The sequence below is a fragment of the Morus notabilis genome, unplaced genomic scaffold (assembly GCF_000414095.1).
Source record: "Morus notabilis unplaced genomic scaffold, ASM41409v2 Scaffold100, whole genome shotgun sequence".
Classification (NCBI taxonomy): Eukaryota; Viridiplantae; Streptophyta; class Magnoliopsida; order Rosales; family Moraceae; genus Morus; species Morus notabilis.
The window spans coordinates 1,105,093-1,215,117 of NW_010361820.1; the positions used below are offsets into that span (position 1 = coordinate 1,105,093).

Consider the following 110,025-nt stretch of genomic DNA (forward strand, 5'->3'; position numbering starts at 1 on the left):
ATCAAATAATAGATTATTAAATAAACATTAGTAATTAATTAACTAATTATTTAATTATGTAACTAAAAGTTAATAATTTAAGCAGTAAACAGAATATTAATAAATTATGTATATACTAATTATTTTTCTTAATACATTAATTAATTACTTATAATCTAATAAATATGAGTACATTAGTAACATAGTAATTACTTATAATTAATTACTAATTTTTAATTATTTAGCATATTAATTTATTATATATATAGCTTAATTACTAATGTAATCATTAATGATAATTTATCCATTATTATTATATTATTAATATATTAATTTTTATTTGCTAAATAATTATTAATTACTTAATTACTTAATATATTAATTTAAGATTATTAATTACATGTACTCAAAACAAACATAAATGTAACCAAACGCGATTTTACTTTTTTATCATACTCAAACCAATATTTTGAAATACTACTAAACGTAATTTCAGAATCAGTTTCAGAATGAGTTTCAAAACAATCTCATTTTCATTTTTGTACCGAATACAAAACTATTTTAAAAATATTACCAAACGAGCCCAGTAAGAATGATTTTTGTGACGTATTTAGAAAACGGTTGAAAGTTGTTTTTCCTTTTCTGTTTTCATTTTTTAGTACTTATCAATAATGTTTTAATATATCAATTAATAATTATAACCAAACACGATTTCATTTTTTTATTATACTCAAAACAATCTTTTAAAAAACTAGACAAACGTAATTTCAGAATTGGTCCCTCAATAATTCTCAAAACAATCTCATTTTTACTTTTGTACTGAAATTAAAATCATTTTAAATACGTTCAAACAAACCCTAAATATTCCAAATTGATTTATCAATTTAATTATTGAATTTCGGTTCCCTTCCACTATAAACCTGAAGTTGTTCTCTCAAATTATGTACCAAGTTATAAAAGTTCAATGTTGCTTTTGTCAATGACATACCATTTTATATATGACATCCCAATAAGATATCCATAAATAACTCAAGGTTAAGTTTCAGTTTTTACCTTCCTAATTATTTTAATTTTAAAAGTTTCCGTTATTTTACTTTAGAGAACTCTATTTATGAAGTACTTGTAAATTAAAAATCTTTCAGTAATTATCTTAACTAGAGCTAAAAGTCCGGGCTACTTGGTTCAGTGGTCTGAAAGGGATATTTAGGCCAGACTATACCGACCCACTATTTTAATCGAGTCGTTCTGGTCCCGACCCTAAAGGAAGGAATATCGACCTAGTCCGGCTTGGACTTTTACAAGAAATTTAAAAAATAAAATAAAATAAAAGCACTTTGGTTATTCTAGGTCCAAGATAGCAATTTTGGACTAAAGAATTTAATGCGCTTATCTCTTTTAACGTTTATTTTCTGTTGATCTCGTTTGTTCATTATTTTGTCATCTCCTACTGTATAATCCTAGAAATTAAATGAAAAGCTCAAGAACCATAATGGATAGAGTGAATCTAAGTTGCATTGAATCGAATCACTCTAAATTCTTTTGTTTTCTTTAGTTTTATTCATATTTTGTGTGTTCGTGGTTGTTTAATCTGTTTCAACTAGATCTCAATCTAGAGATCAGTTCTTCTGAAATCAACAGAATTGTACTTCTATCAACACCTACTATTAATTTTTCAATAGATGCTCAAAATTTGAAAACCTAAAGCCGCGTATCATTCATAATCTTGAATCATAAAAGAGGTGTTATTTTTGGAAACTTTTACGACTTTGGGAAGGGGGTATGCTGTGGGCAATGAATGAGTGAGAAGATAAGTGGATTGGCATGCAGAAGAGTACAGAGTGGCAGCCCACCATGAAATTAAATAATTAGAGTTGGTAAGGTGCCTCTGAAAAGCTGCAAAGTCCCACGTTTTGTGGACCAATGATTTCAAACCAATTAGCTCACCAAAATTTTTATCTCATACCAATTTTATCTATAAAATGTTGGCGTTTAGTTCATTATCCGGACTCGTTGGTTGCTCAGGTTTTTAAGGCGACGTATTTTGTCAAATTCTAGCTTCTTAGAGGCAGATGTGGGCTCTAATTTGGAGTGATAATTCGTGTATTTATTAATCATGTTAGAAAAATATTAATTCAAATACGATTCATTTATTAAATATATTAAAAATATTAATTTAAACACGATTTATTTATTAATCATGTTAATTGTATTAATTAATATAATTCATTTAAATTAATATATTAAATAAATATTTAATATAATAATAATTTATTTTACACGATTATGACACGTTTAACATATTTATTCGTTAATTTATTTTTTCTTTTAAAAAAATAAATAAATTTTACCTGTAAATATTTAAATTTATATTATTTATATTTAATATATCATATAAATTTTTATATTATATAATATTTTATTAAATTACAGATGATATATAAAGAACGTTTAATATGCAGTAATTTTGAAGATCGGAATGGAAATCTCCAAAAATATCATGTTTAGTATAATAATTATAAATTTTATATTTGCAGAAAGCGAATACTGTATGATTCACTTTTTCTTTTTTGGGGTAATTTGAACGTCACCCAACAGCCATTATTCATATTCCCTGGTATCTCAATCCCACGGAACACGTGAAAAAATCAACAGCCCAAGCACCCACCCTGTCCATCAACTCCATCTCCCGATCTCACACAATGTCGCCGGGCTTCGTCTGACCTCACCGGATATTGTCGGACTCGTCGGATCTCATTGGACCTCGACAGATCTTGTCGGGCCTCCCTGGAATTATCTTCCCTAACTAAGCAACTCGCTTCCCCTCCCCCTCACACCCATCACCGACCCCTCGCGTCCCACAATCGCCGACAGAGCTCGCCATGGCTCCACGCGACCAACGACAAAAAGCCAACCTAGGCCCCCTCAAATCTAGTTTCTGCCCTCTAGATCGACAGCTCCTTTTCGTCGCTCGACCACCTGTGTCGTAGTCGCCTCCGTCGCAGCTCCTTCCACAACGCCGTCGCTAGCCCACCTCCCCCACCTTGCGAAGCAGATCTGGTTCGATAGAAGGAGAAGGAGACAGAGAGAGGGGGAGATAGAAAGACCAACGTGTTTTTTCTTTTCCTTTTTTACTTGGTAAAATAATGTATTAAATTTATCTATTTAATTTGTTAATGATCTTTTCCTTTTTTACTTGGTAATTTAATGTATTAAATTTATCTATTTAATTTGTTAATGATCTTTTCCTTTTTTACTTGGTAATTTAATGTATTAAATTTATCTATTTAATTTGTTAATGATCTTTTCCTTTTTTACTTGGTAATTTAATGTATTAAATTTATCTATTTAATTTGTTGTACAAAAATCGTTAAGAGTTTTTTTTTAACAATTTAATACTTTTTTGTAATATTTTTAAAAAATAAACATATGGTGTTAAAAATATATAATCACCCAACTTATAAAATTTAATTGGTTTTTTAAATGTTTAAAACTACTGGTTTTATAAGGAAATCACATTACAATATGTTATATTACATTACCTTAAAAAAAAACCACACAACATTATTGTGCACAACCAAACACAATAAAATGATATTTTTAAGAATATGAGAAAAGATTCTTACACGTAACCAAACGTGGCAATGCATGTTTTCTGAAAATCATAATACCTTCTATTAGTTTTCTGATAATATGAATTTCATTTATTACTACGTACCAAATGCTCTCATATAATTAATTATATCAATTCGTGTCACTTATTAAAAGATCAATTCTAACTCAATTAATTTATTAATCGTGTTAATTTAATTATAATCCAAATCTATTTATAATAAAAACTCAAATTTATTAATTTTATATGAATTTCAAGTCGTGTTATAACCTAAATTGCCACCCGTAGCTCTAACCCGTCATATACTTGGCATAGTTTATTGTGGGGAGGGCCGGCCGTGAGCTTTTTTAAGGCTGGAGTGCGTTGGCGTATTGGGTCGGGAAAGGATATTAATATTTTCCGGGATCCAAGGTTGCCTAGACCAAGATCTCTCTTGCCTATTACTAAGCGGCTTAATTTTGCCGTGGATTTGAAGGTTGAGGATCTTATCCTTAACAGGCAATGGAATAGAACCTTTTATTGAAGCTTTTTTTCTGGCCGATTGATCATGAGATCATTAATCTGGGTATCCCGTTGAGTCAAGGTTATTGCCATGGTCAACTTGTTTGGCACTATGACACCAAAGGAATGGACTCGGTCAGATCGGGGATATAAGATAGCTATGAATCTTCGTGAAAGCTTACTCGGCTCAAGTGGTCGTCAAATTTCCATGCTTTGTATAGCCAAGATAATGGATGCTACTTTTTCTCGTTTTGTAGCTGAATGCTTCGCCATTAGAGAGGGCTTGCTGTTAGCTGAGAAAGTTGGAGTTTCTATCAGTAGAGTAGAATGTGATGCTATGAAGGACATTGTTGCTTTTGCTTTTTAAAACTCCTGGTTGGAAGTGTGTCTTCATGCCGCATGTCCCATTTGTATTAGACCTTTTGTTTAGCCGACTTGGCTATTTAATGCAAAAAAATAAAAAATATAGTTCTACTTTTAATTTTATTATTATTATTATTATTTTATATACTAGTTATTATTTTTAGAAGTTTATAAGACAATTAATAATCGGTGATTATTAATTTGTTTTATTTGCAATTTGAATAACGATTCAAACCCTTCACTAGAGTATGTTTTCTCATAAAATTTTTTATTCTTTTGTTTAAAAAATTAAGGACAATCTCACTTTAGTCTTTGACTTTTAAAACATTTTAGAATTAGTCCTGAAATTTTACTTTGTTTCAATTTGATCATTCAGTTAGCTAAGTTTTAAATATTGGATGGAATTATTAAAATTGAGGATCAAAACTGAAAATATCTAAAGTTTAAGGACTAAACAATTCAAAAAAATTAATTTCTACAAAATACTCCCTAAATTTTAAGTTGTTTTCAATTTTGACCCTCTAATTTGTACGGATTTCATAAAATATTTAATATTTAATTAACAGAAACACTGAAATTTAAAAAGACCTCGTTCACTTTACTGATTCGAGTTTGTAATTCGAGTTGAGATGTGATTTTATATGAGAACTTTTTACTGTAACAAAAAAGTTAGATGTGACTGTTTTTGAGAGCTTTTTACTGTAATAAAACTCGAATTCTAAACTCAAATCAGCGAAATGAACGGGATAAACATCATAACCAATTGTGGATAAATATGAGAGACTACTTTTTAGATTAACTAAAAAAAAAAAATTAAAAGCCTGGGTCAGTAAATAAAATAAGATGCTATACCTACTGCTCTACCCATAGAATAACCAAATAAATAAATAAATACAGGCATACAGTCTGAAGCGGAAAGCTGACTGTTGTCTTTGTCATAAACCTTGTGGTTGTGGCCTGTGGGTTTCGGATAAGCACAGCAGCCAATCTTTACCAAACCACGTAACAAATTGTTTATCCAGTTTAACTTGATTTTCCTTTCTTCAGTAGATGGATCCCTGTCAGTTTTTAATCATCAAACTCTATAAAGCAATTAAATAAGTACACAAATTCAATGAAATTCTATAAAAAAAAAAAAGAATAAAAGTTTTATACATCATTAAGAGTATTTCTTTTTGTATCTTGTTATATTAAAAAAAATTTAATTTATATTAGTTTTTAAACTGAATGTATCTTATTTTCAAAAGATTCTTGCTATTACACATTATTATTAATATTATATCACAAATTAAATAGCACATAAATTGAACAAAATGTAATCAAGGTTTGAGGATTTGAATCTCTATAATACAATCTCATTTTGTATCATACTACACAGTTTTTTTTTATCTTATCTTTCGCTAATTTTCCTTTCTCAATAAGGCATTCTGTTTTTATTTTCTTTTCCTTTTTCTTCTTTCAAAGCTAAATAAATAATTCTTATTGAGATAAAAAAAAAAAGAGAATCCAATGTTAGGATATTAAAAAAAAATCATCATATGTATAGAACTCGTTTTGCATTCTTTATAGAAAATGGGTTCAAATGTGCGTGTTCTTTTTCAAAGTTTTGGTGGAATATTTATCAGGTCTAATGTTTAGAAATATAAATTACCAATAGAAATACGTTATTTTGGAAAGGTTTTATTTTTGGAAGGAAAAAAAAAAAAAAGAAAGATCAGAATGAATTATAGTTTTTTGCTTTCAAGCATAGCATAATAGTTAATCTTCCGTCAAAGAAATTCAGCAAGAAAAATGAGAAACGGTTTGATCGATTTTACCAAATAAACCAAATAAAGGTACAGTTTTCAACCTTTCAATCATATATAATTTAGATACAATTTTAATCGTAAGATCAAACAAAAAATGTCTGACAAAATAAAGTTTGACCATATCATTAAAAAATGATAAGTAATAACAATATCATTAAGTTGGGGTATTTTAACAATATCATTAAGTTGGAAACTTAAGCTTGTCGTCTCTATGACCCTTTTCTCTACACCTCTTCTTTTATGTGTTTTCATGACTTTATTGCTCAAACGAGTAACACCCTAGTTTCTCAACGATTGTCGTCCCTTACATGCGCAGCGCTGCAATGTACCAAAAAATTGTCGTTCCTTCCCTCTACGCCCTGTGCCCTAAACGATTGTGGTACCCCTTTCTTAGACCATTGACATGTCTAATGCAAAGCGTTTCGAACTGGCACAATTAATTTTTTTTTAAAAATAATTAACACAATTAATTATATGTATCACTTCCAACTAAATTATATTTGATGTATAAAAGTTTATATGTTGTATTAAATGCAAATTTATGAACTTTAAAATTTGTAAATAAACTTAGTTTTCTTAAAGATAAATTTATCAATAAATTTGTTAAATTTAAAGTGTAAATATAATTTTACTTAATAAACGGATTAACTCGAACTTAACTCGTTAACACGGAACATGTATTGGGTCCAATGGTTTTCTGAATTGTGCGCCCAATTCTTACCCTGCCTTTGGTGATTGGCTTCGATATTGGGATCATATTATTATTTGTTTTGGTTTATCGTTTCGGAAGATCGGAATAGGAGTAAAGAATATGAAGGAGAAGAAAAGATGTATCTTTTTTTATAAAAAAAAAATTATTATTTTGTGTTTAGTTTTTCTGATTGTTATATTTCTTTTTTTTTTTCTTTTTGTTAATTCCAAACGTTGTCCTTGATAAGTGGCGCATGTTAAGTGAAGGACACCGAGGATTCTGTCTAATTTTTTCATAAGATTGAATTTTACCAAGATTTTCAAAATGGTTTGGCTTCCAATGAAATTTATTTGGAACCAAGTGATAAAAACATAAATAATTCGAGAGACATCGGTGCCCAAATAAAAGCTTTTTTTCTTTTAACTTTTCTTTTCTTTTCTTTTTTTTCACTGAATTTCTTTTCTTACTTACACCACAGCAATTTACTCAGCCAAACAATTATTAAAAAAATAAAAGAAATTATTCAAATAAAAAAGAAAAAGTTCAAAACTTCCTTTTATAAAAAAAAAATTATATTATTTTTTTAATAGTTAAAAAAATTATTATTGACCTCTTTAATAACTGCCTTTTATTAAAATAGATCTAACTTAAATAATTTAAGCAAAAAAGAACAATATTAAACAAAGATGGTAATATCGATTTCTCATCGAATTTTAAAAAGTCAATTCTAAAAAGATTTCAATAAAAAAAAAAGGAGGAAAAAAAACTAATTGCCTCTTTCCTTTTTTTTTTTCTTATCTTCCTTAATAAACAACTCATAAATGATGACAACTTCTTCGGGTGGCATTTAAAAAAATCTTTTTCCCCATAACGAAAAAGGAAAAGGAATAGGGAAAAACTGACGAGAAAGATAAGAATACATCGTAATTCGAGAATCTTATCCCATCACACAAAAATCCACGCCCACAAAGTTAAAATGATATCACCACAATGCCACTTTAAATTCCCAAAGAATGACCCTATAAAAACCAAAAAAAAAACACATTCCCCTTCTCATTCCCACCTAGAATATTCAAGAAATACCCCCAAAAAAAAAAAAAAAAAAAAAAACAACAACAAATATCAAAACTCACCTCTATTCAATCCATCCACCTATCCAAAAAAAAAAAAAAAAAAAAATGTTGGCCATTTTCCACGAAGCTTTTGCTCACCCACCAGAGGAACTCAATAGCCCTGCCTCCTACAATGGCTCAAAGAGGCCAAAACTCCCACAAGAGACTCTCCAAGAGTTCCTCTCTCACCACCCTCACAACACTTTCTCCATGAGTTTTGGCCAGTCCGCTGTTCTTGCCTATGTTCGACCCGACAATCCTTTTTCCAAACATCAAAGGTGAAAACAATCTCATAGCGATCGACAAAACTATGTTTGTTAATTTTTTAACTTTTTGAGTTTCATTTGTCGTAGGTTGTTCTGTGGATTTGAGGACACATATTGCCTCTTCTTGGGGACGTTGAACAACTTGTGTTTACTCAATAAACAATATGGTCTTACAAAGGGCACAAACGAGGCCATGTTTGTCATAGAGGCATATCGGACCCTCCGCGACCGTGGTCCGTACCCGGCCGACCAAGTGATCAAAGGTCTTGAAGGAAGCTTTGCCTTTGTTGTGTATGATAGCAAGGCTGGTTCAGTCTTTGCTGCTTTGGTATGTTCTATATTATATATATATATATATGTATGTATACATATAACTATGATTATCTTTGTAAAAGATGTGTATGGACAACATTATTCTTGGATCCAAACATGGCCTTATATGATTTTTCTGGCTTTAGGGCTCCGATGGTGGGGTGAAACTGTATTGGGGTATTGCTGCTGATGGCTCTGTGGTAATTTCTGATGATTTGGAGGTTATTAAAGAAGGCTGTGCTAAATCCTTTGCGCCTTTTCCTACAGGTACTTTTTGTTCTAAATTTCCTTGCTCGTTGGATGTGAACACAAGATTTCAACCACTTTTTTTTTTACAGAATTTCAAATCTCTTTGAATGATGAAAATAAAGTATGAAAATAAGGTGACGTTTGGTTTGGTTTTAGAATCTTTATTTATGATTTTGATTTTTTAAGTTTAAATTTTTTTTGAAAGAAAAATACTAACAAATTAAATCAAAATCAGAACCCTTAAAACAAATAAAACAAACCGAGCATAAACAAATAGAATTGTCGCAAACAATTGTCAAGTGGACTTAATAAAAATTGAGAAAAAAAAAAATCAATAATTCAAATCGCTTTAAAAAAAATAAACGATTCAATTTATTTATTTATTTATTGAATGAAATTTTATGTTATCCTTTGAAATGCTAAGAGGATGTAATGTATAGTAGTTTTACTTGCAAAATTTTATACACAAGTTTACATGAATGAAGGGTCCTAAGAATCTTACAAAGATGTTATATGTTTGGGGTGTAGGTTTTATGTTCCATAGTGAAGGAGGACTGATGAGCTTTGAGCATCCAATGAATAAAGTGAAGGCCATGCCTAGGATTGATAGTGAAGGGGCTATGTGCGGAGCCAACTTCAACGTTGATAAGTACACTAGAGTCAACAGCATTCCCCGCGTCGGAAGCGAAACCAACTGGGCAGAGTGGGCCTCACATTAGATTAGGGCATCTCTGATAATGCTACGAGACACCGGTAGCGCAGAAAGTCAATCTCGCAGTGTGAGGCTCACGAATAGAATCCACTTTGTGACGGTGGTTTGCCAAGCATATTCTTCCAATGGTCTTAATAACTTGTGTTATATGTAATCCTTTAATTGGGACTTCTTTTACCCTTTTACAAGCTTGTGTTGTATTCTCTTTCTTTGTTTTAACGATAATCAGATGTAATTGCACTTCAAATCATACTTTTTTTTTCCTGTTCTTTTGAAAACAATGTGTGACTTAAATAAGTAGAGAAATATTAGTGTTTTTTATTTATTATTTAATACGTGAATTATATTAACATAATATTTTATATTTAAATAAAAATAAAATATTATTATTTAAACAAAAAAATAAAATAATCGACAAGAATGACAAAAAAGTGAAAGTATTTTTTAAATATGTATTATAGCATATTATGAGTAGGTCATCAGTTATCCTGCTATAATACAAGTAGGTCCCACTTATCCAAATTAGTAGGTGGTCCTTGAAAAATTATTTGAAGCTGAGAAAACCATTTCCGGTTACATCCTTAATCCAATACGCGTCAGTGAGGGTTTCAAGGATAAACTCTTGTTTTTTTTTGGAGATTTTCCGTTGTCAAGTCAAAAGTCATATGCGCATACTGCCAAAAGACAAAAGTTGGAGTTCTTTAATAGACTTATCCTGTTATCCAAATGATCGGTTCATTGTTTGTGCACAATTTGGATACTCTCCACCTCAATTGAAGACAAACGCTTGAGAAAGGTCAAGTAGAAGCAGTTGCGTAAAGATATTTGGCATTAGACAATTCTACTTAGCAAAGCCTATACGCGTGGCAGATGTCTCTTGTGTGTTACTAAAAAGAACAACCAACAACATTCAACTGACTGGACTAATATACAACAGCTGGACTGTTCATTTTCTTGTAATTTGACATGTTACGTGCTGATTGCATTCCAGCACTTCACCTAATGTGTTCATTTGTTTTTTGTTTTCAGTCCGGCTGCCGGATCAAAGACGACGCCTATATATATTTTATAAAGAAATTAAAAAAAGAAAATAGAAGAACAAGAAACCAACCAGCATTAATTGTAATTGTTTTAAGGCTGATAATTCAGATAACGATACGACGATACGATTCAAAACCCATACCAAGTTAATGAGTTTGAGTTTATTATAAATGGGTTTGAATCATAATAATCGAATTGATACGATTAACGCGATTAATAAATGAGTTGAGTTAGGGTTGACCTCCTAACACGGAGTGACACGAATTGACACGATTAATTATTTATTATCTACAATCTAATAATATGTGATATAACATGAAAGTTTATATGACATATTAAATATAAATAATGTGAATTTTAATATTTGTAGATAAAATTCATCTATTTTTCTTAAAAAAATGAATAAATTGACCAACAAACATATTAAACATGTATTGACCGTGTAAAATAAGTCATTATTATATTAATTATTTATTTAATATATTAATTTAAACGGATTGACACAATTAACATGATTAATAAATGAATCGTATTTGAGTTGATATTTTAAACACATTTAATAAACAAATCGTGTTTGAATTGATATTTTTCGACACGAATTACCACCCTTAAATTGCTTTATCATTTCTCACAATGTCACTTGAACATGCTAGAAGTCTTCATTTATTTTGCTCGTTTGACTTGGAAACTTGAGTTAAAAAATAAATTCATGTGAAAGAATTGTATGAGAAAAAGTTGAATTTAAATTTTTAAAAGAGAACACTATAATGTTAAAACTTGAGTTGTGATTTGAACTAGCGAAATACACTAGAAGTCTTTAACAGTCTTCCCTTTGTAACAGAATAAAAGTCTCCACTTGCCTTCTTTAAAACGAAATTAAATACCTTACTACATTTTCATGACATAACGATAATCAACCAACTAGAAGCCCTTAATGATTATCCAAAAAAAAAATTGTGAGAACTTAGGGAAGGTAATAATATGTTACAATAAATCCAAACTTGAATATATATCATATAATCGAGCAGGAGACAAATTTTAATAGTGAAAATACGATATGGCAGTAAAAACCAAAACCTGCCACTTCCAGCAGAATATAACATGATTTCCAGTCTGATTGTCTCTTTCTACGGAAGACGGAAGAGAATTGGGAAAGATCATTCCTTCCACATTTCGGCAAACTCATCAGGCTCCAGTGGATTTGATTGCTCATGCATCTTTCTTCTTGTCTTTGCTTTGACTTTCTTAGCAAACTTTCCAGCCTTCTTCCTTTTCTCTAATGCCCGAATCTAAGCGCGATAAAGGAGTAAATAGCATCAGTTATTGCCCACAAAATATAAAACAAACGGCAAGTAGATAGTCACGCAAGTAGATTCCGCCAAAACTCTCTTTTTTCAAAAGAATGACTAACCTGGTTTGGTGATATGTAAAATGGATTCTCATACAGCGTAGGGCCTCCAAAGCTGCCACCAAATATCTTGATCGGATTCAAACAAAACCGAGGCCCAACCTACAGACACCAGTTCCGCAAGTCAAATTTCACAGGAACTACCCAATGAGATGTGTACACAGAAAAATTTTACCACAAACCTCAATAAGGGTCATGTTATCCAAGCCCCCACGAGCTATTTTGTCTGATTCAATATGAGGAACAGATATCTGTGGTGAAAGAAGATACAAGTCCATGAGCGATAAATTTTCAAATAATAATACACCAGTCCACTGCAACCCTAAATCCATGAGCTATAAGTTTTCAAATGATAAAACACCGGCCCGCCGCAATTAGGGCCGGCAATATGGGTCACGACACGACTCGAAAACGACACGAATTTTGCGGGTTAAGGTTGAGAAAAAAGATGTTCGGGTCAGAATCGGGTCGACCTGAAATTGACACGAAAAACACGGGTCAATTTCGGGTTAGACCCGCCTAACCCGAACACGACACGAAACTCGTAAAAAACTAAAAAATACATATATTTTTCATTTCATATTTTAAATTTTATTATGAACTTGTGATATCATAACAGTTATACTCAAAATCTTATACTATTATTTGCTTAATTTCAATGGATGTTATTGTAATTTAGTGTGTTATGAATTTTAAGTTATTTCTAATATGTAAAAAACTAAATAAAAGTATACAATTTTCATGTCAATTTCGGATTCATGGGTCATTTTCGGGTCGTGTCGTGTCAACTCGTAAAGTGGTCGTGTCGTGTTCGTGTTGTGGTTTTTTAAAAAATTCGTGTTACGGGTCGTGTTCGGGTTGACTGTAAATTTAAAAAAAACGATCAAAACACGACACGAATACAACACGTGACACGAATAAAGATGCATCATGTTGTAAAAGTATATAATGCCAACTTATTCCAAAAGCTCACATTCTCATTATCTTCAAGGATCAAGAATAGAGGTTGCTTGAAATATTCTTTATTAACCACTAAAATGGAAAGTAACATTTTCTCTATCTCTCTCTTTTTTTGAGACTGTCAGCATCCAAGAACAAAGATGGCTCACAGCATTACATCTTTCAGAAGTTATCATAACACTTCTCTATATCACATTAGTACTATCCTTATCCTATCATACCTACTAACCAGTCACGTCATCAACCTTTTTTCGAACCATCATAATATTTGCACAAGAAGAAATATTAAATACTGACAAATCTGTCTCTTATTGTCATAAACCTAGAAATACTATACATCAGAACACAAAATTTAATACAATTATATACGACATAACTAACCTGATAATTCCGGAACCAAATGTGGTCATCAACAATGGAGAAAACAAACACATGATCATGGTGCGGTTTAGATTTCCTGTGCTCCTTTGGAACTCCAAATATCTGGAGAAAATGAGGAAGAAGGAAGCACAAAGTAATAACTTGTACCAATATGTCCAAAAAAATGATCATGCAACCAAGCTAGAATTTACTCCTACAGAAACTTAACTGCTTGGCTCAATCATCTACATCATTCCAGAGTCAAACATGCAAGGTCCGTGTACAAGGCTCAGCTTAAGTTTAAAGCCGAAAAAACTACCACAAGTAAAGAGAACTTTCCATGGACCTTTTGGGTATATATATATATATATATATATATAAAGAAAGCCAAAAGTTCATGTTGACAGTTTCATATGCAAGTATAATGCATGCATAGCAACAAGGCCCATGGGACAAATCATCACATTGAGGGAACAAAAAATACATAACAGAACTACGTATCAGAAGAAAACACAAGATTCATGTTACCTGTGTAATCATCTCCTTCAAAAGTTTCCAATGAGCATTGTGATCAAAATTGGATGAAAATGTTAAAAGGGGCCGTGATCCTTGTAAATGATTCCCAGTAAGTTTCAATTCCTCCATAGTGTGCACTGGAAAGAGCATAGAAAAATTTTACTCACAATTTTTCTGACATTTTACACTCATGAATTTAACGCACAGATACACTCAATATGAAATTGTTTAATCTGCAATCATAAGAGAAACTATACTAAAAACGCAGGTATTTTACTTCTATATAGCAACCAAGAAGAAGCTTGTAACATCAAGTATCAACAGTCAGGTAGCCCAAATTTAATTACCAGCATTAACTAAAAACTTCACAGAGGGCCCATTGGGACACTTAGCCATCCATAAGTAAAGATCTTTTCGTTTCCTGCACTGAAAATTGAACAATGAAAAGGCACCAAATCAGTGCATAAAAATGTAAACAGACGAAAGCTTCATTCGTTGATAAACTAATCACAAACACCTAATCTTGCTTTAAGCACCAATCGTTCTCCCTCCCATTATGCTTAAATCTTCATATTTTCATTCTCACAAAACTCAACCAATTTGCCAACAAGAAACAAAACCTATACACATTATCATGACAAATCATACTTTGAACCTAAATAAATCGTGTACTTATTCTTTAGATTTTATTTATTTGAAATAGTCAATAATTTGTTGAAGGAGGCATGAATCATCCAAGTCTTCTCTCTATTTTGGATGCTTTAATTTGACAATATTGTCTTTACAAGTTTGATTTTCCTCAAAAACCCTATCAATGAAGTTCCCTCGAATAGCCCTACTATCTATCTTTCATTTTTATTCAGACAAAATTACTCAGACATATTCATCGATAATTGTAGACATACAATACAATTCAACGCGTTATCCAAAAGAACAATAAGAAGTTTACCTCAAAAAACAAACAGGAAGAACAACTCTTAAGCTCAACAAGCTCATTTAGAGTGGCGCCCTTGGTTTCCTTAGACTCCACCTTGTTATCCTTCTTACAGTGAGGCAAAAGCGACACCACATTCAACATTAAATGCCGATATCTATAAGAAAGTTTCAACTTTTCATCACCACCAACCAAAAAAGTAAAATCGGCAAAATTAGCAAAATGACATTTTTCATTTTTGCAAAGGACGACAGTGTGTAAAAAATGGCCGTTCCTGATCGTTCCATATGCATTTTGCCAAATAAAAAATTTCGGAAATTTATTTTACTAATAAAACTTTATTATTAAGTCAAAGACATAACCGAAACGCAAAAGAATGCGTGAATTTGTATTTTTTTTTTTATCAAACCTGAAATTAATTCGACGGGAACAAGTGACCAAAACCTTCTCCTTGTTCCTAAAACCCACGGCCGATGCACTCTCTCGGGCTTCATTGTTGTTCTTGTCCTTCCAACCCACAAGCGTCCTCTGCGGTCTCTCAGGAGCTGCGTCGTCCTTCTTCACCGGTGCCGCCGCAACCTCGGTCTCGCCGTGCTTCCTCTTCTTCCCCATCGGATTTTCCCGGAAAATCTAAAACTCTAATTAAGGACCACAGAATAAAACAACTATCTCAATGTTGCCAAACTATTACCATCTTTAATCTACAACTATAGCCTCAGTTCTTTGCTGGCGTTGTTGTTTGGTTTCCGAGAAAATAAATGATGCAAGAGTGGGAAATTAAGGGGAGATTAAACAGAAAAAGTCTGACCTTTGAACAGGAGGATGATGAAGAATCGGCGATTTTGAGAGCAGAGAGGTTTGGGGTTAGAGTTTTACGGCCGCTGAGATTTTGGGTTTTAGCCAGTTGTTAGGGCTTTTCAATTTACAGTGGAAATTAGAAGGATGTTGTGCTTGCTATTTCACAAAACGACGCCGCTTCTTTGTCTTGTGTATATTGTTTAGCCTAATTACACTGTTACCCGTAGAATTATATGTCTTGTCACAAATGACCTTTGAACTTTAGCCTTTTCTCTCTAACTTCAGTAATTCTTTTAAAATTTCTCCCTTTATTAAATTGTTACTTTCGTTAATGTTGTTTTCCTCTATTTATAAATCTCAAAAGTTTCTAAGTCAAGTAAATTAAGAAGAAAGTTATAGTAAAAAAATAATAATTTTTATTGTGTAATTGCACTTTTATATTATTGCATAAGGAAAAACTAACAGAATAATTATTTACTAAATTATTTAAATAACACTAATTATTTGTATAATACATGTTATTATGTTAAAAATCTTAACATAATAAGTTCTTTTGTGAAATTTTTACCATGATATTTTCCATTAAGAATTTAACAGAAGAGGGAGAAAACTACAAGCACTGATAAAGTTTAGAGAAAAAAACTAAAATTAAAATTTGAGAGGCATTTTGTGACAATACTTATAATTTAAGAGACAACCGTATAATTTGTCGAACATTTATTTAGTAATTGGCACAAAAAGAAACCAATTTCAGCTCCAAATTCGGCCAACAGGATGTTTTTTCATAATGCCCCTCATTATAAGGCCACGTGATGATCATGTGCGATTTTCTATTATGAATTTGGCAGGTGTTAACATATTGGTGTGAATTATTTAAAGAGTTTAGAGAGTATTTTACTAAAATTTAAAAATAGGAATGAAATTGTCACCTATTAAATAATATAGGTATCATTTGTGATTTTGTGTTAACTAATCTATTTTTTTGTAGGATTTTCACTAGTAAAACTTTCTTATGGTCAATTTCAAACCGATAAATATAGTTAATATACAAAAATTTTGATAGAACTTGACAGAGACTTATCAGTAATTTATTTTTTTAGATATTATAAAAACTCATATTTTTTCAATAAGAAATTCTTTAATATGCTTGTGTATCAATAAATTAGATTTTATAACTATTAGATTTATATATTTTTTAATTTTTACGTAATTTTATAAAAATTTAGTAAAAAAATTTAATTTATCCATAAATTAACGTACCAAAAAAATCAAAACGCATATCATTTTTGAGACTCAAAATATTCGAGTTCTATTTAAACGTATTTAGGCCCCATTCACTTCGCTGATTCGAGTTTAGAATTTGAGTTTTTCTATAGTAAAAAGCTCTCACAAACAATCACATCTAAGGGCTTGTTCTTTTGAGTGCAAAACTCAAAAAAAGACAACTCGAGTTATAACTTTATTCGAATTCATGTTCTTTTAAGTTTAAACTCGAGTTTAAACTCGAGTTCAAACTCGAGTTTATGACTAAAACTCAAGTTCAAGTTTCCCCTTCAACTCGAGTTCAGAAACTCGAACTCAAATTAATGAATAATATTTTTTTTATTTTTAAAAATGTTATAACTTTTTCGTTTTAATTCTGACTGAGATGATTTTTTTTTCTATGCGTTGACAACGAAAAGACGAATAAAACCCGACCCATATACTCTATTAAAATTTTTCATCAGCATTGAGTTTTTAAAATACTATCTAAATACAAATTTAAGTTTTGACTCACTCAAACACAAACTCAAAAAGATTCTTATCTCAAACCATAACTCAAATGTACACAACCAAACACAAACTCAAGTTACAAGTTCAACTCAAGTTATAACTCAAATTCAACTCAAGGATTATACTCAAGTTAAACTCCAAAAGAACAAGCCTTAACTTTTTTGTTACAGTAAAAAACTTTCACATAAAATTAAAATTAGTTTTTCTATAGTAAAAAACTCTCATAAACAATCTTATCTAATTTTTTTTTTTTTTTTGGGCTAAAAAGCGAAGTAAAGGAGGTCTCGAGTGTACTAACGGAACAAAAAAGCCATGAAGAGAAGCGACGCATCTCATTCTACCTCTTTCGTGTGAGTGTGTTGTTTGTTGTTAGAGATAGTAGAGAGATGGCTGATAGATTCTTCCAAAACGTGATGCCCAACTTCTTAGCAGAGAAGCCAGTCGGCGAGACGTCGTCTGAAGCAGCCGTAGACCCGCTCACGAAGCTTCTCTCCCTTCCCTACAAAACTTTCTCCGACAGCCTCAGAAGCTCGGCTTTGGAGCTTAAAGACACGGTATTATTTCCATGCACATTCAAGTAAACTTTGAGCTCTTTTTTTTTTTCTTTTTCTTCCCTCCTTCAATTGGGTATGTTTATATTTTGGAGCTGTTCGGTAAGTGAGGAGGCCTTGTGAAAATTGAAAACTAAATTATGGGTTTTCAGGTTTTTGGTCTTTTATGGTGTGGGATTGAGGAAAATACGTAATTTTTGGGTTTCAGGTGGTGAGAGAGACATGGGTTTTGAGTGGAAAGCGTGTACAAGATTATACTGTGTATACTGGGGCGCTTGGAACGGCTTACTTGGCCTTCAAAGCTTATCAAGTTACCAAGAATGCAAATGATCTTAAATTGTGCTTGGAGATTGTTAAGGCTTGTGATTCTGCCTCCAGAGATTCTAGGTGATGTTTCTATATCCTCGTATACGTGCTCAGCTAACTTGCTCTTTGGAAATTATGGTTGGTGAAAAGTTATTGCTTGATGTTGCTTTTAAATTGAATTTACTCTGTTGGTTCCCTTGGTTATCCATTGAGGATTCCTTTTTTCCCTAAAGAAAAAGCGTTATAGGATAGAGGGTGGTGTACTCAAATAACCTAACTCCGGGAGGCTGCATCATCGGGTGGCATATGAATCTCTCACAAAGTGTATTGCCCATATAGCTAGGCTTATAGCCCGCGCATTGCGAATCCAAGATATTGTCGAGAAAAACGAGTAGTCTTATCTGTTGAGGAATTCACTTTATGCATGGGTTTCTTTAAATTAGTTGGACTTTTTCTGCTTTAGTTGTGCAATTATAGGGTTTGAGCTTCAGGACCTCCTCCTCTGATAATATGAAAACAATTGAAACAGAAATGTACAGAAAGATTACTTTCGAATAATAAGCAATAATGATCCTAAAATTATATGTTCAATCAGTCATATAGAGGAAATTACGAGTTGTCAAACGGATTTTAATATGGCCATGATTATGATTGAGAGTGAGTTGTGATCTCTTCTTGATTGTTTCCTTTATTGGTTGATTCTTGAATTTTTCCTTCATTTGTTGAAGAGTGATTGCTGTGTCTCTCTCTCCTTTATTTTTATTTTTATTTTTTATTTTTTTGTCCCCTTTATTTCACCCACACTAGCTAAGATTGCCGTCCTGGCCCTAGCTCTGGCCCTATATCATTAGGATTATGATATGAAAAATGAGATCCTCTTTGACTCTTTGTTAGAACTTGGATTTGCTACCTTAATTATTCTGATGATTCTTTCTGAAAAGCAATACATGTTCGGATTGATTAGTGCTTTATAATCTGAGGTCCATGGAATTGATCACTTGGATTTTTTCTGTTTTATTTTAGTTTCCTGCATTTTAAGTGAGTGGTTTAACTTGAATGCATGGAGTTGCAGCCGCGTGACTTTCCTGTGTGGACGAGCCAGTGTTTGTGCTCTAGGTGCTGTTGCAGCAAAGCATGCCGGTGATGAAAGGCTACTTGGTCATTACATAACACAATTCAAAGAGGTAATTGATTTTATAGAATTTAACCTGTCAATGATGACATTGTCCCCCAAAGCTAATTACCCTTTGTTCCCATTGATCATATTCATTTTTCTACCTTTGAGCAGATTAAACTTTCTAGTGACTTGCCAAATGAATTACTATATGGAAGAGCGGGGTTCTTATGGGCCTCTTCATTCATAAACCATCATATTGGCAACGGCACAATTTCTAATACCCTTAGAGTAAGGCAAATTCTCTCTCTATATTTTTCTGCTTGATTGTCTCTCTAGAGGATTGAACTGATTTGCTATTAAATTGGGAACGAAATTTGTCTAGAGATCAGTTGTAGATGAGATCATAAAGGCTGGTCGAAAATTGGCCAAGAAAGGCAAATGCCCCTTGATGTATGAATGGCATGGGAAGAAATACTGGGGTGCGGCCCATGGACTAGCAGGGATCATGCATGTCTTGATGGACATGGAACTGAAATCTGACGAGGCGGAGGATGTCAAGGGTACACTACGCTACATGATTAAGAACTGTTTCCCGAGTGGCAACTATCCTTCAAGTGAAGGAAGCGAGTCAGACCGTCTTGTGCACTGGTGCCATGGTGCTCCTGGAGTTGCTCTTACCCTTGTGAAGGCAGCTGAGGTAATTCTTTCCCAGCATATTGCCTGACGGTGCAAGAAATGAATAAATAGAATTTAGGCTTTATCCTCTTTTCCATGTTTTATATTTCCATACGCTTTACTATTTTTTTCTTGTCCTCATAGGCATTAACACCAAACTATTGTGGGCCTGTATCTTAAATTGCCATTTTCCTTGATAACAAGCTTAGTAGAAATTTCCTTTTACTTAATGGGCCACAACATTTCCGGGATGACACCTTTTTATTTTATTTTATGATTTCTTAAATCCTTAGGTGTTTGAAGATAAGCAATTTCTACAAGCAGCTATGGACGCAGGGGACGTTGTTTGGGAACGGGGGCTGCTAAAGCGAGTTGGTATCTGCCATGGCATCAGTGGAAATGCATACGTCTTTCTTGCACTCTACCGGTTGACGGGGAAGGTGGAATACTTGTACAAGGCTAAAGCATTTGCTTGCTTCCTACATGACAGAGCTCGAAAACTCATATCTGAGGGAAGAATGCATGGGGGTGACCATCCCTATTCACTGTTTGAAGGTATTGGAGGGATGGCTCATCTCTTTCTAGATATGACTGAACCATCTGAGGCCCGGTTTCCCGCTTATGAACTTTAAGTTGTTTTTTTGTATGTATTAGGGAGAGTAGATGTATGTGTGATATAAAGTTATTGTATATGTTAGAATTATATGTATAATAAACCCACTGTATGAGACTGAAATACTGTTAAATGTTATAAGAATCTAAAAGAAATAACTACAACTTGAAAACTTCCCGTGTCCTGAAAAATTTGTTGTTGAACATGGTATTGAAAGAGAGCGTTTTGAAAATTTTGGTCAATGAATGGTAAGTTGGCAACACTTCAATAAGGCGGTAACAAATTTGTGCTTAAAGCGGTACTCTTTTTTATACACTCAGATCCTGAAGAAGCTTGAAGAGTTTTGGTTGATACTTGAAGAGTTTTGGTTGATAATCTTTCCAGTACTTGCGCCAATAGTAGAGAAATCATAAGAAAACTCAACTTCCATAATGTCCGTTTCACTATCCTAGGTATGATCCCTTTTCGTTGAAATTAATTAAAAGTGAAATGGCAACTCATTTTATTCTGTTGGTGACCTTTTGTTTCCCTAAATAAAGGCATGGAATAAACTTGCTTACCCAAAAAAAAAAAAAAAGGGCAAACAAATTGAATATTGGTAAAAGAGTATTTTTTTTATTATTATTATTCTTACTTGTGCTTCTAATATTCTAGCCTCATTCTCACTTTGGTTCTTAAATTTTAAAACTCTTACTTTGTCTCCCAAATTTTAATGTAGCCCCATTGTTAGAATTCTTTGTTAAACGGAGGAAGTGTTGTCGCATGGTCTTTCAGTCATAATATTTTATAAACTATTAACAGATTTAGCCACAAATCTTGTTCTGATTTTTTATTCAATTCTGTTGTTGTCATTTTCTTCTTTTCGGGGCCTGAAACAATTCGATTGTTCGACCATTTGAAAGAGGCAAAAAAGATGCAACTCTTAGATTGATATGCACTTTGCAAAGGTGCGAATGATTTTTATTCATAACTTTAACAAAACGCCTACTCATCTACAACAGAAAATTTTCTCTGCACAAACATCATCATAGCTTCTAAAAATTCAAACCCCGCACTCACAAAAGGACTCTCTTAACTGCTGAAACCATCCTTCTTGACCTCTTCATCAAGTCAAATTTAGATTTAGTTAACAAGAAAGTTTCAAATTAGGCCAAGCCTACAAGCTTCTCACTGATTTCCCACACTTTGCGAGCCTTTTCTGAATCACTAGCTTCCTGAGACAATTGGTTCTCAAACGAAGCTGAATCCTTGTTCCAGCTCCAGTAAACCCCCGACTTTGTCAAGCTCGGATCGCTCACAACCTGAGTCAAAACACAAGCCATTTTCACAAGTTAATGTTATAAAAGGATTGATCTGATACCATGTTAGATTTCCAATCTTCCAGAAGCTTAAGTTATTGCCAGTTCCTTACCTGAGCAAGTCTTTTGCCGGATTCCTCTTCCGAGACAAAGCCCTTTGTGATGTACTTCTGGAACGGAGGGAAGAGAAGCCTGAACAGAGGAATGTGCTCTCTGAACAAGCCGGTTGTGGCAATGCAGCCAGGGTAAAGGGAAGCAAATGCAACGCCGGTCTCCTCATGGTATCGCCTGTGGAACTCTTGCATGGTGAGCATATTGCAGACTTTGCTGTCCTTGTAGGCCTTGGCACCATCGAAGCTTCCTCCGTCGATCATGGGCGAGGTGTTTAGCCCGGTTAAGCCTCCTGCAAGTCCCCTCAAGTCACCCAAGTTGGCCTTTGGAGGTACATTCCCCGCCAAAGTGTTTGTGTTCCCTGTATCATATTTAGCCTTTAGCATGTTAAGTATGACTCATATGGTATGCAAAATAGAATGCAAATTCTTTGTTACAAATGAGTTTCGTGCATTTCTACTATATCTCCAAATATGTCATAAAAAGGCATTCTATTAACTCCTACATATTCTTGAATGGCATTGAAAACTTTTCAAGGTATGCATTAAGCTTGTGCATATTAACAAACATTAGGCAAAGGAAAAGGATCAAAATATAACAATAATCATTCATTCAAGGCACATTGTTTGTTGATGTAAATTGTGATCTACCTGTAATGGAGCCAACAATGATGAGTCTCTTGGAAGGGTAATCAGATTTTTCGAGATCCTCAAGCAGCAACCTCGAGAGCAGAAAATGACCTAGGTGGTTAGTCCCGACACTGAGCTCAAACCCTTCAGCAGTGAAGGAAGGTTCCTTGGCAGTTGGCTGGTAGACAGCAGCATTGCACACCAGAACATCGAGCGGGCGACCAGAGCGCCTGAAGTTATCGACGAATTGGCGGACGCTGTCGAGGGAGGCCAGGTCCAAGTGCATGATGGTATAGTTTTCCTTGGCAACGCCGGCGGACTTGGCCGCTCTTTCGGCCTTGAGGAAGTCCCTGCAGGCCATGATCACGTGCCATTTTCCTGTCTCAGCCAGAGCCTTGGCTGTGGCTAGACCAAGCCCCGAGGAGGCACCGGTGATGATGACGCTGCCCTTTCTTAGAGTCTTCTTCCCCTCTGCTCCTGCTTTAGTCACTGATGGGGTCGTGGTGGCAGTTGTTTGTGCCCTGACTACTCCAGTTCTCAAGTTGAATTCTCTCTACAATGCAGGGAGAAACACAAAAAATAAAATTAAAAAAAAAATCTTATGATTATGTAGAAGTGAAGTTAAATATTTTGCCATTATGATATAGGGATACATGTATGAGGGTTTATCCATTAACATTTTTGTGGGTCCTATATAAACTATCAGTAGTGAAAATTCAGCTTTTTTTTTTCCCCTTCAGATAAATATACAATCAAAGATGACATTGACATACTAGAAGCTTACTTTTTGAAGTGAATTCCAAAATGATAACAAAATGTCACTGTTTTTTGTAGTAACTAGTAGTGTAAGAAAAAAAATGAAATTATGTCCAATTATATGACACGTCCCAAGATTAATGTCCAGAAAACAATACTACTATAAACCAAAAATGAAACAAAGAAAGAGAAAATATAATGTGTAAAACTAACCTTGCTCCTGAGTCCAACAGAGCCGAATTCAGCTTTGACATGGTCGGAGAGAGAAACTCCAAATAGACATGAATCCTTGAAAGAAGCACCAGTCTTGGCCTGCAAAGCAAAACCCATCTCTCAAAACGTCAGTATTAACTGCCCCTTTATTCACAACAGCAACAAAAGAAATACATATACACAATAATAATATTTGTTTCTGAAGACAAAATTTAATATTAAGTATTAACGGACCTCTTTGGGGACAGAGAAAGCAGAGGGAACCAAAGCTGCAGCCTGAAGAGCCATTACCACTAGCAGAGTAAACTGCTTAACCTCTTTGGACTAAGTTTTTTCTAATTATTTTCTATTTCTTTCACTTTTTTGGTAACGACGCAAAATTGGAACTCAACTTAGCTTTTGAAAGAGAAACCAAGCTTTACTTACTTATATATAGTGTTATATTTGGCAGATTTTAGCAGTAAGAGGAAAAGGAGTGTTTTTAAAATAAAAATAAAAAATTTGGGATATGAGTGGATAAGATAATTTGCAGCATGTGAGTCTGCCACTATCAATTTCGTCCAACCAATGAGATTTTGAGTTTTGGATTTCGTTTTGATATTTTTTACCTTTTTCTCTTTGGCCAGTTTGAGGTTTTGGAAGACAAGCAAAGGACATTTTGGTCAGATCATCGAAAATGTCCCATTCCCTGCAGTTTATGGGCTGTGCATGAGATGTTGAAAGAGACCAGTAGTGGGGGCACATAATCTCGAGGATTAGGATTTTTTTTTTAGCAGATTAGCTTAGCTTAGCTACATTCTGGGATTCTTCGAAGATTTCCCAACATCTTTGATCTTTGAGTGGGGCCCACTTTTGGTGGAGAGCATTTCTGGGCTAAAAATTATGGATCAGGGTGTAGATAGTAAACCAGGCCTACACCTCTGGGGTGACCAGGCCCAAATAAGTTAAGCCCATTAGATGCTCCATAGGACCATAACCAAGTTGAAGAGCAAGCAATGGAATGGGCCATATACTTTGCTAATTGTTTTTGGGAGAAAGAAGGAAATAAGTTAAGACTTGAGATGAATTAAAATTAATAGGTTAATAGTTTATATAAGTTAATAAATATGTTAAATTACTGTTTTCGTCCATAATTTGTCTGGTTATGAACCATAACTTGACAAGTTATTGTCCATAATTCACAGTTTTTGTCCATAACTTATCTGGTTATGAATCATAACTTGATAAGTTATGGCCTATTAATTTTTATAACTAAAAGTTTGCCTATATACTTTCTTAAGCTTTTCATATTGACCTATTTTCTACTATTTCTGATTGTTTTCATCCTTGAAAATGAGTATCATGAGAAGCATTAGGAAAAATCATTAGAGATTCTGTGCTTGAATTTTCTCCCTCTAACTTTGTCGAATTTTACAACGGAGCCTAATTGCCATTTTCACAGTTCATTACTTACATATCAACAAATATGAAGTTTTGGTATTTATCTATAATCGGTTCAGAAGAAAGGCGATGCACCATTTCGTTATTTATTAGGAAGTACCTGTTTTATCAAAAACTTCATATTATTATTATCATTTTTTTGAAAGTTATTATTATTGTTTGGTGAATGCTTATCAAATAGTTAGATGAGGGACACATCGATTTGACAAAGGCCACCACTTCGTCAAATCAACCGTAAAGACGTGAAAACTCTTCCGTTAGGTTCTCCAATTAATGTAATTATTGAGAGGGAATTGTAAAAAATAAATAGTAAAAGAATTTCCATTTTTAATTCAATATGGCTTTTGCCATGCTCATAACTCTACAATTCCCGATTACACAAATCCCATCGGGGTTTCTTTTTTTTTTTTTTTTTTTTTCTAAATTCATTGTGTAGTTCCCTTTTTTTTTTTTTTCCCTCTCTTTTAACAAATCTATTTTCATTCTTGACGCAGTCGGACAGGCTCTCCCATCTGAGGCTGCACATCCGACAGGCAACAAGAACATAGAAAGAAATGCAACTCCGCTAATATTACAAATCTCACCCAATGTCTCTCTCTCTCTCTGTACACAATTTTGCCAACTATCTGGGGAAAAATGAACTCTTGACCTTTTCGTTTTGCATCTCCATTTTCCCTCCAATGCTCAAGGGTCTCGGTTCTTTATCTTTTTCACCCTTAAATCTTAATTGGCAACCCAAAATTTTGGAAAGTTCTAATTTCCCCACGAAGACCGGCGGTTACAATCACCATACCCCAGGCTGACATGTTTTGGCTTACCCCGTTGCTGCTAAAATCAACGCTAACACGAGGGCTCCGGTTTTTAGTTGCTAACAGAAGTTTCTCCTCTGGCCACGTTGCTGCGATTCTGTCGAAGAAATAATTGTTAGATGCACTACAAATGGTCCCGTGAAGAGGACTATTGCTGCAACCAGAAGCTGATCGTGAACCCTCGTCGGCAATAGCCTCCTCAACAGGTGTTGGGGGATGGTTGGCTGTGGAGACTTCATCCAGACTGTTGTCAAGAGGGGTTTGCTCCTCATCTTGAAGTCCCCACGTATCGGCCATCCCAGGCCAAGGGATGGCCACTGATACATCTTGACAGTGGAAATGCTCATAAGAGCGAGTGACTGTTACCCCTTTGCTTCTGCTGGGCCGGGAATCGGCTTCATGCTTCCATATATACACATGAGAATCCTCACTAGCAGCCACCACATATCTGCCATTGGTTGTGAGGGAGGCTGAAATCTGCGTATTTGTGTTTCGAAATCCTGAGACGAAATCAGCAGCAACAGGACCTTTTAAATTATGAAACTATTGAGTGTAATTAGATCTAGTGACATCTTCATCAAGCTACAAAAATCAATGTCTCTGCTTCATTACTTCTTTCTTGATTATTGATAAGACAGGGATCAGGTTTGGAGAGTAAAAGATTGCACCATATGCATTTTCTTAAGCCTACAAATAACACCAAAAAATGTCATCACATTTTGTTCTCACCTTTGAACTTGTGGACCAGATCAGCACCATCAACAACCCTGATTCGTGAATCCGAGGACGTGATGAGTACTTCTGATGAACTCCCTGGTGCAAACTGTTCACTGAAACTGATCAGCAACTGAAAAAGAATCAAGCAAACTTGCAGCTCAAAGATAACATGAAATGAACCGTGCAAGGAAAGAAAATGGTAACCAGGGTCCTGTCTTAATTGCTTCATGAATAATTGAAACTGGTAAAAGAGTAGAGCTAATAAATTACCTGGAACCCAGTGATTTTCTTGTGATGAGATTTCTTTTTCTTGTTCTGCAGATTAATTTGGCTCTTTTGTTGTAACTTATTCTCTGAAAACATGTCAGAAAAGATCACTGTTACTTGATTGTCAGGGTTACAGAAAAATTAAACTAAGGCATATGGGTCCCACAAACGAATGAAGAGAGAGAGAGAGTGATAAGTACCAGATGTGTTGTATAAACGGCAGCTCCCTTTGTATGAACCAACTAGTGCACCCTTCAGACCAACAAAAGTTACGTGAGCGCCAAAATTCAACTCAAATATATCTCATTATAACAGGTACAAAAATAATCCCAACCTGACCATCAGGGGTGTAGCAAGCAGCAGTGACCATCTCATGCAGATCATTCCAATCAACAACTTGACGATCAGGAATGCTCCATATGCGAACCTTGGCATCAAGTGATCCGCTGATGAAGTATCTATCATCAACAGGGTTAAACTGGATGCAAGTTACTGTGTCAAGGAATGCACAAACGAGTCATTAGAAACAAATGAAGGAGAGGTGAAAAAGAAAAAGAAATTTATTTCTTACTAAATTTGACCACGCGCATTTACATGAAAGGACAAACTATCAGACTCTCTATGAACCTATAAGAAACGTGAAACCATAATTTCATTGACTGATTTATGCGTCTGCTACTATGTTTGAAAATATATATTAAAATGCAACCAAGCAAAAATTACAAAAAGGTCAACCCCCAAGAAATCAAAGAGCCCATTTATCCTTGCCATGTTCGTGCAACAATTACTCAATTTAAAGAACAAACCACAACACCTTTTTTTTTTAATGAAGAAGACAATGCAGCTATATAAGTACTTACCATAATCACTGTGTGAAAATATCTTCAAACAAGACTGGCTAGACAAATGCCACAGGCGCACTGTTTTGTCCATTGAAGATGAGAGCAAGTGCTGAGGCGAAATAAAAACAGAAATAGAAGCTTAGAATGACAGCCTAAAGCCAATGCTACAATGAAATGAATATACAAAGGAAACTTTCCTCTGGGATCCCTTTCAAAAAAGCATTTAGTATTTTAAAAGAAATAATACGCACATAAAATTCCTTTTTCTGAATCTTATAGTGCGTCTAAAATCTTCGATTCTTGAGAACATCAAATTTTTGAAGTATAAACAAATCAAATCATTGCTTCAGAGTCAGGCTTATCAATAGAAAGCTAATCACAATTAAGAGGACTTAACACAGCAACACATTTTTTATCAATGCATAATATCACCACTTCTATCATTGTGATCTCATAGGTGTATCTCTACCCACTAATAAGGTAGTTCGTTTTATTGGATTAAACGGGGAAGAAAAAGATCCGATGGCTCTCTCGTTCTGATAATTCTGGAACACTTGTTTATTTGTTCATGGGTACGATTGCAGGTAACTTTGGTTTCTGTTTCACTCTCACAATTTTAAGAAGTTCCTTACATTTGAGACAACTCCAACAAGCTCTCTGGGAGGAGATAACAACACATAAAAAATTCTACCTGTTAGCATCTTTACCGTCTTTCCGTTCATCACCAAACCTTAATATTCAATCTACCATTCTTCATCTGCACATCAAAATCGTACAATTCCTCTTTTTTAAACCCCATTAAAAAGGGTCTTTTCTGCCCAAGGCATAAAATCAGGATAAAGAAATGATTCGCCTTCTACACCCATGTCCAACTACAGTTATAAGGTCGCCAGCGATATTCTTCTATTCTTATTCGCACGTATTACATCACAACTTTCCCAAACGGCTAAGAAACACGAACACATCCTTTAATTTTCCAGTCTTCTACTGATGCTGTAAAAACACATCTAAAACACCCTTTTTCCTTCAAGCTTCGATGGGTAAAGTCTCCTCTTTGCCTATTATATTTCTTATTTTGGGCTTACCTAATATCAACAACAATTTTTCATAGTTTACTAGGTTAAAGGTTCGTTATGGTTAGCATTTCCAATACCAGAAGTTATTTAGGATACCCATGAAGATGTCTAGAGAGAAACACACCTTCAGTCCACACAGTCCAAATATAAGATGCATTCATAAAGATACCAATTACTACAATAATCATCATTAAAAAATAATCACATGAAGAAATGCATTCAAATCTCCGTTTCTCGTATGACAAAATGAATCAGAAAAAGCAATTAATCGTTTTCCATAGAACCTTTGATAATCGATAGCAGCCAAGGTCCAAGGATAGAGGTTTTCTACTTAAAACAAACTTTAGACTGACACGTTAAGATTATATTGTGCGTTTAACAGATACGGCTTCAACAATGGGACTGTACCCCAGTATATCAAGGTGCACTAATGAACTCATAGCTCCCGAGATTAATAATAAAAAAATATACAGTACAGAAAAGGATAGGGTAAATAGTGCTTTTGCAAAAAGGTATAAACCATCAAATTACTCTACACAATTGACTTAATGGCAGTGCTCAACAGGTCTATCTACCAGAGAAGCAGAATAGTAACAAACCTGGGATTTGGACCATGAGAGATCAAGAACATCATCGAGATGTCCTTGGAACGAACAAATGGGCTTTTCTGATAGTGCAAAGACGGTCTCCGGCACATAAATATGATCCAAGCTCAATGATTTCCGACTTATGGACGCCCTCCCTCTTCTCTTTTTCTCTGGGTTGTTCTCCACATTCGGAGACAAGGAAGTTGGTTCAGGTGATCCATTGGCAACAAAGAACATATTCAAGTTACTATCATCTGTTTTATCCATTAACAAGTCCCCCTTTCTCTCCGTTTCCACAACCTGCCAAACGTGAATGACACAGTCCTCACCTGCACTTGCTAAGTACCTCCCATCCAAACTAAACTTAATACTCCATATGGACCCATTATGCGCCTGAATCTCTTGGCTCTTATAAAGAGCAGTGAGCTCCTTAGACGACTTTCCATACTGCCTAATCCTCACTCTCTCAGGACCATGAAAAGAAGCATCTTGGCTATCATCAGTGGCAGAGCTTGACCTTCGACCGCCCTTCTCCGATGAAGTATCTCTCTCGTCACTGCTTCTCCTCTCCTTCTGTCCCCTCATGGTGTTTGCAACACTTTTTATGCTCTTAAACCAACTCGCTTTCTTCTTCGATTTAGAACATCCCCCACTAACCCCATTGACATTCGAATCAGAACAATCCTTATTGCCCTCTTCCACATTTTGCCTTCTCATCAATTCTTGAACAATAGGAGAATGCCCCACACACATCTGAAACTCCTCCATGGTCAACTGCCTCCCAGTCCCGACTTCTTTAAGCTTCTTCCACGTCCCATCTTCCCTAACCTCATTCACAACAAACTCTTTCCCGTTATCAAGATCCCTAATTGTACACACTTGGGGCTCATCGGTTCTTTCATCACTCCCATTATACTCGGAAACTTCCTCGTCTTCACCACCGCCATTCCCAAAATTCCTATTCGAATTCGCCAAAGAACTCGACGACAATGCGGGATTCAAATTGGGATCGGGATTGCCAGTTCGAATCTCATCCACGGCCCTCTTAAAATTCTTCCCCAGGGGCGGTTTATTCAGCGAAGAGGCATCGGCTACGGGAGATCCATTGCTCTCGCCACTCCGCGATTTGGAAAAACTAGTACAAGAGTTCTGATTGTTGATGTTGTTTTTGTCGTTGACATTATTATTTACAAATGAACCGGCCTCGTCCGAGACCGTACGAATCGAAAGAATTGGACAAGAAGAACGAACAAAAGCAGCAGCAGAAGAGGAAGTACAACAAGTAGAAGGAGAAGAACAAGAACAAGAACAAGAACAATTACACTGATCGCTGCCGTCGGATTTCGATCGGACCATCCCGGCGGCCTGTCTCTGGCGAGTCAACTGATCCGACGACGCCGATCGCCCGAACTCTCCACAGCCGTCGTCGGTGGGTTTTGCTCGGGAGAGAGAAGGGTCATGGCTGAGGCCCATCTCCCGGAGGAGGCGACGGCGACGTTCGGAGACGGAGGAGGGCTCGGAGATCCAAACGTCGTAGTGCGAGACGCGCATTGGGAACTTAGGGATAGGGAAATGGCGATCATAATTGGGATTGGAATTGGAGATGTTCTTGGCGTTTGCTTCTTCTTCTTGTTCTTGTTCTTGTTCGGAATCGGAGTTGGAAGTGGAGCAAGAGCAAGACGAGGAGACAATGCGATCAAGGGACTCGTAGAAGCACTCGTCTTCGTCTTCTTCGTCCCCTGTTTTGCTCATCTCATCGCTCGGCTTTGGGCATTCCCATCTCAAAACGACACAGGATTCATCGTCATCTTCTTCTACTTCTACTTCTTTTTCGTCGACGGCGGTGGCGGCGGCGGCGTAGGACGGATCGGAAGAAACGGAGCGCTGCTTCGATTGATCGCGATCTGCGTGCAGAGTCGTTGAATTCGAAAGGGATCGGACAAGGAAGGACCTGGAAGTACCTTTGTGGGTTTCGGTTTGCGAATCAGATCCGATAATGTCCAGAGAGAGAGACAAAGATGAGAGAGAAAGTGTGAGAGAGAGAGAGAGAGAGAGGGTTTGGAGGGGAACGAAGCCCTATGCTGTGTGCTGGTGTGAAGATTTTGGGTTGGGGTTTGAGCAATGTCGTTGTTGTTGTGTTAGAGAGAGAGAGATTTCTTTTTATTTTTCTATTGAAAATGTGAGAGAAAGTGGGAGAGAAAATTTCATTTTCAAGGGTGAAGTTGGGAAATGGTTAAATTTTGTGGATGGGGAAAACTGAATAGAGTGACATTGTTAGTTTTTTTTTTTTTTTTTTTTTTTTTTTCTCTCGTTGTTTTTTTTTTTTTTTTTTTTTTTTTTTTCCTCAAGTGATGTTGGTGTGGTTGGAAGTGAATTTGTAACTGATTTCTTTGGAATTTACCCTTTTGCAAAAAACATGCATTGATTGTGTTTTTTTCTCTCTCTCCCTCTTTCTCTCTCTCTTTTCTTTTAATTGTTTGGCAATAATTCAAAGTTCAAACCAAACCCATTTGCTACAACTTTTGGTTGACATAATTATAACCGCTTCCTCACAAAGTTAGGACATCTTTTGATAAATTAGGTTCAAAAGAAATAAAGGAATGATTATAATTTGCATCTTTTGACAAAACTTTTATCATGTATCATTTCTTTTTTTTAGGTGATTACATTCATTGACGTGTTGGAGGTTGTTAGGGAAATCTTTTTACCATAATGGTTAATGTTTTATCATGAACCAATAATCAATGAAGGAAAATTATATTCATCTTTCATATTTATGATGATGCCATCTTAATCAAGGAAATAAGGTCTTGTTCATTTCAACGATTCGAGTTTTGTTATAATAAAAAGTTCTTAGAAACAGTCACATTTAACTTTTTTACTACAATAAAAAGTTCTCACATAAAGTCACATCTCAACTCGAATTCAAAACTCGAATCAGCGAACTAAACGAGTCCTAAGGATTGGTCGGTGGTAGCAACTCATCCATACCCTGAATCCACCCCAATGTCTCTTTTGAAAAAGAAAAGATACTTGAGCCATAATGTATAAGGCAAACAAAAGACAAAAGGGAAGAAAAACCAATCGGACAATAAGAATTATATCCAATCCTCCTTCATATCAGGGAGAAATAGCATTTTATCACAAATTCTTCAACTCATTGGTTACTCTGGATGGCCTGTTAACAAGTTTCAATTATTTATTGGTTAAATATGTTTCCTTTGTTAAAATAATTCACCACTAGACGTGTGACCAATACAACACACTTCTAAAAAACCAATAGATATTTATCATAATTTCATTCAAACCAATGGAGTCCCAAAAACAGAAAAAGAGTTTGACAATTGATTTTACTGTCCAGTGACAATGCATACGATTTTTTATTTTTTATTTTTTTGTTAGCCAATGGATGTTTAGATCAACTCGAGTTACACCTCGATTAATCACATTAAATATGTGCACCACATCCTCGTAAGGTTCACCACCCAAAATCTCTAGTTTTTATTAATTATAAATAAACTTTTGTTATAGTGATTTCTTATCCAAGCCTCGAACGAAATACAAGGACTTAATTTCCAATTTCAAACTCATTCAAAGTTTTCTAGAGAAGTTACAATTGATTTCAGATATGCTCTCTTAGATTCAAATGACAAAGTTTCTGTATCTAGAAAATGAAAAAAAATCCTTATTTTCTTCGACTTTCTTTCTATTTATAAACACAAGCTGCTTCTCAAATCAATATATCTGGTTAGATCTTCATCGATTCTAATTTAGTTCAATAATCAATTCACTAAAACTTCTATTTTGATTTTTTGCTTTAAAATTTCTTATCGGGCCTTTTATTGTTTTTTTTTTCTTTCTTTTATCATTACGACGCCATATTGTACTCTTTTTTTTTTTTTTTTTTCAAATAAGCTTTGATGTTTCTTCTTAATTGAAACGCCGTCGTTTCAGATGTTGCAATTCTTTCCAATTCACCTCTTTACTCAAAAGCCTCGAGATCTTTTTATGTTGAAGTACACTAACACTTGTAAATCATACTAACAACACTACACTTGTAAATCATACATAGTTTTGAGGTTTTGCAATTTCTTTACCAAATAATTGATTTTCTTGAAAATAAAAAACGCAGCAACATTAAAAAAAAAAAAAATGAATATAGCGAGTTCATCTATTTAGATTCTCTGATAGTAATTATTCTCATCGCTCAAAGTCATCTATATAGGGATGAAAGTGTCTAAGCATGCTTTTTTCCCCTCTCTTGAATCTTGGTGAATGTCTGAAGTAAATACATGAGGCGCATTTTTATTTTTTATTTAAAAAAAAAAAAAGAAAAAAAAACTCAAGGCGCATTTTTGGTTATGTTGGAGAGGGAGAGAAACAGGCGGATAGTTGACTTTAATGATCTGATGAAAAACTTTAGAATTTATTCATTTATTTATTAAAAACCAAAATTTTTTTTTTAAAAGTGTTTGGTTTTTTCAAAATGGAGAGAGAAAAGCACGACAAAAGGGTATGTTTTTCAAACTAAAAGTTGAAACCAAATGGAAGTGTTAGTTATAAATTTTTTTCTTTTTTTCTTTTTCTTTTTTTTTTTTTAAGTTTTTGGCTATCACTGCCGACGGGAAATTATGACTTATAAATACACCATGGTCTTGTAGCTGGTTCGTAGCAAAAAAATAAAAAATAAAAAAATAAAAAAAAAGACAATAGGGTATGGAAATAGTATGGCTTCTTTCATTTGTTTGCATATAAAAGTTAGTTATGACCCATAACTACACCTTTTTAGTCTGAAAAACACATAGGACGATGGTAAAAATGGCAAAATTTTAGTTGGAAAGTAAATAAATTAACAGTTTAGTCTTGGGCTATGTTAAATGGGCCTATAGAAGATGACAAACTAGGCCCAGTAAAGTCAATGCCAGAGTAGTACAACCTAATCTGGCCAACTGCGTACTATTCTCTTTACCTTTCACATGCTATCCAGCCCATTACTGTTAAGTGAAGGTGACACCCCAATGCTGTCCAACTGCTTTTGGGACCAAACATATTACTGCTCCTATTATTAGTCTCTCTCTTGTGTTTTTTTTTTTTTTTTTTTTTTTGCCTTTTTAAATTGCTTTTCATTTTGACAATATAGGGACCAGCGTATTAATGTCTACCAGCTTAGCCAATAACTTTTTTTTATTTTTTATTTTTGAAGGGAATGAGAAAAAAACCATTCCTTTTTTTTCTGTTTAGGATGTTCACTTCCATCTATGAGTAGGTGGGTCTAATAGAAATTAGAATCATGTACCCCAAATCCCAAGAAGTAATAACGGCTGAGATTTGATTTATTAACTAGACTATATACTTTTACAATAGTAATTGACACATTCTCCCAAAAAAAATAGGATTTGTACATTATTTTTTTAATTTTTAATTTTGACAAATTATTTCAAAAACATTAAAGGCACTTTACCACTTTTTTTATCGCTTTATATATTTATTATTTAACACCTTAATTTTATTACTTATTTTTAATTTAAATAATAATATATTTATTAGTGGAAAACTATTCATCTTAACAATTTAAAAAATCATAAATCTATTCTGAATATAAAATAGTTTTTGGTTAACGAAAAGATGAATTATAATTGGAAAAAAAATATACTTAGTACTAAATAGGTGACAACGTGGCCTATTTCTTATAGGAATGCGCAAGCCCACTCCCTCCTCTTGGAGTGGGCGATTTTCACTTATGAGTGCAAGGTTTAGGATTTCCAATCAAGTTATTAACTAGTGTTAGAAATATACCATGGTGGTTTATTTTTAATTTAGATCCTTTCTACATGTATTTAGGTTTTCTATGGCCTCGTTTATTTTGCGGATTTGAGTTTTCAATTCAAGCTGAAATGTTACATTATTTTAAAGCTTTTAACTGTGACAGAAAAAATTGAATGTGATATTTTTTGAGAGTTTTTAACTATAGAAATTTAGAATTGAAAACTCAAATCGGTAAAATAAACGAGACCTATACTTTTCTCTTTAAAGCTAAGAATTCATTAAACAATCATGTACATAGTCGATCTTTGGCTTACTTTTTTGAGCATCATACTTTGAAATTCGATACATGTTTCTTTCCATAAGCTTTGCATTCGAGTTATTTATGGAACTAAGTTTTTAATAGGGTCATGCTCTCCTATAGTTTGAGGATGTGTGAGTTAAAATGGGCATTTGTATGAGAAAATTACAGAATTTATATTTAAAAGTGTATGAATCTAGACTTTTACCTCTTACTCTTAATAAATGCCCTTTTGTTAGTGTAGTTATTTGACTAAAAATGTTATGAATTAAGAGTAAAGTGTAAAAATCATGATTCATGCATTTTAAAGAGTATTTGTCAAGATTACTCCCATTTGTATTGCTTTATTTGGAATATATATTTTTTATATAAAAAATAACAAAAAAGAGGGGGACAAGAAATATAATGCATGCATGAGTAAATATAAACAGTCTAACATCATTTTTGCAATTCAATATGGCTTCTTTGTGATTATGAAAGATTCAGATACATTTGACACTATATGAGGTTGTACACCAAGATTTTTTACAAGAAAAAGATTATAAACAAAGATATTAACAAGATCTTAATACCAAATTGATGTGATAAACTCTTAACTTCTCGTTCTTTGTGGAACATAAAATTCATATAAACTATTCGGTCACGTTTATAATTTCTCCTAAATAGATTAAAACCTAAATCTATGGAATGAAAAAATGTTTCGATCGACAATAAAAAATAGATAAAAAAAAAGGGAGAAGTTTTCACTTTTCCATTTGAGTTTTGACTTTTGGCAACGAAGTAATTGAGTAAGGTGTATCTTATAAACTCCGTGAAAAAGACAAGAAGAAAAGTGGAGAAAAAAAAATATAAATTATATAAGGGTAGGTCCTAATAATTTAGAGCAGAACCCCTAAAAATAGGATGTGCAAGCTATATAGTCTAAGCCTACGTGCTAGTATGAATATATATACATATTTATATATTGATAATTTGCTAGTCTGAATATACGCATAAAATGAGATTGAAGGCAGACAGAGACATTATTCCCTCCTCAGAATATTATAACTTCCCACCGATTGTATAGTTGCCCAAAGCTGCACTAGATTTGACTTAGGTTGTGCATGAGATAAAAATATTATAGTAAAAAATTAAATTTAAATTTACTGTAGTGTAAATAAACACACCCCTAATCTATTACATTACATGTGACAGAAGACTATAACCAACGCAATTCTTAATTTAAATTTAAAAAAAAAAAAAAAAAAGTTTCATGAGTATAAATTCTAAAACTTGAATAAAAAAGTAGTTGACGCATATTTGATATGATATCAAATTGACCTCCCAGATCCTCATCTATAATTTATTCATAAATAAGTTGCTCATTCAATAACGAGGTATTTAAAGAGGTTAAACGGAAAACATAATTGTGAGAGGAAAATCTACAATTAATGAGATCAAGAACTAATAGTCGAGTAAGGAGTCGTCAATTATGTGAATCAAATCGTTATGAGAACGAGCGTATTAGTATGCAGAAAATAAAATAAAGCTATAAATAAGACAAAAAAATTTATAGAAATTTACTCATTAATGAGAATTACATCCTCCGCAGCGCTCTGATGGTTCCACTATATTTACCACAAAAACATTACAATGAGAGAGAAGAAAGGGATGAGAGAATAGGGAATGCTGGAAAATACAGAGAATGCATGAAAGATAATGGTGTAATCACTGTAGGTGTGTCTATGCCTCTCCCGAGAGCGTTTGAGTCTCATGTATTTATAATTGAGTAGATTCTCGAGTTTTTTTTTTTGCCGGTTTCTTGTGCGGTTTGGATATTACTTTCCCTTTTTAGTAATATTTGACTTTCTCTTACTAATTTGCCTTCCCGTTGGCTGGTCAAAGTCGATTTGTGCCTTTACGAGTTGATTGCATGCCTTACTCCGTGATTGCTTCAGATCTAGTTTCCTTATTTAGTTAGAAATTGATTCCGTTTAATAGGCGCTATCTTTCTAGTTAAAGTCAATAGTTAGCCACTTTCCCTATTGATTCTCTATTTTGACTGGCTAATTTCATTCTTTTTCTAGATGATTTAGTTGTCAGTTCCTATTATAGGAATATATTAAGGATATTCTCTCGTTAACTTCTTGCCTGAGGCTGTGCATCGACTCGTGGGTTCGATCCGTGAAATTGGCTTTTTGATGAGTCGATCTAGTTTGTCAAGGAGTCATGAAAACTCGTTTATTGATTTTTTAGAGTCTAAATTGTAACGTAATTGTAATATGTACGGTGAGAGATGTGGTGTGAATTTTGACATAATGTGTCTAATTATGAATATTATTGTGGAGAGTTAAATCCATGTGGCATATAGTTGTAAAAATGAGCAACCTTAAATTGATTATATAAAGGTTCTCTATAATGTAAGTATAGAATTGAAGAGTGTAACTTTGGTTAGATGGTGACACAAACTGAAGTCAATAATTATGGTGATTTACTTATGAGAATAATTAGATTATAAATAATTATTGGAGCTGAAATTATATATGTCCATTTGGTCTTCCTTGCTTGCTCTATAAATTCTCTGGGTTGAATTAATGGAATTTTCTTGGATGAATTTTCTTATGGTCTAATTCTGTGAGATCTTTTTAATTTGGCATTTATTTAGGTTTTTTAGAGCATAGAAAACCATACGAACAGAGATCGGAAGAGGAATTGAGAGCTCTTAGAAGATTCAACTGGTGTCCATACACTAGTTGATTCAAGGGTGCGATAGTTTTAGTATACAGTTTTAAAATGTTTGATCATCCAGGGTTTTTTTTTCTCTTATAGTTAAGAACCAATAATTAATTATTATTTTATATAGCAATATGAGATTCCTAAGGGTTTTAGAAAATTTTTAGAAATACTATTTTGCTGTGTTTTTCGTGTTATTATTCAAAAATAGTTTTCTCAAACCAGCATGCCTCTAAGCTCAATTTGTTGTTTCACGATTCTTTCAAGTTTAAAACCCATCAAAATCTAGTTTTTCAACCCTAAGAGAACGATGCAGAACAACAAGATTAGATTTGAATTAGTTTAATATTTAAACTCGATGTTAGAATTATGCTTATATGTTTTAATATTTCAAATTTATTTATGTTTATCTTGAAGTTCAAATTTTATATATTTAAGTTTTGATGTTTAATCAAAATTGAGATTTTTAGTTGTCTTTTGTGTTCTTGTTCTCCTCCTAATTATATCTCTTTTAGTTTTCTTTCTCTTCTCAATTCTCTCCTTTATCTTGAACTCTATCTCTTCTATTTTGATCGTTTCTTTAATCTATCTAGATCATACATTATTTTTTACCCTTAATTCTTTCTTAAATTATCATTTAAACAGTTTTTGATAGAAAATTAGTTAGGATAATCAAAAAATTGTACTTTTATTTTTTTTTATTTTTTTTTATTTTTTTTTTGTTTCCTTAAGTACCAATTATTTTAAGAGAATTTCTATAGTCAGGATTGCTCCTTTTAACTACACGCCATCCGGAACCACTACTAACTACTTTAACTGTTCAATTAAGATTTCAATAGAATGATATGTGGGTGTTGATCACGTTAAAAATTGTAGCACACAATAAATAATTGATACAATATAATTCATAGAATATTAAATCGTTTAAAACGTGATACAACGATTAAAACAATAATATCTATCGATAGTTAGAAAGGACATGTCCCAACTAAAAATTCCATTTTTTTAATTCTCTTTCGTGTGCAACAATATATATGGTTTCTTCCAACTCGTATTAATTCCATATACCAGTCAAAGAAAAAAAAAAACAAGATGGCATAGCCTAGGCTGCCTATGGCCGAGCTTCACATATAAATTATTAATCAATATATATTTTTCTAGTTTCCCACATCTAAATTATTAATCAATAATTATTTCTAATATAGTTTCCTAATCTTTGCATGTCGATTTTATTTAATATCGGTAAACTAAAGAAAACCAAGTTGCCTTTTATAAAGTTTCCAGCTAAAAGTGACATTGAACATCAAGTTTGGTGCTGATCCTGTGGTATGCATTCAATGTTGCAATTAATTTTTTTTAGTAAGTTAATTAAATCTAATTAAATATAAGAGGAAAGAGTGGAGAAATATGAGGGACGGTGGAGACGGCAGTGGACGGCGAATACCACCCTAAATGTAGGCAAAATGTGTGGAAAAATTGTTTTGAGAAAAAAAGAAAATTATTAGATTGGCTTTGCTCTGTATGGAAAAGTTTTTCTTCTTTATTTTTATTTTATGCTAAGTTTGTAGTTTTATGTTGTGAAATCAAAAAGTACGTATAATTTGTTGTTGTACAGCTCAATATTGTCGTTCTTTCGGCTTTGCTTTTGATTGAAACTGCTAATCACACGACACAAAGAATATTGCGTATGCATGAAGGCATCAGTTGGAAAAATTATCGAGAAATGTGCAGTATATACTTGCATTGCATGAAAAATTACGTACTCAAATAATGTTTTACGTGTAAAGGATCTTAAATATGTAAATGAGTATAAATTGAAAATTTCATCGAGTAATTCCAATTCTAGAGTCATGCAATATAAATATATTTGTTGAATGAAATAAGTGACCAAACTTTGATGGTAAATTCAGGGATTAATTACAAACAAACAAAAAAAAAAAAAAAAAAAAAAACCCTCCTGAATTATGCTCATGTAATACTTTACTTTATGATCTTTAACATATAACATCTATTTCCCCTTAATAATGAAACGTACGTTAATAAAAATGTCTCATTCCTTAAAAAATTTAACATTTTTTTGACACGTGTTATATAAACAACAATTGTTGTTAACCAATTTAGAGCACGATTAATATTTTACCTACGCACCCTAATTTTTTAATATAATTTTACATATAATAAAACAAAATAAATCTTCTTTACTCCCAATGATAGAATAAATCCCCCATCTCAAAAAAATAGTTCTTTAAAAAATGGTTTTCATTTTTTTGCTACTTTTAACATAAAAAGATGTTAATAACAACTCCATAAATTTTTAATTATACAGAAAAAAAAAGATTGATAAAATTTTTAACTTACATTTAATTAATGATGGATATTTTGTAATTAAAAATTCAAATTTAAATTAGTTTAAAATTCAAATTAAAATTTAAACTATGGAGTTACTAAAATACCCCTAAAATAACTAATTTAATGTCATTTTGGTTAAAATTTAGCGATGAGCTTTTTTATTAATATTTAAAAGTTAAATGAGAACAAATGTTACGTTTTAAAGATTTAAGGGACAAAGTATTACAAGGGTTATAATAGGGGAAAAACTTTAGTAATTAATTCTAAATTGAATTGGGGATGTAGTTATAATGTTATATCATTATGCTATATTTAGCCATTGAGTAATTATATTAACACACCTTTTTGAAGGGATTAAGTAGAATTAATAATTCTAAATTAAATTTTCTTATTATAAAAGACCCTTACATAAATTGATAAAAATAGCAATTATGATATACTTAATAACACAATTAAACTTTATTATAAAAAAGAAAAGGAAAAAATCATTTTGGTACCTTGCATTATAGTGAAACATACTCTTGGTACCATATGATTTTTATAATATTAAAATGGTTCCTTGACGTTTTTAAAAACATCTTCTAGGTACCTTGAAGTTAATTTTTAGGATATGTAATATCCAAACTACCCTTCTCATGAACTAAATAGAATATTTTTTTTTAAAAAATCTAAAAATATTATAAAACATTAAAATATTTAAAAGAAAATAACAAAATAAAAAAGTTTATGATTTTTTCCTAGATCTATTAGTTTTTGACTAATTAAATAAAATGGTACTAAAGTCATTTTACATCTAAAAAATCAATTTTAGAGTACCAAAAAGATGTTTTTAAAATCTTCGAGGTACCGTTTTAATATTATCAAAAAGATAAGATATTAAAAGCATATTTCGCTATCATACATAGTGCCAAAATAATTTTATCTCAAAAAGAAAACTAATAATATTGTTTTTTTCCTCTCCACACACCGCACACGTCATATTTTAAAATTATAAACTATTGCTATTTTGAAATCTATAGTGAAACTCTTAATTTTTACTTTTCAATGATCACTTTAAAAAATTATATGAAAGTACGTTAAATTTTCTTTGCTAGATGATTATTTCTTTGTCCTTTTTTTTCATTTCATATTTATTTGTTTTTTCTAATCATTACGGGTATATTCATTTGTATAACTCAAGTAATGATTTGAGTTGTGTACGTAAAAGAGTGATGACGTGAGTCATAAAATAGGTTGAAGGCTAACCATTTTGTTTTGTATATATATATATATATATATATATTGTTGCTTTTTATAATGTTGGAGTATTTTTTTTCCTGTTCCGTTCTTTTTTTTTTCCGGCTTATGCTGAATGTTATTTTACCGTTTTGCAGTATTTTTTTATTTTTACTTTTTTTTTTTATCATAACCCCAATTTATATCATAAAATATTATTTCTGTTGTCATTTTGATAATATCAAGTAACAAATTAGAATAGATTGGTGCATGTGGAAAGAAAAATGAAGTGATCAAGAATTGATATATCTTATGAAAATATTTCAGATAATTTTGGAAGAATATATATGTGTATAGAAAGTAAAGTTAATCATTCTAAAAAAAAGTAAACTTAATTATTTTAAAATTATATGAAGTGTATATTTAAAAGGGAATATATGAAGAGTAGTAAAAAAGAGTGTGATTGTTAGACATTTTAATTTGTAATATGATCACCTCGAATGCTAAGATATGATATGTATGATGTTTTTTTTTTTTTGATCGGCAAGCTTCTCTTCGGAAACATTTAAGGCTTATAAAATTGACAGTCGGGCAATGATATTTTTTTCTCAAGAATAAGATAGACTTCTTTGATATATTGACAGGAGAAAATTCGTAAACTCACTCTTTAAATGTATTATTCTAAAATTTTCACTCTTCACTCTTTATTAATGTTTTTTTAACTGTTATAAGTTTTTTAATTAAATCAAATATAAAATGTAAAAATTTAAGATTCATACATTTTAAAAGGTATTTGTATTCATTTATTAATTTTTTTTAATTGTTATAAGTTTTTTAATTAAATCAAATACAAAATGTAAAAATTTAAGATTCATACATTTTAAAAAGTATTTGTATTCGTCTCTTTTTTGTATCGACGGCCATTAAACAGCCCAAGGAGCAAAACCGATCGAGATATAGGGAGGAAAAGTGAGTCAGATCACACATATTGCAATACGCGTGAAATGCATCGGCCATTTGGAAACCAAAAAGAGGCATATCTTACCTTGGTCAATATAATATATATTCACTTATTACATGATATATATGGTTTATATGGGCGACATATATAGATTGCTACGTAGACGAGGACAAAGTCAACCAAAATGATCACTTCGTTGACTCAACTTTTAAAATTATAATATTACATGATTGGGAACAAGAATAAAATGTTTCTTTTAAGGAGCCCTTCTAAACTTCGGATTAGATTTATCACTTATACCTAAGGTTATAAGGAGATAATAAATTTAATTTTTTTTTTAAAAAAAAATATTGGAAAGTTTGTGTTTTTTACATGTACGTACATGAAAGCAAAAAAACCCAGTACGGTGCTTGCTTATAATTTTAAACTAAAATCTGAGCATAAAACAATTCTCGATATATATTTGTATGCTTATAAATGTTACTGATCTTATGCAATGTTGTAGAGTACTAGTCCTTATCTTTCTTTAATAAACACTGTTGATATATACCTCTCTGGGGTTTTGTCTCGTATTGTTAAAAATATATTTTAGAAGGTTGAAAATTATTTATAAGCATTTTAAGACTTCCTCAAATACCATTCTCCCCCGTATATTGCATAATATGGTGTTAAGTTTGAAAAATAAGCAAATAAAATTATAAGTGAAGAATAAAACTTATAAAAGGCAGAAATATATGATTTTCTCAAAAATAAAAAAGAAAATAAAAAATATTAAACTTAAACAAAGGGTCACTGCTCATAATTTAAAAAACATGTGAAAGGACAAAAAAAAAAAAAAAAAAAAAAAAAAAAAAAAAAAAGATTTTACTTCCAATTTGTACCAATCAATGCCGTCTGATGGGTCACAGTCCCTTAAATAATTTCACATGATCCTCTTGATAGTGGTTGGACTGACATATGTTAGAACGATTATTTATTGTCTTCATCTTATAAAATTTGTCCATTATTCTCTTCAAGAGTGCATTGTAGATGTTGTCAATATCGGAATCTACACACCATTTCAGAATGCAATAATGGAATTTAAAAAGGAGTTGAATTGTTTACTGTTTTGGCATGGAATCGATTCTGAATTTGCATTCAGAAACTTCATCTTCACAATTATTGCGAGGCAGAATTTAGTGAAAATGGGATGGGAGGTTTCGTAAAGTGAACTTGGGATATTTCTAAAAATAATTCCAATTTGGGCTGGGCTCGAAGAAGTACTTTTTATTAAAAATTAGGAAAATTGTAGTAAATACTAAATATTAACTTTCTGACAATAGCGGTAAATAACAAATTCTTATTTTTTCTTCTAAAGAATAAAATTTAGAAATTGGAACAAATGATATATTTATCAGAAACTAGATGGCATGACAGTTTTAGAGAGAATAAGAAGCGCGGTGACAATTTGGAGATTTTTTTTATATAAAACATGTTATTAATTTCCATTCTCAACATTTGTGTGTTCAGTTTCTATTTCCCTCTCAAAATGAGTTACTTCACTCATTCTCATCGTCGTCGTCGTCATCATCATTATTTGGGTTATATTCAATAATAGCTTCCGGAACATTTTATTGATTTATTTTGACAATCGACTCACATTTAAAGGACTAACTACTCAATATTTTTAAAACTAACAGTTTTGACCACTGTTAATAAATAGTTTATAATTTTATAATTTTCTTTTTCCTTTTTAGTTTTTTTTTGGGCATCAAATTTGTTTTACTACTTTATTCCTCTTAAAGGCTAAAGCCACCGGGCGACAGTTTATTAATAGAAGAGTTAAAACGTAAATTTCACAAACAGTGAGGTAATTAGACTGATAAAAATAAGTTAATATTTTTTATAAGATTGATAAAAATAACTCTTATTTATTAAAATAATGTCCTCCGAGAAAAAAAAAAAAAGATCTAGGTGAACGAGGCATATCATTTTGTTTCTTTAATCAAATTGAAATAAGTTAGTAAATAAATAACCGAATCTTGATAAATAATCACATACTTCCAATACAATCTTTTAAGCACCCGACCCGAATGATTAATTCTTCCTCCTCTTATCATATGTTTATTATTATTATTATTATTATTATTGCTCTTAATTCATGAATTCAGAATATCCGCGGACAAAGTTGGATATAAAATGGAAGCATCAAAATCAGTGTGTCATGGCCAGTTTCATTCACATAAAAAAAAAAAAAAGAAAAAAAAAGAAGGTCAAACATGGAGAACTGGCTAGCACAATGCCCCCACTATTTTTATTAAATCATAACAATAAGATTAGTGGTTTTATAACAAACAAAATGTGAAAGAGGAACCCTCTTGCCCATTTCCTATATTTTTGTATTGCTTTTTCTTTATAGCCATATTCTCCACCATCATCTATATCTGTAATCTCATAATAGTTAATTATTAATTATTTAATAAAAACTTAACCCTCATTAGAGTGATGTACTTTGTTTATTGCATATGAACACACCACGTGGCTTGATTCCCAACAGCCTGTTTTTGAGCTTGAAAGAGGATTCTTTCTGCTACTAATACAGCGAAAAAGAATGTGAAGAACTTCCAAATCCTATAATTATTTGGGAATATAACATGCATTGCATTTAAACCAAATCATATTGCTCCAACCAAGTGACAAAAAGAACAATTTCATTGAAGTAATTGGGATTTTTTTTAATTTAGTTGTGCAATAATCCTTCATGTGTTATTATGACCATACAAAATTATAACAAAATATTTAATTCCTTCATTAAGGAAGAGAAAGATCTTGTAATTTTGTTGGTATAGCAGCAGATATTTCATTATCGAGTAAATTACACCGTTGTATCCTATACTAATCGTGTTTTTTTTTTATAATGGGCCTCAAACTTTTAATTTTGATAAAATACATTCTGAACTTTAAAATCAGTTGCAATTGAAGTTCAATAACTGATGGCGTTTTCAAATTGAAAGTTCAGGATACGAAATTTACATGTAACATGATTTGAAAATGACGCTCTTGGTGTTAATGTATGAATCTCACATAGTAAACCATCAATTTGATAACATTCATTAGCTATCAGATCTCACTTGCCACTAATTTTAAAGTTTATGATGCATTTTATAAAAATTAAAAGTTTAGAATCCATTATGTAAAAAACGAATAGTTTAGGATGCAGTAGTGTAATTTAATCATCATTATGTAAATCTACATTTTTCATTCCTTGTTACTAAATTGCCATGAAAATGTTGAGACTAATTTTGTTGTAGTTTTCCTTTCACATGAAAGCTTGATGTTACATATCCTTCTAGATTTTATCTTCTTCTTCTTGGATGCCTTGCGGGGACAGGTCATACATAAGAGGCACGAGATGTTTCTGAGAAGCTGATGTGGTGGCATGCCATTGGCTGGCAACGAATCCTATTTGGACATCTTTCGGGAGCAGTAATATATATATATTTTTTTTTTCACAAAAATGAGGTATACCATCTCTATAATCTATGTAGCTATCGTAAAATATCTATAAGATTATTTATTTAATCTAATAGATGATTATTTGGCCTACTTCTGGCATCTGGTAACAATAATCTCTTGACTCCTGATTAGGTGCAGTTGAGCATGTGATCATTGTCCACACATGCAAAGTCGGCATCGTTCACTTCGTGGATTTGAGTTGGGATGTGACATTTTCTGAGAGTTTTTCATTGTAACAGAAAAAGTTAGATGTGATATTTTCTGAGAGTTTTTTACTGTAGAAACCTAAAACTAAAAACTCAAATCGGTAAAATGAACGAGACTATGAGAGACAACTATATATTGACATTTAATCAAGAAGAACATTTTATGGTACGTTACATATGTACTCCGATATTGTTTTTTGGGCATTGGGCCGGCATAGTACAACAATGGACTGACTGTTGGGCCAAGCAGTACTTGGTTTCTAATTTAGCATTTACACTTTATAAAAACACCACGAATTTTAGGCTTAGATTATAAACTATTACACAACTAAGATATCAAAAAATTTTAAAATCTATAAAATCACAAATATATATATATAACTATAAAACTCTCACAAAATCTAAAGATACTGAATGAAATATACAAAAGTATAAGTATAATTTTGCTTAGTACACAAAATTCAAATGATGTCATTGTAGTATATTTTGTAATAGTTTTAGTACTCATGGCATGGCAAAAATTAATCTAACCTTAAAACTCATAGAATTTGAGTTTTGCTATAGTAAAAAGCTCTCAGAAACAGTCACATTTAACTTTTTTGCTATAGTAAAAAGTTATCACATAAAGTAATATTTTAATTCGAATTAAAAACTCGAATTAACGAACTAAACGGGTCCTAAATATCTCGGCATTTTAAATTGCAGTAAATTAGAAACTTTTTTGAAGTATATAGTATGTTTTAAAATACTAGTTGGACCTCACGTGCGTCCGTGTGTTAAATTTTAATTACCATGTTAAAGTCAAATATTATATATGTATAGATAAGTATAACATATTATAGATGAAACTATTTTGTTAAAATTACTCAAAGGAATTTCAAATAGGGATGTATTTGAAATAATTATTTTACTGGAGTAAAAAAAGTATTCTAAAATGTATATTTTAGAGGATTGAAACGAAAGGTTAGGAAATAAAATAAAATAAAAAATCAAATAAGGATGTATTTGAAATAATTATTTTAGTGGGGTAAAAAAAAATCTAAAGGATATATTTTTTAAATGTATATTTTAGAGGATTGAAATGAAAGGTTAGAAAAAAAGAAAAAAGAAAAAAGAGGAACTTCACTAAAAATTGGAATAGTATTTTGTGAGTGGTGTTACAGTAACATCATTCACATTCTTATATAGTTATAGATAGATTATAGATATAGATAGATATTAAAAAACTACATATTTATTGGTAAATAATTTACATAACGGAGTAAATAAATTTTGGAAAAATTTCATGTGTACCCCTTGAAATACAAATCTTATCACAAAATACTCTTTGAAATTTAATTTTAATTAATTTCCACCCAAACTCAAGTAATTCTTGTAAATTTTTTTAGTCTATTAAATTCTTGACGAAAAATGTGACGTGACACGTGTTGTATTATAAGTAAGAGAACTCAATCCTGCGATACGTTTTTTGTCGATCTCGATTCATGATTATGGATCGAACTAGGATCCTCTGATGTCCAGGAACTTGTCCTGCAACCTCAATCCTCATCAGGTTCGACATGGGATCTGATCATTTGTCGACTTAATAAGGTCTTTTCTTTCGGCATTAAGGGACAAATGTTCTGCTTTTCGTTCGTTGTGTGAAAAATCCTACATCAAGAACCAAAATAATATTTGACCCATAATTCATATAGACTAAAAAAGCAAGATTAACCCCTAAAGTTAATTTGTTCCAACAAACCAATTATTTTCTAAATTATTCAATCTATCCAGTAAATTTAGTTAATATAAATTAGACCAAATTTCCTTGCGTTAGATAACGGCATTTTTCATATTTATATATTATTTTCATTAAAGAAAGAGCCATTTTACGCAGAAAGCTGAGAGCATGTGGCAGCTATAATCAAGCTACATGACAATATAGCATTTCCTAGCTTGTTTAAAGCTTGCATGTGCCCTGTGCTGTTCGTTATAATATATTTACTTTTATTAAGTTAATTTGATTAAAAAGAAACAGCGAATGGAGCATAAAATATCATCTAGGGGTTGGTGCTTTTGACATTAATCATGAATGTCAAGAACGGAATATCCTAGTTTGACATGAAACAAAGTATCAATCTTTCTTAAGCAAATTAAAAAGGGGAAAAAAACACTGATTATAACTGTTATTTCTAAGAATCCCAATTAGGAACTTTTAAAAACTATGATGTGATGCCCGTTCACTTCGCTGATTCGAGTTAAGATGTGATTTTATGTGAGAGCTTTTTACTGTAACAAAAAAGTTAGATGTGACTATTTTTGAGAATTTTTTACTGTAGTAAAACTCAAATTTTAAACTCAAATTAGTGAAGTGAACATGACAGAAAGGCTTACAAGTAGAATTCGAACTAGCTAGTAAGTAGTAACCATATTTCTTGATGATTAGATAGTTTCAGAGGAACTCTTCACGTGTCCAGTATTCATTAATGGTTAATGGATCTTTTTGAGCAATGTAAAAGCAACATCACTAAAACCGTCAATAGAGTAACGTAGTAATAAGAATGTCTTTTTTTTTTTTTTTTTGATTCTTTTGTTCAGTTAAAGGTTTGATATTTCATAATTCCTCTTTAAAGTTTATGCTCAATCAATTTTATTGTGCGATGTTAGACTTGTGATCTGATTAGAGTGAAAATAAACTCATTTTTTTTTTAAATAAAAATCAGATCCGTTCTATTGTTGTAGTCCTAAATTTTTACTATAAAGGAAAACATAAAAAACAAGATGATACTAATAATCTTCTTTATTTCTATATATATATATATATATAAACAAAAAAATTATGGATAATTGACTACAAGACCATTGTAACGTGTCAAAAATTTAAACAAACATATTAGCTCTATAATAAGTGAAGTAGCACAATCTCAACATCAGGTACTATCACTAGTGCACTTGGTATTCTTGTAAAATGTAAAGTAGGGAAGCTAGCCTTGGGATATATATAGCCCATACGGTGATGCCGGGAGAACTTTCACTTGGCAAAGCCATGCATGTACTTGATATATATGGAAAGTACAACTAGCTCAGTGAGCGGTTGCTCTACCATTCGGACGATAGTTGTACAGCTTATAACATATATAGCCTTTTGGTACACTTAGGGTGAACAATTCAAGGCACTTCAAACTGAAAAATGGTCCGGGGATAAATTCAATTATAGCTTATATTCTATTAGCCATGATATCTAACACCGGTGACACTCTCATGCATTTTTTGATAGAATCTATCACTCATAAAAGGCAGATCCTATTAAGTTAGATCTTACTTGCCCATTTAATAAGATTCACTTTATACGAATATGATTATAGCGGGATTTTAATTCTGTAGAAATAAAAAACTTGCACTATTCACTAGCGTAAGTGCATAACCCTTGAATGGTTGCATTAAAGTGAAACATGAGATTGGTGGGATCATCAGGGATATTGCCGAGTTGGCTGCAGATTTCCAGCTCAACTTTAATATCTCGTCTAGTTACATTCTTGAGAGTTACTAGTGGTTTTGTCAAGGGGGAATTCGTAAAACGCAAAACTCAGCCAATGGGATGAAAAAGGAGATTAATGCTGTTCATGGGTGTTGCACCATGGTCAAGATTTCTGACCATTTGTCTGTTGGTTTTAAAAACTTTTTTTTTTTTTTTTTTTAGAAACATGTATTTAGCGGATTGTGTATAATAAAAATTTTAATAAACTTTTGATATACTCTATAAAATACATTAATTTATGCACAAATAAATTAATCAAATTAATTTATGAATAAATTTACCTAGTGAACGATTATGACGATAATTTGAGTTCTTTGACCACGAACGTTCCTCGCTCCAAGTTTGTTTAGAATACCCGAATCTTCCTCGTCAATTTCTTGAATCTATAAACACGTGTGTGTGGGCACACCTGAAACAAAATGAGATTAGCACTCAAACACTCAAGTTTTTCACGAACACCAACGCATGCACGACGTGAAATTTAGGAGAAAATTTTCCTTTTTCTCACTCAATAAAACCGGCCACTATATAGTAGGGAGAGTAAAAATTTTCTTCTCTAATTTTCTGCAATCTTCTATTTATAGAGTAGATATCAGACTCCTTGAAGAAGTCTAAACTTTATCTCCAAGATAAATTTGATAATTATCTCTCACTTCTATTTTATTTTGGAAACAAAATCCCTTCTCTCTCTTATCCATAGGGGCCGGCCACCACAAGGATATTCCCCTTTATGGTTGGTACAAATTATAAATAGGGAAGGAAAAAAAATCTCCTTTATCGTACAGTCTAATTTTGACTCAAATTCAAATTCCAATTAAAGTCAAACTTAATTTAATTTGAATTCCAATCGGACAACTTATCAAATAAGTCAATTGGATAACTTAAAGAACAAGCAGCTGAATCCCAGAGGGATTCTCATAGTGCTGGGCATGTACACCATGTGGACTCCTCCACATGTGTGTTCCAAAATTTAAATAATCACCTTATTTAATTTATAATTAATTCTCAATTAATTATTCTTGAGCGTTCTATTTAAAATTGCATGATTCTAAGATTCTCATTTTACTCTTAGTGTCTTGTAGTATTACAAGGACTACGCGGGAACTCATGGACCTATAATTCTGAGCTCCAATAAAATTAATAATTAATTAAAACTCTTTAATTAATTAATTAATTCTAAAAGTTACTATACTATTTGATATTGCACTCTCGTAATTATAAATATAATTTACTTCTAAACTATAAAGTGTCCATTTGATATAGCCATTACATATAGATCAATCCTCCATAAATAATTCATAATTAGAGTTAGGTGAAATCTGTTAACCTCTCTAATTACATCTTTATCATTGAGTACCATTGATTCTCTAATGGACAGTGATTCATAAAACAAATTCATGAATTGGAGGTCCTACTAGTCCAAGTACCAAATCACTCATCAAGAAAATTCTTTATCTACTTATTTCTCAAGAGGGAATGGATTCCATCTCGTATATTATCATTCCCGACTACCTATTTCATCATGTCTCCTAAATACAAGAAATAAGATTCAACATTTCAGAATCCGTACCAAGTAAATCAAAAGATACATATCTATAAATAAGAGTATGCTAATAACTCAGGATTAAGATCATTCTATATATGATCATCGATAGACTCAATTAGAATTCTTATATTTTACGAAAATTATCACAATTTCATGTTGTGTTTGTGTCCTAGTTTCACACAATCTCATTATGCGTAATACACTCATTTAATATCTCACCATATTAATAGTGCGGATAACACCGTTCCATTCTAAATTGAAATGACATGTAGTAGTAATGTTTTAATCAAATATTCCGAACTTTAATTAAATTCATTACGAACATCGTTTTGATTATTATCCTTAAATATTATCCTCTCGCATATAATATTTATATACAATATTTAAGGTTACGTAAATAATCATAGAATTTTCAATGATATTCATAAAATATTCAATAATATATGCAAATAAAATAATGAATAAACTCTTTTATTAAATAAATAATAAATATCCTATTACATTTCATTATTCTAGAACACCATTCCCAACATTGTCGAAGTAAAGCCGTCAAGAATTCCAAAAGCCAGGATCGAGCTTACCTGTAGAGAAGTACTAGGTAAGAGAAAGATCATTTGGATGAGGAGTCCCCAAGCAGCTGTGTGATTGTGGTCAAGAAGTCCCAAAAAGGTCATAAAGATGTCTACGTAAAGAAATCGACAAGTCCGAGATCAACTTAAAGCCTACCAAATCAGGAGAGGATAACTCTTATCTTATATTCAACTTCAACTAAAAGAGCAGATATAGATTATCAACTACAACCATGTATTTAAATTCAAATAATTAAATGTGGAGATAAAGCTAAGTAAATCCTTATCTAAAAAGGGGATAAAGAAGCTTATCTCATGATGTGATTTAGAGATAGAGATATAATGTACAAGAGAACCTATAAATAAAGAATAAAATCCTCATTTAGTTTATATGCACAATTTTTCGCTCTGAGAGAGATTCCTTGTATTCCTTGAGATTTATTGCATACACCAATGGACGTAGACAATAATATTCTGCCGAACCACTATAAATTTTATGTCTTCTTTACTTCTTATGCATTTACTTTTTGCTTAATTCGTGTAAATTAACGCGTAAATGATCTATAATGAGGCAAATTCTGAGTTGATAAATTTTCACCGTCAACCATGGATACCCGGAATTTACATAGCCTGTAAAATAGGGGTTGCAATTCGGGTTGACGGGCTGTGTTCGTGTCGTGTTGACCCTCTCAGTTGACACGAATAGGTTTGACATGAACACGACCTATTTATTAATCGTGTCGAAATACAAAACCCAAACACGACCTGTATATTGGCGGGTTGACACGACACGACACGAATAACCCGTTTATTTAACAGGCCATAAACGTGTCGTGTCAACCTGTTTATAAAATAGGTGATAAATGAGTCGTGTTAACCTATTTATGAACCTGTTTATAAAATAGGTGATAAATGGGTCGTGTTAACCTATTTCTAAACCTATTTTTTAATCTGTTTATAAAATGGTTAATAAACGAGTTGTGTATTCGTGTTACCCAAATATGACACGTTTAATAAACGGGTTATGACATGTCAATTGCGGGTTGGCGGGTCAATCTGAAAATGACACGTTATTTAATCGTGTTTTACGGGTTCGACCTGATTTTGACCCGTATTTATTTATGATAAACTCAAATTCACTAATTTCATGCAGATTTCAAGTCGTATCATCGTGTCGTTACTCAGATTGCCAGCTCTACTGTAAAACGAATAATGTCCGCCAATCAAATGTTATACATGTAGCAATGTTGACACTTGACAGTTCTATGGGCCTAGCTGCTTCCTGACTTGAAGTGGTGCATTCTAGGCCTGTAAGCGGGCTTCATGAAGACAGATTTATTAGTGGAGCTTACCTATATAATCCGTCAAGAAAAAAGCAAATATTCTTTTTTCTACAAGCAAATGCTGGATTCAGAATGTCCGGCACTTTCCTGACCCAAACATATCTTCCTGACCCAAACATACATTCCATTCCGTTTCTCTCCTCTAACTCCCACTTTTTAGGGCCCGTTTGATTTTAAGACTTAAATTATGAGTCTGATTTTACTCTCTCACAAAAAATTTAAACAAAAAAAGTTCTCCTTAGTGAATTTTCTCACAAAATATAAATTTAAAATCAAAATTATAAATTTAAACGTGTGAACTAAACGGCCATTAGTTCTTCTTCGGTTACTTCTTAGTCCTACTCCCTACTCCGACCACCTCTTGAAAGGTAATTTCTATACTTCTAATTATAAGCGTCTTCATTGGATAGGTTGTAACTAAACGGCCATTAGTTCTTTTACGGAAGATCCTTATGAAAAGAAAAATACTTATTCACACATCAAAAATGATCAATGACAATTAATTTCATCAAACAACAAGAATCTTCCACCTCTTCAGATGATAATCATCATTACCGGCAGCTCTTGTTTGTCAACAAAATTAGCCTCATGTTTTTGTAGGCTCAAACGTATCTGAGTATGGACCAACTTTTGTTCATATATGCTGCTGCTTTATAGGCAAGTTATATCAAGATTGCCCAGAAATTTGGTCTTAAATAAGCACAAAAACTCAACAAGTTGCAAAAGACAGATCACTAAAAGGTAAGTTATCAAGATTGCACAACTTCCATAAATAGTAGACTGTTTAATATTTCTTGATAGAAGTAATACTTTGAGATCAATCGCGTAGATTAGGGACTGTGGCAGAATAACGGATTGCTATTCGACTGTTGCATGTGCTCAACCCAAGTCCAGACTAGTAAAAGGCACAAATTGAGGCCCGTTTAGTTCGCTGATTCGAGTTTTTAATTGAGTTGAGATGTAATTTTACGTGAGAGCTTTTTACTGTAGCAAAAAAGTTAGATGTGATTATTTGTGAGAGCTTTTTACTGTAACAAAACTCAAATTCTAAACTTGAATCAGCGAAATGAACGGGACATCAATGTCTATTTAGCAAATAATACAGTAATAGATAAGAAGCAACAAATTACATATATAAATAAAAATCTGTCCCAATATCTCTGGGGTGAATTAGAGGATGGTTTTAGAGAGTTGGGATTCTAATATGCTACTTTTGTGGAAAGATTTGACTATAAGTAGTACGGATGAATAACTAGACTCTCATAATGGTGTAATTTACATAACATCTACAAGAATGTAGGAGATAGCATATTTTTCAATTGCTTTTTGAGTAAATATCATATTCTTGGAACGATTAAAGTAAATGATATATTTACTGGATCTAAATAATTTATCTATTAGTAAATACAAATAAATAATTTACGTTGGTTCAATAAATTATTTACTAATAAATATGCTATTTACTTTAATCATTTTAAAAATATGTTTTTCACTTGAAAAATATGTTTTTACTTCAAAAATGTTTCAAAAATATGCTATTGCCTTAAAAGCTTCAAAGCTATTTGCCTTTTTATCTTTGATATCTAGAGAAAAGAAAATAAATACTCCATAAATAGTACCCTTTATGTTTGTCCTACAAACATTAACCCGTTAATTTTTAGTTATATAACTATATTAATTTTAGTTCATTTACAACTAGTAAAATATTTTTTTTTTCACATAAAATCAAATGGTAAAAAGAATTTTTTCCATATAAATTTTTTTTAAGATCTTTTACACGCAAGTTATTTTTTACCAACCATAAATGAATTATTTACAGTAAATAATTCATTTCACGTAAATTATTATTTACTTTAAATCGTTTTAAAATCTTTTATTTACTTAATTTAGTTTTAAAAATATGCTATTTACTACGGTTTCCCACTAAAGAATTCCATAAAAACTACAACAAAATGAAAAACACAATCATAAATGTGCAAGAGATCAACACTACACAAACAATAGTTTCCTATTAAGCTTCTATTATTACAAATATAGGTGTATAACAAATGAGGACAAATTTGTTTGATATAAACTTCAAATGAAGAAATTATAGAAGACCACCTATAAAACAGACTATTACCAGTCAAACCAAACCCTTCATCCAAGAAATGAAACTCAAATATGGAAGTGATGGAGTGGACAAAAAATCGATGCACGGGAGTTCAGACAGTCACATCTAAAACAAAGTGAACGATTGAATGGAGGTCACTATGATCACATAGATGAAGAAGCTATTTGTAGGTTCCCATACCAACACCGGTTTCTCCACCACCGTACGGCTGGAATCTGTCTCTGGCGCTGGAATAGCAAACGTAGTAGAACTCCGAGACTATTGCGGTGAAGAAGACGAAGGCTGCGCCAGCAGCAAAAACTCCTTTTCTCACGGTCTCACAAGAGGGAGGGTTATCAATGCTGAACATGGTCCTGTACTTGGTATGGTAGGCATTCCTCACTGAACCCGCCAACAAGCACACTTCAGCAATGAGGAAAAATACCCTGAAAGAAATTCATATACGGGTAGAAATTAGATAATAAGATAAAAACTCTTGTGGAAAAGTGTAAGGTATTAAACTCTCAAATCTTATTTCCTGTTCAACCAAAGTACTCGTGTAAATTGTTACCTTGTCTAGAATTTGAAATTTACGGGTTAGTTTTATAACTTTATCATACTCACCTAAATTGACCTTACAAAAAAAATACTAATCTAAATTGAGACATGGCATGACATGACAGAATACATGATTGAGAAAGAAAAAAGTTACTATTTTGTACCGTGCAGTTTAAGCTTATTAAAAAAGTATACCTTGCAATTTGGACGTTCTCAACAATTGTATGAATCCCAGACCTTGTGGGCCAAAACCAAAGGCCCGACCATTCCAAACCAATACCCCATGGGTTAACCCTTTCATATCAAATTTATACCTTCTTTTGATCAAATTTTGATGTTGATCCCTACAATGGCAACTTTACTGGTTGTGAGTTATAGAGTGAACCATTTGATGATACTCTTTAAAGGGTAACGCTGTTTTAAGTGGTCAAAATCAGCATTTAACCAATAGAAGGTATAGATTTGATGTGAAATTAAAATCTAAGGTTACAATTTTGAGAACATCCAAAATGTGCGGTGCATAATTTTTAATAAGCTTTAAATGCAGTTAAAAGAAATAGTAAAACACCCAAAAAGAATGAGGATTAAACTAAGCTAGTTGAAAACAGAAAACTAAAGCGAGATATTTGAGAACAAGAAATGGCAGATCTTTGGTAACGGTGAGTTGTGACATACCAGCAGACTATGAAAAGGACAACTGCCCAGGCCCTTGACCCTCCAGGGCTCAATGGTTTTCCACAGCAGAAGCATCGGCTTGCGATCATAATGAGGACCTGACTTAGCATGAGGAATAAAAATGCTCCAACCCCATATCCAGTTGCAATGTCTGAGCCATATTGGCAGTAATCGTAGTTCTTTTCATTGTCTGTAACAACCCACCCCTGTCATATACAAAAAGTAATTGGATCAAATTATTTTGCAGAGACTACTTACACTACAAACATTTAACATTTTTCTTCTTTGATTCCTGGCTCACTTATTCCTTAAACTTTTCGCCATTGTGTTGGTACAATGGGAAATTGCTTTATTGAGCAATGACATACAGGAATATTATGAATGGATATGTGTTAAAATTCTGTGGACTATGTAAAACTGAAATAAATATTGTCCTATTTTTTTAATCCCTAATAAGTTATATTTTAGTTTTATGTCGTGTATTATTTTCCATGACAAAAATGTGAGTGGTGCATAAAGTGAATTTAAAGAGAAGTTTTCGGTACAACAACCAATACTCACATTTGTCTAGATCTTACCATAATCATGCCTTATTTGATATCACTTTTAATTATTAATTTAATTTTTCTTTTTAAAATAGAAATCTCACAAGTCATAACCGAGGTCTCAGAAGATCCCACCGATTTATCCACCGATTTTATTTATTCTTTTAATTTCAAAATAGAAAAAAATAAAAAGAGTTGCAAACAAGCCTTAGCCCCCTTTCGTTCATATACTTAAACCCATTATTCTGATCTGTGAGTGTTCTTCATCTCACAAAGAATTTGAATTTAAAAATTTCTGTTCCCGCTAATGAATCATAATTGTTCTTGGCTTGAACGCGTGAACCAAACGAGCTCTTAATAACCAACACCTCTGAAGTCAGAACTAGAAACCTGAATATATAGTTGCAAAATCCTCAAGAACTAGTTTCTCAATAAAATTCAGATGAACATCGAACTCTAAAGTGTTCATATGCGGAAAAAAAGGACATATTTGAGATAGAATCATCTAATTCTATTATGTTCAATTTACATGAAGGAGTTCGCCATTTTCTTGACAAATGCAACCGAAAAACCATATTTTTCCATAGATCTGAGCTTATTTAGTCTATAGACAAAAACCCTCGTGTTATATTCAAGTTGCCTTTTGATTTTTGTTTAATAGTCCTAAACCCACATAGGATATTCGAATTTCTTCATTTTCTCAGCAAGCAAACAGAAAAACAAAGCATAGCTCAGAAAGATACTCACTTTGCTTCTTCTCTGCTCAGCTGCAACGGCGAGACCAAAAGCAATGACGTCTAAGATGAAGACTGTAATCAAAAGCAGCTTCGACGCCATTTCCGCACAGCTTCACACCTTCCTCTCAGATCTACTCTCTCTCTCCTCTCTCCCTCTCTGACCTACTTCTTCACCTCTGTCTCTTTGTCTCTCTAAATAAGAAAAGCAAAAACTGTGAATAAAAAATATTAAAGAACAAAAGAAACTGAAAATAAATCAGATTTGCTGTTTCTTCCATTACCAATAGATAAGTACCTTCCACCAGTAGACTGAAACAGCGTACTTACCAGCAATAGCTAATTTCCTGAATTACCCTTCCGGTCAAATTTCAAATGGCAATTGTACCCCCACTTTATTGCAAATTCTAAGGGGTCGTTTGTTTGAGTCTGATATAGTGTAAAACTCTCACATAAATTTTTAATTTCAAATGTCAAAATTAAAAATTATTAGTTTGAGTATACTTTACAAACAAACCCTAAGTTCCATGCTTGGCCGGATTAATGAGTAATTGGACTTTTTGTTAGAGCAAATAGTATTTTAGAATTTAGGTACTTAAAATAACAAGCAATGTGCTAAAAAAGATCAGATAAAAGATTACTGGTTCGTTTTTTCTCATTAAAAATACTCGTCTAGGTGTCCCGAAAAAATTTATTATATAAATTGACAGGTTAGCCCCTATTGTACATCAAAAATTGAGGTATGAATTAATTATGCCAGCACCGAGACCGATATTAAAATAAAATCCATGTGAAACATATCAAACTAATGAAAACAAGACAACCCCTTTAATTTAATATATGTCTTTGTAACTCTTGAGAAAAAGAAAAAAAGAAAAAATGTCTTTGTAATTGAAATCTCTTTTAAAAACCGTGTCATATTTAATCTGAGAATTTTGTGATTTAGTAGGATAAAAATTTAAACTTTTAAATAACATCACAATCATATAAGAATAAGAAAAATGTGATAATTTTATTGGAATTCAAGGAATATCTAACAATATATGATTAAATTTAACGATAAAATAATTTTGTATGATGTTATAAAATTCTCAATTAATTTATGTCTTGATTTGTTTTCAGTTTTTCAGATCTTAGGGGTTGTTCTTTTGCCTTTTTTGAGCTAGGTGATTTGAGTGTAGATTTTGAGTTGAGTTTGAGTTATAACTTGAGTTGAAGTTGTAACTTGAGTTTGTGATTGGTTGTGTACATTTGAGTTATGGTTTGAGATAAGAATCTTTTTGAGTTTGTGTTTGAGTGAGTCAAAACTTAAATTTGTATTTAGATAGTATTTTAATAAAAACTCAATGTTGATGAAAAATTTTAATAGGGTATATGGGTGGGGTTTTATTCGTCTTTTCGTTGTCAACGCATAGAAAAAAATCATCTCAATCAGAATTAAAACGAAAAAGTGCATTTTTAAGAATAGAAAAAATATTGTTCATTAATTTGAGTTTGAGTTTCTGAACTCGAGTTGAAGAGAAAACTTGAACTCGAGTTTTAGTCTCAAACTCGAGTTCAAACTTAAAATAACACAAACTTAAATAAAATTATAACTCGGGTTACTTTTTTTGAGTTTTTAACTTAAAAAAAGCTACCAAACAGCCCCTTGAGTTTTAGTCTCAAACTCGAGTTCAAACTTAAAATAACACGAACTTAAATAAAATTATAACTCAGGTTACTTTTTTTGAGTTTTTAACTTAAAAAAAGCTACCAAACAGCCCCTTAGTAATTTTCAATGTAAAGTGCGTCTGCACCATATTTTGCCTTCCGAAGATATATATATATATATATATATATCTACACATGGTTTTTGTTTTCCTTAACTTGCAATTAACAAAAGTAAGAAAACTAAAAGTAGGTGAAATATGCGTCTTTCGAGGAGAAGAATAGAAGAAGGGTAATTTGGGGATTATAATGATAAAAGGGTAATTTGGGGATTTGAGAATATGTGTATGGGATTATTGGGGTATAGTCACGGTCCACACTAGAAAGGAAAATAAGATCCAACCGTTGATGATGACTTCCACCCATAAAGAAATCGCTGATAATGATTTCAGATGCGAACCATTGTCGGTGGGCAAAAATGTGTGATCTGCAAAATGTTGTGAAACTGAAGAGAGAGAAGAGAGCAGAATCGATGCTTCTTCAGCGTAAAGCTTAACAACTTTACTATTACTATTATTATTATTATTTTTTTATTTTTTTTATTTTTACAATGTGAGACTTTATTCCTTAGGTGTGCTTATCAATCAGACTAGTTTTTAGTCGTTTAAATCTTATTAAAATTTAGGGAGTTTTTTTTTTTTTTTTCTTTTAAGAACACTTATATTTTTTATTTTTTAATCGTTAGATCTAATTAAAATCACATTAAATTAAAAAAGTATGCATAATAAACATATTTTGATATAAATTTGACGTTTAAAAAGCATGAAACATCAGTGTTCTTAAAAAGCAGGTAACGCCGAAAATGTCTTTAAAATTTATTATTAAAAAAATATGCAGAATAGATAATTTTTAATATAAATTTAACGACTAAAATATAAAAAATTATAGATAGTTTATTTTACTGAGAAACTCCAAAAAAATATTTGAGAATCTTTTTTTTATTATTTTGTGATTAAATATTTAAGAATCTTACATGATGTGAGAAAATACACTAATAATGAATTATTAGGAAGTTTTTTTAGTAGGTCAACGTACTGATAGGAACAGTTTTTTAATCGTTAGATAAATTATATCAGATTAAAAAAATATATAGAACGAAAAATTTTTGATACATATTTTACGATTAAGAAACAACAAACTACTGATAGTTTATTTTTATTAGTTCTACCAGAGAGGCTCCAAAATTAACACTTACGAACCGTTAAATTTTGGTTGTTTGGTTGGGGGATTCATCCCCTGATTCGAATCATGGTTTGTGGTTCGCTACAGTATTTTCTCTCATAAAAAATACACGTAAATTAAAAATAGTTCGGTTCTAATCTATAAACCAAACGTTAAGTATGATCTTTAGTTCGATAGGCTTACAGTACTGTAGGTATAACATTGTCACTTTTTGTTGTAATATAATAATAATAAAACAAGCAACATGTAACGTGATATGAAATTATATTTTATCAAGTTTATACTTTGATAAAATGAGTACAACTTGAACACATAAATAATATTATACAAATAATAAAAAAATATTACAATTTTTATTAAATTGTATTATTTTGATATATGTATTTTTGTATTTATTTTTAAAATTTAAAGATGAGAAAATTTAAATGCTAATTTTTAGTTGAGTTGTCACACCAATAAGCCTATGCCAGCAACCATATTTCAATGTGATTTAAATAAAATATACGTTAAAATACGTATTATCCATGAAATAAAAGTTTCAAAAATATTTGGTGTTAAGTAATTGTTATTTTGACTTGGATTAATTTTACTTGTCTCCTCTGAATTTCTAAGTCATTTTCACTTTATCTTCTAAATATTGAAAACTCTAACTTTACCCCTTAATTTTTAAATTTATCCCATTTAATTTTAAAAGATCTATTAAAATCACACAAAAAAAGAGGGGGTTAAAGTATAGGCGTTTATTTGTTTATTTTTAACAAAAATTCAAACAGAAAGACAATGTGATTGTATTACTCTTTTTTATATATATTTTTAAAACATAAATTACAACAAAATCGGTAAATGAGAACAATTTAAAACTAAAGAGGTAAAATGAGAGTTTTTATAATTTAAGGAACAAATTGAAAATGACACTTATATTGTGTTTGATATGATGGAAAAGAGGAAGTAAGAAAGTAAGTGGAGAGATTATTAAGTGTAAAATGATAAAGTGAGTTGTTTGATGGGAAAAAAAAGACGAAGGCAAGAAAAGAAAAATAGAGTGGATAAAAATTATTGTGAGGCTGACTAATTTTTATCTCTCAAACATTACGTGAAAAAATTAAATTCACTCATTAATAATTAAACTAACTTTTTTATCCGTATTTTAAAATTAAATTAGTATTAAATAATTGATGAAATATTCATTAATCTATTACATATATATTTTTTTTCTCTCATCATACTCTAAATACGTAAGAAAATCAACTTCTTTTCTTTTATTCACTTTTTTTTTTTTATGTATTTTCTTTTCGTCCTCTCTTATTAAACGAAGTTTAAAATTCAGAGGCACCACCTATAATAACCTAACTTTTAAAAAGATGGGAGAGATCTAGCAGCTGGATCTAAAAGGGCAATTTGGATGCGTGCCATAAACAAAAGGTCGGAATAAGGACAAGAAACTTTTATTTTGAGTGTTGGTTGTCTTTCAGTTTGGCTTTGGGGTTGCAATGCACTGCATGCGGTACAGACTGTAGTTGATTTGGTAGGTCCACAGCTCTAGCCCCACCAGATTAAAATCCAGTCGTTCATTCTACGGTTCAATCAATCAATCAATATAAGTTTTGGGCTTTTTTTAAAGGATAATTTGACCAACAGAGTAGTGTAGAGGGAACAGATTCTCAAAATTTTATATCAATTTACGCACAATTGACTTGTCATTTTCTTACAGTAGATTAATGTTCAACACTAATTATTTCGAGTTGAGATGTAATTTTATGTGAAAATTTTTTACTGTAGTAAAAAAATTAAATGTGATTGTTTATGAGAACTTTTTACTGTAATAAAACTCGAATTCTAAACTCGAATTAGCGAAATGAACGGAGCCTAAATAATGTGACAATTTTTAAACATCAATGCCAAAGCCAGAAAATTATTTTTAAGAAAGGGGCGGTGAATTAAATGAAAAGTTTAAATTAAACTATAACACAATAGTATTTAGTAATAATGGTTGATTTTTGATTGAATTAAAGTAGCTAAAGCTTGTAACAAGAAAATGTTGTAATTAACAAAACTACGAATAGTCAATAAATTTTTAGGAATTCGGGCAGAACCTTAAGGAGCCCATGCATGGGTCTTGCGGGTAGCTCCGCCCTTGCTTACATGACATTGACATTAATGCTTGAGCGGCTCTTCTACCTCCCAATGCCCACCCTTTATTTAGTGCGCAGATTTAGGGGCTCACAAATGTCTCTTAGTTTTGCTCTATTTTGGACGTTGTCACTAAAAAAGAAAGAAAGAGTAATTGGTATATTTAGTCCTTAAACTTTATATATAGTGACAGTTTAATCTTTTAATCCTTTAATTTTAATATATTAGTCTCTGAACTTTTATTTTTTTGACAGTTTTGATCCCTGACAAAAATTGATAAATGATTTCTAAAATTAAACATATATACACATGCTCATCGCATAATAACTAAAAATTTACATAAATAGTTACAATAAGTGCAAAATATTAGAGATTTTAACGGATTTTAATAGTAACAGAGAGATAATTTTACATGTAATGTAATTATTTCGGTAAAATTTTAAGTTGTTACATAATAGACACATGATTATCTTTGTTAAATTTCATAAATCACTCATCAATTTTGTTCTCAATGACCAAAAACTCCCAAGAAATGAAAGTTTAAGGACTAATATGTTAAATTAAAACAGGAATTAAAATGTTATTATGCCTAAAGTAGTACTAATTGTACCAATTGCCCCAAAAATATCAAGAATTGTGAATATAACCTTCAGATTAATTATCATACTTTTTTTTATCAATTATCCAATTAATAACAATTAATAAGATTGAAATCTTATCACGTCACGTCATCAAATTTCTATATTTGATGAGATGACACGATAAAAATCTAGTTTCATTAGTTGTCATAAATTTGTAGTTAACTATCCAATTTATTACAACCGTCGGATTATGATCTCACAACTAAAACAATAATATTCATTGATAGGTAAATATTAGAGTAACTATTAAAATCACACACTCATATATATATATATATATATATAATATTTGTTGTGCGTAATATTGAGAGATGTGAGAACACATCATGTTTAGATTTTATATTTTTGACACAAATAATAATTAAGTCGTATTTATGTCAAGACATATAATATTAACTGAGATGGGTCAATACAACACGACAACAAAATTTGCCATCTCTAATATTACGTATTTCTATTATTAGAATTTACTTACAATTTTCTACTTTTAATAGAATAACAGAATTGTCTTCCATCCTTCACGCCCCCCCTATTTGATTGAATTTATTCTTCAATGAATCGTGATCATTGATTCACTTCTTAAGGGTGTTGGAATGCATGCTTTTAGAACATATTCTAAACTTACTACGCCATTTTGAAAAATAAAGTGTATATAATTAATTGATTTGAATCATAATTATTCATTATTATCTTGGTAAGTAAATTTATAAGGCTCCTGTACTAGTTAATAGTTCGTTAATTATGTATATAAAGTGTTGGATGGATTTTTCGGCGCTAATAAAATGTAATAATTTTTTGAACGAACCGAGCGTATGTTTGGATAACACCCGAGCGTACGCTAAGGAAACTACTCGAGCGTACGTTAAGGAAACCACTCAAGCGTATGTTAGAGAAACCACGCGAGTGTACGCTAGGATAACTATCCGAGCATAAGCTCAGGTAGGAAAGAAGTTAGAAGATTAAGAGTTATCAAGCATCAATGTCAAGTAACGGTCGACGATTAAAGGCATTTAATGACTCAAGTTTAATTTGTTTATTAATTGTTTGTAACACTCAAAAAAGGTGAATAGTCTAATTGTATTGAAGAGAGAATAAACTCTCGAATTAATGAGAGGAATTAAACCCCCAATTCCTAATGTACTATAAATTCTTTCGGTTTGAGAGGAAAAGATACGCCCTAATTATTGAATACAATTGTCTTGTGATTGTTTTCAGTTTGTTCTTGTTACTTTTTCTGAAGTTCTTTATATTCTTCGAGTGTTCTTTCAATTTTTTTAGATAATTTTCTTATTCAATCTGAATTATTAGTCTAGAGACGTTAGATAAGTATTGAATGAAATTTTGTTCCAACATAAAGTGTTATCATATTATTTATAAAAAAAATGTTATATATATATTTTTTTTTGAAAAAGTGTTATCTATATCTATCACTACCAATCTTGTGAGTGAGATGGGTTTCTCACACGCTTCATGTGAAAGTTTCGAATGAATTTTCTTTTTCTTCCTTTTCTTTTATTGTTTTACTTTTACTCATTCCTCCCTTCTTTTTCATTCTTATCTTTTATTCCCTTACCATACAATTTTTTTTTTATTTTTTATTTTTTTTCAATATGTTGCCCTGTAAATATTTTTTCTCTAACATCTCTGTTAAAATAATTCATTTTTATATACGTTTCCCTATTTACACTTATACTAGTGTAGAGGACGTGCTCTGCACGTGTTGTGATGTGTGAGTCACCAGAGCAGTCTATTCTAGAAAATCATTTTGATTTTAAACACACAATAGTTGAAGAGATTAAAAAAAAAGTAAATAGATGTATAATTTTCAATGAAGCATCATTTCAAAATTAGAAGAAAAAAATAGATGTACTAAAATGTGTATTTCAATCACAATATGTGTTTTTGTTGAATGTTATTATTTTACAAATAAAATCGAATATACTTAAAGAAATATTTTGATATGGACAAATCAAATAGAAAATGAATTAGAGTGTACATATGGAAAAGAAAAAAAATGTTTAAATAAGAGCATATATGAGAATAATTATTTTAATACTGGTTATTTTTAAATATAAAACATATTTAAAAACAAATCAAATAAAAAACAAATTAGGATGCTTGTATGAGAAGGAGAAAAATGTTTGATCAAGGGTATGTTCAAAATATTTCAATGGAGTAAAAAAAACATACAAAATTAGTCAAACAAATGTAATCTAATACAAAATAAGAAAAGCAAAAAAAAAAAAAAAAAAAAAAAGGGGAAACACGACCCCTCACGTGTGGGAGATTTAAGACAAATCAAATTGAAAATGAATTAGGGTGTGCATATGGAAAAGTAAAAGAATGTTTAAATAACAGCATATATGAGAATAATTATTAATATATTTGAAAAAAAATCAGGGTACACGTATAAGAAGGAGAATAATGTTTGATTAAGGTATGTTCGAGAAAAAAAATTTCAATCAAGCAAAAAAACAAAAAATTAATCAAACAAATGTAAATCTAACACACAAAAATAAGAAAAGTAAAAAAATAAAAAATAAAAAAAAAATAAAGAGGAGGGGAACGAAACGACCCCCTTACATGAGGAAGAGATATATTTTCGGGTTACGGCTTTTATAATAGGTAGATATGTTGAATCTCTCATGGACAAAACTTATCGTCTACGATTCATTTTTATTTATATTTTTTTTTCTTTCTTTACTTCATCCATTACTTTTTCCATTGTTTCTTATTTTCCGTACTATACATTATTTTTTTTAAATGTCACTTCTGTAAATTTTTTTCTTTGATTGCTCCATTAAAATAATTTCTTATAATTTCTTCTCATATATATTCTTATCTAATTTATTTTTATGAAACGACCCTTTTTTTTTTTTTTTTTTTCATTCCTACTTTTCCTTCTCATCTTTTCTTTTCCTACTATACAATATTTTTTTTTTCTTTCAGTATGTTGCCCTCCTAATTTTTTTTTTTCTAATATCTATGTTGAAACAATTTTTTCTCTTACATATATCTCTATCTACACTTCGTGGCAGAGCCATTAACTTTTTCAGAGGGGGGGCTGGTGAAATCAAAATTTTAAACTAAAATAATAGTAAAATTATTATTTATTTTTAAGTCCTAATAAATTAATTTTATAAATAAGTTTAATTTCTCTTTTTAAGGCTTACAATCGAAAAATTATGAATTTATGTAACAGTATCATTGATTATTGATTTATTTAGAAATTTAGGTGTGAAGTATAAAAAATTCAAAAGTCATATGAGAAATTCAAAAGTTAAACTTTGAGGTATAATTGAGAAATTTTTAAACATTTCGTATAAATGTTATAAATAGAAAAATTCAGGGGGGAGACATAAGGAAAAAATAAAAAATAAAAATTTAGTTAGGGTAATATTAAAGGGGCCACCTTGGGTAGTAGAGGCGGCTTCTCCGACTTGGTCTAAGGTGGTTCTGCCACTGGCTACACTTATATATACTGCATGGATTCTCCTTTATGGACAACTTTTTATTTACATCCCTTTTTTCTTGCTTTTCTCAATCCTCTTATTTTTTCATTGTCACTTTTTTTTTTACGCATTATACATTTTTTCCCTTTTTTTAACTGCGTCTCTCATAAATATTTTTTCTCTTGCTCTATTGAAATAATTGCTTCTCATATGTATTCTTATCTTAACTTTATTTTTTTTTTTCATGAAACGATCCTCTCAAATACATTTTTTTTCTTTCACTCCCACTAACGAAAAGTTTCATTAGTGGTTTTTTTTGTGGCTTTTTTTTCCTCTCTCCCTTTTTATCTCCTCTTTTTTTCCATTCTCATCTCTTTTACCTAATTATACATTCTTTTTTTCTTTCTTCAAATTGACCCTCATAAATATATATTTTTTCTCTAAATGCTTGTCAAAATAATTTATTCTCGTACATATCTTTATCTAAAATTTTTAAGATCTTTTCCCCCACTGATGAAATGTTTTGTCCCGTACTTTTTTTTTCTCGTCCTTCGTGTTTTTTAATTTACCTTTTAGGGTCCTTCATTTTTGTTTTGTTTTTTTTCACATTTTTACTCTTTTTTATTTGTTGCCTCCTAATATTTTACAGAATAATATTACATGGTGCATATGAAAAAATATATTTAAGAGAGTTACGAGAAAAATGTTTAGGTAATTATATATTTATTTAAATATATATATATAAACATTGTTTTTAAAACAATTTTTTTTTATCATTTATCAGCAAAATATAAATAATGCTATTAATTTTTTTTTCTTTTACAGAATCTTGCACCCATATGCAAACTAATATATATACAAAAGATATAATTATTCTTATTCGAAATACCTTGTTGTCACATGTGAGATTTGTTTGGAGTACTTCAAGGATCAGCTATAAGAATGACGACTTATGGATGGGTTTGCGGGTCAGTGTGGGGAGGGCGGATGCCATCCCAATGCAATTTTGATCATACACGTGATCAAATGTACAATTTACGTTGCTATGTTTGTTTCACATATTTGAATCACAAGTTTAAACTTAAATTTAAATTTTTTTTGTGAGAAAAAAATATTATAATAAGAAGGATTAAATTGTGTTCCAAACTGTGAAATAAACCTAACATATTTTTGCAATGGAACTAGTACACTGTTTTGCCTGCGCAAAGAAAATAGACCTGTTTAAGAAATGGTTATTGGTAGATGTGCAAAACCATATGAAAAGATTGTCTTTGGAATTATTCCATGAGTGGTATCCCGTTTGTCACCTTGGCATTAGTGGCAGTTGTACAGTCTAATAGACTGCGTAAAGGATCTTTTGAGGGCAATTGATGGAGGAAATAATTTTCAGCTAAAAATTTTTTTTTATAGGATTAAAAAAAATGAATTATTGATAATTTTTTTAATTGTTAAATTTGTATTAAAAACTATTTATTATATATATATATATTTTAATTTAAAATGATTTTAACCTAAACACAAAGTTTAGAAACTGAGCAAGACTGGCTTACTTGTAAAACTCCGGAAAAAAAAAAAAATTTGGAGGAGGAAAAAGTAATGACACAGAACTGGGAGGAGCCATTGCGAACAACTGTTGACACGTCATATTGCACAGCAGTCGTAGGATCACCGCAGATAATACAAACGTAACAAACCTAGAGGAAGTAAGGTAAGAGACTAGAAAATGATAAACGAGTGTAAAAGAGGAGGAAAAAAAAGAAAGAAAGAAAGGAGAACGTTAGGGCAGCATTTGTAAAAGCAATAATAACCTCAAACGACATGAACCTGATTAAGCAATATCAATCTAACAACATATATATATATATATATATATATAACGTGAATGAATTGGTAAGGCATAAAGAATCTAAAAAATGATTAGTTGTAATAAGCCATAAATATATCAATCTTATTCACTACAATGTATTGAAAACAAATACAACCAATTCTTTCTTTTTCTTTTTTCAAAATAAAAATTACAAAAGATACATACAAAAAAAAAAAAAAAAAAAAAAAAAAAAAAAAAAAAAAAAAAATAAAAAGAACAAGAAAAAACAATTCTCAGAATACATGAACACATTGAATACAATTCACAAGACAACTATACCATGCAAAAGGGATTTTACCTGTTTATCCATTACCCTATGATACAATATTGTCAAAATGGACAAAATTACACACGCTCCCTCTGTTTGGCGCCAACACCCAAAGGCCTTATTCTGCAGGGAGCAAAAAAGCTAAATTTCATGGAAGAGGAGTCTCAGTTCACAACAGAGGTCTTGCTCTTCCTTCCAAACAAAAGCAGCTTTCGAAATCCTTTCGTCGCTTTCGGAGAGTTCTGGTCATCGGCGTTCCATTTCTTCCTCAAGTGGGGCGATTCCGCCATTGTCTCGGTGCTTGGTGGCGGTGTTGTTACTTCAATCTCCGAGATCTCAGGTGATGCCGGTGAGTCTTCAATCGTTGAATCATTCTCCTCCACGATGTTCACACCAGAAATAACGGAGGAACTCTCAACAATCTGTTCTGTTTTCTCTTCTTTTAGAATTGGAGATTCATTTTGCAATCCGGTCTTCGAATTTGATATTATCTGATCTTGAATAGGCTCAGCCGAACTTATATCCAATGTAGCATTCTCTTGTTTTTTCTCAATTACAGAAGAAAAAGCCTGCAATTCCTTGACATCTTCCGCATCGCGATCATCGGTATTGCTAGGTTGAGTCACTGCAGAACTCACAGGCTGTGTCTCTTTGACTTCTATCAAATCTTTTTCATTGACACTAGATTGAGAAGAAAGTACCTGGTTTAGCTTTTTGGGGCTAATTTCTGAAGGCTTGGCTTTGTTCGGGCTCAGTTTCTTATTCACGACACCATTAGTCTTCAGTGATGTGGTTGTTGAAGCTACACCGTTCGCCTTCGCAGGTGGTTGCTTCTTTGGCAAGCTATTGGATTGACTCGTTGATGCCTTTGGAGTGGTGGTCCGTGCGGCTGCAAGGCGTTCAATGGTGGAACTGCGAAGAACTGGCTTTGGTTTTGTGGTTGGTTGAGCATTTTCGCTCTTGAGGGAAGTCTTGCCAGTTTTGCTTTCTGCTGAGAGCCTTCTTGATGTTGCTGTGGTGACTCCTTTGGAAGCACTCCTTTCGGCAATTCTCTTCTGGCGCTGAAGTTGTAATTCCTCCAACTTCCTCCTGTTTTCTTCTTCCTATTTTGACACAAAAATTGGAGAAGTGAATAAATTATATTAAGCTAATATCGACATTTGCAGTGATAATTTAGTTTTACAACAAGGCACTTGTTTTGATAGATATTTTCATTTCTGGAGGTTAGACTGTTTAATATGAAGAAGAGAAAAAAAAAAAAAAACAAAAAAAAAAAGGAGGGAGTGGGAGGTGCAAAACCTAAGTGAAGGAAACAGAGAGAGTGGACTTTCTCTTATGGTCTTGGTATAGGAGGAAAGAATGAAACAAAAATCACATCTCCTAATATGTTTGAATTATAAAGAATAAAACTTTAGGTCTAATTTTGAGAATTCCAATTTTTTTTTTTTTGGTAGGGTATGAAACACTACTGGTAGTGGTAGGACATAGTTTTAACCGTAAGAATTTCATCAAGTTCCATTAAACTTTTATATATATTGATATAATATGACTGTTAAAACTATATGTCATACCGGTAATGTAATTTCTCACCCAATCTATTTCCTCCCACCAAATAATCATAAATTCCGAATTTCGCCCACTAATTCTCCACTAATAGTTAGTTAAATACCTTTTCCAATTTGCTCTTCGGACCAGTGGTTCTGCTTCCTGGAGCTGTTCTCTTAGTCCTTGACATGATATCAGGTTTGCCCTTCCCTGGAACTCCATTAGTTTTAGCAGTTTTTGCCTTGGGATTAGGAGGCTGATTAGCATCAACAGACTCTGTTGTTTCTGTGTCAATGGCCTTCTTATTAGCTTCAGTTGTTGAAATGGTTTGATAATCCATTTCTGGAGTCCATGCTTCCATGGCTTGTTCCACACCCGAAACTCTATCAAGCACCATGTAGAGGTCATCTGGCTCATGGGTACTAAAAGCTTCAGGCTTGTCTTGGGAGATTTCTTGCCTGCCATTTTTGTATTGAGCATCTCCAACAATTTCAGGAACGACGCTTATGTCAGTCCTCAATAGGGAATCAGAATGATCTGCAATGAATCGATCTTGAACCATAAAGGAATCATCGACCACAACATCTCTCTTGTTTTTGTCAGTTTGGAAGGATGATGATGACGAATAAACTCCGTCGAATAAGTTGGGATCTTTGCTCTGGTCCAAATCTGCCGACACATCTGGTTGGTTGCCAAGGAACCATTCCCCATCTTTTGGACATTTGGTTTTGGTGGATTCACCAACACAATCGGGTAGAGTTGCATGGGAATTGTTACCTGATTCTTCAATTCTCTGAGAAAATAATAGTTCCTCATCTGGACTCCGCTGCTTCTTGATAATCGGACCAGCATTGTCGCTACTCTCGAAGAAAACCCGAGTTTTGCTCTCATTCCCAGTCTCCCTTCCTGTCACAACAAAATCATCACTTGAAATTGCACGCTGCTTTGCGATCTTCTCTTGCTCAAAACTAATTGCGGATGGTTTTCCTTCCTCAGAAAAGTAATCCTGCACTGGGCACGGTTCTTCATCAAAAGTACTCGAATCTTTGTCTCTCAGCAGTAGATTTTGGAAAGCATCCCAGTTAGCATTTTTCTTTTCCAATTTGGAATTTTCAACACTGGCATCATTAGTTTCCAGATCAGTATCACCATTTGAATACTTAACACCACCTTGTTTCTCTTGTTTCTTGTGACGACGCGAGGAAGGCTTGTGTCTCTTCTCCAAAGACTCAACAGCTTCCTCAATCTGCTGTTTGATCGAATCCCCGTCGATGAGTTCATCCTCGTCGGATGAAGTCTCCTCTGAGCCACTTTCTACTTCTCCATCCTTCTTAGAGCTTATGTAGTTGATGTTTCGAATAACAACCTTTCTTGAGGACTTTTTCCCGTGCTTTTTCTTCCGCGATTGCTCTTTAGAAGAGTGCTTCTTTCCATGCCGTGTCTGATCATCTGATTCACTCTCATAACTCGACTCACTTTCCTCATTGGATTCATCTTGATCTGAAGAATGTTTCTTTTTACTCCTGTGAGACTTATTTCTCCGACTTTCTCTATCAACATGAGGACCGGAGTCTTCCATATGAGGAGGCCATTTCATATTCCCTGGAAAGTAGGGAGGAACCTGCATACCAGGGGGAAACATGTAACCCTGATACGGATGGAAAACAGGACCTTGAAAGTTGTGCATGTACTGAGGAAGATGGTTTGGCCATGAGGGCGGAGCTTGAGCTTTCCCATCCATTGGTGATGCCTGAGGTGGCGTTGGGGTGCCATTATCTGCAAATGTTTAACACAAACGATGAGTCTATACTGCACAGAAGAGGCTGTGTCTCTTAAAATACTCACAGTACAATTATGATAATAGTTAAATGAGGGACGGAGTCTACTATTCTCTCCAGGAAGATGGCAAGGCAAAACCTAGTATTCGGATTTTCTCGTAAAAGAGTAAAAGAGAAGGATTCCTAACTGGTCTTACAGAATTGTATATAAGTTTGAAAGCATACCTTGGCTCGCATCCAAACTACCGCGACTTGTAGTTGAGTCAGAAATTGATGCATCCAAGGCACCATTTGGTTTTCCATTTTGGTTTATGTTTATCATCAAAGTATGAGTAGGGTCAGTATCTTCTCCAGCAAGTATGATACCAGACGATTCCAGATAAGGCATGACTGGCTGAGGGCATGCCTGCATTGCCGCTAATTCATCCATCCAAAGCCTGTCTTCGTTCTTCTGTTTGCATAGTTCTATGAAATCTATGCATGCTTCCCTGAAAAAAGGCAGAAATACAATTTGACCTTTATCAAAGATAAATACCTCATGATCACCCCAAAAACAGGGGAAAAAAAGGGAAAAAAAAGTTTTGCAATGTAAAAAATGAGAAACTTGGGGTAATCTGCAAGTGATTGTCATTTTACATTCAATGCAAAGACCCTTTATATGAAAACCATGTAGGGTATTTTTGCACATTTGTCCCCTGAACCTTTCGGGATTTTGCAACTTATCCTACAAACTTTTAATTTTAGCAATTTACCCTCCAACTTGCTAAGCTGTTCTAATGTGCCCCATTTTGCTAATGGTTGTTTTAAATTGGTGACTAAAAGCACGTTCGCGCAGGAAGTCCAAAATCCCAAACTCTCTCAATCCCTCAAATCCCACCAAAGTTCAGAGCAAAATTGGTAATTGGGCCACATTGCAGCAATTCAGCAAGTTAGAGGAGTAAACATCAAAATTAAAAGTTCTGGAGGCAAGCTGCCAAAGTCAGAAAAATTGGGCAAAGTGCCAAAAACCCAATTATATATGGTATGCCTTTCATATGCAGCAATCAGAAAAAGCAATATTTTCCAGAGATATCTCAACCTTAATCTCTAGACATACAAAATTACATCCTTCGCTAGAGTTATTTAGCAACATATTCTTTTGCTAACCTTAAACGTGAAGCTCCAAAAGCATCAGCGAAATATATGAGATCATCTAAGTAGTCGGGTTCAAATCCAGCAACCAAAGCACGAGCATAAGCCATTGCTTGCTCTTTGCAGAGCACAGCTTTCCGAGTTTCCAGAACGCGCTGAAGACGGATCCTGTTCATAACCCGCAGCTGAACAATCAATGAACGATAAATACAGAAACCTTTGCAACCAACCAAATCACATTAGAGTCCAGTAAAACTTAGATGACAGTAGGATAGATTTACTTAGAGTTCTCCTCCGGTGCAGCATCCGCTGTCCCATTGAATTCACCTTTTGACTGAATATCACAACACAGTTAATGAAGGTCCGGATTATAAAATGAACTTTAGAAGAAACATCATGTTACAGTCAATGTGACAATAATTTGTAACACTTGACCAACCTTGGACGCAGCTGTTGCCTTGTTGAAATTCCCATCAGCAGCTGAAACATTTTATTTCACAAATTAGGTGCTGAGAAAGCAACTAGATCTGCTCACAGGATAATAGAAATTCTACATTTCTCACAGTTAAAATCTGCTTCTACCGACAGCTGATTTGTCAATAATTAAAATATTTTAAAAAATAATAGACAAAAGGGATAAGGACAAGAAGTACAAGGGATCTGGGAGGGAAACCGAGTCCAAAAAAAAAAAAAAAAAAAAAAAAAAAAAAAAAAAAAAAAAAAGAAAAGAGACAAGTAAGAGGGATTCAACAAAAGCATTACCTTCAGCCTGTGTCACCCCATTACTGTTGGTCAATTCACTCGTTTGACTTTGAATTGAATTCTCAATCTGCACAATCTCTTTCTCCAAAGTAACAAATCTCTCGAGAACTTCCGGTGTACTAACAAATCTCACAAACCTGTGATCCAGTAACCCAATTGAACAGTTACAGTTAAGATATCACCAATGACAAAAAAACCATTTCATCTCATAAATCAAATCTCAAAACACAAAATCCAAAACAGACTAACTAAAGGAAAAGCTTTCTAGTTCAGAAGAAAACCACCTTTATTTATTATTATTATGATTGTTTTTTTGTTTTTTTTTTGTTTTCTCTTTTAATGTCATAACATGGTGATGTCAAATTACCTTTGAAGAGTGGATTTGGTGAACCAATGAGAGGAATCTGAGGCGGAGGGACGAAGAGTAATGGAATATCCTCCTTTGGAAATCTGGTCTTTTGCCGATTTGAGGTGAGCCAGAAACGGCTCAAGAAGCCCCGAGGCCAATTTCTCGTTTCCACCATTAACAGCGAAGATCACCAAGTCACATCTTCAAAAACCAAAATGAGCCAAAAATTCCCATTACAAAAACTCAATTTTAGAAGAAACCCAGATCGAATAACAGCCTAAATTAGCAATATATATACACACATACATATATACATATATATACCTTGTTCTAGTGGGAGTGAGTTGGAACAAAGCGTGATCAAGGCGAGTTCTTGGGTCCATTGTCTCTGTGTAAAGCTTATGAGAGAAAGATAAGAGAGAGATTCACAGATTCAGAATTCCTTCATGATCTAAAGCTCAATTCAAGCATAGTTTTTGGAGCTTTTACTCTGAGTTTTGTTTACATGGAACAAAATGTGGGAGAGAGAGAGAGAGAGAGAGAGAGGAGAGAGAGTGCCAGCAAGAGGTGATGAAGCTAAAGTCTGATAAGCACATGGGATAAGTTGGCTCCTTTTTTTTTAGATCGTTTATGGAAGTGGGTCCCTCCTGAAAAGTAAGGAAGAAAATGCCGACAAGGTAACACAAATAGCAGTACTTGATTTGTTCTGTAACTCTTCCTCCCACCTCTCTCCCACCCGCTCCTCCTGATATTTCTTTTTTGTATTTCGCATATTTGTCTCCCAAAACTTTTCAAGATTCGAAAACTTACCCTTTACTTTTTACAATTTATTATTTTTTTTATAAGTTTGCGGTAAATTATACGGTGGAGCTCTTAAAATATTTCGTTAGATTAAATTTTTAATAATTAAATTTACACAAATTTATATTAAAAATATACAATGCGTCTCATTAATTATTTTCTCTGTAAATTTAACCGTTAAAAACATCATTTAACAATAAAAAATAAAGACTCCACCGGTAGAATTTTTTTAGGATTTCACGGTAAAAGCTGCCTTACCAAACTGTAGTAACGTGGCCTATTTTATTCATGGTTGTGTTAAATTAATGAAGCAAAAGTACCTCCGACCCGAAATTCAAAAATATCAATTCAAGCCCTAACAAAAATCTTTCAATATTTTGGTTCTCAATCCTTTACAACCGACAAAAATTCAAGATAAAATTACTAAAGTGGCCAAATTGCAATAACTTAACAATTAGAAGGACGTATTACAAAATTTAAAAGTTTAAAGTTTAGTTATCAAATTTCCAAGAAAAAAATTACCCTTAAAAAAAATTAGGGGACAAAAGTGCCCAAAATTTTTTTTTTTCCTTTCACACCCCAAAAAGATTTGATTGAATATATATATGGATTTTTCTTACCGTGGTAGGTTTTTTTGACAGATAGATAGTAGAGATGACGATCAGGAATGAGTGGAGCAGAAAAATTGGGTTGTAGTTGAGAAGTCGTTCCCTTTTTTTTCTTTCCTCCAAAGCTTTGTTGTCAAAAGTGGCAGAACTGAGTAATGTGTGAATGAGTAACAACAATCCTGTGAATTTTCATAAAGAAAAAAAAAAAAAAACCAAAAAAGAACAACAATCCTGTGAATAACTGCTACTATTGAGTATTTATTCATCAATTTTTAATAAAGTATTACAAGTTGCAATTATAGTCGTTGGGACACAAATTATGACATATATATATATATATTTTAAGATCTTTTTTTACTGGTTTAGAAAAATCAGTAATATTGTTCAACCAAAAAAGAAAAAAAAGTAATATTTTTGTATTTCTCAGTGAGTAATTTGACAACGGCGCTATATTTTTGTATTCAAAACAAGTTAATTAGTAACTCTTTCAAAAAAAAAAAAAAAGATAGTAGCTGTATTCGAACGAACAAAGTGTATTGATTACGGTGGATGACTTTTTAAAAGCCTATTACTGTCCTTGATTGATTTTGATAATCATTAATTAATCTCGTAGTTATTGATTAATTTATCATTAGTATACAAATTTATGTTTACTGTACTGTAGGTATCAGTTTTCAATCACGTAAGTTCTTTAACTTTAAGAAATACATTTTCTTCTCAATTTAACAAAAATAACTAGGGACATCTAAAGATTATTTTTGCATATAATAATAACGTAATATGTAATAGAAGAAACTTAGTCGTAATAATAATAATAATAATAATAATAACGTAATAACATTAAAAACAATAGTAATAATAAAAATAGCTTTAACTAGTTGTAATATATCTTTATGATTTTTCTTTATCAAATATCCTGCAACTCTCAACTCAAAGATTGTCACTTTACAAAATTTTAATTTTAATGTGATTACCAACGTTACGTTTCAAGAAAGAGGCGGGTCCTCTCCTGTGTGTGTCACAAGCAGTAACATACATACATATACATATATATATATGTATGTATATACATATACATATACACACATATATATGTATATATATAGTATTCACATGATCAGGTCTGTGGGTATATGTTTGGAGTGAGCGAAAAGCTTTGGCCTCAATTTGCCGTTTGCTTTGCTGTCACAACCGTTCAACTGTCGGAAGAGTGAATGAGTGACAAAAGAATAATAATAAGCCTCCAAAGCGCCAACCGCAAAAGAGGTGCCCTTTCTATTCCATTCCTCATTCCACCACATCCTGCTATATTTATTACTGTCCAACATCTATCCATCTTATATTTTTTTTAACTTTTTATTTTTAAGAATTTTTGAGGTACGATTTGTACTTTTTAACAACCACTAAGTTTTACAATTTTTTTCGTCGCGCATGATAAATTGTTAACTAGAAAACTCACAGATCATACTTATTGAAATCTTAATTTAAAGGTGAAAATAATAACTTATACTGACAGTTAAAAATGGCTATTTTTTTTTACTGTAAAAGTTTTTTTTTTTTTTTTTTTTTTTTTTTTTTTTTTTTTTTATTTTAGTTTTCCTCTTTATTTATTTGGGATCAGTCTATTCTGCAGACAATTGGATAACCTCATTCACCAATCTAGTCCACATTTGTTTTTGGGAAAACGAAAGGATGGAACAGGGAGAAAAAAAAAAAAGAAAAAGAAAAAAGCAATAGAAACAGAAGAACTGCTGGTACTGTGGCAAGTACTCTTGGGAAGTGTACCTTAAATTTAGGACGCGTTTGTGTGTGACTGTGTGTGCAGCTTTAATTGCCGATGTGTGTTTTTGTGTGGTAAAAGGGGAATTTAAGCAGGTTGGAGATGTTTTATTGCATTTTTTGGGAATGTGCGAAGCAGAACCCTGATCTAGTCCACTGATGTGTCGCATTTTCAGATTTTGTTAAATTTTTGTTACAAAAGTGGCACCCTTATACACACACACACACACACACACACACATACTAATTCCTTTGTGCATTTTTTATACATAAATGTTTAATTTTTAAAATTTTAGTTTCATTTCTTAATTTGATAATTCTCAAGAAGTTCAGTAAAATTATGAAATAAAATTAAAAAGAAGACATTACTTGAAAAATAATATTTCAAAAGATTGAGAAAAAGAACATAAGATTTAGGGCTAAAAAAGTTTAAAAGAAAAAATAGTAAGAATAATAATAAGAAATAGACTTAAACAGGTTATTTTTGAGAAAATTTATTTTTTGAGAAAATTTATTTTTTTAGAAGAAGAGAAAAATTATTTTTAGGGTTATAAAAAAAATTATAAAAATCACATTTGATAGAAAGGATAATATTCAAATAAAATAACTTTTATAGGAACAAATTAAATTAAACCGGGTTTTAATGAAATACACTCGAAAAATAAAATATCATTTTAAAAAATAAAAACAACAAACCAAAAACATGATTGTCTCTAAAAAAAAAAAAAAACATGATTGTCTTAGACATGCTTTTAACGGGGTAAAAAAAAAAAAAAAAAAAAACTCTATACAACTAAATAAATAGTGGCATCCTACAAGATTTTAAGAAAAAAGTAAGAAAGTGTTAAGAAAAAGTCACAAAACACTAAAAGACAAAATACTTTGAACTAAGTTTTTGAATAATAGCAAAAGGAAACTCTCACTTTTAATATAGTAATATATGTATATATGTATATATATATATATATATATATCACATGGCTGAAAATACCAATGCAAGTTCTACATGCAAAATTTCATGGTCAACTAAAGTAATGAGGTGACAAAACAATGATGAGAAGATAATGTGAAGAAAAGAAGTAAGGGTGCGTTTATTAACACATTTTACATTTTACACGTACATTTTAAATTTCTTTTTAGTGTATTTATTACACCCTTCTTAAAATTTGGAAAAAACATCTCCGTAAGTAAATTTCTTTTTTCACCCACACCAACCAAACTCTTATTTTTTTTTTCGTTCTTTTTAGGTTTTTTTCCCCCATATTAAGCGAAGACACAAGCAAAAAGGGAAAAGAACTCCGAAATAAGGAGCAGCTAAACAGATCCAAAAAAAAAAAAAAAAATAGCAATAATAGTTGCTCAGTATAAGAACAACAACAATGATATACAATGTATATACCATAATTGCAAATAATGAAGGCATTAATTTCGTATGCGAAATAACAAAAATTACATGAAAATAATAATTTTAAAGAAAAAAAACCATGTCCTCTTTTGTTGAGAGATGCTTTTACGTTGGAACTAGCTAATTCCTATTTCTTTGAAAAAAAGTAGGGAACAATAATTTTAGAAAGGATTTCTTTTTCTTGTTTAAGATGGTACGTATAATAAATTTGTTTGAAATACTTTTATCCTTAAACGTAATAATAAAAAAAGAGATGTCAGTAGACGAACCAAAAACAAAATTATAATTCCGCCAAGAAAAGAAGCAATTATAAATTCATTTAAGATCTCATTAAAATAGAAAAACAAAATTAAATCATATTTAAAAGTTTTAAAGGTTTTATTGTTATGTTTTTGTTTTTTACGGCTACTGGTATAACTAAAGGGGAAAAATATACTTATATGTATGTTTTTGCTTTAAAAAATTGATGAAAGACTACCAAACAAGAATAAAACTTCACGAACATGATTTTTTTTTTATTTTTTATTTTTTATTTTTTACATTTATTCAAAAACAATATCAAAGAAGAAAACCCACCAACGCCGACAAGAATACCGCCACTGCCGCTCCACCACGGCGTCAGAATTTGTTGCTACTGGTCAGGGTAGGTTCCTCGTCACCTTTTGAGTCGACGACCGTAAATGCGATCTCCAACGACGCGGAGGCGGTAGCTCCGGCCACCTCATACGGTGGCCCTCTGTGGAAATCGGATAGAAAAAATGGATGGTTTTATTTTATTTATTTATTTTTTTGTCTCATTGCTCTGGGTCCATAGGAATCGGAAGCACTTTGATTAGAGGTTGGGCGGTTGAGATATCGCGATCGGAAGTTATATTGCTAAACTTTCGCCAGCGATTACGGCGGTTTTTGTCCAAGTTTACCGACAAGTTCAGAGGAGAGAGATTGAATCATTGATTGGTTTACTTGGGCTTCAATATAATTGCAACTTGTTTGTGATTAGAGCTTACATTACAAAAGGTGAATAATTGGATTGATTGTGGCTTGAGATGCTTCTCCTCAAGCCAATATTGAGCATAGATATTAAAGCCAACAAAAAGGAACTCGTGAGCAACTTTTTTTGCAATCATAGGCACAGAGGCAAAAGCAATGAATTGAAGTTAAAATAAACCACTAAGGGACATTATCAGAAATTAATGGTTGCCATATAATCGAAAGAAACCAAAATCTATCAACCGAACCTCTTCGACATCATCACAAAGGGATAACAAACAAAACATTAACATCGCCATTGTTGTCGCCATCGAAAACGACGTTAAGAAGCACAGGCGATATGAAGCCGTTGGGTGCGTGTCGGAGAAGACAGAAGACGAACAATCTGTAATTTTGGTTTTTAGTTTTTTAGTTTTGTTTTTTTATAGTTGATCATGGTGTAAAATAGTTTAAAGTTGTCTTGTGCATCTTTTTAATCTAATCTAAAGCGTTTAAAAATGATTAGGGAGTTGATATTCTGCACCCCACCGATGTAGAGGAAAAGTACACTCTTGTCATAAATTTTCCCAAAAAAATAACCTACCAACATTTTTTTTGGCACACCGTAGCAATAAAAATTCTCACAAAATAAGAAGTCAACAAAATTCAACTTCGTAGGTATTCCAGTCAGAAAAAAAAAAAATTGCAGCAATTATTGCAGCTGCTTTTAAGTTCGTGGCGATAAAGGCATTCATCTTTTTAGATCCTTTGCACCTATCTATCATATTAATTAAGAGATTGACTAATATGAAATACTTAAAAGGCCTTTCCTTCCTACTGAGGGCCACAATGATTGTGCTTAATCTCTAGACCTTCTTTGATTTATCTATATTGTACTTGTAGCTCTCTTATTAAACTACATCGTCGTTCATTAGAAGATGATGGAATGTGGTTAGACTTTAATCATCACATGTGTCATTTCCAATCAGAGAGTGTTTGCATTCGTTGTCATAATCACACGACCAACTTCCGCGAATAATCATATCCAAGACATGTCAGGGAATTTGAGTGTAGAGGGTAAAACGAATACAGAAAATAAGAGATCGGGTTTGAGGCGTATAGAAATACTTTTCTTTAAGATTTTATTTACCTTCACTTCTCAAAGTTTGTTAATGAGTTTTAATGGCAAAGGAGAATTTGAGTGTAGAGGGTAAAACGAATACAGAAAATAAGAGATCGGGTTTGAGGCGTATAGAAATACTTTTCTTTAAGGTTTTATTTACCTTCACTTCTCAAAGTTTGTTAATGAGTTTTAATGGCAAATTACCTTCAAGATGCAACAAACCCTTGAACACAATATCTAACAATAATATTGAGTTCTAGAACATTAATTAAGTCTGTAAATTTTCTGACAAATTGATAAAGACAGAGGTGTCATTTCATGAATGAATGCATCATCTTTAAACATTACAACCATTCACATAAAGGTACATTTTCAATGTAAAGGTATATTTTCATAGATTAATACACCTATTACAATAATTATATCTATTGATAATTGGTGTTTAGATATGTATGAAAACATATCACCAATGGATGTAATGGTTCGAAATGTTTGAGATCACATAAACTCATGAAAACATTATTTTCTGCATAATTTGCGCTGCAGCGGATGATTCCCCGTTGCAGCTGCAAACGGACCCGAGACATGCAAACATTTCGGCTGCAGCCAAAATATTTCGGCTACAACTGGTTTGGCCGAATCAAAGCAGTTTGTCTACAGCAACTTTTTGAAGTCCCTTTAACACGAGTTTTCATGTTTTAATACTCAAACAACTTGTGATCTTGATCAAGACATATTACAATCTCTCTAACAAGACATGCACCTTTTCCCAAATATATGTAGAACAATTTCTTTGAATTTTGAAGATGCATACTCGTTTTATTTTTCCACTTAATCTAAAAATTGGAGTTCAAGTCTCTCTCTATCTCTCTCTCACTAGGGTTTTTTGTGGGCCTCTATCTTAGGATTCGGGTCTAGTGGCAGTCTCTCTCTCTTTCTCTTGCTAGGGTTTTTTGTGGGCCTCTCTCTAAGGATTCGCGTCCGGTGGCGGTGCTTGGCTTGTCATTGGACTCCTTACCCTAAGATGGAGATGTGGGCGTCGACGTTAAGGCAGGTTTTTTCGCGTGGTTGGGGGGTTTAGATATCGGCAAGGTTGTGGTTAGGGGTTGCCCATCATTCTTCGATTATCTCCCTTGGGAGCGTTTGTTTGCCAATGACTCTTTGACTCTTAATTGGGCTTTGTCATGGCATATTTGGTGAAGAATTTTGTTCATGGGTGGGGGCTTGGGGTTTGGTGTGGATTCAGAGGTGTTGTTGTTGGCACAAAGATGCATATGGCCTCAGGCGGGTGTTCTTCTTTAGGGATTCTAGTCTCTGTGGAATGACGTGTTTTTGGGGGGCAGTGCATGTTGGGAGTGGTTGTCAGCGACGGTTGCGCGTGGCTTCACACGCCGGCTTCGTTCAAATTTGTATTCTCTGACCCTTTTGGTTGCATGGATGGCCTTGTGACTGGTTGTGGTAGGGTTTTCACCTCTTAGGATTTTCTGTTTTGATGTATTCTATTGTTTTAAGTTTGTCATAAAGAGGCGGTCTCCTTACCTTCTCATTCTATTTTTGTGTAACACTGGCTTGAGTTTGTCCTCGCTAATGTTGTGGATGACTTTTGGTTTACAGGTTTCTTAGTCTTGATCGCTCAAAGGTTCCCATCGATTATAGAGAGGTTGTTTAAAGAGCCGTTTATGTGTTCGATTGTTAAATTACCTTTTCAGCTTTTCTTTATTGGAGCTTGCTACACATTTCTATCCCCTTGAGTGTTTCAATAGAATTTACTGGTGGTACGCATCAATAGTTAGGGTTTTCTTGCATTGCAAGGACATTTGAGTCAGCACCAGTGCTTATATTATCTCTTTGATTTGGAATATATTTTACCTTAAAAAAAAACCCAGCATATACTTTACAAATTTTTGGAATCAAGTTTTCCACAGTCCGACCAAAATAGGCCATAGGGTGGCCATTAATAAACTTATGTAGTAAGAATTTATATTTGGAAATCTTAGAAGATGCCATTCTTTTTTATTATGTCAATTGATTGATAAAATAAAAAGAATTACATGTGACTCCCCATATATATTATTGTAGGACCCTACCTAAAAATTATACATACATGTACATAAATTAATACATGTGCGCGTATGCATCAATATACATATGTGCACATGTATAAGTATGCCATATAGAAGACGAATTGAATTGCCTTTAATTTTAGTACTGGTCCGCATAATGAAATGTGTAAGCTAGCTTATGTTACATTTCTTACATTATATCAAGTGGTTGGATACCAAATTTCCATTATTATGAAGCAACAATCTACCTTACCTTAGCTGGATATATTAGGACATTTAGTCTATGATGATGACGACCAAACAACCATTTATATATGCCAGAGACATTACTGGGTCCATATTCTATTTTATTTTGGATTCTTTTATTAACCTATTGATATATATATATATATATATATATATATAATATTTGATATGAAATGCTAACTACCAGCACCAAAGGACAAACAAATCCTTTTCATTCACAGCCATTTTGAACTCAATATCTTGGAGGACCCTAAGTTGTACCGGGGGATACATTTTACGCATCATTATTATTTTCTTTAATTTTCAAATTTTAACTGAACTTCTTTCGTTCGTCGAATTTTTTTCCCCCCAAAGAAACATATGGCCAGGTGCCTTGAATTGGAAAATACTAAACCACAAAAAGATAAATACTACGTACACAAAAATATATGTGTGTACAAACTATATACTATATGCTATACATATAATGCATCTAAAAAAAAGTACAGCAGGCATATGGGTTTCATTAATATTGCTTTATTTAAAGGGCTGAGCAAATTGTCATAGTGTTATTTAAAAAAAAAAAAAAAACTATTCCTTCAATTTTTTTTTCTCGTAGGGGTAAGGGGAAAAAACAAAAGAAGAGACACTACTAGCTAATAATAGGCATTGTTCTGAACTATAATATTTTTACTAAGTTCTTCTACAGTGTCACACCTTTTTTTTTAAAATGTAATGGAGCTTTCTATATATATTAACTTGGGAGACGTGCCTAGTTAGTAACATTTTTTTCACTTTGCAATTTGCATGTCTTTTCTAAAATTTATTTAAAATTATTAAGTTTGATAAGTCATGTTTCCATAGAAATATTTTTTTAATAGTTTCTCTGTGAAAATAAATAAATAAGTATGCTGATAATTCAACTTATAATTTTTGTTAAACTTGAAGAAGACAAGCTAACAATGCTTTTTTTTTTCTTTCCTCTTTTTAGGGATGCCAACAATGTTTTAATAACAATAAACATAAATAAATATAGCCAACTGAAACTAAAAAATGATATCATAAAAATTTTTATAATAACAATGTAAACTTATTTGAAAGTTTTAAAATTTAACCTAAATAGAATTGTGGTGGTATGAAAATCAACAATTTCATATTATGCATAATAATGGTTGAAAAAAATTGAACAAAAATAGATACATCTTCTCGACTATAGTAGTATAGATCTATAGTAAAGAGTATAGATATTCACAAGTTAAAATATTTACGTAATAAAAAAGATACTAAATAAGGTGTTTAAAAAGAAAATTAATAAATTTTTTTTACCTAGAAACAATTAAAAATACAAATTTTAATAAAGAAGGGAAAAAATGAACAAGCAAATGCAAAGCAAAAGGATGCAGCAAAATGTGGAAGAAAAATTTCAAAGTGTGAAGGTAAGAAGTTGAAGAACAAAAAGTGCAAAATTCATCCACACATGCTAACTTATATTAAGTATGACATGCTAATCATATTTTTTTTTAGGGATGCCAACAATGTTCTAATAATGATAAAGCTAAATAAATATAGCCAATTTATAATTATTTTTAAAACTAAAAAATAATATTCATAAAATTTTTTCCCAGAACAAGTTTTAAAATTTAACCTAATTAACATTATAATTCTATGAAAATTAACAATTTCATATTATGCATAATGATGGTTGAAAATCAATTTGAGAAGATATATAGATGTCCTCTACTATAAGTATATATTCATTAGTGAAAATATTTATGAAAAAAAAGAGTTGTTTAAAGAGAAAATTTATAAGGAAATATTTTAATGGGAAACAATGAAAAAAAAAAAGAAGAAAAATAACAATATTTAAAATAAGATCAAAGAAAATGGGGAGGAAAAAAAAATTGAAAAACATAATTAAAAGAACAAGCTTGAAAGCAAAAAAAAAAAAAAAAAAAAAAAAAAAAAAAAAAGGGAAAGAGGAAGTAAGCACACAGTTGAAGTACTAAAACTTCAACCATCATCCGTGTTTCTGATATATAGAATAGATATATTATATATATATGTGTGTGTGTGTGTGTTTATATATATATAGAGGGTCTCTCTAGTGCAGTTTTTTTATATGTTAGATTTAATTAAAAAAACTCATCAGTAGATTTTTTATTATTATTCTAATATGTGCTCTTTTAACTTTAGGATAATTCTCATTCTGGTCCATAAACTATAAAAAAAATTCCCATTTTACTTCTTTATGTTAGAATTTCCATTAAAAGCTGATGAAAAAAGAGGGATATTTAGGCTCACTTAACCACCCTTTTTTTTAAAAAAAATTTGTTTTTACTAACCCGAAGGCACAACAAATCCTCAAATTATTAATATCACTTATAGAATTTACAACAAAAAGAAGATGAGGACTAACGGTGCTAATAGATTAAGAATTTTGGCATTGAATGTCCAAATTCTTTAAATGAGAATAAATGTCTAAGATTACAAAGTTTAGAGACCCATAACAAAACAATATTTTCCTAAACAATTAACAACAAGAACAATAATTATTATTGTTACTACTATTATTATTGCATATTCTTTACTAATACTTAATAACAATTATGGTAATAGTAGCAGTAGTAACAACGACAACAAGAACAAAAATAAAAGAATACGCAATCCGTCCCTCGTATATAGACAATGGTTTTGTTATTAAATATTAGGAACAATCAAATATTTATAGTTAAAATAATCTCCAAAAAATAATTACTGATAAAGCAATTAATTATATTAATACTAAGATTATAAAATCAATGCACTCACGTTTCAAAAATTGTTGAATTGTTAAAGTGTATGGCTCTAGATTTTTACTTATTACTCTTGATTAATGCTCTTTTGACTAATATAGTTATTTGATTGAAAGAAAATCAAGAATAAGTGGTAAAAATTCAGATCTACGCACTCTAAGAGATAAATTTGTCTCTTTTTCCCTATATTTTTATTTATAATATATTTATTTAGGTATATGTATGTATGTGTCTCATGTATAGGCCAAAAATTTTAGTCTTGATCCTATAGTGTGAAGCTGCATTTATTTGTGAGGAAAAAAAGAAAGAAAAGAAACAAACTGCAGTCTATTTTTCTTCTCCTTTTTTCATGGTTTATTCATTTTCCTTGTTTTGGTTGTATCTTGTTTTCCTCTGGGGTTGACTCTGATTTTAACTTTTTGTTATTTTCTTTAACTTTATGAGTTGAGACTTGAGTGTTAAGTGTGGGACGGACTTTTTAATAGGAAAATGATAAAAAAAAAAGATTGCACGCCAGTTATACGAAAAATATTGCTTCCACATAATTTCACAGCCACAGACTTTAATTAATTCATGTGAACATTAATTAAGATCGATCGAATTCGCACGCAATTAATTGATGGTGCGCAAGAGAAACCTTGTGAGCAGTATATACTGCATGCAGTAGTTTCATCAGCTCACTCGTTTTCATGTGACTGCTTTCCATGTCCCATATATGGTCTGTGACTCACTTCAATACCTTCTTTTCAACACCCCCATATATATATATATATGTATGTATATATCTCAACACACAATGGGCACGAAAACTCAAACTCTCATTCTCTTTCTCTGTTCTCTTTCTTATTGTGTTGCTTGAAATCTATAGAGAGGCAGCACAATGAAGATTTCCAATATTTCTTCAGCCGTTTTCATCTTCCTTGCCATTTTCATGATCTTCCTTCCAACAGTCATGTTTGCCCGGCATGTTGGGTTATCTCCTCAAACATGTAATATACTGTGTTTAATTATAGCCTGTCATGGTCTGTGTATATATATATATATCTATATCTTGAATTGCATACATAAGAAATACATATATGTGCTATATATATGTATGTAGATGCTTGGATGCGTATGAATGTATACTAATACTTGGATTTTTTTTTCTTTTAATGTGTTTTTAAGTGACAGGGTAATAGTTACTGAGTGGACCGGGTACATGCCTTCGTTTTTAGATTTTTTTTTATTTTTTTTTATTTTTTACCTCTATACAATTTCCTTTTTTGAAAAACAATCTCAGTTGTATCGCTGTTTTACAAATAAAAGCATAATTTTCTCATTCAATAATTGAAATATCTTCCTTTTTATTAATTTTTTTTTCTTGTGCTACGAACTTAAAAATGTTATTTTTGACTTTAACACCGTACTTACAGTGCACACTTAGTATTTATTTGTTTTATAAGTTTGAGTCGACAAATTTCGATTTAAACCTTTTTTTTTCTCTAATTTTACATGGATGTATAAGTATGTGTCACGCATGTTTTGCAAGTTGTACACAATTAGCCAGGGTCATTTTATTTATTTATTTTTTCTTTTGTTTTGATCATATATTGGCAAGATTGCACTTAAATACAGTTAGTTAATTTGACGCCATTACAGACCATGACGACGACATCGACGGTGATCGTGGTGAAGATGCAGCATGGCATGGCATAACAACAAAGAATGTAGTGGCGGCGCAAGAAAATAACTCCGGTAGCAGTAGAGAAAACATGAGTAGGTACAACATTGATGGTGGTGATAAGCAAATGGGACACATGAAGAGGGCTCGACCACTACAAGTGGCTGCAGGCTCAAGACTGCCGGATTGCTCTCACGCATGCGGCTCGTGCACACCTTGTAGACTCGTGATGGTCAGCTTTGCTTGTGCTGCGCTTGCTGAAGCAGAAACCTGTCCTATTTCCTATAGATGTATTTGCAATAGTAAATCTTACCCCGTTCCTTAAGCTAGAGATTTGAATGTTTTTCCCCAACAATAGAAAAAGGTATGTATGTGCTATATATATGTATTTTAGGAATCTTTGTATAACATATGAAATGCCTCAATTATATAGTTAATTTACGCCTTTCTTTTTCCCATGATGTCGTGTGGGGTAGGGGATGTTGGGGCAGCTGGGGGGCTTGCAGGTGGGACAGAAGAATAAAAACGTGGTCCTAAAATTCGAGCAGTTTTTTTTTTTTTTTTTTTTTTTCCTACTTCTTTGAGGGTAAAATGTTAATTTGAAGTAAACAAAAGAAATGGATAATGAGCGAATTCAAAATGTAACAATGAAATAATATAATTATAAATGATGGGTAGAGTTCTCAATCCGGATAGCAAGACGATGACACAACTCGAAACCCGCACGAAGTTAGTGGGTTTGGGTTAACTATAAATGAATTTGGGTCATAATCGGGTTGACACAATTAATAAATGAGTTGGGTTAGGCTTGACCTCCTAACATGAAGTGACACGACACGATTAACTATATGTGTCATCTGCAATCTAATGATATGTGATATAACATGAAACTTTATATGACATATTAAATACAAATAATGTGAATTTTAATATTTGTAGGGTAAATTCATTTATTTTTTTGAAAGAAAAGATAAATTGACCAATAAACATGTTAAACCTGTCTTGACCGTGTTAAATAAGTCATTATTATATTATGTATTTATTCAATATATTAATTTAAACGGGTTATACGAGTTGACACGATTAATAAATGGGTCGTGTTTAGGTTGAGATTTTTAACACATTTAATAAACAAATCGTGTTTAGGTTGATGTTTTCTGACACGATTAATAAACGAGTTGATAGAACACGATTCACTAACACGAATTGCCACCCTTAATGATGGGAGAGGATAAATAGCATCAGAGGTAGGAAGACCATCGCAACTATATTGGCAGTTAAACCCTACTTCATTTTGTATTATCAAAATTAGAAACAAGAATAAAAAGTTAGTGATAGCATATCTGCCGAATGGCCAAAAGCACAAAGCAAAAGTTAAGATTGGCACCTAAATTGTTGTTATGTCGTTTGATCAAATGCATTCCTGACTTCCAATAGTAGTTTGATGCGCAAAGTTAGAGGGGACCATATAGGATTAAATTTTAATACTGTGTTTGGAGATCAATTTGAAAGACTGGATTGCATAATTTTATCCAGTTCATGCTCAAAATCCCCCTTAGAAGAGGATGCGGCTATAACCTGCTGAAGCATGGGATTAAACACAACAAATTTTTAACTAAAGCACATTGTGAAGAACATTAGGGACATATTTGTAAATTCTTATAAACTTTGGGGAAGATGTAAGAATATTTTAGCAATAAACTAGTTGCATACACAACATATCGAACACTAACATTAGAGAAATCGAAATTATTACGTACTTCTTGAAGCCATGGAAAATTCGAATCACAAATGTGGCGGCTAGTTTTTCTTCGTTTTTTCTTACTTTAGAAGAAACAAGTACTATTAACGGTGCAAGCCAATAAGGTATCTAGAGAGAATATTAGGACAGGATGAGTTGCATCCATAATATGCAACTTCGTAAGATTAGAAATTAAGGAACTCAATCTAGTTGGAAGCTAGTTGCAATGTCTTGGATCACCCAATCTAGTTGTTCCTCTTATTTATTTATTTTATTATAAAAAAAGGGTAAGAGAAAGCAATTTTACTCTTACAACCCTCCAGACAATAATTCCACTTTTTCTACCTTCATGTCGAGGACGGCCGTGAAATATGTGCCTGTGGAAAACTTTAATATTGCACAATGCATATGCAAACTTTTGTCCTCTTCTATCAATTTAAGTGCAAAATCAAAACAATTACCGATCTGTTTCCTTAATTACAATAGAATACTTTTACTTCCCGCCTGCTGACCTGATACTATTATAAATTATAAATGTGAAAGTGCGGTTTCTTCAGTTTTCAGTTTATTTCTACGTGTGATCTGTACATTAAACTTAATTTCCTAATTACCTCGGGAAAAATTCAAACGCATTAAATTTGTATAAATATATGTTGATAAGGAATACTTTTTTTTTTTTTGGTTGACATGTTGAGCAGGAATATTACACTAACTACTTCATACTATGCAATATATAAGAGAATATTCTTAGACTCCAATCAAGTCTTGAATATACATTGGTTACAGGAGTACATCTGAAATTGAATTGACCGACTTAATATGTTGAATGCCTTTTGGAAACAAAACAACAAAAAAATTAGACTTAGTTTGTTGTTATTTCTTCTTTTAATATAATTGCTAAAAAAGAGACTTGGTGGTTACGTTGAATGTTTGATTTTTTTTTTTTTTTTGGATTAATCTCACCACAGTGCTTCTGAACTTAAGAGTCATTTCTAATTTGCTTCTTAAACTTAAGAAACCCTTAATTTGTCCCATTAAAGCCTTTTTGTAAGAATTTTTGTTAAAATCAGATAAAAAAAGTGGGGTTAATCAAGAGTGGCCACGTAGTTTTTATTTATTTATTTTTAATAGAAATTCAAATAGAAATACGACGTGATTGCATAATTCTCTCTTTTTTTTCATTATCTATTTTCAACATAATTACATAAAAAAGAGTTAAGTAGGAACAATTAATAGTTCAAGAAAAAAGTGAGAATTTTTGAAGTTTAGGAGACAAACTGAGAATGACCTTTAAATTTAAGAGACATAAGTGATAATAATCTTTTTTGTTTTTAGAACAAGAACCAAGGTTTTTTTTTTTCTTTATTTATTGCGACTACTTTTTGTGAAAGCAACCACAATTATGTGCCAACATGTAATTCTAATTAATTCCATGAGAGAAATTTTGATACATTTACAACATTGGTTCCCAAATTATGCCTAAATTAAGAGTTCATGTGGTTGTTTAATTAGTTGTTTTAATTTCATCCATACGTCGATCTAGACTGCAAACCAATAGTGCTACCTTCTGTTGTTCATGGATGAGAATATAGTAAAACATGTACTCGTCATGTGAATATAGTTCTGTACTATTTTTCTTAATTTTATGATCTTTGTTAAATTTTAAAAGCCCATTATCATTAGTTTTTTGGTCCAAAACCAAAATCATCAAAAACGCAAATTATGGGACTAATCTATGAAAATAGAAGTTTAGAATCCAGCCGTCGAATAATAATAATTTAAGAATAGTACTAGCAATATTCAGAAGTAATAAACACTGAAAAGAGAATAACTATAATAGTCTCTTTATTTCTGCTTTAAACCTTTTTCGTTTTGAATTTTGGGCGGAGGGTTTTAAACTTCTTAAGGTGTTGTTAGGTATTAATTTACTGTTAAGCGTTAGGCTATACATGCAATTAACGTAAAACGTTTAATTCTTTTCTTGATATATAAGATACCATAATCAATTCTCATGCTATCTAAAAAAAAATTATTCTCATGCGTGACAATAATGAGAAGATGGGCACATAATTAGTACAACTGATTATGTTACTTAAAATTTAAAAAATCCGTCGTAAATTTTAGAGTTTAAGAACCGAAATTGCCAACAAAAATAAATTCAAGACTAATAGATTAAAAGAATTAGGGTACAAATCATGACACCAATATTAATTCATTGACTAACATTATTGAAAGGTATGTTTTTAACCGGGTGTCACAAAGAGTGTTATAACACTCATTGTAGCACTGATGACAGATACGTGCAAGTGGATTTATTCTTTCTTTAATTCAACAACAACAAATTATAAGAGAAAAACTATTAACAAAAGCATAAAAGACAGAAGGAATTGATATCGAAGTTCGGTGCGCACACCTACATCTACGGAGTCATGCCCAGACAGTGAACAATCCACTAAGATAAAGAGATTACAGGCACCAATCGGTCTTACACTCTCAAAAAATTCCTCATTGATGTAGTCACCGCTGTAGAGAATCCTCTTAATGACTTTATTCAGCGAGCACCACTCGTCTTTTATGACTTCCTCCCGAAAGCACTTTTTTTTCTTCTAAAACAAAAGTTCCTTTTTCTGCAGACTCATGTGAAGTTTTTTTCTTCTCAGATCACTCACCCAACTCACAAAAGCAATACCACAGTGTCTGCGTAAGCAAAACGTTAACTCCAGCCCCTTTACTATCCCAGACCTAAAAATCCTCAAAACAAGGCTCAATCCCTCTAACGGATTATTCCCATTCAAAGAGCTCCCAATCACCAAATGTCAACATTACCAAAAAGGACAGTATGTTAATCATCCAGAATGAGGAGATCACTATTTGCTGCCCAAATCTGATACAAAATCCTCCATAGTTGTTCAAAGATGATCCCAAGCTGTTTTCTTGTTGTCATTTGAATTTACGAGCTATTTTGTCAACAAACTTGTCAACAAACTTGCCAACAAACATAGGCCTAACAATTATTATAATGACAATTATCTAAATATTGAAATTGGAAAAAAAAAATCTATGTGATAGGTTTTCTAGTGGGTGCCAATCTAATTGGAATGTCCTAGTTAGAGATCCTTGATATCTCTTCTTTGACATGTTCATTTAAATGATACTTTTTTTTTACTATTTTGCAATACCTAATTCTGGAGCTTTGCTAGGGTTTCATCTCCTAACCGAGGGGCACTTGAGCATTCCAAGCCACCTTGACCAGTAGCACATCCTCCATATGAGCCTCCACGCCCAGAAGCATGTCCCTTTATGAGAGCCAACAACACCCAGCGTCACCTCCTTGAGATCCACCACGCTTAATGCTGCCTCCACGAGATCCACCACGCCAAGTGCCACCTGACTCTGAGGCGCCGCAAAACATTCTTGTCGTCACACCATTCGCCTCCATGTCATGACCAAATACCACGCTAGGTATCAAACCCAACATCCGCATAATGGTATCCATGCACACGTCTTCTACAAGAATCTAAAATTTGTTGGACTGAATAGCTTGAGAATGCCTGCAAGCCCCAACTAAATAAATATGACCTTTATTAGATTAATGGGTAGCTAGGGTACATCTCATCCTCATGGGACGACACAAGGCGCAAATTGTAGACATGATTGAAAGTTGTAGGCTTTTGGGTTTCTATGATTGGTAGAAATTTGCATATATATATATATGTATATAAAAGTTTTGATTGTGAGATATTTATTTATTTATCGGCAGGTATTATTGTTTGATTGTGGGATATATTAATTTGTAGTTGATTTAAAAAAATTATGGCGATTAATGGAGATTGAATTCTTATCCTGTAAGCTAATCACCCTGGCATGGTAACGTAAGTATTCAAAACTGGTTCATATATATTTTAGAGCAATAAGCATGCTGTGGTTTTTAATTTTTATACTTACCCATCAATTTCCGTCTTAAATATAATTACACACATGTATATACATTTAATATAGTTTTTTTAATAATTTAATTTAACATTGTTAATTTCATAAAAATGACAATTTATTATGATGAATTGATTGTAAACAAGTGGTATAGTATTAATATTAGTATAAGATTCACCAAAACAAAAAATGAAGTGTGTTTTAGGTGGAGATAGCACAAACGATTCTGACCAACGTGTTTGAAGGGTTCACTGTATTTTCTTCCTCGTGTATTTAGCAAAGAATTGGTCAGAAGCTCTAATTGTTTCTTATGTAGCGCGTTCTCATTTCCTGTCAAATCAAAACCCGCATAGTTACTTGTTGATTTCAACCTATAGTTCATTGTTATTTTCCCCTTCAACATTAGTCTCTCTTCAAGAAAACCAGAAGTTTCAAAGTAAAAAAACAAAAAAAAAAAACAAAAATTCCTTTTGAAAATCAAACTTTCTTCACGTAAAGTGCTTAACAAGCCACATACGGGAAATAGACGGCTAATAAAAGATCAGTACCTTTCTATATAAAGCCCAACAAACCAAACACAGATTTTCACGTAAAACAAAGAAAGAAAAAAACAACATATTACAAAAACAGAAAAATATCTAGACTTTCTTATTGAAAGATCAAAACATATATTGAAATCCACACCATCATGAGTCAGGCAAGAGCTCTTGCGAGGTTTGCTAAGCGATTGATGAAACCCTGCGACGTGTTCATTAACCACAGAGGCATCGACACGAAGCGAACGATAGCGACGCTGCTTTACGACCAGCTTTCATGGCTGAATCTTTGTCCTTTCTTGGACAACAAAACGATGAAGCCTGGGGACAAGTTGTTTGATAAGATTGACAGCGCGATTTTGGGCTGCAAAGTTGGTGTGACGGTGTTTTCGCCTAGGTATTGCGAGTCGTATTTTTGTCTTCATGAGCTTGCTCTTATTATGGAGACCAAGAAGAAGGTGATTCCGATCTTCTGCGACATTAAGCCGTCGCAGCTTCGAGTGCTGGAGAATGGAAAATGCGAGTGCTCGGAGGAGGAACTCAGGAGGTTTAAGTGGGCTCTTGAAGAGGCTAAGAACACCGTTGGGTTGACGTATGACTCCTTCAAAGGGTAAGAAAAAAGAACCACTAAATCCTTCATTTGTTTACTTTATGGTTTGAAAAAAAAAAAAAAAGAAATTAAAAGTGTTTGAAAGCACTAACACTAGGGTTAAGCACGACAACTGATAAAAAGTGGGCTTACCTGTACTTTTATGGTTAAAGCTTATTTTCTGTTTGTGTGTGCGCTCTTATATTTTCGTTGCTACTATATAATAAACATTCTAAGCAATAAGCACCACATATTGAAACAAATTCTAAAGTTATATAAATTGGATTATGTAATGACTTTCATGGGATATTGGATCATCTCCAAGCTAACTTCTATATTTTTTTTCAACATTGTTCCATCATATGGACTGTCTATCATATGTAGAGAAAAAAAAATGGTACAGAAAAGCGTGGTTATGTGAAGTTCACATTTAAGGATATTAGTATTTAAGAACAGATATTGAAAATCCGAGTAAGGCATAAGCTGTGTATTTTCTTTTTAGTTTGTTTTATATTTTACTGCCTTACAAAAAGTTGTGAATAAGATTCTTACATTATTCCTTATAATTTGACGTGTTGCAGAAACTTATCTGATGTTGTTAGAAGAGCTTCAAACATCGTAATCCACAGCCTGATAGAGATTAATGAGAAGGAAAAGCAAATGCAGCGTCAGAAATCTCCAGTTCACGTATAAATAACCACTTATACCATCTTAACAATAAATTAATTCTAATTGAATTTGATTGATTAATTTGTGAAGAGATCCCTTGATCTCTGGTTCTCTGGTTCTGCAAAATTACATTTCTGTTAATAAATCTGGTTGATCAATTTGTCATTAATGTTGTCTTTGTCTCAATTGTTTAATTCTTTTTTTTTTCTTTTTGATGTATCCAAAGATAAAAAAGAAAAGTTTATATGTATATGTAGTGTAAAAAATGATTGTCAATAAGAATGTTACTAATTATTGTATCTTCAATGAGATGCAGAAGCTGTTATACTCTCACTGTAATAAGAAACGTGTGTTTTTCAAGATAAACAAATATACAAAGACAAAGTATATGTACGGTTGTACTTTGTAGTCGTTTGAAATATTGATTTATCTATGCTATTTAGTTCTTTTGCACCATGTTTTGCGTTACACTTTCTCTAAATTTAACCAGAAGATCCAAGCAGATCTTACAAGACTAGTTTGAGGGATACGTACCTTTAGTTAGAAAAATATCGTTTTGCATGTTGTCTATTTAAAATTTTCATTTGAAAATTTTTAATTGTTTCTCATTTTGAAAAAAAATATTATAATTTGAATTAATTTAAAAATGAATATAGTATTGGCATTTCCTAGTATCGAGATTAAACATTGATAAATAAGCTATCAAATCTAGATATTTCTTAATATATGAGAATAAATGCAAATAAAGTTCAAATAATAATTAAGATAACAATATATAAAATATTAATTATCTATAATATGCCCCTAAACATGGAGTTTCGTTAAGAGATTTCAGTTTTTGAAGGTTTTTTTTTTTTTTTTTGTTATTTTCAGAGAAAATAAGTTACATAAGTTATTAAATCTAGCGATCACTTCTTAATATTTATGAGGATAAATACAAATTTAGTCTAAATCTAAACTACACCTGCTAAGAGTAAATGGGTTTTTTGAGCTAATGAATACCCAAAACGTTTTGCGACAAAGGTTTCGTTAAGCTTCTTCTTTTCTTTTTTGGTTTCCTCTCCTTTTCTAACTCTCTTTTCTTTTTTTTTTTTGTCACCTTTTTTTTATTCTTATCTTTTTTTGTCCTATTATACATCTTTTTCTTCAAATTGACGCTCCTAAATATATTTCTCTCTAACTCCTAGTAGAAAAAATTTCTTCTCATATATATATATATATATACATATTCATTTCTTTTAAATCCTCTTCTAATGACGAAATATATATATATATATATATATATATATTTAACTTTCCTTCCTTTATCCCTCTCTTTCCTTTTTTCTTTTCGTCTTCCCCTTTTTCCATTCTTATCTTTTTTGCCCTATTTTATATCATCTTTGTTTTTTTTTTAATTTCTCTAAATAAGACCCTAATAAATATATTTTCGCTCTTACTTACAAAATCTTAGGTGCATACACGCGCGGTTTCAACTAGTCCTAATAAATGTAACAATATGTATATATTAGAACATCTCTAATGTAATGTTATAATTGATTGGTCAATTGCAAATTTAGTATTTGAATATAAAAAATACTCTCTAATTCAATGATATTTGTTACGCTAAATTTATCATATGTCATACTTCGTAGTAAATTTCTCACCAAGTGTATATAGCATATGATAAATTTGACATTTAATAATAATTAGTTGACATGTTACTTTTTCATGTAATTATGGTAACTTCTACATTTTTAATTGTTTTAAAAATAAAAGTTTACTTTTACAACTTTGAAAGCTTAACAATTATAAAAAAAAAATAGATTTAACATTTCAAATAGTATTATGCATTGGAGTAACAATGAAAATAACACTTTGTCCCAAAAAAATAAAAATAACATATTATATTATACTTTTTAATGCTAAATATACATTTAACATTAACATTTTTATTGGAGGTGATCTTTAACTTTCTCCGTAGACACATGTCGAGAATGTTAGAAGTCCCGTTTAGGCAGGTTCTTTTCAAACCTCCGCACTAATAATTGTCTATTTCATAGCCTTGTTTTCATTTCCTTCGGGTTGTGTCTTTATTTTCTTTGGATCTTAATTTTGAATTCATTGTAAATTTTTCTTTTTTTCCCTCGATAATATATGAGATGGAGCTGGGAATTTTCTGTATATATTTTGGTCAGTTGTGAATGAATAAACAATCCAAAATGTTTTTCACCCATATCGTAATTAAGGCAATTTTAAATAACTGAAGAACAAAAAAGATGAAAAAAAGAGAGTATATGTTTACATTATGAGGGTTCTAGAGAAAATTGTGAGAGGTAATTAATTTTTTGATTGGATGCGGGGAATTTGAAAGTGCCTTTGAAATTTGAATTGAAAAGATCACGTAGCTTTACGGTTTTGGAGAACATTGTAAAAAAGGTAATTCAGATTGACTCCATACACAACACATTCTTTAAATGTAAACAGACAGAAAGAACAAGTGACCACGTAAATTGAGTCAAATACTATGAAAAAGAAAAGAAAATTGAGTCAAAGTTAAAAAGTAACCTATTTTAGAAGTCTTTCTTTCAAAAGCAAATTTACAAGTCATGCATGGCCACCGGTAATTGATCTCAACGTATCCTTCGACCCTAACATGATATTTATTCTGTGGTAATTTTTTGTCACAATTCAGAAATATAACATTAACTGAATGCATGCGTGTAATATTCGGGTGTAAATTATGTACGCTTGGATATATTGTTACTCATCGTCGAAGCTTTCAGAAGCCATGACCTCACGCAAGGGTGTCGAAGCTACGTCAAGAGGGTCCAAGTGAGACGATACAAAGTACAGAAAAAACCAGCAAATTCAAATAGTTGAGAGATATTATCCAGAAGATGAATCTATTATCGTAGTCAAATATATGGATTTGAATTATAGTTAAAAGATAAATCCAACGAATTATTAAGGGATAATAGCTTATTTTAAATCCAAAAAGGATAAATAAGGATAGGCTTAGAATCCTAATCTGGTTCCAGTAGAAAAACCTATAAATAATGGCCAAGAATCCCTCATAGGAGGGACGGACACAATTTTTAAGTATTAAGAGATTTTTTAAGGGTTCTTGTACATTTCAGCTAATATATATAGTGAAAGTCTGTGAGCCCAGAAAAGAACATATGTATTACACCAGCCGAATCTCTATAAATTTTGTGTTTCGCTTTATTTTCTACATTTAATATTTCTCGCATATTGCGTGTAAGAATTCCCATGGGAAGGATTAATTCACTAGAAGAAAATGTAGAAACGACTACTCAAAATAAACAATGGTTTTTAAGAAAAGCGTCGTCTATATATAGCTCCTCTGGCGCGAGAAATCATGAGCAAATATAGACAACGTTTTCATGAAAACAGTCATATCCATAGAAAAGAATATAGATGACAGTTTTCTCATTAACCGTCGTCTAAAGATTAACGCGAAGCCCAAAAACTAATTTTTTTCAATTAATTTGTCAAGCACTCTCATTTCCTTTCAGACCTTCACCGTCACCTCCTCCTCGTCCATCATCATCTCGCTCATCTTTGCCTTGGCCTTCACCTTCGCCATTTTATCTCTCTCTCTCTTTCGCCTCCGCCACCGCCTTGCCTCCACCTGAAGAATCCACCTTTGCCGCCGTTGCCTCGTCTCCTATTGCTTCCGCTAGACGCTGCACACCGCTCACCATCTTTCCTTGCTTCCACCACCCGCCTTCTGGAGCCACCCTCTACCTTTTGTGTTTAGGTATGATTTTTGGAATGCCATTTTGTTATGGGCGTGTTGATTCTTAGAATATATTAGTTTTGTTTTATGCTTAATGTTAGATGACGGTTTAAGGTTATGTTGATTATTAGACGACGGTTTTTTCTTAGTTAAATAATCTTAGATGTTTTTGTTTTATTTGAATATATTTACTAATGAAACATAAAATTTATTTTGTATTAATTATATGCAATAGTAAATCTGACTAATTATATATGTTTATTTTGTTGGTTTTGAAAACGATTTTCTATACGGAAGTGTGTATCTAGCGGATCGTGTATAATAAAAATTTTAATAAATTTTTGAGATATTCTATAGATTATATTAATTTATGCATGAATAAATTAATAAAATTAATTTATGAATAAATTTACCTAGCGAATTATTAGGTCGATAACTTGAGTTCTTTGATCACGAATGCTCCTCGCTCCAAACTTGTAGAATACCTGAACCTTACTCATCAATTCTTTGTATCTACGAAGACGTGTATGTGGGCAGATCTGAAACAAAACGATATTAACACTCAAATTTTTCACGAACACCAACACATGCACGACGTGAAATTGGGAGAAAATTTTTCCTTTCCTCACTCTATAAAATTTGGCCACACTATGCTAGGGAGAGTAAAAATTGTGTTTTTCAATTTTCTGTAATCTTTTATCTACAGAGTAGTAGTCAGACTCTCACAATAAGTCTTATTTTTATCTCCAAGATAAAGCTTAATAATTATCTTTAACTTCTAATTGATTTTGGAAACAAAATTCCTCTCTCTCTTATCCACAGGGGCCGGCCACCACAGGGATATTCCCCTCCCAATGGTTAGCGCAAATAACAGATAGGGAAGGAAAAAAAATTCTCCTTTATCTTGCAGTTCAATTTTGACATATTCAAATTTCAATTTAAGTCAACTTTAATTTAATTTCAATTTTAATTGGACAACTTATCAAATAAGTCAATTAAATAACTTAGAAAGTAAGCAACTGAATCTCAAAGGGATTCTCACTGTCTTGGATGTGTACACCATGTGGACTCCTCCACATGTGTATTCCAAAAATTTTAAATTTAAATAATTACATTATTTAATTTACAATTAATTCTCAATTAAGTATTCTTAGTCTTCTATTTAGAATTTCATAATTTTAAAATTCTCATTTTGCCCTTATTATCTTGTAGGATTACAAGATCGGTGTGGAGACTCATGGATCTATAATTTTGGGCTCCAATAAAAAAAATAATTAATTAAAATTCTTTAATTAATTAATTAATTTTATTAATTCGAAGAGTTGCTCCACTATAAATTTGGAATTGTACTATTGTAATTATAGATATAATTCACTTCTAAACTGTGAAGTGTCCATTTGATACATTTATTATATATAGATCAATCATCCATAAATAATTCATAATTAGAGCTCGGTGAAATCTGTTAACCTTTCTAATTACATCTTTATCATTGAGTACCATTGATTCTTTAATGGACGGTGATTCATAAAATAAATTCATGAATCGGAGCTCCTACTAGTCCAAGTACCGAATCAATCCTCAAGAGAAGTATTTATCTACTTTTTTCTTAAGAATGAATGGATTCTATCTTGTTTAATAACATTTCCGGCTACTCGCTTCATCATGTCTCCAAAATATAAAGAATAGGATTCAACATCTCAAAATCTGTACCAAGTAAATTAAAAGACACAAATCTATAAATATGTGTCAGCTAATAACTCAGGAGTAATGTAACATTAGGTTAAATTAATTGAGATTAATTAATTAAATCTGGTGGTTAGTGTTAATTAATATGAGATTAATGAAAAATTCTCAGTTATAATTATCACGTAAAAGACATTTCTTCTTTAAAAAGAATTGTTTTGAAATTGACATTGCTATCCCTCAAACAGTTTTAAGTGTTGGTAACTAATTTTTCAAAATATGAATAATAAGTCATTCCATACTTTATTCAAATTAGACATTGAAGTCTAATTATCAAATTTACTCAGCAAGTCTAAGCCCATTTTTCTATTTTTCTTTTCTTTTCTTTCTTTTTCCCCTTTCTCTCTTTTTCTCTCTTTCTCCCACGTTGACTCTGTCTCTATCCACACCGGCCACCTACCACCGATGAGATTCTGGTGTCTTTTCGTGACACCACCCACACCATCAGAAAGCTTTCGACGAGCTGGACTCGTTGACATGCCACATGACCTCCATCTCCGCAGGAAACAACCGCAATCGCCGGTGAAATGTCTGAAACTACCGAAACTTCTCACCGTCATAACTTTCTCATCCTACCTCCGATCGGAGTGATTCTGGTCCCTATGGACTCAGCTCAATGAGACAAATAAAACCCATGCCATCTCACCCGTCAATTTTTGATGGAACGCCATCACTGGAGTCGCCTATTTCGGCCACCGTGCCTCCTTTTCGCCATGCACTATTCTGGCTGGCATTTTTTATACTGCCGGTGTCATTAGACTCAGAGGATGACGTAGACCAAGAAGCAACCCTCGCCGCCCAAATCCACCACCGTTTGCCACAGATCGGAGCTCGCCGCCTCCGCCATTTGGGTGGAGGGTGGTTTTGATAATCTAACCATTGGATCGTCATGATTTTTACGTCTAAATGCTCAGAAGATCATGGGTAATGAAAGCCGTCAACCAATTTTAAGATCCCATAGTCGGAGAATCGAGAACAAAGTTGCCAAAAATTGTGAAATTGACTGCACCATTGATCTCAGAATGGTCAATTTAGGGGGGGTAAGACCCAAGTCCGCCGCGGAAATCTGTTCCGGCAATCTCCGCCGCCGCCAGTGGCTGAATTCTAGCAAGTATCAGTTCTTAAGGTTCCCGACGTCCGATCGAAGATCTGAGACCATATTCTGACTCATTTCGACGTGCTGAACACAACGGTAACCTCTGTTTGTGCCAATTCACTCTGTTGAAAACTGTACCAATACTGTGCACGTAGATCGAGGTGAATCGAATAGATTCGGTGAAGTTTAGAGTAAGCTGTGGAGCTTCAAGAATAGATGGTTGGACAGCGTGAACTTATCTGTAGACTAAATTGCCAAGAGGTACGACTTCTTGTCCTTTTCTTTGATAGCTTGTTTTTAAGAGTTTTTGGCCTACATAAATGTTTTAAAGAAAGGAAATACTTGATAAAGAAAAGTATTTTTAACACAATAGCTTGATTTAGCTATTGTAATCATAATGAACTGTTTCAAAGTTTTAATAAATGATTTCTTAAAAAAAGATATCTTGCGAACTTGTAAGCCTGCTGATGGTCTAGATAGGATATGGATATCGTATCCTTGCGGGCAGGACCTAAAACCCAGACCGGGCCACTACGGTGGTGTTAGGGCTTGTGCTTGTAGTTATGTAAGTAATTTATCGTAGTATAAATTACTTGCTACTGCCTGTAATACAGAATTTTAAGTTTATACTTCCTTTTAGAAAAAGCAATGTTAGGTTCTGGTTGTTGTGTTAGAACTGAATATCTTTATTTACTTACTTATTCATTTATTTGCTTGTTTATAAAGTTTTCTTAAAAAATATCCTACTAGGCCTTTTGGCTCACTTTTCTTTTATTTTCAATGTTTTAACCCCTCACTCCAGAGTTAGCGGTTTAGATTTACAACATGGCAAGTGGATGCCGATTGAATGAATGCGTGAGATTCGAAGTGGTTAGTTTATTCTGAATTTACAGTTTTTAATTCTGAGTTGTACTGTATATTTATATATGATCTGTATTGGTCGACATTGTCCCTGAGATGTGTAAAGTTTAAATTTGTGGACTGTTTTAATATTATTTGTAAAAGAAAAATCTCCAGAACAAATTATATTAATATTTATGTATTTATTTTTGTGATTTTATTAAACAGTCTAGTTTAATTAAGTTAATTTTCTTTAATTAAACTCCAATAATCACAGTCCCATCTTTGGAGTCGTGACAAGTAAGATCGTTATATATATGACCATCGATAGACTCAATTAGAATTTCTATACTTAACGAAAATTATCAGAAATTCATATTATGTATGTATCCTGGTTCCACACAATCTAATCATGTGTAATAAAGTCATTCAATATTAACAGTGCAAATAGCACCATTCCATTATAAATGGGAATGACATGTATTAGCAATATTTTAATTACAGATTCTGAACTCTAATTAAATTTATTAAGAACATCGTTTTGATTATCACCCTTAAATATTATCCTCTTGCATATAACACTTATATCTAATATTTAAGGTCACATAAATAATCATGAAATTTTCAATTATATTCATAAAATATTCAATAATATATGCACATAAAATAATGAATAAACTCTTTTATTAAATAAATAATAAATATCCTATTACATTGCATAGTTCTAGGACACTATTCTCAACAATCTCCCACTTGTCCTAAAGCAGGTGTGACATGTCTCTTATCCCAAATCCTTCTAAGTGTCATCGAATACATTCAGTAGCAATGCCTTCATGAATGAGTCAGCAAGGTTATTCTCCGATGCAATCTTCAGAATCGAGACATCACCTCTCTCTACTATGTCTCTGACCAAAGATATTTTCTTTTTATATGTTTAGCACTCTTATGACTTCTATGTTCTTTTGAATTAGCCACCATTTCACTTTTGTGACAGTATAGGTTAATTGGTCGATCCATGCCCATAATAACTTCCAGATCAGTTAAGAACTTCTGGAGCCATGTAGCTTCCTTTGAGGCTTCATAAGCTGCAACATACTTAGCTTCCATGGTTGAGTTAGCAACACACTTTTGCTTTACGCTCCCCCATACTACGGCTCCCCTATTAAGAGTGAATACAAATCCAAATGTTGACCTCTATCCGATTGAAAATCAGAATCCGTGTATCCAGTGAGAGACAAATCTTTTCAAGAATATATCAACATATATGATGTGTTTGGAGTTGTTTTGTTTTTGTTTTTCACATTTTTTGAGAAAGATAAAATGAAAACGAGAGAGAAACGGCGTTTGACACAATTAAAGATAAAAAACAGAAATGAAAACGATATTTTAGTTTAGTGTAAAATGGTAGAGAAATGAAAAATGACTTTTAGTCATTTTTTATTTTTTGTTTCCGTTTTCTCCTCTCTCGAGCAGAGAGAGAGAGAGAGACATTAATGGATTTGTTTTTACACTGAAAACAATCTCTTGATAAAACTACCAAACGCATTTTCAAAAATGATTTATGTTTTCATTTCCATTTTCATATAAAAAAATAAAATCATTTTGGAACGAGTTTCAAACGCACCAATAGTTTCTCGTTCTCTTAAGATACTTGAGAATACATTTCACTGCAATCCAATGATCTAATCCTGGGTTAGACTGATATCGACTGACTACTCCCACTACATAGTAGATATCCGGTCGTGTACACATCATGCCATACATGAGGCTTTCAACTGTAGATGCATAGGGATACCGTCTCATATCCTCTTCCTCTTGCGGAGTCATAGGACATTGCTACTTTGAAAGATGAATGTCATGCCAAGAAGGCAAATTCCCCTTATTGGAGTACTGCATCGAAAACCTGACAAGTATTTTTCTATGTATGATGCCTGAGATAACGCCAACAGCTTTTTCTTGCGATCTCAAATAATCTTAAGCCCAAGAACATAGCTTGCCTCTCCCAAATCTTTCATTTGGAATTGGTGGGCTAACCACTTTTTTATGTCTGTCATCAATTCCACATCATTCTTAATGAGTAGAATGTCATCTATGTAAAGTACTAAGAATACCAAATTTTCTTCTTTCTCATACTTGTAGACACATGGTTCATCAACATTTTGATCAAATCCATAAGATTTAATAGCCTCATCAAACCTGATGTTCCATGATCTAGAAGCCTGCTTTAATCCATAAATGGATTCCTACAGTTTACAGACTTTTTACTTTTGGTCTTTCTCTATGTAACCTTCTGGTTAATCCATATAGATGGTTTCCTTAAGATAGTCGTTCAGAAAAGCTATCTTGACATCCATCTGGCATATCTCATAATCAAAATATGCTACTTTGGGCAGCAATATCCGAATGGACTTAAGCATGGCTACTGGTGAGAAAGTTTTCTCATAGTCGACACCCTCTTTCTGGGTATAACCCTTAGCCACTAGCCTTGCTTCATAAGTCTCCATTTTTTCATTTGCTCCTATATTTCTCTTGAAGATCCACTTACATCTAATGGGTTTTACCCTTTCAAGTAGATATACATGTTGCCAAACTGAATTGGAGTACATAGACTCCATCTCCAGTTTCATAGCTACTTGCCATTTTTCCTTATCAGAATCCTCCATTGCAGCCTGAAAGGTCAATGGATCCTCCTTATTGTTATCAGCAGTGACGATCTGTGCTTCCCCGGTATACCGGTGAGGTAACCTGGTTACCATCACACTACAATGAGGTGCCACAGAAGTCTGATTAGGAACATTTGTCTTATCTCTTTATGTTTTGACAACTATTGTCGAATGTGGTCCAATCCCATCAGAAAATAACTCTTCCATAACTACTTTGCTTTTGGGCTTGAAATCTATCATATAGTCATGCTCCAAAAATGTGACATTTGTCGACACAAATACCTTTTAATCTTCTTGACTATAAAATAGTCATCCTCTTGTCCCTTATGGGAATCCCACAAAGATGCATACTTCTGACATTGGTTCCAACTTCCCAGCCTTAGGCGTCAGCAATAGTAAATTTGGTGAATTATATGTGTTGATTTTGTTGGTTTTGAAAATGATTTTCTATGCGAAAGCGTGTATCTAGCGGATCATGTATAATAAAAATTTTAATAAACCTTTGAGATGCTCTATAGATTACATTAATATAAGCACGAATAAAAAAATCAAATAAATTTATGAATAAATTTACCTAGCAAACAATTAGGTCAATAACTTCAGTTCTTGGACCACAAACGTTCCTCGCTCCAAGCGTGTTTAGAATACCCGAATCTTTCTCGTCAATTTCTTAAATCTACGAATACATATGTGTGGGCACACATAAAACAAAACAAGATTAACATTCAAACACTCAAGTTTTCTACGGAAACCAACACATGCACAACGTGGAATTCAGAGAAAATTTTTCCTTTCCTTGCTCTATAAAATTTGGCCACACTATGCTAGGAAGAGCAAAAATTTTGTTTTCCAATTTTCTGCAATCTCCTATTTATAGAATAGTAGTCATACTTCCAGAAGAAGTCTTATCTTTATCTCCAAGATAAAACTTGATAATTATCTCCCACTTCTAATTGATTTAAGAAACAAAATTCCATCTCCTTTTTATCCATAGGGGCCGGCCACCACAGGGATATTCCCCCTACGGTTGGCGTAAATAGCAGATAGAGAAGGAGAAAAAATTTTCCTTTATCGTGCAGTCCAATTTTGACACATATTCAAATTCTAATTTACGTCAAACTTAATTTAATTTGAATTTCAATTGGACAACTTATCAAATAAGTCAATTGAATAACTTGGAGAGCAAGAAACTGAATCCCAAAGGGATTCCCACTATCCTGGGCGTGTATACCATGTGGACTCCTCCACATGTGTGTTCTAAAATTCAAATTTAAAAAATCAAATTATTTAATTTACAATTAATTCACAATTAATTATTCTTGAGTGTTCCGTTTAGAATCCCATAATTCTAAAACTCTCATTTTGTCCTTATTGTCTTGTAGGATTACAAGAACAGTGCGGGAACTCATAGACCTATAATTCTGAGCTCCAATAAATTTAATAATTAATTAAAACTCTTTAATTAATTATTTAATTCTATTAATTCTAAAAGTTACTCCATTATAAACTTGAAATTACATTCTCATAATTATTGATATAATTTACTTCTAAATAGTGAAGTGTTCATTTGATATAGTCATTACATATAGATCAGTCCCCCATAAATAATTCACAATTAGAGCTAGGTGAAATGCGTTAACCTTGCTAATTACTTCTTTATCCTATGAGTACTAGTGATTCATAAAATAAATTCATGAATCGGAGCTCCTACTAGTTCATGTACCGAATCAATCCTTAAGATAATTATTTATCTACTTCTTTCTCAAGATGGAATTGATTCCATCTTGTATAATAACATTCTCAGCTACCCACTTCATCATGTTTTTAAAACACAAGGAATAGGATTCAACATCTTAGAATTCATACTGAGTAAATTAAAAGACACAAATCCATAAATAGGAGTCTGCTAATAACTTAGTTCTAAGATCGTTCCATTTATGACCATCGGTAGACTCAATTAGAATTTCTATAATTAATTAAAATTATCAGAAATTATATTGTGTCTATGTCCCGGTTCTACAATCTTATCATAAGTAACACACGCATTCAATATCTCATCATATTAACAGTGTAGATAACACTATTCCATTCTAAATGGGTATGACATGTATTAATAATGTTCTTAACTTTAATTAAATTCACTACGGACATCGTTTTTATTATTATCCTTAAATATTATCCTTTCGCATATAACACTTATATACAATATTTATGGTCAGATAAATAATCATGTAATTTACAATGATATTCATAAAATATTTAAAAATATATGGATATAAAATAATGAATAAATTCTTTTATTAAATAAATAATAAATATCCTATACATCTCATGCTTCTAGGATCTCATTCCCAACATATTTTTAGGTTAGGTTAATTTTATATTGATTAGTTTTATATTTTGTTAATTATTTGATTTATTTAGTTCAATTATTGATTCTTTGATTAGATTAATTGTATTTTATTATGTGTTGATTCTCAAAAACATATCGGGAAGTAATTGGTGTGAGGAAGAACAAATTACCAAAAGAGAATTATTCAGGGAGGATAAAAATCTGATGAATCTCAAAATATTAGAACATAAAATCAATCTATCATTCGATCCAGAAAAAATCCGGTTTTAAAAAAAAAAAAACTATAATCCGGGGATCCTATGCAAACTCTAGAAACTGAATCTTCCAGGCTTGAGAACGAAGCGAGACTAATGGTCCCAATGGTGGAAAAAATTTGATCTGGATGATGATGGAAAATGATGGGCAATCATTATGAAGCGAGTTGCCAAATGAGGGACAAAGGAGAAAGAATTGTTGTGACATTTAATGAGAAAAACAATCCCATCGAAAAAATGGGAGACGAGCTTCAAAGTTACATTGGTGTGTTAGCTCGTGAACATGTAACCATAACTACATCTACTAGAAAAATGGCTCAGGACTTTAGGAGTAAACTATTTAGAACGTTTAGTTAGCTGTTGAAAGATAATCCCCAAGCCTATATAATGCCAAAGAAAGTGGCGAAAAACTATCCTTCAATTACAACGGAGCAACGGAGCAATTGAAGGAGTACTTGGACTACAAACTTAGTCTGACTCAACAAGCTATTTCCCAAAGTGCCTCTGAGAGAAGATCAACGTACACGTACCCGTAGGGGAATGTTCTTGAGGGATATAGGAAAATAGAGGAAGAATATGTGCGTTTCAAATTACTTTTTTTTCCTCAACACATCATTATTTTGTTGTCTTATAATTATCATTAATGGACTATACGCTTGATGAATATATCTAGAACACGGATGTCTATCCTGATCGAGTCACATTATGGAAATTCATACTACAAAAAAAGGACGGTATTTGTGTTGGTCTCCGAATCGAATTCGGATGTGGAAGCGTGAGGGGAGGCGGATCGTGTATAATAAAAAATATTCATAAAACCTTTGAGATACTCTATAGATTATATTAATTTATGCACGAATAAATTAATCTCATTAATTCATTTATTAAGAACTCAATTAGAAAAAATACCTGGAGGCCGACTCGGATGATAACTTGAGTTCTTTGACCTCGAACAATCCTTGCTCCAAAGCTTTGTGTTTAGAAAACCAATGTCTTCCACGTCAATTCCTAGAATCCACGAAGACGTGTGTGTGGGCACACATGAGATAAAACGGGTTACAATAAACACTCAAATTTCCACAAACACCAACGCATGCACGATGTGGAACTTTTAGAGAAAAATTTTTCCTTCCCTTCTCTAAGAGAATTTCGGCCATAACTGGAATTAGGGCAAAAATTGTTTCAAAAATTGTCTCAAAAATTGTGTCCACAATTTTCTACTATTCTCCTATTTATAGAGTAGAAGTCAAACTTCTAGAAGGAATCTAATCTCTATCTCCAAGATAAAGCTTGTCAATTATCTCCTATTTGAATTTGGAACAAAATCTCCTCTTTTCCTCTATCCATTATGGCCGGCCAAGATAGGAGATTCTCATCCCTGTGTAGGCGCCAATATCAGATAGGGAAGGGAGAGAAAATTATCCTTTATCTTGTAGTCCAATTTTGACTCAAATTCAAATTCCAATTTAAGTCAAACATAAATTAATTTGAATTCTAAATTGAATAACTTATCAAATAAGTTTAAATGGATAAATCTAGATGTGTTCAAATTAAAATTTAAATAATCACATTATTTAAATAATAATTAATTCTCAATTAATTATTTTCGAGTATTTAATTTTAGAATTCCGTAATTCTAAAATTC

The 110,025-nt window shown here is 32.2% G+C and overlaps 9 protein-coding genes across 11 annotated transcripts; 4 read left to right on the forward strand and 5 right to left on the reverse strand.

The window, feature by feature from the left end:
- Window positions 1-7,952: 7,952 nt before the first annotated feature.
- On the forward strand, window positions 7,953-9,864 carry LOC21408353 (stem-specific protein TSJT1). The gene is made up of 4 exons (XM_010100705.2): window positions 7,953-8,342; window positions 8,418-8,658; window positions 8,789-8,909; window positions 9,420-9,864. The coding sequence occupies exons 1-4, from the start codon at window positions 8,131-8,133 to the stop codon at window positions 9,608-9,610; spliced, it is 765 nt and encodes a 254-aa protein (XP_010099007.1). The 5' UTR covers window positions 7,953-8,130; the 3' UTR covers window positions 9,611-9,864.
- Window positions 9,865-11,508: 1,644 nt separating this feature from the next.
- On the reverse strand, window positions 11,509-15,723 carry LOC21408354 (ribosome biogenesis protein BRX1 homolog 1). Of its 2 annotated transcripts, none has more exons than XM_010100706.2 (9): window positions 15,631-15,723; window positions 15,232-15,452; window positions 14,838-14,979; window positions 14,236-14,314; window positions 13,901-14,025; window positions 13,394-13,495; window positions 12,235-12,303; window positions 12,056-12,154; window positions 11,509-11,933 (listed from the first exon to the last, which is right to left on the reverse strand). In XM_010100706.2, exons 2-9 carry the CDS (start codon window positions 15,432-15,434, stop codon window positions 11,802-11,804), a joined length of 951 nt encoding a protein of 316 aa, XP_010099008.1. In that variant the 5' UTR covers window positions 15,435-15,452; window positions 15,631-15,723; the 3' UTR covers window positions 11,509-11,801. The 2 variants fall into 2 exon arrangements, with proteins under 2 accessions (XP_010099008.1, XP_024023079.1); XM_024167311.1 differs by having other exon boundaries at window positions 15,232-15,460.
- A 1,982-nt stretch (window positions 15,724-17,705) lies between these two features.
- On the forward strand, window positions 17,706-20,808 carry LOC21408355 (lanC-like protein GCL2). Its single transcript, XM_010100707.2, has 6 exons — window positions 17,706-17,947; window positions 18,153-18,331; window positions 19,323-19,434; window positions 19,539-19,655; window positions 19,750-20,064; window positions 20,336-20,808. The coding sequence occupies exons 1-6, from the start codon at window positions 17,780-17,782 to the stop codon at window positions 20,672-20,674; spliced, it is 1,230 nt and encodes a 409-aa protein (XP_010099009.1). The 5' UTR covers window positions 17,706-17,779; the 3' UTR covers window positions 20,675-20,808.
- Window positions 20,809-21,582: 774 nt separating this feature from the next.
- On the reverse strand, window positions 21,583-24,106 carry LOC21408356 (protochlorophyllide reductase, chloroplastic). The gene is made up of 5 exons (XM_010100708.2): window positions 23,897-24,106; window positions 23,663-23,761; window positions 22,715-23,246; window positions 22,067-22,425; window positions 21,583-21,956 (listed from the first exon to the last, which is right to left on the reverse strand). Exons 1-5 carry the CDS (start codon window positions 23,948-23,950, stop codon window positions 21,801-21,803), a joined length of 1,200 nt encoding a protein of 399 aa, XP_010099010.1. The 5' UTR covers window positions 23,951-24,106; the 3' UTR covers window positions 21,583-21,800.
- Window positions 24,107-25,412: 1,306 nt separating this feature from the next.
- LOC21408357 (WD repeat-containing protein 44) lies at window positions 25,413-31,679 on the reverse strand. 2 transcript variants are annotated; one of them, XM_024167303.1, is made up of 7 exons: window positions 29,413-31,679; window positions 27,756-27,846; window positions 27,230-27,387; window positions 27,096-27,147; window positions 26,899-26,981; window positions 26,641-26,734; window positions 25,413-26,411 (listed from the first exon to the last, which is right to left on the reverse strand). In XM_024167303.1, exons 1-7 carry the CDS (start codon window positions 31,150-31,152, stop codon window positions 25,819-25,821), a joined length of 2,811 nt encoding a protein of 936 aa, XP_024023071.1. In that variant the 5' UTR covers window positions 31,153-31,679; the 3' UTR covers window positions 25,413-25,818. The 2 variants fall into 2 exon arrangements, with proteins under 2 accessions (XP_024023071.1, XP_024023070.1); XM_024167302.1 differs by having other exon boundaries at window positions 26,641-26,758.
- A 23,679-nt stretch (window positions 31,680-55,358) lies between these two features.
- On the reverse strand, window positions 55,359-58,231 carry LOC21408358. Its single transcript, XM_010100710.2, has 3 exons — window positions 57,995-58,231; window positions 56,703-56,908; window positions 55,359-55,915 (listed from the first exon to the last, which is right to left on the reverse strand). The coding sequence occupies exons 1-3, from the start codon at window positions 58,082-58,084 to the stop codon at window positions 55,651-55,653; spliced, it is 561 nt and encodes a 186-aa protein (XP_010099012.1). The 5' UTR covers window positions 58,085-58,231; the 3' UTR covers window positions 55,359-55,650.
- A 10,945-nt stretch (window positions 58,232-69,176) lies between these two features.
- On the reverse strand, window positions 69,177-75,359 carry LOC21408359 (COP1-interacting protein 7). The gene is made up of 9 exons (XM_010100711.2): window positions 75,118-75,359; window positions 74,812-74,994; window positions 74,445-74,581; window positions 74,122-74,162; window positions 73,964-74,016; window positions 73,698-73,850; window positions 72,777-73,039; window positions 70,898-72,549; window positions 69,177-70,331 (listed from the first exon to the last, which is right to left on the reverse strand). The coding sequence occupies exons 1-9, from the start codon at window positions 75,174-75,176 to the stop codon at window positions 69,393-69,395; spliced, it is 3,480 nt and encodes a 1,159-aa protein (XP_010099013.1). The 5' UTR covers window positions 75,177-75,359; the 3' UTR covers window positions 69,177-69,392.
- A 12,008-nt stretch (window positions 75,360-87,367) lies between these two features.
- LOC21408360 lies at window positions 87,368-88,565 on the forward strand. The gene is made up of 2 exons (XM_024167347.1): window positions 87,368-87,547; window positions 88,200-88,565. The coding sequence occupies exons 1-2, from the start codon at window positions 87,439-87,441 to the stop codon at window positions 88,544-88,546; spliced, it is 456 nt and encodes a 151-aa protein (XP_024023115.1). The 5' UTR covers window positions 87,368-87,438; the 3' UTR covers window positions 88,547-88,565.
- Window positions 88,566-94,580: 6,015 nt separating this feature from the next.
- On the forward strand, window positions 94,581-95,710 carry LOC21408361 (TIR domain-containing protein). Its single transcript, XM_010100713.1, has 2 exons — window positions 94,581-95,038; window positions 95,599-95,710. Exons 1-2 carry the CDS (start codon window positions 94,581-94,583, stop codon window positions 95,708-95,710), a joined length of 570 nt encoding a protein of 189 aa, XP_010099015.1.
- The last annotated feature ends 14,315 nt before the right edge of the window (window positions 95,711-110,025 follow it).

Excerpts from the sequence above, each read along its gene's own strand:
- LOC21408353 (XM_010100705.2), top strand. The coding sequence starts at position 8,131 with ATGTTGGCCATTTTCCACGAAGCTTTTGCTCACCCACCAGAGGAACTC. Across the intron at positions 8,659-8,788 it reads GTTCAGTCTTTGCTGCTTTG|GGCTCCGATGGTGGGGTGAA; the intron begins GTATGTTCTATA and ends TTCTGGCTTTAG. Across the intron at positions 8,910-9,419 it reads CTTTGCGCCTTTTCCTACAG|GTTTTATGTTCCATAGTGAA; the intron begins GTACTTTTTGTT and ends TTTGGGGTGTAG.
- LOC21408354 (XM_010100706.2), bottom strand. The coding sequence starts at position 15,434 with ATGGGGAAGAAGAGGAAGCACGGCGAGACCGAGGTTGCGGCGGCACCG. Across the intron at positions 14,315-14,837 it reads CTTCCTGTTTGTTTTTTGAG|TGCAGGAAACGAAAAGATCT; the intron begins GTAAACTTCTTA and ends TTCAATTTTCAG. Across the intron at positions 14,026-14,235 it reads GAAGTTTTTAGTTAATGCTG|TGCACACTATGGAGGAATTG; the intron begins GTAATTAAATTT and ends TGCTCTTTCCAG.
- LOC21408355 (XM_010100707.2), top strand. The coding sequence starts at position 17,780 with ATGGCTGATAGATTCTTCCAAAACGTGATGCCCAACTTCTTAGCAGAG. Across the intron at positions 17,948-18,152 it reads CTTTGGAGCTTAAAGACACG|GTGGTGAGAGAGACATGGGT; the intron begins GTATTATTTCCA and ends TTTGGGTTTCAG. Across the intron at positions 20,065-20,335 it reads CCCTTGTGAAGGCAGCTGAG|GTGTTTGAAGATAAGCAATT; the intron begins GTAATTCTTTCC and ends TTAAATCCTTAG.
- LOC21408356 (XM_010100708.2), bottom strand. The coding sequence starts at position 23,950 with ATGGCTCTTCAGGCTGCAGCTTTGGTTCCCTCTGCTTTCTCTGTCCCC. Across the intron at positions 23,762-23,896 it reads CTTTCTCTGTCCCCAAAGAG|GCCAAGACTGGTGCTTCTTT; the intron begins GTCCGTTAATAC and ends TTTGCTTTGCAG. Across the intron at positions 22,426-22,714 it reads CATTGTTGGCTCCATTACAG|GGAACACAAACACTTTGGCG; the intron begins GTAGATCACAAT and ends AATATGATACAG.
- LOC21408357 (XM_024167302.1), bottom strand. The coding sequence starts at position 31,152 with ATGAGCAAAACAGGGGACGAAGAAGACGAAGACGAGTGCTTCTACGAG. Across the intron at positions 27,148-27,229 it reads GCTACACCCCTGATGGTCAG|GGTGCACTAGTTGGTTCATA; the intron begins GTTGGGATTATT and ends GTTGGTCTGAAG. Across the intron at positions 26,759-26,898 it reads AGAAAATCACTGGGTTCCAG|TTGCTGATCAGTTTCAGTGA; the intron begins GTAATTTATTAG and ends ATTCTTTTTCAG.
- LOC21408358 (XM_010100710.2), bottom strand. The coding sequence starts at position 58,084 with ATGGCGTCGAAGCTGCTTTTGATTACAGTCTTCATCTTAGACGTCATT. Across the intron at positions 56,909-57,994 it reads CTGAGCAGAGAAGAAGCAAA|GGGTGGGTTGTTACAGACAA; the intron begins GTGAGTATCTTT and ends TGTATATGACAG. Across the intron at positions 55,916-56,702 it reads GTCCTTTTCATAGTCTGCTG|GGTATTTTTCCTCATTGCTG; the intron begins GTATGTCACAAC and ends AATTTCTTTCAG.
- LOC21408359 (XM_010100711.2), bottom strand. The coding sequence starts at position 75,176 with ATGGACCCAAGAACTCGCCTTGATCACGCTTTGTTCCAACTCACTCCC. Across the intron at positions 74,163-74,444 it reads TGGGGTGACACAGGCTGAAG|CTGCTGATGGGAATTTCAAC; the intron begins GTAATGCTTTTG and ends AAAATGTTTCAG. Across the intron at positions 73,851-73,963 it reads GCACCGGAGGAGAACTCTAA|GATCCGTCTTCAGCGCGTTC; the intron begins GTAAATCTATCC and ends GGTTATGAACAG.
- LOC21408360 (XM_024167347.1), top strand. The coding sequence starts at position 87,439 with ATGAAGATTTCCAATATTTCTTCAGCCGTTTTCATCTTCCTTGCCATT. Across the intron at positions 87,548-88,199 it reads TGGGTTATCTCCTCAAACAT|ACCATGACGACGACATCGAC; the intron begins GTAATATACTGT and ends ACGCCATTACAG.
- LOC21408361 (XM_010100713.1), top strand. The coding sequence starts at position 94,581 with ATGAGTCAGGCAAGAGCTCTTGCGAGGTTTGCTAAGCGATTGATGAAA. Across the intron at positions 95,039-95,598 it reads ACGTATGACTCCTTCAAAGG|AAACTTATCTGATGTTGTTA; the intron begins GTAAGAAAAAAG and ends GACGTGTTGCAG.